General features: G+C 46.5%; 2 protein-coding genes across 2 annotated transcripts; both read left to right on the forward strand.

Moving 5' to 3' along the window:
• Positions 1-15,318: 15,318 nt before the first annotated feature.
• Positions 15,319-82,106, forward strand: HK2 (hexokinase 2; the record flags this gene model as incomplete). The annotated part of the gene is made up of 18 exons (XM_080711125.1): positions 15,319-15,381; positions 38,597-38,759; positions 56,601-56,749; positions 62,052-62,171; positions 62,758-62,853; positions 63,516-63,615; positions 63,917-64,100; positions 68,009-68,164; positions 69,459-69,692; positions 70,934-71,238; positions 72,093-72,241; positions 72,445-72,564; positions 75,975-76,070; positions 76,523-76,622; positions 76,719-76,902; positions 77,313-77,468; positions 79,273-79,506; positions 81,962-82,106. The coding sequence occupies 18 exons, from the start codon at positions 15,319-15,321 to the stop codon at positions 82,104-82,106; spliced, it is 2,754 nt and encodes a 917-aa protein (XP_080567251.1).
• Positions 82,107-129,738: 47,632 nt separating this feature from the next.
• Positions 129,739-135,769, forward strand: POLE4 (DNA polymerase epsilon 4, accessory subunit; the record flags this gene model as incomplete). Its single annotated transcript, XM_080711803.1, has 4 exons — positions 129,739-129,945; positions 130,688-130,772; positions 131,253-131,294; positions 135,638-135,769. 4 exons carry the CDS (start codon positions 129,739-129,741, stop codon positions 135,649-135,651), a joined length of 348 nt encoding a protein of 115 aa, XP_080567929.1. The 3' UTR covers positions 135,652-135,769.
• Between the last annotated feature and the right edge of the window lie 8,410 nt (positions 135,770-144,179).

Raw genomic sequence — 144,179 nt, forward strand, 5'->3', positions numbered from 1 at the left:
AGACAGGTCTCATTAGGTTGCCCAGGCTGACCTCAAACTTGCGATCCTTTAACCTCAATTTTATAAGTAGCTGGTAGTATAGGTATAGTATATGGCCTCGCCATACCTAGTGAGGCCAAGTAATTATATTGTGTGAATACGCTCTCCACCTAACCAGCCTCTAAGTGATAGGATTTAGCAAATGATGTTGCAGTGAAGACTCTTACTCAGCATGCATTTGTGTACCTATAAGAAACTCCCTAATGTACATGATGTACATTCACAAACATATCAATGTCAATCACTAAGTCAAACATGAGAAGGAGGGAGAGGGAGGGAACGGGGTGGGAACTGGGTAAGGACTAAAGTGATGTGTGCTTCTATGCCTCTAACATCTTGTACTCCATTAAGATGTATGACTAAAATGCACCAGTTTTTAAAAATGGGATTGCTGGATCATGGGCAGCTGTAGTGTGTCTCTGGAGAGTGCTAATCTCACAGAGGTTAGGTCCTCACACAAACAGTGGATGTGTCTATTGCAACTGTGAAGAAAAAAAAAAGACAAGATGCCTAGGAAGTTCAACAGTACACAGAACTCGGAAGACTAGAGGAAGAAGAGAGGCTTAGGGCTGAATGGAATGAAAATTTCATTTCCTCCTAGGAAAATCTGTTCACTTTAAAGAGTGGCTCTTCAGCCAGGCATGGTAGCACACGCTTGTAATCCCAGTACTGAGACAGGAGGCTGAGACAGGAGGATCGCAGGTTTGAAGCCAACCTTGACAACTTAGCAAGGCCCTCCGCGACTTAGTGAGACCTTGTTTCCAAATAAGAAATAAAGTTGGGCTGGGAGTTTAGCTCAGAGGTAAATGCCTCTGCGGTTAATCCCTGGTGCTCCCCCTAGAATAAATAAAGAGTGCCTCAAGCTGGGCACGGTGGAGCATGCTTGTAATCCCTGTACTTTGGAGGCTGAGACAGGAGGATCGCGGTTCGTGGCCAGTCTCAGCTACTTAGTGAGGCCTTGTGCAACTTAGTGAGCCCTGTTTCAAAATAAAGAATAAAATATAGGGCTAGGGGTATAGCTGAGGGAGTAGACTGCCCCTGGTTCAATCCCCAGTACCACAGGCAAAAAACAGAGGGCCTCTCTCACCATCATAAGGTGTATTATTATTTGATTTTTCCCCCTCAGCTGATAGGGGAAAAATACAAACTATATCAGTAGAGTTCAAATTTGCATTTTCATTATTGTGGGTAATGTTGATCATTGTTTCATGGGCCAAATATCTATTCATTCTTATCCTGTAAACTCTCTATCTGGGTTGGATATAGTTTTATTAATAATTTGAAGAAATCTCTCTCTCTATTTTTTTAACTAGGGGTTGAACTCAGGATCCGTCTACCTCCTAGTTGAACACCCAGACCTTTTTATTTTGAAAGAGGGTCTACTGTGTTTGCTAGATCCTCACTGAGTTGCTGAGGCTGGCCTTGAACCTACAACCCTCTTCTCTTAGCCTCCCAAGTACTGGGATTACAAATGTGGGCCACTGCACCCTGTGAAAGAAGCTCTCTCTATCTCTGTCTATGTCTATCTATCATCTATCTATCTATCTATCTATCATCTATCTATCTATCTAACCTTTAAAAGCCAAGTGTGGCCGGGCATGGTGGCACAAGCTTGTAATCCCAGTACTTGGGAGGCTGAGACAGGAGGATCATACAGGTTCGAAGCCAGCCTCAGCTACTTAGTGAGACCCTGTTTCTAAGTAAAATAAAAAATAGGTCTTGGAGTATAGCCTGGAAGTAGAAAGCCTGTGGGTTTCATCCCCCGTAACACACACACACACACACACACACACACACACACACACACAGAGCCAAGTGTGATGGCGTACTCCTACAATCCCAATGCTTGGGGAGCAGAGGCAGGAGGATCAAAGGTTCGAGGATAGTCTTAGCAACTTAGGGAGATTCTTAGCAACATAGTAAGACTGTTTGAAAACAAAAAACCATAGGTCTGGAGGTATAGCTTGGAGGTATAATGCCCTTGGTTTCAATTCCCAGTGCCCCCCCAGTAAAAGAGCTTTTAGTATGTGACATACATTTTTGTCTAGGTTGTTTTTTGACTTCAATAGGGACTCTTTCATGGGTCTTTTCTTTTATGACATTTAGGTTTTTAGTCTTTCTTGGACACAGCGTCACTGCTTTTCACTTTAAAAGCAAATGAACAAATTTCTTCATTTGCTTTTCAGTTTAAAAGCAAATGAACAAATTCCTTCCCATGGTTTGCAGAATTTGGGGGAGTAGCCTTGCTCATCTATTTTTCCACATGAATGTTAGCATCAACTCGTTTACTTTTTTTTTAAAAAAAGATCCATTAATTTTAGATACATCCCATTCAAAATTTACAGATCAACCTGAGAGGAGGTAAAATTCGTGAAGTACTGTTATTCAAGTCCTCTGAATTCCTTGTCCAGTTTACGTTCCTAGGGATTTTGTCTTTTCATCCACTATCATAATGGAAGCAAAGATGCCATTGACCACCCGTTGTCAGCTTGGCATCAGGAGTCTCAGGAGCTCTCCAGACAATCTTCACACAATGGGCCTGCAGGGCACAGGAAGGGAGGGTTACCCTGGAAACTGTGGGCTCTAATCTAGAAAGGGGCATTTTGTCATTAACATTGTTTAGAATTGCCAACAACCATGATATTAAAAAACCAGAGTGACCAATGGTTTTATTATTCCTTGTAAGTTCTCTCTTTGAGGCACCCCTCCTTGCCATCCCTGGGCCCAACCACCTGCCCCTTTTCCAAAGGGCAGTCAAGATTGAGAGCAGCAGTCTTGTGCCTCCGCCTCTCTCTTCCCTTCACATTAATCACTTATCACGATCCATCTGGGACATCTCCTATATCTTTCTCACTTCTTTCACCATAGCCCTGTCCTTCTGCCGCGTGTCTAACAGAGACCTTCAGCATCTTTCCTCAGGACTCTGGTCTCATTCCCTACCAATCTGTCTCCAGCTGTTTTCAGCACAGGTGCTAATGGGATTCTGTCACCTCTCTTCCTCTGAGCTGAGCTCTGTCCACCCACAGTTTCCAGGGCAACCCTCCCTTCCTGAGCCCTGCAGGCCCATTGTGTGAAGATTATCTGGAGAGCTCCTGATACTCCTGATGCCACCTGCACAGCCTCCCTCCTGCCTTTCCCCTCTGGAATCACCTAGAATTATCTCTATCCGGAATCATCTCTAGAACACTGTACTTCCATTTAGAACAAGCCAGTCTTTCCTACCTCCTGGAAACTTCACATTTGCTCTTCCAACACCTGGACATGTTTTAGGCGTGACTCAAGATATAGAGAAATTGATAGTATGAATGACACATCTAGAAAACTAGTATTCAGCTGGGTGTGGTGGCTCACGCCTGTAATCCCAGCACTTGGGAGATTGAGACAGGAGGATTGCGGGGTTTGAGGACAGCCTTGGCAAGTAGTGAGACTGTCATCAACCTCGTGAGACTCTGTTTCAAAATAAAAATAAAATGAGGCTGGGAGTGTAGATGGGAGGAAGAATGCCCCTGTATTCAATCTCCAGTACCACACAAAAACACAAAATCAAAACCAAAAAAACTGGCATTCAGAATTTACTAGGACCAGGTTCTGAACTACATTCCAGCTCATTATTTCCACTTTGCAGATGAGGAAACGGGGGCTCAGAAAGACCTGATACCACAGAGCATTCCCATGCCTCTAGACCTCTCGTGGCCCTGAAAAATCAGATGGATGAGAGGGTCAGAGAGGTAGCCCTCATACTTGAGATAGCCTTGAGGGGCCCCCTGATAATACTTCTAGTGGCTTGCCCTCTCTTCCTTCCTTCCTTCCTTCCTTCCTTCCTTCCTTCCGTACTGAGGATTGAACCCAGAGGCATTCTGCCTCTGAGCTACACACCACTAGCCCTATGTTTTATTCTTTCTTTTAAAACAGGGTCTCACTAAGTTGCAGAGGACTTTGCTAAGTACCTGATGCTGGCTGCGAACCTGCGATCCTCCTGTCTCAGCCTCCCTAGTACTGGGATTACAAGCGTGGACCACCACACCCGGCTCTCTAGTTGCTTTTTCTACATCTACTGTGACACTGAATGCCCTGTGGACAGGTGCTGGGTTACAGCGTGTCTGTGGAGAGGATGAATTATCTGGCTCAATGTCAATTCATTTAAGTCAGTTTTCTTGGTGCCAATTTGCCTACTACCCCTTCCTTCCTTTTTTCCTTCCTTCCTTCCTCCTTTCCTCCCTCCCTCCCTCCTTCCTTCCTTTTTGTTTTTTGTTTTTGCAGTACTAGAGATTGAACTCAGGAGGATTCTACTTCTGAGCAACACCCCCAGCACTATTTTTTATTCTTTGTTTGAAAGCAGGTTCTTACTAAATTACAGAGGGCCTTACTAAGTAGCTGAGGCTGGCCATAAACCTATGATCCTCCTGTCTCAGCCTCCCAAATACTGGGATTACAAGTGTGGGCCACCATGCCTGGCTTACCTACTATTTTTTCCCTAATTTAACTCTCACTGAATACAGATGTCCTATTTTTTAATTATTTGGATATATTTTGGGTTTTATTATTTATTTATTTTGTGGTAGGTACTGGGGATTGAAACCAGGAGCATTCTAGCTCTGAGCTTGCAACCCTGAAAGAGAAAATGGGGTTATTATGAGTCCTTATAGCTTCCCTTTTTCTCTTTTAAGTACTGTGTGTGTGTGTGTGTGTGTGTGTGTGTGTGTATGTGTGTGAGAGAGAGAGAGAGAGAGAGAGAGAAAGAGAGAGAGAGACAGAGAGAGACACAGAGAGACACAGAGAGAGACAGAGAGAGACACAGAGAGAGAGAGAGAGAGAAAGACAGAGAGAGAGAGAGAGAGAGAGAGAGAGAGAGAGAGAGAGAGAGAGAGAGAGAGAATAACATGGGGATTGATCCCAGAGGCATTTTTTTTGTAGTACTGAGGGTTGAACCCGAGGCAGTCTACCTTTGAGCAACTCCCCCAGCCCGATTTTATCTCCTATTTGGAAACAGGGTCTCACTAAGTTGATGGGAGTCTTGCTACCTGCTGAGGCTGTCGTTGAATCTGCAGTTCTCCTGTCTCAGTCTTCCAAGTACTGGGATTATTTTGAAACAGGGTCTCACTAAGTTGCAGAGTGCCTCACTAAGTTGCTGTAGCTGGCCACAAATCTGTGATCCTTCTGTCTCAGCCTTCCAAGTCCTAGGATTATGGGCAGGTGTCACCATGACCAGCTTTAACCGCTTTTCAATGCCTTTCTTTCCCAATCTCTCAAATTTGTACGTTATAATTGAACCATTAAGCTGGGCATGGTGGTGCATGCTTGCAATCCCAGCATTAGGGAGGCTGAGACAGGAGGATTGCTGCTCACAGACAGCCTTAGCTACTTAGTGAGGCCCTTTGCACTTCAGTGAGACCCTGTTTTAAAATAAAGAATAAAACGTAGGGCTGGGAATGTAGCTCGGAGGTTGAAAATGCCCTTGGGTTCCATCCCCAGTACTTTAAATAAACAAACAAACAAACAAACAAACAAATTAATTAATTAATTAAAAAATAGAATAGGGCTGGGAGTGTAGCTCAGAGAATGTGCCTGGGTTTAAGCCCCAGGACCACAAAACAGAAAGAAAAAAATGGAACCATGAAACACAAGAGATTATTCCGACTATCTGAGCCCACACTAAAGATAACAGGAGGCAAGAGGTCATGAGTATCTTCATTCGGCCCAGGTCCACCCTCAGTCATAAGATTCTCTACATAGGCCCCTCACTTATGCTGCAGATTTGATGAATCCTAAACAAAACAAAACAGCCAGGCACAGTAGCTCACACTGTAATCCCAGTACTTGGGAGGATGAGACAGGAGGATCGCAGGTTCATGGCCAGCCTCAGCTCCTACTTAGTGAGGCCCTTTACAACTCATTTAAACCCTGTTCCAAAAAATAAAGAATAAAAAAATAGGGCTGGGGGTGTAGCTCAGAGGTAGAATGCCCCTGGATTCCATCCCTAGTACTGCAAACAAACAAACAAACAATATAGGGCTACTGTAGCTCAGAGATTTACACCCATGAATTCAATTCCTAGACACACACACACACACACACACACACACACACACATACACACACACACACACACACACACACACACACACACACACGTGTCTTTTGGCAAAGTGGTGGCAAGGCCTTAGGTCAGCCTTACATGGAGCCAGTGCCAGCGTCAGCCTGGTGTGAAATCAGAAAGCTGGTATTCACACCCAGCCAGACCACCCTGGGGTGACACTGGCCTGTCTCTCACTCTCCCTTCAACTGAGCTCCACCGTTTAGAGACACAGATACAATTTTTTTTTAATGATAGTGTATTCCATTCTGTAATTTTATTTATTTATTTATTTATTTATTTATTTATTTATTTATTTATTGGAACTGGTGGTGGAACCCAGAGGCTTTCTACCTCCGGGCCATATTCCCAGACCTATTTAATACTTTATTTGGAAACAGGGTCTCAGTAAGTTGCTGAGAGCCTCACTAAGTAGCTGAGGCTGGCTTTGAACCTGCGTGATCCTCCTGTCTCAGCCTCCCAAGCGCGGGGATTACAAGTGTGCGCCACCACACCTGGACTGTAATCGTTTTATATTTTATGCGTTAGTTTTTATATCTCTGACTAAACAGTTAATCCTTTTAGTGGCAAGAACCATATCTTATGTTTCTTTTTGTATTTCTCATAGCACTGAATAAGGGTATCCTAGACATTATAAGGGTTTAATAAATATTTGCTGATTGGTTTTTCTCTTGGAGCTGTGGAGTAAGAATTGTATGGATGTCCTGTCACCCTTCAACATCTCTCTCTCTCTCTTTCTCTCTCTCTCTCTCTTGCTCTCTCTCTCTGGAGGGGGAATCTGATAATCAATAAATAATAAGCTGATATGGAGTTTGGAGCCATAAAAATCAGATACAAGTCTTAGCCTTGTGTGGGCAGCTTCCCCTTAACTTGTCATGTATGAACTGGGGAAGATAATATCTACTCCAAAGCCGGGCCCAATGGCACATGCTTGTGATCCCAGCAATTTGAGAGGCTGAGGCAGAAGGGTCACAAATTTGATACCAGTCTCTATAACTTAAAAAGAATGAAAATAAAAAATTAAAAACTTGGGTAGGAATGTAGCTCAGTGGTAAAAATGACCCTGGGTTCAGTTCCTAGTACTGTAGAAGGAGGAGGAGGAAGAGGAGGAGGAGGAGGAGGAGGAGGAGGAGGAGGAGGAGGAGGAGGAGGAGGAGGAGGAGGAGAGGAAAAAAGAAGAAAAATACCAGTTTTGGCTACCTCTCAGGATTATTGGAAGTGTGGATGGGGTGGTGGGGCACTGGGGATTGAACCCAAGGACATTCTACCTCTGAGCTACTCCTCTATCCCTTTTTATTTTAAGTTTGAAACAGGGTCTAATGAAGTTGTTGAGAGTCTTGCTAAATTGTCGAGCTGGTCTTAAACCTGCAATCCTCCTGTCTGAGCCTTCCAAGTAGTGGGACTGCTGGCTTGTGCCACTATGCCTGGTTTATTGAGAGCCTTATGAGTGATAACATGTGCGCTTTTAAAGCACTTTGATTGTTATCTGGTCCCCATGCAGTGGGATCAGAGAGGAGAGTGGGGGACATGACAGTCCGTGTGTGGAGTGGGAGTCACAGCTGACCTCATTCCACTGCCTTTGGGTCCTGCTGCCCAGGGACAGTGGGTCTCCTATTACTGGGCTACTGGCTTTCCAAGTGTTTCCTAGGCAGCAGACACTTCCCTTTCAGCTCCTTCTGTCCAGCCAAAGCCATCGATTCAGCTGTAGACTTCAGAACATGTAAACCCAGAGCAGACTCCCTGCTAAACCCTTATCTGGGCCCAGGCGCTTATCTTACAGCATCTGCCTCTTCTTGCCTCTGTTCTCTTTCTCTTTCCCCCATCCATGTGGAGGACAGTTATTGCCCCACAAAAGTAAATCTAGTCATATCACTTCCTTTTATTGTTTGTGTGTGTATGTTGGGGGGAGTGACTCCACGGGCAGTCTACCTCTAAGCTACACCTCCAGTTCTATTTTCTTTTGAAACTGTCTCAGGTAGGTTGATGAGAGTCTCACTACTTGCTGAGACCGTCCTCAAACCTGCGATCCTCCTGTCTCTGCCTTCCAAGTACTGGGGTTATAGGTGTGCGCCGCCACACCGGCTCTTCCTTCTTTAAGCAACTCTGTTGGCTAGCTAAGTCTGTTGGCTACTTAAGGTGTATGCACATCTAAGGAAGGAAGCCCAGTTATGAGGCAGCTATAATCAGGTGAGAGATACTGAGTGTATGAACTGGGAATAGAGAGGTGGGAAAGATTGGAGAATAATACCTAAAGCACATAAAACTATATTCTCTCTGTTTGCATTATTATAAAAATGTAAGCCTTTGTTATCTCTATTTGTGATGGAACTAGGGATGACAATGATTATTATTATTATTATTGTTTTTTTCGTGGTAGTGTGGATTGAACCCAGAGACATTTGACCTCTGAGGTACAACCCCAGACCCTTTTTTGCTTGTAATCCCCGCGCTGGGGAGGCTGAGACAGGAGGATCATACAGGTTCAAAGCTAGCCTCAGCTACTTAGTGAGGCTCTCAGCAACTTAGTGAGACCCTGTTTCAAAAAAAAAAAAAAAAAAAATATATATATATATATATATATATATATATATATATATATATATATATATATTAGGTAGTAGGTCTGGGAATATAGCCCGGAGGTAGAAAGCCTCTGGGTTCCACCCCTAGTACCACCAAAAAAAAATAAATAAATAAATAAATAAATAAATAAAATTCTTCATTTTGAAACAAGGTCTCACTAAGTTGTGGAGGGTCTCACTAAGTAACTGAGGCTCTGGCCACGAGCCTGGGATCCTCCTGTCTTAACCTCCCAAGTACTGGGATTACAAGTGTGGGCCACCACACCTGGCTAGAGATGATTATTAGTGCCAAGACATCCTGCTGCCTCGGCATCTATGTGTTGAGACCCCCCACTCCACATAGTTAATCGGCAAAAAGCCCCGAGAAAGAGGGTCGTCTCTGGCCAAAGTACCCCCCACTTTTAGATACCCTTCACTATTATTTCCTTTAACTTTCTACACGAATTGCTCCAGTGATGTGAAATTAGGACTATAAATAGAAACTGAGTCCGTGGAAATAAACTCTCTAATAATTTGCCTAAACGTCCTTGGCTCTGCTCAATAATAATAAAAACTGGCCAGAATTCAGATGCTGTGATAAGCATTCCAGCTGCAGCAATTACAAAGGGTCTCTGACCCTCACTATCACTAACTTAGGTTAAGCTATTAACTCCGGTAAGGTAGTTTAGTTTAAGGAAACTTTGTTTACCCTTGAGATCCTGCCTAGAGACAGAGAAGATAAAAACCTTGTGTGTGACCTTAAAGCAATTTAGTTGATAAACAACTTAGTTGCCCAAATACAATAGACTCAAGGAAAAAGATTGGTGACTTTTACGCCCAGTGTAAATATTCCTGAAGACAGAGAGGCTGACCGCATGGTTAATGAATATGACAAAATAAAGGACAGACGTTCTAAATATATATGTATGAAGGAAAGGAAATACCGTGTAAGAGTAAGAAAAGCATTTTTGCATGAAGAAGAGCTTATCATAAGAAAGTCCCAACTGGGAGAGAAAGGAATTAGAAAGTTAGAAGCAGGTTGCAGAGGGTTTGTGACAGAGAAATGGATTATTAAAGATGGTTAGACTTTTAATAGGCTTATTGTCTAAAGAAGAGTGTTCAGCAGTTAAGGAAATACATCTGACAATTAAAACCAAGAACTTTGTGGTGTTGTTTGTGGTATTTTGTCTGCAAAACTGTGTTGTGAGTTTGCTTAAGCTTTCAGATTTAGAAGGTAAAATGCCAACACCTGGAGAAACTTTATCACATCCACCTGAATCACCATGTCTCCCCACACTTGCTATATGAACTGAGCCCAAAAGATGGAAAGTTCCAAGAAAGCCAAAGAAGATTCCCCGAGAAACCCCCAAGCCTTGGCCATGCTTGTTTATTTTGGGAAGTGGCCCCCTGGGACTGCTTATCTGCAAAGACCTTGGAAAAGAATCAAGAGTCAGGAGTCAATCTCTCGAAGATCAACAGCCAGCTGAAGGACTAGTTTTATTACCTTTGTTTACATGTCATTCATTATTATTTCACAATGATTACACCCACCTCCCTCTCCTCTTACTATTAACTTTACTGGTGAAAGGTATAAATTTCTTGGAGTTTTTGTAATAAAGTGTCATTGGCTCAAGAAGCCTTTGTCCACCTCAGATTCTTTCCCAAGCGCCGTACCTAAAAACTTAAGGAATTCATAGAGGGGAAGAATTGCTGCAGATAAGTTTCTGCAGAACTTCACCTGCCTTTTGCCCCATCTTTCTGAGGCTCCCGGCCGCGAGTGGACTTGCTGCCCCCACAGGACTGAGCCCGTTGGTAACAATTAGTAAGTGAGATTAGCCAGCCTCAGAAAGTAAAGGGTCTTATGTTTTCTTTCATATATAGAAGCTGGAGAGAAATTGGGGAAACAAAGGGGGCTTCAGATAAATGAGGAGAAACTCAGTGGAATAGTAGAAGGGGATTTGGGGAGGGAGAGAGGGAGAGAAAAGGGGAGACTTGATGAAGGAAATGGTTCAAATAATGCTATGTACGTATGCAGAGTTATCAATTCCAATCTCAAAAATATGTTCAGGGAAGGGTAGGGAGCGGGATGGGATCCAGATGAAAACGCACCAAGCACTATGAGCACACACGGTTCTATCGCTCGGAATGTCATTATGATATATAATTACAGTGCATCAATAAAAGTGTAAAAGGAGAACGAAAGATGCAATAAACACCATTGCATGCCTACCACGTGACAGGTGCCATTCTAGTTACTCCAAAAACGAGGGAACAACATAGACATCGGCCCTGCCCTCTCGTAACTCACTCTAAGGAGAGGAGACTATGGCATGGAGGTGCTTGCCTGTAATACTAGTACTTGGGAAGCTGAGATAGAACTGCCGGTTTGAGACCAGCCTCAACAACTGAGCCAGACTCTTGGCAACCTAGTATGATCTGGTTTCAAAACAAAACAAAACAATAAAAAAGGCTGGGGTTGTAGCTTGGAGGTGGAATGACCCTGGGTTCAATCTCCAGTACCAAAATAAATAAATAATTGGGACTCATGAGAGCCAGGCAATAGTGGCTTGGGATAAACTACTTGAGATAAACTGTCAAGGGAAAGCCCCCTGAGGAGGTGATATCTGACATGAGCCTTCTGGAAGAGGAAAAGGCAGCTGGAGACAGGGCCGGAGCATATTCCAGAGAGAAGAGAAGAAGAGCAAAGGCCCTTAGGTAGGAGCGAGCTAGGCAAAAATGCCTAAGCGTGAGTGCCTAGCACTGTGCTGGAGAAAGTCTTACGGGATGGGATGGAGAGGGAGGCAGGAACCTTAAAGCTTTAGTGTTCTCTGTTAAGAGTTCAAATTTTTATTCGTGTGTGTGTGTGTGTGTGTGTGTGTGTGTGTGTGATACTGTGTCGCGTCCCTAGGGCTCTGACCAGCAGAGCCTAGGGAAGAAACACACGAACGCCGACTCTGTTGATGAAGCTCCTTCCTCTTTAATGCTCTCTCAACGCCCTCTCAGGTAAAAACAACATCAGTCTTCTATCTCCTCCCTCATTACTCCACCAACCCTCCTCTGTGGCACTCTACGTCTCTGCTGCAGCACACACCGGTCACAGTGGTGGCTTTGTGAACATGTCCGTCCCAGCTCGGAGCCCGGAGCTGTCCGCCAAGGAACTGCTCTTCCTGTCCACCAACCCTCTTCTCTTCCCCGCTAGGGCATGCGCATTTTTAACCTTCTCCTTGGCGGGCAGGTGGTAGCACGAGGCGCTGCGTCACTAGTCATCCGTAAGGCGCCTGATAGGGCTCACTGCGCAGGCTCATGGCACCGCCAGCCTCGTGAGCCTCGTGACTTGGCTGCAAGCCCAGGCGCCATCTTGAGTCCACACTGGCAACAAGCCTGGGTGCCACCTCGGTCCAGCCCAGTGGGCCCCGACAATACTGGGGGTGGAACTCAAGGGCTTTTCTACCTCCGGGCTATACTCCCAGACCTATTTATACTTTATTTGGAAACAAGGTCTCATTAAGTTGCCGAGAGCCTTAGTTGCTGAGGCTGGCTTCGAACTTTTGCGATCCTCCTGTCTCAGCCTCCTAAACGCTGGGATTACAAGCATGCACCACCATGCCTGGCTTTTATATTTTTATTCTAAGATTGGAAACCACCAAATGGCTTTGAGCCAGGGAAAGAGTTTAATTTGCATTTGATTTGTGTATGTGTATACTCCTAGTGATTGTACCCAGGGAAGTTCTACCTCTGAGCTACACCTCCCGCCCTATTTAATTTTTAAATTTGAAACAGGATCTAAGTTGCTGAGGGCCTCAGTAAGTTGTTGAAGCTGGTCCAGAACCTGCCATCCTCCTATAGCAGCCTCCCAAGTACTGGGATTAAAACAGGCCTGCACTACCACACCCGGCTGGTCTGCTCTTTAAATAAGCATGTTGGCCGGGTGTGGTGGCGCACGCTTGTAATCCCCGCACTTGGGAGGCAGAGACAGGAGGATCGCGCAGGTTCGAAGCCAGCCGCGCGCGCTGGTTTAGGAGACCCTGTTTCCAAAATGAAAATGTAAAAAATAGGTCTGGGAGTGTAGCCCGGAGGTAGAAGGGCTTCCAGGAACCCCAGTACCACCACCAAAAAAAAAAAAAAAAAAAAAAAAAAAAAAAAAAATAAGCATGTTGGCTCCTGAGTGAAGAAGAGGTTACAGGTGTCAGGGTGGAGGTGGGCAAGGATGGAAGCAGAGGGATGTGGTGATGTGATTCTGGCCAAGTCTCTGGAGGCTTGGCAAAGAAGTGTCCAATAGCATGGAGAGAAGCGGCCAGACTCTGATAGGTCAGATGACTGGACTCGAGGGTGCGTGTCAAGACAGCTGGGAAGGGAAAAGGTTTGGGGAGAAAAGTTGAGTGCAGCTTTACATCATTAAGTGTGTGATGCTGGCCACCTCGGTAGAGATGGCAAATGCCATGTAGAGAATAAGCCGGGAGCCCTGGGAGAGGTCCTTGCCGTGGATTTACTTTTATGAGTCACCTGCATGTAGATGATATAATAGTCACGGGGCTGGGAGGGTTCGCTCAGGGAGAGAATGTAACCAGATCAGAGTGTGGGGTGGAAGGTTGCCTTGGAATATTCCAGCACATGCAGTTGAGAAAACTGGTGCCGAGGAGCCTGAGGAGTGAGGTTAGGGGTTAAGTGTCTGAGTGAAGCACTGGCTCTGACTGGGCCAGAGAGGCGTGTCCAGGTGGCGGATGTGATCCACTGTCCCCAGCATCCCTGAGAGGTGGGGTAAGACGAGGGCAGGGATCCGAAGAGAGCACAAGATCGGCAGCATGTAGGTCATCACGGTGACTAGGACCAATGCAGTTCAGACCCAGTACTGACCGGAGGGAAGGGAAGGAGTGGCGGGGATGTGTTTTGGCAGGGGGTACACAGCATTTGATTTGGCAGAGAGGCTGCTCATGGATTTATTTTCCTGTTTATTTGAATATGATTGAACCAGGGGCATTCTACCTTTGAGCTACCCCAGACCCCCTTTTTATTTTGAAACAGGGCCTCACTAAGTTGCTGAGATTGTCCTCAAACCTGCAATCCTCCTGTCTCAGCCTCCCAAGTACTGGGATTACAGGTGTGTGTCACCATACCTGGCTCTGTTTGTCTGTATATTCTTTTCTAACAGTGGCCATTCATTTCTTGTGTACTAATAATATCTTAGACATTGCAGGGACCATATATTGAGAGAAAGAGAAACCTCTGAGTTTCTCTCTCCCCCATCCAGGGGATGGGGGAGACTTTATCTTCCCTTTGCTGTGACCTCTCCAACCCCAGCCTTGCGGTTCTCCACCCATCTCGTGTATGCTGAGGCCAGTGTTTCACCGCCAGCCTTTTTACCAATATAAGTAAATTTGGAGTCAGATGGGCCAGGCATTAACTGTGGCTGGAAATGTCTCAGCGTCAGTAAGCCACCCCACCCAATCTGCACACCTATTAGCCTCCCAGTTGAAACGAGGCTCCTTTCTCTCCTTGGACTCCCCTGACACCTAGAAAGGCAGGGTTTGAGAATGGGCGAGAGAAGAGATATCAAAGTCAGACTGACTTGGGTTGCTTTCTCCACCTGCCACTTTGAGCAAATCTCTCAACTCACTGTGCCTCAGTCTCCTCATCTATAAAACCGGATAATGACACCCCCATCCTATCAGTAGTGTGAGGGACAGCTGGGCGGATTTTTGTAATGCCTTGACAGACAGTAAGCAGCGGCTACTTCGCATCAGCGTTGCGCAGACCCATGGTGCCACAGAGGCGTGAACCGGGATGCTTCAGACATGTGGCCAGGGAGCCCCTCCTGTGATCCCCAGATACCAGACCGTGTGTCTCTCTCCGTACAGGGCATGTGCTGGTCCAGTGACTTGTCTTTCCAGTCGCCTCACATCCCCTGGGTCCGCGATCACGCGCCCCCCACCCGCGGACCAGCCTGACATTGCGGTGGCTCATGCGCCTTTGCGTCCCAGCTTCTTGCCACGGAGCACACGTCCCATCCCGGGCTCCGGGCCCGCCCCCAGCCCCGGGCGCGCCACTCCAGCTCGGCGGCTCGGGTGTCTGAGCGGCCGCGCCCGCGGGCTGTGCGCGCTGATTGGCTGAGCCGCGCCAGGGGGCGCACACACCCTCCGGGCGCAGCCAATGGGCGCGCGCGCGTCACCGACCCGGCGGCCCGCGAGCGGACAGCCCCTCAATAAGCCACATTGTTGCACCAAAATTGGAGCGCTGGAGTCCCGGGCCACCGCTCGCTTCGCCGTGTCACCCAGCTAAGAAGGTCCGCGAGCCGGAGCCCGAGAGGTCCGATCGCCCTAGTGGAGTTGGTCTGCGTTTCTTCCCAAGTTGAGCCTTAGTGACCCTGAGGCTGAAGTTAGCGCTCTGACGTTGGGCAACCAGATACGTCGCCAGAAGTGATACTCAGGCGCCTGCCAGCAGCCGAGACTCCGAAGACACATTTCCAGACACACTTCTAGCCAGCGCCGTTAGCCTTGGGCGCCGCCGGGACTCCCCGCTCCCCGCCGGGCAGCCGAGCCCAGCCCAGGTACGAGGCGGAGGGACCCGACTCTCCGCTACGCGCCGCAGCCTCGCTCCTCCGAGTCGACCCCGTCTGGCCGCGGCAGGATGATCGCCTCGCACATGATCGCCTGCCTCTTCACGGAGCTCAACCAGAACCAAGTGCAAAAAGTAAGTGGGCCCGGCCCGGGCGGCTGGCTCGCTTCGGACAAAGTTGCGCGGTCTCCAGGAATCTCCTGGATCCGGCGGGCTCTCGCTGTCTTCTCACTCAGGGCTGGGGACTCGGGGGGAAAAAAAAAATCTGGGGAGCTAAGAAACTCCTGGGCGCGAGAAGCCACGTCTGCTGGGCACCCGCAGGCCGGTGCGCGCGTGCGAGGCGCCGGGCCCCCCCTCCCCGAGCCCCTGCGCGCTCCCGCTCCCCCACTACCCTTTTTTCCTCGTTTCTGGAGGGGCGGGTAACCCGGCACGTAGTCCGGGACCGCTGGGCCACGTGGGAGGAGCCCACCTTCTGCAGCCCGAGTTCCGGCGAGAGCACGTGGGGCGAATTGTAGCTGGGGGAGGAGGCTCCGTGGCCGCGTGGAGCCGCCGGGGGCCTCCGGCGCTTACTGACTCCTTCAGGAGGCGCAGGGTTCCCCACGCAGCTGCTCCCCGCCCTGCGGAGGTGTAGCAGAGGAAAAGCCGGCCCGGGAAGGAGCGGGAAAGGGCGCCGAGGAACCACCCGCCGCGCCCCCTCCCCGGAACTGAGGTGCCCGGAACTGAGGCTCGGCGAGGGGGCGCACTCCCGCGCAGATCTGCTGGGGCCGCCGGCCCGCCTCCGAGTGGGGGGGGGGCGGCCGCCTCCGAGTAGGGGGCGGACTTTGGGTGTTGCTTTTTGATTTGCCCTTAAAAGTTGCAAGAAACTCGCTGCTGGGTTTCTTGAGATTTCTGCCATTCCGAAAATGAACTTTGGCCTGCGCCTGGCCTAGATGCGTCGGTGCCCACCTCGCTCCGCGCAGTCCCTGGAAAGCGAGGTGCGGTCGCGGCTGGCCCGGTCATTTACATAAGAAAGAGCCCCCGGCGCTGCCGCGAGCCTCCCTCTCCCAGCCTCGGGGTGTGGAGGTGGGGGTGGGTCGGGGCCAGCCTGGGAGCGCTCTCACTCCGGGGAGAATTGAGTTTCTGGAATACCCGGGATTAAAGGCTTGGCTATTGGCCTGAGGCCTTGGCTAGGTTTTGGGAGAGGGGATGGTCAAGAGAGGGACGGTGGAAGGGTTGTTTTAGATCTGTGAGGCAAAGGCTGAGCGTTGCTCAATTGCATACTTGAAGTTTCAGTGAAGTGGGGAACACACTTTAGACAAAATCCCTTGCCATCTTTCATCGGGGCGACCTGCCCACATCCCCATTCCGGCCGTCCTGAGGGCATAGGAGAAGATGACAGGTTATAATCTTGATGTTCTCAGAGCCAGGGCCAGTGAACCTCGGACAGGTGGGGGGAGCAGAGGCATTGGTTTAGTTGGGTTTTACTCGGCTGGAAAATCGCTGTTACTCTCTGGCCCCTCCTCGGCCTTACTTCAGTTTATTTAAAAACGTGTCTTTGAGCTGGCAGGAACTCCGTGTGGTAACTCCTGTAGGCTTCCTTGCCCAAGATGGAGGGAGTTAACTCTGGGGAGAAGACTCTCACCTCTTGGCAGGTCCTAAAACACAAAGTGGAGGGTCATTAATCCCAGGAGGTCTCAGTTGGGCACTCCAGGGTATCTGAGTTCTTTTACAAGCTTACTCTGCCCCAGTCTGGAGGAGGCTAGGTCTGGACTCCTGGAATGATGCCACTGATGGGGCCTGGAATCAAGGTCATCTCCTGGGTTGCAGAGTAGAAAGAGCGGTAGCCAGGTGATCTGGAAGTGAGTTCTCTATCTCTTTCTTGTGGTTTACTCCCCATGGGACCTTGAACCGCTTTGAACTTCCTATGTCTCTCTGTAAGACCCAGATGATGCAGCCTTGTCCACTCTATGGGCTTGTGATGATTACACATCACAATGTGAAAACACCTGTCCCGTGGGCTTTTCTACACCTTGCAGCCTGTGGAATATCCCGGAAGACATCTGGGTGTGTTTCCCCTAAGTTACCAACTGGGGCAGAACCGATTGAGTCCTTTAATCACCAGGTGTCAGATTGAGGATTCTGACTCCCCAGCTTGGGTGAGCAGAGCTGCCTTAGGTGAGCAAAGCTATTTCATTTCATTTCATCTACCATTAAGTAAGGAGTGAGAGGAGTATCGGAGAGGATGAGCTGATGGAAGGAAGAATTAGGAGAGAAGAATGAAGTTTTGAGTTGAATTTTAGAGTCTCACAAAGGACTCGATTTGGGCTTTGCTGATCACCTGCTCAGACCTGCCCCACGGGCAGCACTTGTCTCCAGTGGACAAGCCCACAATTCTGTGGGATTAGGATGAGAGTAAGAGTTATTTGCTCACTTTTGCTGATTTAAACCTTAGCACTCAAGAATAAACACAAAGCATCTAGTGTGTGCCTGGTATCATTCTAAACTCTTTGTGTGTGTGTGTGTGTGTGTGTGTGTGTGTGTGTGTGTGTGTGTGTGGTACTGGAGATAGAACCCAAGGGCATTCTATCTCCAAACTATACCCCCCCCAGCCCTATTTTTTTTTTTTTTTTTTTTTTTTTTTTTTTTTTTTGCGGTACTGAGGATGGAACCCAGGGGGATTCTATCTCTGAGTGACACCCCCAGGCCTATTTTTTATTCTTTATTTTGAAACAGAGTCTCACTGAGTTGCACAGGGACTTACTAAGTAGCTGAGGCTGTCGGTAAACTATGATCCTCCTGTCTCAGCCTCCCGAATGCTGGGATTATAAGTGTGTGCCATCATGCCTGGCTCCCCGAACCCTATTTATTTTATTTTATTTTATTTTTTTTGCAGTACTGCGGATGGAGCCCAGGGGGATTCTACCTCCGAGTGTGACACCCCCAGCCCTATTTTTTTATTCTTTATTTTGAAACAGGGTCTCACTGAGTTGCAAAGGGCCTAAGGAGTAGCTGAGGCTGTCCTCGAACCGCGATCCTCTGGTCTCAGCCTTCCTAATTCTGGGATTACAACATTCTAAGCTTTTCACGTAGGTTAGGGTAGTAACATGTTATGAACCCAAGAGAAGAGTGCTGATTTTATGAGCATCCCTTTTTTATTGATGGGGAACTGAGGCACAGGGTAACTTGCCCAAGGTCACTATCTTTTGTAAGAGCACCATGTTCTTGACCACTTGCTTGCCTACCTCTGGAGGACATGAGCGGTGGTTTAGCTCACACCTGTGTCCATGCATGGATGCTCAGAGCATCTCCACCCAGTGAGTGCAAAAGTGGAACTAGTTCTCCCATCGGGTTGATCAATGGCGCCAGTACCCACTGGCCGTTTCCTTTGGGAGCCCCGATTCCTTTTTACCTACTTTCCTTTCTGACTGCTACACCTTTGCCAACTGGTCTGTGGGTTACTTCGGAAGCCTCCTGAAGATTTCCCCATTTCTCTTCTTTCTGGAACTGGACTGGATTGTTTCAGAAGCTTCCCACAACTCTTGTTTTGGCTATTGCATGCTCCCTGACCCTTTCTCTCATCGCAGCCCCTTCTTCCCCTCCATCTTTTCATTCCCCAAAGACTTACTTGAGTTGCCATTCCCCTGTCATGCCCTCTCACAGCAGGCCTTTCTGTCTGTGCCCTTTACTGGCCCTGAACACAGTTTGCCTTTTCTCTGTTTAATGCCTTTCAGTACAAATGCTGCCCCCTCTTTCTGCCGTCTCCCCCTCCTGTGTGTCCCTGTTGCTGCCCTTGAAACATTCCTGGCAATTGCTTCATTTCTACCATACCTGAGACACTAAGTTCTTCCCTCATAGCAGGGAGAATCCTGGCCCTCAAATTTTGTCACCATGGTTTCCGGCCATTGATGAGATGGTCAGGAAGAGCAAGAATGAAAAAGGGACCTTCACGGAGAAAGCAGCAGAGTGAGGGCTGGACCCTTAGAGAATAAGGCTGTGGCCACCCAGGCAGGGCCGGAAGCTGACCCTGACTGGGAGAGGGAGGGGCATTTTCTGTCCTCCACAATCTAGCTTTTTATGTCTGGAGAAACAGAAGATTAATTTTACAGAGGTAAATAAATATACACGATACAAGATTTTTGGCTCCTAGGAATTATGATAGACATTGTTTTACTACAGATACACTGGTAACATATTTAATACCAATCCTGGAATACACAGAGCTTACTTAGGCTCCTTGCTGTCTGAGTAAGGGGGCCACCTTCCATTCTGGACTTGAGAGGAGTATCTGAGAAGCAAGATGATTCAGAAGGTCCTAAGTCAAGACTGACAAGGAATTAAATTTTCAAGCCCCTCTGGATGCCGTGTAGGAAACAAACTGAGACAGTTATCTGGAGAGATAAGGCTCTAGGAAGAGATAATTTATGTCCACAGAAGCCTAGAGTGAGTGTCACCATGGATTGGTGAGTTTAGAGACCTCAAGGAAACCCTGATGCATTCTGGACACCTTCCAAGTGCCATTAACCTCCAAAGAAGGGATTAAAGTCATGGAGGGAACCAGCCAGGTGGCACACGTCTGTAATCCCAGTATTTGGCAGGTTGAAACAGGAGGATCGCTGATTCCAAGTCAGTGTGTTATAATTTAGCCAGATCCTGTTTCAGAATCAAATAGGCCTAGGGGTGTAGCTAAGAGGTAAAACACCCCCCTCTCCAGGTTCAATTCCCACTGACCCCCCATATAGACAGAGGTGGTGGGAATAAACTACTGATGAAAACCTTAACAAGATTATTTTTGACAAGGTTGACTGTGGCTGGGTTAACTGTCTTCCGCAGGTACAATGTGTTACTTGTTCTATTTGTAACTTCTTAGTATCCTAAATACTGTCCTGCCTAGGAGGGAATTTATGGTAGAAATACTTTGTAGCTTTTGCTAACCATCCATTAGTTTTGTATTGCCCAAATCCTATTTCAGACAACACTAAGAAGCACTTTTTTTCTTTATCCTTGAATGAATGAATACTCTCTGAGGCTGCTTAGCCAAAGTCAACATTTTTTTTTTTTAATCTCTTTTCAGAGTTGAACTTTTCTAGCACCCCAAGAGTTTGGGGCTAGTTGGCGACTTCTTTTCCAGAGGGAATCAGAGCAACATGAAATGCATGGTTAAGATGTGGCAGCTGAGTAGGAGATCTGATATGCCAAAAAATCTTGGCCCCAGAAAATGAGCTTCCTTTGTTCAGATACTTCCTGTTCAAAAGACCAACTCTTGATAAGAGGTTCCTCATTATCATTGTGGAGTTTTGAAGTCAGCAGGTTTGGTTTGTTTTCTAACTCTGTGTGCTGTCTATCTTTGCCATTTCAAAGCAGTAGGGGTGGGACGTGGCAAGTCACATCCCGGAGTTTATTGGATGCTTCCAGCTGGCACCACGCGTACTCGCATACTTGCGCTGGAGGGGCCACTGCCACTTACTTCTAAAGCTGTTTTCTCAACCTTAGTGCTATTGACATTTGGGGCCAGGAAATTTTGTTTGCAAAGGCCTATCCCAGCCTATCATAAAGAGTAAGAATTTCTACTTTCTGGATTTCTAGGTGTGTGTGTGTGTGTGTGTGTGTGTGTGTGTGTGTGTTACTATTCCTTTAGAACACTATTTTTTTTGGTGTGTGTGTGTGTGTGTGGTACTGGGGCTTGAACCTAGGAGCATTCTACCTCTGAGCTATACCCCCAGCCCTATTTTTTTTTTTATTCTTTATTTTGAAACAGGGTCTCATTAAGTTGCCGAGGGCCTCACAAATTGTTGAGGCTGGCCTTGAACCTATGTTCCTCTTGTTTCAGCCTCCCAAGTGGCCTTGAACCTATGTTCCTCTTGTTTCAGCCTCCCAAGTACTGAGATTTCAAGCCTGTGCTACTATGCCCGGCTAGAGCAGTAAGTTTTAACGAGGAGTAATTCTGCCCCTCAGTGGACTGGTGGGTGAGCATGTCTTACTGGCATTTAGAAAGTAGAGGTGAGAGAGAAGATGATAAATATCCTACAATGCACAGCCCCTCCCCCCAGTGAATATCTGGTCCAAAATATCTATAGGACAGAAGTTGAGAAACTGCTCTAGAAACACATGGTCCACCTCCCTCCTTTCAGTTGCCAAGGGCATTTCACAGCATGACCTTATGGTTACACAGCCAGCTGATAGCCCCAGAGCCCTCCGCTCTTAGCAGTGCCAAGTCACGGTGGGAAATAGACTTTTACAGAAGATGAATTGAAAGTGAGGCCACCAGTCCACAGAAGCCAGCAGATGCCCTTGATTTCTCATGAAAGGGGGCTCCAGGGGGCAGTAGCCAGTAGTAGCCAGTAGCTGCTTCTCTGCTCTCAACCAGAGAAATGTGGGCAGTGCCAGTGTTCCAGGAAGCTGGGTGGGAAGGAAGTCTGCTCCTCTTCTTGGGAGACTCTCCCACTGGCTGGCTGTGTTGGTGTTTCTGTGGAGGCTGGGCATCCTGCCGGCTTCTAGACAAGGCAGGCGTGTGAGCTGGTGAACTGTGAGCTCAGGAGCTCCTGTAGCTGGGGTGGGGGACAGAGGAGAGGGGCCAGGGACCTCCACCAAGGGCCAGGGGCAGCCCAGCAGTTCCTGAGACGGGTTGCATGGTGAGATTCAGAGTCGGGCCCCCAGGGATTGAATCTTGGCTGGCCACGTAACAAGTGGTGTGAACTTGGGCCAGTTATGAAACTTTTTTTTTTTTTTTGTGGTACTGGGATGGAACCCAGGAGCTTTCTACCTCTGAGCTACACCCCCAGCCCTATTTTTGATTCTTTATTTTGAAACAGGGTCTCACTGGGTAGTAGCTGAGGCTTAGCCTCACTGAGTAGTAGCTGAGGCTGTCCGAGAACTGAGATCCTCCTGTCTCAGCCTCCCAAATGCCGGATTATAAGAGTGCACCACCACGCCCAGCTCAGTTGTGAAACTTCTCTAGGCCTTGGTTTCTTCCTCTTACAGAAGGGAGAAATTGTTGAGTAATACCTTAAGAGGGTAATTTTAAGGATTAAAGAGAATGAGAGCCGGGCGTGGTGGCGCACGCTTGTAATCCCCGCGCTTGGGAGGCGGAGACAGGAGGATCGGGCAGGTTCGAAGCCAGCCGCGCTGGCGTAAGAGACCCTGTTTCAAAAATATAAAATAGGTCTGGGAGTGTAGCCCGGAGGTAGAAGGGCTTCCAGGAACCCCAGTACCACCAAAAAAAAAAAAAAAAAAAAAAAGAGAGTTATACAGTAATCTCTTAGAATGGTTTTCAGTTACAGCCAATGCTTTTATATATTGCTTTCACTTCTGTAGAGGGAGAAAGACACGCTCTTAAGAGACCCCGCTGCCCCACCCATCTGTACAGGAGCAGAAAGAGGCCTTGTTTGGACCGAGGTAATTTCCAAAAGTTTCTTTTGAAGTAGGTAGGTCCAAGCTCATTTGTCCTCTCTATTTAATATTGGGTTAGACCAGAAGACAGAGGACAGAGGGAGAGAAGTTCGTGAACCATGGAAAGAAGGAACATCTTAACCTCCCCTTTTCAACTTTTTAATCTTTTTAAATTTTATTTATTTATATATTTTTGTGTGTATATGTGAGGGGACTGGGGGTTGAACCCAGGGGCATTCTACCTCTGAGCTATACCCTCAGCCCTTATTATTTTCTGTTCTTTTTTTAGGACTGGGGATTGAACCCAGAGGCATTTACCAATGAGCTACACTCCCAGCTCCATATTATTTCTTATTTGGAAACAAGGTCTCACTAGGTTGATAAGAGTCTCACTTAGGCTGTCCTTGAATCTGCAATCTTCCTGTCTCAGCCTCCCAAGTACCGGGATTACAGGTGTGCACCACCATACCCGGCCTTATTTTTTTGTTCTGAAACAAAGTCTCACTAGGTTGCTGAGAGCCTGGCTGAATTGCTGAGGCTGGGCTGGAGCCTCGATCTTCCTGTCTCAGCCTCTCAAGTACTGGAATTTACAGGTATATGTACCACTATGCCTGGCTCCCTTTAATTTCTCTAACCTTCCCTTCCCTGAGCACAGGAGACCCATCCTGACAAGCTGGTTTTCTGGGGGAAATGGTGCCCTCATTCGGGGTTCTCTGGGATGCCCATTGGCACATCCCCGCTTGAAGCAGCTGACTAGTGCTGCCTTGGGAGAGAGGCATAGGGGCCCCAAGTGGTCAGGGCATCAGTCCCAACTCCCTTTCACGGGGGGAATCCGTCCCCAGTAACTTCCCCAGAAGGTAGAGCTGTGCTGAGGCCGCTCCCTCAGGAGGTTGTCTGTGCCAGAGTTTGTCAGCTGGAGCCTTGCACACTCCTGCTCCCTCCTGCCCTCAGGCTTCCTACTGCAGAAACTGTTTGCTGTGTCCTGGGCTGAAGTGGCACAGCCAGGCCGCCATGGGAGGCTTGGCTCCCCAGGACTCCTAGACACCCCTAAAGGGAACTGGTCCTCGAGGCAGCACCTGCTCCCACGTTCTTTTAGTTCATGTGGTGGAGGTTTTCTGACCACCCTGGGCCTCAGCAGAGCTCCTCCTATTCAGATCCTGGGCTACTAAGTCTCTTCCCGCCTGGTAACACCGGGGTGCCCCCCTCCTCCTCTGTTTTTGACAAAGCCCAAGGAATTCTCCAGGTAGAACTGGTACTCACCAGCCCTTGAATAGCAGGGATGCTTTGTCTTATCACAGTCTGGAGTCAGGAATTTGGTCCTGTTCTGTCCCCTCTTTTATAGGAGGTCACAGTTTTTGTGCTGGTTTTTTGTGGATCTCTAAGCCTTACCTGGACCTCCTTCCCTGGAGGAAACTTGGTCAAGCTTTTTTTCAAAGCTCACCATGAGAGTGTATCAGGCTCTGAGAACATGGCTCTGGGACACTTGGGGCCCCTCATCCCCCTTCCCCCATCGTGCCTACTGGGGAGGGCTGGAGCTGCTCCTTAAAAGGCCTTATCTATCTATCTACCTCCCTTCCTCCTCCCTCCCTCCCTCCTTTCTCCCTCCCTTCCTTTCCTTCCTCCCTCCCCCCTCCCTTCTTTTCCTTCATCCCTCCCTCCCTCCTCCCCTCCTTCCTTCCTCCTTCTCTCCCTCTCTCCCTCCCTCCCTCCTTCCTCCCTCCCTCTTTCCCTCTCTCCCTCCCTCCCTCCTTCCCTCCTTCCCTCCTTCCTTCCTTCCTTCCTTCTCTCCTTCCCTCCTATTCTTTTTTTTTTTTTTTTTTGTAGTACTGAGGATGGTGCTGGGGATGGAACCCAGGGGCGCTCTACATCCTAGCCACACCCCCAGCCCTATTTTTTTATTCTTTAATTTGAAACAGTGTCTCACTGAATTGCACAGGGCCTCACTAAGTAGCTGAGGCTGGCTGCGAACCCAGATCCTCCTGTCTCAGCCTCCTGAATGCTGGGCTTACAAGCGTGTGCCACCACGCCTGGCTTCTTCCTATTTATTCTTCAGATTGAACCCAGAGGGATTCTATCTCTGAGCTACACCCCTTTTATTTTTTTTGCTTTTTTTAAAACAGGGTCTTGTTAAAGTTGCCGAGAGTCTTGCTACGTTGCTGAGACTGTAACAGGAGGATCCCAGGTCTGAGGCTAGCCTCAGCAATGTAGCAAGGCCTTGTGATCTGATCATCCTATCTTAGCCCCTTAGTACTGGATTACAGGCATACATTAGGACACCAGTTTTTCTCTCTTTCTTTCTTTTTTTGGTACTGGAGATTGAACTCAAGGCATTCTACCCCTGATTTATACCCCTATCTCTATTTTATTTTATTTAAAATTTTTTTTATTGGTGCATTATATTCATACATCATATTGGGGTAAAAAACTTGTGTGTACAGACAGGTACACATCACTGAATTAACCCCTACCCAATTCCCACCCCATTCCCTCTCCATCCCTCCTTCCCTTGCTCGGCTCGATAAGTTTAAGTACATTGTGTGTTCTATTTTATTTTGAGACAGGGTTTCACTAAGTTGCTGGAGGCCTTGCTAAATTGCTGAGGTTGGTCTCAAACCTGGGATCCCCCAGATTCAGCCTCTCCCAAGTACTGGGGCTGGTTACAGGCGTGGGCCACCATGTCTGGCTCCCAACCTCTTTCTTTCGGCATCTCTAATGCCATTTCATAAAGAAAGGAATGAAGTCCAATAAACTCCCCCAGAGTTCTAAACTAGAGCCAAAGGAGAACATTTGAGGCTGCTTCTTCTTTCTCTTTTATTTTCTAACACTGGGGATTGAACCTAGGGCCTCTCCTATGCTAGGCAAGTGCTCTACCACTGAGCTACATCTCCAACTCTTTTAATATTATTTACTTACTTTTTTTTTGTGTGTGTGGCACTGGAGTCAAACCTAGGGGCGTTTTACCACTGAGTTGCATCCCAGCCTTTTTTATTTTTTATTTTGAGGCAGGCTCTTAATAGGCTGCCCAGACTAGCCTCAAACTTGCAATCCTCCTGCCTCAGTCTCCTGAGTTGCTGGGATCATAGCCTGTGCACCGGGCAGAGCTCCTCCTTTCGCATTTGAGGCGCTTCCTCCTCCTCCTTCCTCCCAAATATTCCCATCTGGATTCTGTCCATGAAGCCTTCCAATCATATCCCATCCGTTCCTCCCCCACAGAGCACTTGCAATGAACACGTGCAGTACTTACGAAGAGCTGGCTTCTGCCGACATACTGCACAGGCCTAGCTCGTGCCACCCTCAAGCTGCCCTCCGTGCTGGGCACTTTTACTGCCTGTGAAGACACCAGGCACAGAACGGGCTGGTACTTTGCCCAAGGGCAAGCTAGAACTCAAAACCGGGCAGTCCGACTCCAGAGCCCACGCACTTGACCCCCTGCACGGGGCTGCTTGCGACAGCTGGAGATGGTCAGTGGAGTTTCAGTTACAGGGTTATAGGTTGGGTGTCAGCCGGGAAGGTGCCTTTGGGAGCATGTAGTCCAAACTCGTTTTATAGTTATATGAACCAGTCCCCATTGAGAGTACCAGCTCACGCTCTTATAGGATAAACCCCAGATCTAGAACCCCAGTTCCTCCCTGGTTTCTTTTAAACACCATCCGTGTAAAGTGAACGCTCATCTTTTGGGTGCGGGTTCCTCAAGAATAAAGTTGGATTTTTACTTCCAAGCTACAACCCCAGCCCTATTTTTTATTAACAGGGTCTCACTGAGTTGCAAAGGACCTCATTGAGTAGCTGAGGCTGTCCATGAACCATGATCCTCCGGTCTCAGCCTCCCAAATGCTGGGATTGCAAGTGTGCGCCACCGCGCTCAGCTTCAAAGTCGGAATTCGCTTTGTGGACTGTCCCAGTGGGCAGGTCGTAATTTCCTGTCTAATAAGGGCCACTCTTGAGAGTAAAAGAGCCAGGCCTCTACCACAGGTGTAAATGAAGTTGTCTGGGACGTGTAGGTGCCTCGCCAGTGGTGGGTGTGATCTTGGGGTGAGTGGGACAGAGTAGGAGGTTGGGATGGACCCGAGCCTAGTGACAGACCTGGAGGGATCTAGTCCAGCAAGGGACAGTCAGCAGGAGGCCAAAGTGGGGCGTGCAGGTGCAGGGTAGGGCGAGAGGCTTAGTGGCACGGGCAGTCCAGGGGTAAGTGGAGCCCGACGCAAGGGGATCTGGTGTGCCAGGCAGGGCATGAAGGTGGGTGGAGGTAATGATGTCAAGGTCCCGTGCAGCAAGGTTGCACGGCTGAGGAGCCAGGTCGGCACAGAGCACCTGTCGGTCTGGAGTAGCCAGCCCTTCCGCTACTTGGCCCTCCGACGACTCTTCTTGGCATTCCTGTGCCCCCTGTAGAAAACCATAATAGACTTCTTGAGCACCCCCTGTACCTTTTGGATTGAAAGGGCCGCTGGCATCACAGATGAAGTAGGTGTATCTGGTGCCTTTAGTCCTCCGGGTTCAGGGAGGGTGAGAGAAACGAGGTGTCAAGAGCGCTTTGGCATCGCTGGCTGGAGAGGGGACATTTGGACCAAGGGGCACGTGGGAGTCTGTTAGGGCAGAGGAGGACATTCTAGGCAAGGGAGTCGATGCAGGCTCGTGTTCCTAACCTTTGCAAGACTAACACCCTGAGAAGTGATGGGCCGTGTGTGATTCAAGTGAGTCCAAGTCCATATTTTATGACAGTCAAAGAAACCACCTATTGTCCGTCCTCACCTTCAGTTTGTAATTCCTTGTTGGTATATAGTTGCCTCTTGCCATGATCCGAGTCCCTTGCCAGCAGAGGCTGGCATCTCCTTAGCCTGGTGTCCTCGGTACCTGGTCCTGGCACGCTCGGTTTGGTGCTAATCTGAGTGAATGGACTGAGCCAGGGTCATGTACATCTGGGACATAATATTCCTTTGCGCGGCTGCCCCACAGCCGGAACAGAACGTCTGAGGACAAGCGGGCCCTGGCTGGGCGTCCCGAGGGCTCATCCCTTGGACCCCTGACAGGTGCTGCGGTCTCTCTGGCTGTAAGTCGGTGCAGCTCGGAGTGAGAACTGGAAGAACAGGAAACCCTGTGACTCACGGAGCCACCGGATCCTGGAGGAGTGGCTGTAGGCCTCCCCTGTAGCTCACCCTGGGCCCGATAGGAGTCAGTACGGGTTGTGTCGCAGCTGGAATCTCCCCGAGGTGCCACTGTCCCAGCCTGGGGCCTCCTCGTCCCACCTGCAGAATTTGTTGCAGCTGCTCTGTTATTTTTGCTGGGAGGACAGGGGACTTAAAGGACCCGTGTTCTACTGCTGTGTGGCTTCCTCCCCAACCCATCCCTTTCCCCCTTTTATCGGAAACATCTGGTCTTGTCTTGGCAACTTTACAGGATAAACTTGCTGCTCTTTGCCCAGCCCCGGCTCTCCAGGAGGAGTCTGTGAGAGCATTATTATTAATGAGGTCATTGATAGCAGTGGCCGGCTGTCCTGGAATGGGCACACCTGCGCCCCAGGTTGGGGCCCTTGGCTCGCCACCGGATATTGTGGGTTCTGCCAGGAACTGGGCTCGTGGCTTGGAGAAGCGTTTCCAAGCCTTGGTTTCCTTGTCAAAGATTCGCGGTAAAACACTGCCAAGAGAATAATGCAAAAAGTATGAAATTCTTTCCAAACTAAGTTGTAAGCATGTGTCAGCACAGAGTCACCGGAAGGCTGTGTGGGGCTGGATTAAGCTGTTACTTTCTCTCATCTCCCTCGGTGTTTTGACCAGGTGTAGTAGGTAGACCAGGACCAAGTCAGTGCCATCTGCCTTTTTTTTCTTTCTATACTTAAAAAATTGTAGTCTAAGCTGGGAGTGATGGCGCATGCTTGTAATCCCAGTATCTGGGAGGCTGAGGCAGGAGGGTTGCGTGTTCAAAGCCAGCCTCGATAACGTAGCAAGGCTCTCGGAGACCTAGCGAGACCCTGTTTCCAAATAAAGAAATAGAGTCGGGGAGGGGTTGTGACTAGGAGGTAGAATGCCTCTGGGTTCAATCCCTAGCACACACACACACAAAATAAAATAAAATAAAATAAATTGAAGTCTAATACATGGAGGAAACTGAGCACATGAGCTAAATGCCACGGAGATCCAGTAACAAATTTCCAATGTCACCCCACTTTCTGCTACCAACACCCTCCCCTCCCCTTTCAGCACCACTAAATGTAATCTTATGATTACTAATAGCATCCGTGTGTGTGTGTGTGTGTGTGTGTGTTACTAGGGATTCAACTCAGGGACATTTATCTCCGAGCTATACCCCCAGACCTTTTTATGTTTTCATTCTGAAATAGGGTCTGGGGTCTGTCTAGGTTGCTGAGAGTCTTACTATCCTCCTGTCTGAGCCAAGTACTGGGCTTGTAGGAGTGCCCTACCACGCCTGGCTACGGGTCTGTTTTTGTACTTAGTATGAATAGAGCCACTCTGTGAGCTGTGAGCGTGTCCCCTTTTGTGTCTGCTTCTTTCACTCGACCTGACATTGTGAGATTCATCTGCCTAGTTGCACGTGGTACTTGCACGTGGTGGGCGGTGGTGGGCGGTGCGCTCTCTTGCTGTGTAGTATCACCCGCCCCACCTTGTTCTGACTGTAGATTGTGGTTGATTTAAAGCAGAGGAGGCTAAAGTTATAAGGCCCTCCACTTCTAGAAGGCGTAGCCCTTTCTAAAATTTGAAGAGGCCAGGTTGGAATCCTGGCCTATTAGATAGATGCCTTGCTATGCCTTCAGGGCAAGAACAGGGATGTTAAGAGAGCTGACATTCAATCAGTTGATTTGCTTGGGGTCTAGAAGCTACAACTAGGAGTTGGCTGGCGTTCCTCCAGTGCTACCTGGAGAGTGGTTCCAGATATTCAGAAACGTCTAAAGGCTAGAGAAAGGGAGCCGGCTGTGCCTCACTAGTCCCTGCATCCTGTTTGAGAAGCTCGTAGAGTCTCTTTCTTATTCTGTTTGATCACTTGAATTCATCCTTCTGCCGGGAGGGTGTGTCCTGTAGGAATGACTAGTGAGCATTTGCTCATTCATGTATTATTTATTTTCGGCTTGCTTACTGAAAGGATTTGGCAATTTGGGTCACTTTCAGTAAAAAGGATTTTCTAGAATGAGAGTCATTGAATTGGCAGGGATGATTCTCAAACAGAACAAAACATCAAAACTTTAGACCAAGGAGTTAATTCGAGTGGAGAACAGAGCTCTGAGCTTCCTGATAGTCAAGTCAAAGAGGGCAGTTGTCTCCAAAATTAGTGAGACCCTGTTTCAAAATAATGAATAAAAAATAGGGCTGGGGGTGTAGCTCGGAGGTAGAATGCCCCTAGGTTCCATCCCCAGTACTGGAAAAAAAAAAAAGGCAGTATCCTTGAATCAGTATTCAATTTTTTTTTTTTTTTTGGTGGTACTGGGGGTGGACCCCAGAGGCTTTCTACCTCTGGGCTATACTCCCAGACCTTTTTTATATTTTATTTGGAAACAGGGTCTCACTAAGTTGCTGAAAGCTTCACTAAGTAGCTGAGGCTGGCTTTGAACCCGTGCGATCCTCCTGTCTCAGCCTCCCAAGCGCGGGGATTACAAGCGTGCACCACCACGCCTGGCCAGTATTCAGTATTTTCATCTCATTGGCCCTTAGCTGGGAAAGAGTATGACTGGCAGCCAAACTTTTTTTTTTTTTCCCAGTACTAGGTATTGAGCCCAGAGGCATTCTACCTCCAAGCTACACCTCCCAGCCCTATTTTATTCTTTCCTTTCTTCCTTCCTTCCTTCCTTTCCTCCTCCTCCTCCTCCTCCTCCTCCTCCTCCTCCTCCTCCTCCTCCTCCTTCTCTCGCTCTCACTCTCACTCTCTCTTTCTCTCTCTCATCATTTTGTGTTACTGGGGATTGTGAACCCAGGAGTATTTTATCTGTGGGCTACACTCCCAGCCCTATTTTATTTTTAATTTGGCAACAGGGCCTCAGTAAGTTGTGAAGGGCCTCACTAAATTGCTGAGGTTGTCCACAAACCTGAGACGCTCCTGTCTCAGCCTCCCATTACAGTGTGCATGCGCTACCATGCCCGGCTAGCCAAACTTTTTTTTTCCACCTGATGCTAACACCCCAGGGGGATTGACCAGCCAAGGAAAGGTTAGTGAATAATACAACAGCTTTACTTACGCAGTGTGTAGTCTTTATGGCCCTTGCTTCTAGCGAGCCCTCGATAGACGTGTTAGAGTCAACATTTGGCCATCTACTTGCAACTCCGAGTTTCTTGTTACTTAGATGAGAGAAAGTATGTATGGGTATGTTTGTGCTAGAAACACCTGGAGATTCAATATTTTGTTTTTTCTTTTTGACCTATGGCGGTCTCATTTGCAATTTCTCAGATTCTACATTGTGTCAAGTGATTATGAATAATAAACTGCAAATAAAGAGCCCTTAAAGATAAAATGATAGAATTAAATCCCACTAAAGTGAAGCAGTTCGGTAGAGAGCCAGTGGAATGTAGTGTTTGAATAAGTCTCTGGTACCAGGGATTCATAATCGTTTCCGATCTTGGGCTTGTCCATAACTTCTGAGCTTTGTCTCACTGTGGTCTCCACGTCCACATTTGTCCACTGCGATGGATTCGTTGGCCTTGAAGTTATCTTCTCTGAATGCTGGTTCCACAGGCCACCTAAACCTGTGAGCCCTCCGGAGCTTTCTTGCATTGTACCTGACTTTCTGATCTACCAAGGCCCACCCCTCCATGTATTCCACAGACATTTATTGGTTTATAATTTGACCAATAAATCTTTGCTATCTTGTAAAGTCCTATAGAGCAGAGATCTTGGTTTCCAAGTGTGTGTGTGTGTGTGTGTGTGTGTGTGTGTGTGTGTGTGTGTGAATCCAGGGATATTCTACCTTTGAGCTACACCTCCAGCCCTTTTAATTAATTAATTAATTATTTATTTTTGCGGTACTGAGGATGGAACCCAGGGGCATTCTACCTCCGAGCTACACCCTCAGACCTATTTTTTATTCTTTATTTTGAAACGGTCTCACTGAGTTGCAAAGGGCCTCACTAAGTAGCGGAGGCTGCCTGTGAACCGCGATCCTCCAGTCTCAGCCTCCCAAATGCTGGGATTACAAGCGTGCACTACCACGCCCGGCTCTATTTATTTTCATTTTGAAACAGGGTCTCACCAAGTTGCTCAGGGCCTTGCTCAGCTGCTGAGGCTGGTTCTTGAACCTGTGCTCTTCCTGTCTCAGCCTCCCAAGTACTGAGATTATAGTATTCTACCATATGCCTATAGTATTCTACCATATGCCTAGGTGTAGTACTCCTAGGAGGTACTGGGTATTGAACCCAGGGGCATTCTACCTCCAAGCTACACTCTCAGCCTTTTTAAAAGTTTATTTTGAAACAGTATTGAACTAAGGTCTGAGGGTCTGGCTATATGCAGAGGCTAGCCTTGAAACTGTAATCTTTCTGTTTCAACCTCCCATGTACTGGGATTACAAGTATGCCCCACCATAACCTGGCTGGATTTGTAGTATTTTATATAAACAAACTGTTGAAGTTGGAATACTGCTCTCTGGTAGACATAATTTGATCAGGGCCAATTTCTCACAGAGATCAGATAGGTGGCCTCCAACCATTCCAGTTGGATTTGACCTGTGACATGAGATGGGCCCTTTGGGCCAGCAGGTTTGACTTTCATCTGAGTGGTCCAGAGTCTAGTCTCAACTGTATGCTCCCTGATGGGCCTCAGTTTCTTGGAGACTCCCTCTGTGGTCCTCACCTCCAGCTCTTTCCTTCCGGGGAAAGACCTGTCCAGGGCTGTTGCCTGACTCAACCTGCCAGCTGCACCCTTTGAGGTGGAACCTCTCTAAGAATGACCTTTGGCTTTCTCCATTCTTCATAGTGTTTCAGGTTCCCTTCCCTTTACTGCTGGTTTGGAGGACATTTTGGGCACTTAAAGGGGTGGGTGTTCATCACTTCCCATTTTGGATGCTATCTTATTTTATAATCAATATTGTGTTAATTTCTATTTAGGACTCTCCCTGACCCCTTTCCCCCCTAGTTCTGTAGAGTAAGAGCTCATGTCATACTGCTGTGTTATAGAAAAACTGAAACTGACCAAAATTGCCCAATGAGGAAGTTCTGATGTTCTCAACATTGCTGAATAGATAACAACTAAAACTACTACCTTTTTTTTTTTTTTTTTTTTTTCTGGAACACACACACACCCTTGCTGCCGGCAAGCAGGTTTTGTTCCAGCCTGCCTCTGGTTTTCCTTTCTTTTCCCCAGATAGAGACTTCAAAAGAAGCAGCCCTGTGTGACGTGCCACAGGCACACCACCACGGAGAGAAAAAAGAGCAGTTTGGGGAAATAGGCTGTGCCTTGTTAACCCCAAGTGTGACTGAGTTGGGTGGACAAAGGTCCTTGGCCTTTGAGGGTGCCACCTGGCAGAGAAAAATCTAGAAAGAAGAGGAAAAAGGGCAGATGGAAGGGAAAGTGACGCGAGCTTTATGTCGGGAGCCTCTGTTACGCTCCTGTGTGTGCACAGGGCTCTCCATCCCATTTACAGTATGGAAACTGGGTTTCCCCGGTTTGGCACACCTGTACAGGAGCTGCAGCTGGACTCACACGCTGGCTTTTCTGGTGCCAACGCCCTCACTTTACCACCACTAGCTACAAAACAAGGATTGGCCAGAATGATTCTGCTTTGATAGTTTCCAACAACTTAAATCTCTTCCCAGCAAGTGCAGGGGCTGTCTCTCCAACTCTCGGCACCCTGGATCAACACAGGATTATTTCACAGGCGTACGCTTGGTCTGATGTCTTAACTACTGGCTTTCAGAGACCCCAGGTGGGAAAGTGGTCAAGATGAGCTTAGCCGGTGTTGAGCAGAACAGGACCAATCAATAGCACATACTGTATGGTAGGAACCTGGCCAGGTCAGGGGAGGACATTTGAGCCTCTAGCCACAGGGGTATCTCTCTATTCTGTTAGTCTGGAATGAATGTTTGGAATTTGTCTCTGATGGAGGAAAAGCTTTCTAACTCCTACCAACAATGGGACTTGGAGAAGCCATGAGCTTCACATGCTTGGAAGCTCTCAAACCCAGGCCAAATGACTACTTACTGGAGTGACAGGGACAAGAATTGACAAACTCCACTGCTGTGCCTAAGAGTGGATTTTTTTAAGCCCCCCTCCCCTTGCCAGGTGTCCACATGGCATCTCCTACCTGGCTCTGTCCGCTGGCTGTGAGCCTGGTGCTCCTTCTCTCTAGCTTTACTCTTGGAGAAATCTGGCAAGATTCTGGAAACTGCATTGCTTCTTCCCCACTCTGGGAAAATCCTTGGTTGCATAGAAGCTGCATCTCATTTCTGACTTCTGCTTCCTTGGCCTTTGTTCACCAGCACAGCAGGGCTTGCTGAGGTGGACTGGGCTTCAGTGGTGTGTTTTGGAATCTGTGACCTTAGGTGATCATCCCCTCCTTGTGGCCCTAATAAACCGAGTGGACACATGCATCATCGTGCTCAGGTACCATGGACTCCTGAGTCCACAGAGCTTCCAGGTGAAGGAGGGAGGTTTGGGCCAAGATGCTACGCTCATATCTCTCATGGTAGTTCCATATTTTTCTCTCATGTGATGGAGGAAACACCAAGATCCTGGAGCCAAACCACAGGGCGGGCAGGGAGTGCTCACCCACACCAGGAAGGACTACAGGACAGGCAAGGGTGGGGGCCCTGAGGGCCTGGCCCTGGAGCCACAGACCTCTGCTTGAACCCCAGCTCTGCCCCCTCACTACCAGAGTGACTTGTACAACAGGGGCCAGAAGTTCTACCAAAAGATAATGAAGAGCCAGACGTGGTGGCACACGTTTGTAATCCCAGCATTTGGGAGGCTGAGACAGGAGGATCATAGGTTCGTGGTCAGCCTCAGCTACTAGTGAAGCCCTTTGCAACTCAGTGAGACCCTGTTTCCAAATAAAGAATAAAAAATGGAGCTGAGAGTATAGCTTGGAGGTAGAATGCCCCTGGGTTAAATCACCAGCACCACACACACAAAATAAGACAATGGAGCTCAAACCAGTAGAGCCTTAGGTTGGCACCTGATAGGTTGGAACCACCTAGCAACTGTTATCTATCTTCATTACCATTATTGCTATCTGCCAAATGCTTGAGGGATGGTGATAATCTACTGGGCAAAGGGCAACAGGACTTGAGTGAAGGGTGACTGTTAATTTGATCCCTTGAAAGTTAAGGATGGATAATTCATACCTGACCAGATTGTAAGAACACAGGGCAGCCAGGCTGCTCCATCCAGACCCAGTGCTGCCCTTTGAGCCATTCACACAGCGGTGGCAACACTACCCGCCTCTGAGCAAGCATGTCGTGAGGGCAGAATGATGCACCGAGGTGCGGAGCCTCCAGAACAAGCTCTGGCACCAAGCAGGCCCTGAGGAAGAGCTTGCTGTCGGCACCATTGCTCATGAGGGTGTCCCAGGCATGGCTTGGTGTCAGCCTCTGGTCCCGAGGGGGCCACAGACCTGGCCATTTGGCCATTTGTGCGCCCTAGTATCTGGGACACCGAGGTCATTTGCCAGGCCCTGGGGAGGCTGAGGCAGCGGATGCAAAGCAAATGAGGATTCAGGAGCTTGGACTGCAACCAGATGGATGGCTGGGTTCTCTCTGATTTACACCAGCAGACTCGTAGTCTAGTCTGAGATAGTTTTTTTTTTTTTTTTAAATATGTGAGCCATTTTGGGAAATTCTCATATGTGAGATTCCAAGCCCCCAAGAAAAACCCGGTCTCTTTCCAGGCTCAGTGAAGGAGTGGAACAGTGGCCGGGCCGCTCAGCGGGAGGAAATCCCCACGCCCCACTGCGGTCTGCTCTTGCCCACAGGAGGGTTGCGTCTGTGCTGCGCTCCTTATGTTCTAAGTGCTGGCCATGGTGGAGGGGGCGGCGGATGCACCGTAGACCCTCCTTCATCCCGCGCACAGCTGCTTCCAACATTTCACCCCAGACTCTGATCTTTCCAGTTTGGGATCTAGGAAAACTGGTAAGAGGTCAGTGTCGGTCAGGACCTTTGAAGTGATCTGAGCGCCCATCTGATCCTCCAGGGGCAGAAACAGCCCCAAAGAGAAGGGTTGGCCCAGTCCCCAAGTGGACTGGACTTAGGGCCAGCCTGGAAGGGAGAGGTGTCAGTAAGGGGACTTCTTCTTTTCATTTGTCTCAAAGGAGTATATTCTGTTTGCTTTTAGGATTAAACAGTTTTTGCAGATCCTAGGCTGCAGGTTCAGTTGAAATTTAAGGGGACCGGACAAAAATACTGGAAAATATAAAAGCAATGATATTAATGAACAAATTTGCCTGAGGAAGCTAGTTAGGAAAGTTAATGCTCTGGCCTGGACATTGGGCCAGGACAAAAGACAGATAGGCCGCTCTAGTTTCTCGCAGGAGAAACTAGTAGTGGTCGTCTGGGGAATCGTGCTTTTCAGAGCCCAGGGTGTGGGTGTGATGTTCCTTCTAGTACTTCAGGTTGCTGATGAGGACGGAGGGCCGCATGCGTCAGATCCTGAGGACACAGCTGGGCCCTGGTCCACGGCTCTTGATTCTCTGTACCCCACTCTCCAGACTCTGTCACAGACACGGCTGCTGAGAACTGTGGAAGTTCATGCACCTCTATAGATATGTTTCTTTCAGAGTCTTTCTGATTGGTGGAAACTGGGACAATATCCATGGCCGGAGCAGATGAGAGCTTCCAAAAATGACATTTTCTGAGAGGAACTCTTGATGCTTCTGTTTCTGATGTTGAGCCTGGGAAAAGTTTGTATAAATGTATATTGGAAAGTCAGTCAGTGAAAGAACTAGGGAGAGTTGTCTCCACCTCTGAGCACAGGAGGTTGGGTTTTCTTGTATAAAGGGATAAAGGGTGGTTTCTTGTATAAAGGGATAAAGGGTGGGCAAGTAGGCCTGGATCTTCTAGCCAGGGTGCTTATGGTTGGGATGCTAACACAGAGGGTCTCCAGCTGACAATGGTTCAACGAACAACTTTTCCACTATACAACGGTGGGAAGATGATACGCATTCAGCCAAAGCCATCCTTTGCACTTTGGTCTTGGCTGGGCGGCGGCAGCCAGTCAGTCAGACAGCTCCCAGTCAGTCATGCAGTCACGAGGGCAAACAACCAGTATCCTACCACTGTGTCAGTGTGGGTACAATATGATGTTCCCTAGCTTAGGGTTTAAATGCATTTTCAATTTGAGATATTTTCAATTTAGGATGGTTTATCAGGAAGGGACTTCATCCTCCCTAAGTCGAGGAGCCTCTGTAAATATTTATTTCCAAATTGTGGACGGTGTTGTGAAGTGGAAAGCTTGGGTCCTAAAATGGCAGGGAGGTGGCTATTATCCTCAGGAAGGTTACAGTAATCTCCAGAGGGAGTGCCCTCCGGGCTGGCGAGAGACCCACAGGGCTTATAGCTGCTGGGCCTTGCATGGCCCTGAGACAGCTGAGGGCAGGCTGGGGAACTGCAGTTGGAATAGTGTCTGCACAATGGGCGCACAGACATGCCACATAATTAGGTGGGCAGAGGACAGATCATGTAAACTGTGGAAGGATTCAATGGGAAACCACTGTAGGTTTTAAGCCAGGGGGTAGCAGAGTCAGGCTAGGGGTTGGAAAATGGCTGGAAGAAGTAAGAATAGAGCCAGGGATTATATACATTTCTGTAAGAGGTGCTGGATGCTTGGCCTAGAGTGAGGATATAGGATTGGATGATAGTCATGTGAGGTTCAGGGGGAACAGAAGAGGGACAGTAATGAACCTCAGTTCCAAGGGTGCTGTCAGGAAGGTATTTGAATTCAGCCTGTCTGAAAAAACTCCCTTTGTCCCAAATGGCCTTCCCCCTGGTCTTTACTATTCTGTAGAAATAAAATTAAACCTATATTTATTTTAACTAATTATTATTATTATTTTATTTTATTTTATTTTTTGTGGTACTAGGGAACATTCTATCTCTGGGCTACATTTCTAGCTCTTTTTCTTTTTTGTTTTGAAACAGTGTCTTTCTAGGTTGTTGAGAGTCTCGATACTTGCCAAGGCTGCCCTGGAACCGTGGTCCTTCTGTCTCACCTTCCTATTTTAGTTTTTAGCTTAGAAAAAGACACAATCCTAAGTCGGATATGGTGGCACACGCTTGTAATCCCCGCATTCGGGAGGCTGAGACTGGAGGGTCGCAGTTTGTAGACAGCCTCAGCTACTTAGTGAAGTCCTTTGCAACTCAGTGAGACCCTGTTTCAAAATAAAGAATAAGCCGGGCGTGGTGGCACATGCTTGTAATCCCTGTGCTTGGGAGGCTGAGACAGGCGGATCGCACAGGTTCGAAGCCAGCCTCAGCTACTTAGTGAAGCACTCAGCAACTTAGTGAGACCCTGTTTCCAAATAAAGAATAAAATAGGACTGGGAGTATAGCCCGGTGGTAGAAAGGCCCTGTGTTCTACCCTTAGTACCACCACCAAAAAAAAAAAAAAAGGACAAAATCCTGATAAGCCAATTCCTGTTAATAGTCTTTAAAAACCAGCTTTTGTCCATGAAAGGTTTTATTCTTTTGAAAAACTGAATAATATTCCACAACATAGACCTATAGTATACACACACAAACACACACACACACACACACACACACACACGTAAGTAAATATATATAAATATTACTTTTGTTTTGTTTTGTGTTTGGCACTGGAACCTAGAGGCATTATAACTCCAAACTACACCCCCAGCCCAATTTTTTATTTCTTTATTTGGAAAGAGGGTTTCACTAGGTTTCCAAGAGCCTTGCTGCATTGCCAAGACTGGCTTTGAGCCTGTGATCCTCTTGTGTCAGCCTCCCAAGTACTGGGATTATAAGTGTGCGCCACCCCACCCAGCTTACATATATATATATATTAACCCATAGATTTCTATTCTTGTTTTCTCCTCTTTCAGGTTGACCAGTATCTCTACCACATGCGTCTCTCTGATGAGACCCTTCTGGAGATCTCCAAGCGGTTCCGTAAGGAGATGGAGAAAGGGCTTGGAGCCACCACCCATCCCACCGCTTCGGTGAAGATGCTGCCCACCTTCGTGAGGTCTACCCCGGATGGGACAGGTACTGCACCTGGCGGGTGGCTGGCTCCGAGGGTCCCTTGACTGAGGGGCTCTTTGGTTGTCTTTGCCCAGGGATGTAAAGAACTATGCATCAGTGTTGATTCTTTGCTTTTAATTAGCAGCCACCCCGGGCTAATGTGGGCATGCAGGGAAGGAAGAGAAGGCTACAGGGTGGGGTGGACAGGAAGACAGGGAAGCCGGTGGCCTTGGCAGTCCCATTGAAGTACCGTTGAGTCAGCCCTCTCTGGACACTGCTGACGGTCATTTGTCTCCAGCCCATGTGCTTGGCTCGGTGTGGGATTTGACAGCCCCACAGAGACTGCCCTCCATGGTGATAAAGAACCATGTAAGCACGCATTGGTGGCCTGGCTGTGGCTATGGCAGCCATGCTGGCCCACTGGTACCCACACCCTAACAGACACTGGAGAAGCAGCAACGTTCAGAGGTCAAGAAACAAGTTTGGAGCCAGGCGTGGTGGCGCAACGCTTGTAATCCCCGCGCTTGGGAGGCTGAGACAGGAGGATCGCACAGGTTCAAAGCCAACCTCAGCTTCTTAGTGAGGCTCTCAGCAACTTAGTGAGACCTTGTTTCCAAATAAAATATAAAATAGGTCTGGGAGTATAGTCCAGAGGTAGAAAGCCTCTGGGTTCTACCCCCAGTACCACCAAAAAACAAAAAGAGGAAAAAAAAAAAAAGAAACAGTTTGGGTTGTTTAACAGTAAACATTGAGGAAAGTATGAAGAACCACAGTGCACACCTGTTAGAAAGCCGGGCGTGGTGGCGCAGGCTTGTAATCCCAGTACTTGGGAGGCTGAGATGGGTTCCTGGCCAGCCTCAGATACTTAGTGAGGCCTCTGCAACTTAGACCCTGTTTCAAAATAAAGACTAAATAACTGGGCGTGGTGGTGCACACTTGTAATCTCCTTGCTTGGGAGGGGGAGACAGGAGGATCGCATAGGTTCAAAGCCAGCCTTGCTGGCTTAAGAGACCCTGTTTCCAAATAAAAATATAAAAATAGGTCTGGGAGTGTAGCCCGGAGGTAGAAGGGTTTCCAGGGACCCCAGTAAACCCCCCCCCCAAAAAAAAAAAAGAAAATAAAGAATAAATAATCAGGCTGGAGGTATAGCTTGGAGGTAGAATGTTCCTGGATTCAATACCCCCCCCATACCTTGTTAGAGATGGGTGTGGTGGTACATGCCTATAATTCTAGTACTTGGAAGGCTGAGATAGGAGCAATGCCAGCTTGAGGCTAGCCTCAGGATATAGCGAGACCCTGTTTCAAAATAAAAAATAAAGAGGACTGGGTGTGCAGCTCAGTGGTAGAGGATCCTGGATTCTACTCCCAGTGCCCCTTTTCTGAAAAAAAAAAAAAAAAAAAATCTGTTAAGCTTTCTTTAATTCTGTATCTATTTGGATACAGAATCCCCATGCATGGCGTACCACCCAGCAAATGATTTTATCATATGAGTGGAGATTAAAGTGAGAAAGGTAGGTGAGGGCTGGACCCCAGAGAGCTTTGCGCCTAAGCCCCCCATCTTTAGTATGGGTCGGGGAGGCAGTGGAAGTCTCTGAGGGGTGTGCACTGTCTTATGATGTCACATCTTCACAGCAGTGACGTAGAGGGGAGTCGTGGGGCTGTGGCGATGGGAGAGCAGGCACGTGGCCTGCACACGTGGCCCCGGTGGGTTGTGATGGGCGGGGAGGAGAGGAGATTCCAAAGGGGATGCTGGGAAGGGGAGCCCGGCAGCCTGATGGCAGCATCGATGGAGAGGTGACGAAACGGTGACGAAACGGAGCTACCAGAGCTGCCACGAGGCTGTTGCTTTTTATTGTTAGATCCAGGTTAGAGGTGAAGCCCAGGTGAGGCCCTTGAGGGATAAGGGAAGGGGCGTTCCTCACATCCCAAGGACAGGAGAAAGAGCCCAGCGCAGTTGCCAGGGCGGCAGCAGAGCTGGGAAGCTGAGGCCAGGAACTTGAGGGAGGAGAGGAGGCCAAGAAGGCCGCTGGGCGCGCTGGGCACGGGAGAGGCCCTGTAGGGAAGTCGTGGGGCTGGGGCTTCACGGGCACAGGGCAGGGCTGTGTGGCCCATGCCTGACCATTTCCTTCACCTTCGTGTCCTTGAGGCTCACAGTCCTGAGAGTCTCTAGGGACCCCGTTTATCTAACAAGACTTCATGCGGTTCCTAAAATAGGTATATGTTTGCTAAAGCCTTGGGACCTGGCCTGGACCCAGCGCCAAGGGGGTGACCTTGTTCAAGGTTACTCTGAGCAGCTTTCTCAGCCCTTCAAAGATCCCCTTGAGGCGGGCCCTGGAGACACCCATCTCTGCCCAGTGACCTCTAAAACACATTTACTACCTACCTTTCTCTGGAACTGGAGGCCACACCCATTCCTCTTTGACATTCTGATAAATGTACTGGCTCCTGAAGGACAGTCTTTATTTGACCCAGCCCTAGCACTAAGTAAGTAACCCAAATACTGTCCAATTACCTAGTATGGGGTAAGGTCTATCCCGAGCACTTAACATGTGTTAACTCATTTACTTTTCATGAAACCTTAGAAGGTAGGTACAAATTCCACCTACATTTTTTAGATGAAGAACCTGAGTCTTGGATGGTCAAATGACTTGGTAAGGTCACAACAGCTAAATGAGAGGCCGAACCAGGAATCAAACCTGGATGAGCTAACATGGAGGCGTCAAAGCACGCCTGATGGATTCGTGTGTTTCTGCAGGTCTGGGCCTGAGCACTCGGCACAGAGCACATGTCAACTAAAAGATTTTGAAATGAGGTCGGTGCTCGTAGTTTAGTCTATATTATAGGCAGGTGAATAATTTTGCTGAGACAAATGAATTTTGGGTCAAGTTGTCTATATCTCTGCAATTCCATTTCCAACTATATAACCAGAACAAACTTCCATATGGACCCAAGGAGACATGCCAATAATGTTCATAGCGGGTAGCTTATTGTAGAAGCAGAGTATGGTATATTCACGTCATGGAATACTGGATGGCACATTATATAATGAACAAATGTAAATGCGACGAAAGAAGAGTACTACTGGTTATACTTCCTAGTAGTCGAATGTAAAAAAAAATTAAATAATTTAATGATATCATTTAATAATAATAATAATGAAAATAAAAACAAGCAGGACGTGCTGGTGCACACCTGTAATTCCAGTACTTGGGAGGATGAGGAAAAGAGAATTGGCAGGTTCAACTGCAGCCTCAGCAACTTAGCAAGACCTTGTTTCAAAATTAAAAAAATAGAATAGGGTTAGGGGTGTATGCAGAGGTAGAATACCCCTGGGTTCAATCTTTAGTATCAAAAAAATAAAAACTTGCCGGGCGTGGTGGCACACGCTTGTAATCCCCGCGCTTGGGAGGCGGAGACAGGAGGATCGCGCAGGTTCGAAGCCAGCCGCGCTGGCATAAGAGACCCTGTTTCAAAAATATAAAAATAGGTCTGGGAGTGTAGCCCGGAGGTAGAAGGGCTTCCAGGAACCCCAGTACCACCAAAAAAAAAAAAAAAAAAATAAATAAATAAAAAAAAATAAAAAATAAAAAAAAATAAAAAAAATAAAAACTTAAAATATCTATTGCTTATGAATTAACACATGCACATGCAACCTGATGTTATTAGTTATATAAACTGGACCATTTGCATCACATAATGATAGGGGTTGTTTCTGGAGAGAAAAAGGAAAATGAGACTGGAGCGGTATTGGGGAGAATGTAAAGGGGGCAACGTGAGGCTTCGCAGCTTCGGTCTGTCATTTGGGAGCATGCGTTGGGAACGAGGACCGGGGACTCCTAAATCCACAGTGACTACTAGAAGTAGAGACATGCCTTTGTTGTTGGCACCCCAGTAAAATGCTGGGAGGAAAGACCAGGGGTGCAGTGTGGGCCGCAGCCTTCGCCCTGGAGGGTCACATGCAGCTCTGGGGCCTCGTGCACACCCCTGGCCCAGGCCACTGGCCGGGCTCCCGTTGTTGCTGGGAGTGATAACGTGTTTCTCCCACAGAAAGCTTGAGACCTTTGCTCCAGTGGCGTCTATTCAACATGGCATGTGTGTCACAGCCCTCGTTTCTCAGCCTGTTCATTTCCAGCATTATGTTTCGAATCTGAGGAATTAAACCCTGGAGCTAAACCTCTGATCTAGAGTTACCACATCCTTAGTTGATGCTTTCTAACTTTTCTGGACTATATCCTGACAGCAAGAGACACACACATGCATAAATATTTATATAAAATGGCTCAAGATTCAGGAACGATGTGTTTTATTCTTAAATGTGATGTGGTTCAATCTATCATCATACATTCTTTAAGAATGTTACTAGCCAGAATCTACTATTTTTGTGTGTGTGTGTGTGTGTGTGTGTGTGTGTGTGTTACTGGGGATGGAGCCCAGGGGCTTTCTACCTCTGAGCTACACCCCCAGCTTTATTATTTTTTTTCTTTATTTTGAAACAAGGTCTCACTGAGTTGCCAAGGGCCTCACTAAGTAGCTGAGGCTGTCCATGAGTCCTCCTGTCTCAGCCTCCTGAATGCTGGGATTTCAAGTGTGAGGAACCATGCCTGGCTCAGAACTGTGTGTGTGTGTGTGTGTGTGTGTGTGTGTGTGTGTGTGTGTGTGTTTTACTGGGGATTGAACTTGGAAGCATTCCACCCCTGAGCTATACCCCTAGCCATCATCATGATCATTATTATTATTATTATTATTATTTGGCTTTATTATTTTTATTTTTTTTTTGTTTTGAAACAGGGTCTTACTAGGTTGCTAAGAGCCTTGCTCTGTTAATGAGGCTGGTATTGAACCTGCAATTCTTCTGTCTCAGCCTCCCAGGTATTGAGATTAGAGGCATGGGTCACCACTCCCGGCTACTAAAAGGTTTTCACCTAGAAGTTTGAAAGCTTTAAATAATTATTTGAATAATCCTCAGTCCAATCTTGTTCTAGAATGGCAATAAGTCCAGGCAGGACTTATTATGAGAGAGACTTGAGGAAGTTTTAGAGCATCTACTTTGATGGGTGCCTCCATTACACTGGATAAAAATGAACCTCCAAGCTCTGGTTTATGGGTTCTCTGTGAGAAGCAGGAAGTGTCAGCAGCTACCGAGCCCCGTGGGGACAATGGAAAGTCATGGAATGACTCAAAGGCAGATTGAGTGGGCTACAAGTGTGCAGAAGCATAGTTAACATAAACAAAATTATGGTGGATATAAATGGTCCAAGAATATCTTACTTGGATGACTGAATTTAGTGTCAGACAGGGGATGTGCAATTATTATGTTAATTAAGTATCTAAAATGTTTAAGTAAATGGAAATATTAGTTATCCCAATTTGATTATTTCCTACTGTATATATGTATTGAATTATAACATGGCATCCCATGAGTTTGTACAGTTAAAATAATAATTAAAAAGTTAAAAATATAAAAATGTTCTTTTTCTTGCTTTTTCTCAGTTCTAAAATGTTCAAAGTAAATATCCACATTTTTAGATTTGCTACATTGCATCTCTCCATCCTCTTATCCACCGGTCCATCTTGTGTCGTTTGCTGTATCGCAAAATAAATTGCAGAAGTCGGTTCATTTCAACCCTAAAACCTGAGCATGTGTAGAGTTCAGTATTTCTTCTTTTTCCTTTTGATGTAAAATCCACATGCAATGAGATGACAAATTTTGAGTGTATCATTTGATGAGCTGACAGAAATATATACACCTCTCCTCAATACACTCCAGAAAGTTCCCTGATGCCCCTTCCCAGTCAGTCCCTGTCCCTGAGCCCTAGAAGATGTGACACATATTAGCTTTGCTCATTCCAGAACTTCACACAAAGCCGGGCGTGGTGGCACACGTATGTAATCCCTGCACTTGGGAGGCCGAGACAGGAGGATTGCACAGGTTCGAAGCCAGCCTCAGCTACTTAGTGAGGCTCTCAGCAATTTAGTGAGACCCTGTTTCCAAATAAAATATAAAATAGGTCTGGGAGTGTAGTCTGGAGGTAGAAAGCCTCTGGGTTCTACCCCAGTACCACCAAAAAAAAAATTAAAAAAATAAAAATAAATAAATAAAATTAAAAAAAAACTTCACTCAAATAGACTCATACAGTCAGTGACTTTATGCAAGTCTTTTACTTGTCACCGTGTGAGATTTATTTCATGTTTTATCTACCTGTAGCTTTTGGTGGTTGATCCTATGGTGTGATTAAAATCACATATAACATGAATCTTGATGGATATCTAGGCAGCTTTCAGTTTTGGCTATTACAAGTAGAGTTGCTTACGTGCATTCTTGCACAAGCCCTTTGCGAATCCAAGTTTTTACTTTCCTGGATAAACAACTGGCAATAGAACTGCTGGGTCATAGTTCGGTATACCCTTAACATTAAAAACGTCGGGCCTTCTTCCCAAGTTGTTGAACAGTTTTATTCTTCCACCACCAACGTATGAGAGTTCTGTACGCCTTATCCCCACCAATATTTTTTGTCTATACCCCATGATTTTTGCAGTGGTGAGTTGGGTAAAGAAAGCATTCACTTGAATCTGCCAGGCATGATACGCTCTTGGCCTCGCTAGGCATTCCTAACCTATGCCACTTCTGTGCCGGCACCAGCCCTAAACACAGTAGTGTCGGGGCCCCATACACACGTTGCAAAGGTCTGGACAGTTTTATCTGAAGAGGGAAGATAGGAATAACTGACATCATTTAATCAGCACATGCAATGCCTATACTGTTTACAAAATCCTATTATATATTTTCCACAAAAACTTTATAGAAGAGACATTCCCACTTTGACAATAAGGCAACTGAGACAGATGTGGTGTTGCATGGCTTTGATGCTTGGGAGGTCAAGACAGGAGGATCGCAGGTTCAAGCCCCAGCCTCAGCAATTTAGTGAGATTCTGTTTCAGGAATGCTTCTAGGTTCAGTTCCTAGTAACACACACACACACACACACACACACACACACACACACACACGCACACGGCAAGTGAGGTTGGAAGGACTGATGATTGCCAAGGTCACCTGTGAACAGTTGGTGAGAGCTGAGATTTAATCATAGGTATCCCTGACTCCACGGCCAGAAGAGTTCACTTATTTTGGCTCATGTTGCTGAGCAAGAGTTTCTAGGGCAAATCCAATGATCTTTTTAAATAGATCCCAAATATGAGTTGACTTTGTGCCGTTAAAATAAGAAGCTTAGAAATATCCTAACGTGAAGATCTACAGATGTTTCAGCCACATGTTCTAACTTAGAAATGAGTCATCTTCGTGGTGTGTTGGTCATCTCTGACTTGGCTGGATTAGAAATAACCACCTTATAAGGCAGAGAGAAGACAGGGGACTGTCTAATTGATTGCTTATTACTTCCCTAATTCCTTGAATTATGAAGTACTTTCACTGGTGGGTATATCTCTGTCCTCCAGACACAACTCCCTGGGGAATGGGTGATGATGGTGCCAGTGATGATGGTGGTGGTGGTGATGATGGTGGTGATGATGGTGATGGTGGTGATGATGATGGTGATGATGGTATAGATGAATTGAATGCCAGTAATGCTAAGCAGTCATTACTTCTCTCAGTCATCCAGTGGTAGGTACTCTGAACCTCATTTTTATTAAAAAAAAAAAAAAAGAGAGAAACTAGTTTTGGAAAGAGTAGACAATTTGCCCCAAATCGCACAGCAGGCAGGTGGCAGGTTGGGATTGATTCAGCCAGCTGCATGCCAATTTCTGGGTCCTTCAGCGCAACACGAGCGGCACGTTTTACACGCACGTACCTCCTGCATGGCTGTCACAGTGCATTAATTTTTCTTTAGGTAATTCAGGTCCTCTCTTAAGGTTTATCCTTCTGTGAGGCAATGATGTGCCAAGCTGCCTTAGGCTCTGCCTTCAGAGTGAAAACTGTCTTTGGAGAGATAAAGCTTACATGCAGATGAGACCATTAAAGAGTGATCCCGGGCCATATAAAGCAAGTGTGAATTATGATAAAGGGAGACTGGGCTGGTGATAGGTTGCAGGGAAGTTGGTGAAACCCTGAAAGAAGCCCTTATCTTGGTTGCTGCTCATTATATCAGCAGCTACGTAATAAAGACCTAAATCAACAGCCAGCACACAAGCAAGTGTAGTGGATTTATGTGGTGCCAAAAATATAAATCGAAGATCGCACTGATAGTGTCCATAAAAATCGTAGATTGCATTTATGTGTATCACACACACTGCGTCTTCATTGTATGAAATGTTGGCAGTGTTGGTGTTCCTGTGTGTGTGCACATGCGTGTGCATGCTGGGTGTTAGCTAGAGGAAGTTGTTATTCCTTTTTTAAAAAGATGATGAAATCTGAGTATCAGATTTCTAATAAATTACCTGAAGTCATGCGGCATATTGTACATTTTAAAACAGGATTCAAACCCGGGTCTTCTTACCTGAAAGGCCTAACATGCTTCAGGGCCTGCACAATATCGGGACATAATTTTAACCCTTTGAAGGATGGTTTCATCTCTGTGGGGCTGATGTAACACCTGTGACTAGAACTTTTTTTTTTTTTTTTGGTGGTGGTGCTGGGGACTGAGTCCAGAGAAATTCATTCTACTTCTGACCTACATCCCCCACCCCAGCCTTTTTAAAATTTTATGTATTTGTGTGTATGTATTTGTGTGTATTTGTGTGTATGTATTGTGTGTGTGTATTTGTGTATTTTATGTATTTGTGTGTTTAGAAACAGGGTTTTGGTATATTACTGAAAGTCACATTAGATTCCTGAGGCTATTGACCTGTGATCCTCCTGTCTCAGCCTCCCAAGTACCTAGATTATAGGTGTGCACCACTACACTCTAGCTTAGGATTTTTTTCCCCTGGTACTGGGGATGGAACCCAGTGGCATTCTACCTCTGAGCTACAACCTCAGCCCTATTTTTTATTCTATATATTTGAAACAGAGTCTCAGTGAGTTGCAAAGGGCCTCACTAAGTAGCTAAGGCTGTCCTTGAACCGCCATCCTCCTGTCTCAGCCTCCCAAATGCTGGGATTACAAGCCTGTGTCACCACGCCTGGCCTTTGGCTGTATTTTGAGAGCAAAACATTTCCGGAGAGACAAGCAGCAGACTGTGCTTTCTAAACACACTTATCATGTGCTTTCTTTGCTCCAGGCTTCTCCCTTCAACTGAAACAGCTCTGTTTTTTTTCTCTATTTCTATGTTTTGGCATTTGGCATACCAATTTTACTTGAAAAAAAAATATATCCTGTTGCTTAAAATGGTTTTAAAGCCCACGATGGCTGGGAATGGTGATAAATGCTTGTAATCCCAGTACCAAGACAAGAGGATTGCGGGTCCAAGGACAGCCTCGGGAATGTAGTGAGATTCTCAGCAACCTATCAAGGATCTGTTTTAAAACAAAACAACAAGAAAAGAGCTGGGAGTGTGGTGTGGAGATAGAATGCCCCAGCACCACACCAAGTAACAAAACCAATGAGGTAGAAATCATAATACCCTCTTCCTTGACTCTGCCAGACCCCAGCACTCACTGGCTGTGGGTAGGATACCCTAAAGACCTGGAACGACTTCTTTATTGCTGAGTTGTTGAGTGGAGGTGATGGGAGTCATTGGGATCCCAGAGCTTAAGAAGAGGCTACCGGAAATGGCAGTGACTGCTTGGGGTTCCGAGAAGATAGGAGACACGCACCTTGGAACGTGTGTCTTTCTGGATGACCTCCCCAGGACCTGGCGATGTATCTTTTTGTTTTTAAATTTTATAGATTTCTGTTGGTGCGTTGTAGTTTCACCTCATAATGTAGTTCAGAGTGGTAGGGACATAACGTGCTCACAGCACTTGGTGAGCTTCTCCCAGGCTCCCCCCCTTCTCCGTCCATGCAACTGAGCTTGGCGTCGGTCATTTCAAGTAGGTGCATAACATGAGTGTGTGTTCCTTCTTTAATTCGTCCCCCGTACCCTAGACCCCCTTCATTGCCCCCAGGGGGGGTTCTCCTCCATTATCTAAAGCCCCTCTTGTATCTAAAGTCCTTCTTGGTCCCTAGCTTCCATATATGAGAACATATGACCCTTCACTTTCTGTGACTGGCTAATCTTACTTGACATATGTTCTCCAGGTCATTTACTTTCCTAATAATGACATAATTTCCCACCATTCATTCAGAGTAAATGCCATGCATTCTTAGAGCAGCTCATGCTGTGTGCTAGCAGGGAAAAACATGGTCTTCACTCCCCCCCAAACCAAAGCCACCCCTTAGAGGAAGATGGGGGTATTCAGTGTAGTCACCTGGGGCCGCTGGGAGTGCTGTTGTAGGACATGAAGAGGCAGGTCCCTTTGGAGACATTAAATATTACAGGGCAAGTTCAAGACCTGGATGTGGAAGTGTGGATGGTGTCTTTGATTGACCTCAGAGTCTGAGGCTGCATGCCTCGGGCATTGGGCGGTGAGGAAGGACTAGAAAACATCTTCGGATCTAGTGCAGCCCAGCCATCCTGGTTTGCCTGGGACTCTCCCAGTCTCATCATTGAGTGGCCCCTGTCATAGGAAATCCCTCCATCCTGGGCAGACTGGGATGGAGGACCACTCTACATGGTCCTAGAACCCCGGGCCTTCAGTGTTGCTTAGCTGGACTATCATGGCAGCCTTCTAGCCAGCCTGCATTCCCCATACTACTACCCTTTTGGCCTGCTTAGGAACCGAAGTCCTTGGCAGTGCATTTGCTGAGAGCTCGCAGCCACATTTGGTAAGGCGCCCTGGACATGCAGCTTCCTGGCAGACACAGATTCATTCTGTCTCGTACAGTTATACCAAGCCTCTGCCTGCCTTACTTATACCTGAGCCTGCCACCAACTTCCACGTGTCCCCTGCTTCTGTATGTCTCCTGTTCTTAGTCCAGCAACTTCGGACTTTTTTTTTTTTTTTTTTTTTTTTTTTTTTTTTTTTTTGGCGGTACTGGGATGCGACCCAGGGGCATTCTACCTCCGAGCTACAACCCCAGCCCTATTTTTTTATTCTTTATTTTATTTTATTTTTTGGTACTAGAGATTGAACCCAGGGGAATTCTACTTCTGAGCTATACCCTCAGCCCTATTTTTTAATTCTTTTATTTTGAAACAGGGTCTTGCTAAGTTGCAGAGAGCCTCACTAAGTAGCTGAGGCTGGCCATGGACCGTGATCCTTCTCAGCCTCCCAAGTACTAGGATTACAATCGTGCGCCACCACGCCCGGCAACTTCGTACTTTTAAGTCCTGATTGTCTTGTGTTGTCACCTGTTCCTTCTCTGCTTGTCCCCTTTCTTCCTGTCAAGTCTGGGACTGGGTCACCAGGCAGCTAGTAAGCTCTAGTAACTGTCTTCCATGCTCAGTGGTGAGACACCTAATGACAGAATGAGAAGTATTCTTTTGGTGGTACTGGGGACCATACCTGGGGCCTCACGGATGCTAGGCAAGAAGTCTACCACTGACCTGTGTCTCCAGCTCTGAATGGGAGGCTTTTTTGTTGGCAAGTCTTAGAATGGATTCATTTTTGACTCACTAAAATAGTGATTTCCAAGCTGGGCGTGGTGGCTCACGCTTGTAATCCCAGCATTCGGGAGGCTGAGACCTGAGGATCGTGGTTCGCGGACAGCCTCAGCTACTTAGTGAGGCCCTCTGCAACTCAGTGAGACCCGGATTCAAAATAAAGAATAAAACATAGGGCAGGGGGTGTAGCTTGGAGGTCGAATGCCCTTGGGTTCCATTCCCAGACCCGCAAAAAAAAAAAAAAAAAGTGATTTCCAAATATTTTTTGAATCTTTTTTTCTTTTCAGTTTTTTGAGGGAGTGGACCACAGTCTCAAATTTAACCAAATGAAATCTTAAGATATAGATTATACATAAAAGACAGAAGCAGAAAGAAGAAAGAAAATTGGAAGTGAGGGTGTAGGAAGTGAGCTGTGTCTTAATTAACCTCCTCTTACCTTTGTTAAGGGCAGACCATGCCACCTTCAAGATGCCCAAGCTCTGGGAACCCAGTGTCAACACCCCAGTTTTGAAAGGGGCCTCTGAAGAACTTTCCTCAGTCCCCTGGGGGCGAGGCTCCAGCTGGAGCTTGGCTCTGCACTGCTGCTTCTTAGAATGGTTTCCCCAGTTGAAAGGGCACTGCTGCTTAAAAATAGGAAACAAAACCAAGACTGCTTGCAAGTCCCTCTCGAGCACTGGCTGGCACACTGCTCGGGTGTCTGATGAAAGGAACAGGTGGTGAGCTATTTTAACGGATGCCGAGTACCTAGTGATTGAAAATAGACCCTGTTGGAAAATCGACCTGGCCCTTGCCTCACAGCCTTCAGGGAAAAAAAAAAAAAAAAAAAAAAATACTCGGCATTGTCGGGTACCTGGCGACCTGTTTAACACACAGTATTAACAATGCCCGGGTGATGGCTTGTTCAAATAAATGGTTAACTAAGGTGACATTGAATCATGTTCAGGCGGTTTTTCAAATGCCATTTTGGTCCTCAGCCTTTCCTTGTGACAGGTGAGTTCCCAGGAGAAATTGAAACCCCTTTATCTTGCTGACCTTATGTATCTGATAAGTGTGGAACTGAAAGGGGGCTGACCCGGGGAGTCTAGGGTGGGAAATGTGTCAGCAAACAAACCCTGCACGAGCCATTGGGCGAGTTGATGGCACCGGTTCCTCTTAGCTGGGGACCAGCACCATTGCTCTGAGAACCTTCTTTTTGTGGTTGTGTGTGTGTGTGTGTGTGAGATAGTGGGGATTGAACTTAGGAGTATTCTACCCCCACATCATTTTTGTATTCTTTGCTTTGAAAACAGGGTCTCACTAGGTTGCTGAGAGTGTTGCTGTATTATTGAAGACTCCCAAGTACTAGCAGTACAGGCATGTGCCATGCCTGGCTCACTCTTTCTTTCTTTTCTTTCTTTCTTTCTTTCTTTCTTTCTTTCTTTCTTTCTTCTCCTTCCTTTCTTTCTTTCTTTCTTTCTTTCTTTCTTTCTTTCCTTCTTTCTTTCTTTCTTCCTTCCTTCCTTCCTTCCTTCCCTTTCTTTCCTTTCATTCTTTCTTCTCTCTCTCTCTCTCTCTCTCTCTCTTCTCTCTTCTTTTTTCTTGTGGTAGAAAGTTGGTGGACCTTTTCTTGTTGGAGGGGGAAAGAATAACTTTGTTTTGTACTGGGGATTGAACCTAGGGTATTTTACCCTCAGCTGCCTCTTCTTAATTCTTTTTTTCTTTTTCTTTTTCTTTTCTTTTTTTTTTTTTTTGGTGGTACTGGGGTTCCTGGAAGCCTTTCTACCTCCGGGCTACACTCCCAGACCTATTTTTTACATTTTCATTTTGGAAACAGGGTCTCCTAAACCAGCGCGCGCGGCTGGCTTCGAACCTGCGCGATCCTCCTGTCTCTGCCTCCCAAGCGCGGGGATTACAAGCGTGCGCCACCACGCCCGGCTTCTTTTTTTCTTTTAAACTTTGAAACTAGGTTTTGCTAAGTTGCTGAGGTTGGCCTTGAACCTACCATCCTCTTGTCTCAGCCTCCCAAGTATTGGGATTGTAGGCATGCAGCCACCACTCAATGCTGAGTGAAGACCCCTTTAATAAGTAATAAGAAGAATCTTCAGCAGAGAGGAGAGTATCTGTAAGGTGGAAATAGAATTTTGGTATAATTATATGAGAGAGTACCAATTTGTGGCTACCAACATATAAATATTGGTGGCCTTAGTAGGTCCTGGGCTCTGCTGTGGAGAGGGGCGTGTTACCACTGGCCAGTGGCTGAGTACCTGCCACCTTGTTCGCCCCATCCCTTCACTCAATATGGAGGGTTGGGTCTGAGAGGACTTGTCTGTCTAATAAACGCAGAATGACGACTGTGATTACTGATAAAGCCTAGGGTGTCTGCTTTCTTTCTAGCCACTTTATGGCTTCCAGGAACTACAAAGGATGAGGGTGTGGTACCAAGGACGAGCACAGGCTCTGCTTTCAAACCCTAGCCCTCACTTACCCCCGCATGACCTTAACCAGTGTCTCAACCTCTGGGGCACAGCATCAGTTCCTGTCACCCAGGCCAGCGTGGTGGCGGCTGTCTTCTCTAGATCTTATGCTCTTGGTATCGTTAGTCCAGAATCCCTTATTTGAGGACCTAGAGGTTTGCCATGAAAAGTCTCATTGTTCACCGCAGCAGAACACTGCCAGGGAGCCAGCTCTGGGGTTAAGTCTTGTTTGGAATGGTTTCACCTGAGTCTTGGTTTTCTCATTTGTGATCATAATGCCTAAAGTGTATTGTTGAACACCAGTGAGATAACTTGTTTATATACCAAGTCCTTGTTTCCTGACAAACTTGTTTCTCTTCAGTTAGAGACATCTACCTATTGGGCTTTCAGTCTACTAAATCTCTGTGGCATTTGCATCTCTGTTTTTCCCTTGTCTTATTAGCACAACCATCCAGATGTAACTAAATCTGTGCTAGGGACCAGAAAGATGCATAGGGTCCTGGCTTTTACTTTTCAAAAAAGTTGCATAAGAAAACAGAAGAATTTGATCTTTTAAACAAAAATAAAGCCGGGCATGGTGGCGCACGCTTGTAATCCCCGCGCTTGGGAGGCTGAGACAGGAGGATCGCACAGGTTCGAAGCCAGCCTCAGCTACTTAGTGAGGCTCTCAGAAACTTAGTGAGACCCTGTTTCCAAATAATATATATATATATATATATATATATATATATATATATATATATAGGGTCTGGGAGTATAGCCCGGAGGTAGAAAGCCTCTGTGTTCCACCCCCAGTACCACCAAAAAAACAAAAATAAGACAATACCTTGCTTCTTTCCATTAGCAGTAGTTCTTTACATTAGCAGTGGGTTGGCAGAGATGAATTGCTATGAAGTTAATTTGGGACGTTGGTGAGCAAAGCATATCTGTTAGTTTGAGTAGAAACCAGTAGGAACTTTTAGATAAATGATTTGGCAATATCGTCAAAATTAAAAACGTATCTTTAGAACTGATGATCCTATACTCTCCCCTGTGTTTATAGAAAAGGGAACCTAATGGACATTCAGGAAGCTTTGCCAGTGATTACTTGTGGGGTATGGAGAAGAAAAGCGATGTTTACTTTTCATTTTATCCATTCTTCTACTGTAGAACTTCCTTCCTTCTTTCCTTCCTTCCTTCCTTCCTTCCTTCCTTTCTTCTTTCCTTCCCTCCTTCCTTAGTACAGGGGGTTGAGCCCCAGGGCCTCATGCATGCTAGTTAAGCACCCTATCACTGAATTACATCCTTTTTTCTTTTTTAATTTTGAGATGTGCTCTCACTAAGTTATTCAGGCTGGACTCAAACGTGTGATCCTCTTGCCTCAGCCTTCTAAGTAGCTGGCATGACTTGCCACCTTGCCCAAATTACATTAGAAACTTTTTTCAGGCGTTCGTATTGAATTATTTTTAGAAAGTTAAAGTTGATGCCTTGGGATTTCTGGAGTCACAGCACGTCCTCAGATTCTAGACCCAGAAAGAGCATGATCCACCGGGCACAGTGATGCACACCTGTAATCCCAGTACTTGTCAGGCTGAGGAGGATTGTGGGTTCGAGATCAGTTTCAGCAACTCAGTGAAACCTTCAGCAACTTAGTGAGACCCTGTTTCAAAATAAAAGGAAACAAAAGGGCTGAGAGTGGAGCTCAGAGGTAGAATGCGCCTGGGTTCAGTCCCTGGTACCAATGGCAAAAAGTGTGATCCTTGGCCACGATAGTTGTGGTCACGCGTGTTTGTGGAGGGAGTATTGAGGAGGAGGGATGCGGAGGGATGTCTGTTCCTGATAAGTCTGTAAAGAAAGTGAAGGGTGACATTTCTTCCCAGGGAACAGACTTTTCAGTAGCACTTTATTATTTGTGGTTTCCTGTTAGTCCACCAGAAAATATGGCAAAACCACATTCCTGATGGGGCCGTGCGCCTCCAGTGTATCCAGCCGGGCCGGCCTTGGATGACGACCAACCAGGGGCAGCCCCGGCCGCCTCAGTCCCCCATGGCCACTGATTCAGCGGATCGTGTGTGTCCCGGGCTTCGGAGTGCTGATGAAGCAGTTCGTCTTTGATTTTTCTTTTCATCCCCCCTGACAACCACCGCATAGCGTTTCCTAGAATCTGGCTGAGGTCCCACTAGCAGGGGAGGCTCCAAACTGGAATGTCTGGAAAAGCCGCCTGTGGCCATGAAGGGGACAGAATCACCCTAGATGAGCTTGACGCTGCTTCAGAGAGCTGGCAGATGTTGTGCGTGGTGAGGCTACCTTCAGACGCTGGCGAGGGAATGGAAAATTAGTACTCCTGTGGAAGAATGCTGGTGGCTGGAGCTGATTCTGGTGGCTTTTCTTAGACGATACCTGTAATCTCTCTCCTGTCCTTTAGGCCTGGGAGACTCAAGCATAGGTATGGGGTGGTGTTTGCTGAGAGCTTGTTTGGGAAGCATCTAGCATCATGGAATGTGTCTGAAGTGCTTGGCATGGTTCTGGGTGCTTGGGACGCATCCTTTAACCTCCCTGCTTACAGCTTCCTGTGAAGTATGATGCTCCCATTTTAGAGATGAAGCAGCTGAGGCTCAGAGGCTCAGCTACAAAGCGGAGGGGCCAGGATTCTGACGTAGGTCACGTGGGGTCCAGATCCAGTCTCTGAGCGTCACGCCAGCTGATGGCTGGCTGTGGCAGGTGAGCCCTGAGGAAGGTCTGGCGGGGAGGTGTTTTTCCTTTGCACTGTAGGGACTGTGGTGCCATTGTCAGGGAGCTGACCAGGTGTGGAGTTTCTCAAGGCCAGAGAGGCAAAGGTGCTGAGGGCGCCTGGACACAGAACAAGGCTTCGTTTTGTTTAGTAGGAGTGTGCGCCTGACCCTCTCCTCCATTCCGCCTGTTTCCATGGCAGGTGTCCACTGGAAAGGGGCTGAGTGTTGATAAGCATGTCAACAAGTAGATTCCCTTGTATCCTTCGAGAAGGTGTGTGGTAGTGCGGCTGCAGAAGCCTGGATCGAGGAGGCCCCGGGCAGATGATCCCACCTTGGCCTCTGTGCCGTTCTGCAGTGTAGGGTGGGGCACTGCCCTAGAGCCACCATATTATCGTCCAGGATCTGGATATTCTCTGCCTTCTTGGTGACACATGAAGATTTGACCCACTTGGGTCTGCAGAACTGCCTTGGAACTCCACTGTCCCATTTGTGACTCCCTCACAGCTCTGTGGGTTGTTGCGTGGAACAGCTGGGTGGCCTGGCTTGCGTCTTATGCACTTGGGTCAGCACCCTCTCACATTCTAATAAGCCCGAGAGCATCTGGCCAACACTTGCTTGGCTTATGTGCTAGGCCACTGGATTAGAGACCCCTGGAACCCATGCCACTCCATTCAAGGGACCCTTTCATTCTGTCCTAAGTCTTTGGCATCATACTATGCACATGTGACCAGTCAATTTTGTACAGTGGTCACATTTGCTAGAAGGTCAAAGCATGTGGGGTGTCCTGGGGTTATGAAGAACCAAACTGAGGCGTGGACATGTGGCACAGGGCTTGCTGGGGCCCAGGAGCTCCGTAAACACTTTCTGAAATCACTTGGGAAATAGTTGGTCTTGTGAGTGGCTGAGCATCCCTGCTGTTGGTTGTGAAACTGTCTCACTACTGGTATGAATTATGAAAGTAACATCAAAGTGCTCAGCATCAAAAAAGATCAGAGATCAATGTGTATAGGAAAAAAGTAAAGTCTGTCCGCCACCCACTCTCTCACCTGTAGATGGCCAATGTTCATGGAAGGACTCAGAGTTTTAAGTCTTTATGGATCTTTGTGAGGCATTTTGACCTTTTCTTCCCCACACTGACAGAGGCCTTTCCTTTGTCTACAGAACATGGAGAGTTCCTGGCTCTGGACCTTGGAGGAACCAACTTCCGTGTGCTCAGGGTGAGAGTGATGGACAATGGGCTCCAGAGGGTTGAGATGGAGAACCAGATCTACGCCATCCCTGAGGACATCATGCGAGGCAGCGGCACCCAGGTAGGGCTTTCTCTCAGGACAGCCAGCACTTCCCAAACACTGTCCATGGGATATTCTTTCTGCACCTTCTCCCCTTGCTCTCTGCCACAAAGAGACAACCTCAGAGACATTCCTGGACACGAGCCCGGCAGTAGGAATCCCTGTTGGCAGGAGCTCTGGCTATTCTTGCCATAGTTTATAATAATAGAAATGAGTGGAGGAGAAATGTCTAGTGGGACACTTTTCCAGCAGTGTCCTGCCTTGGTCCTAGGGCTTGGGAGAGGTGGAGCCTCAGATGCCTAGTCCCTGTTTCTTCTACCAGTCAGACCACTTCTGGGAGAGGAATTCCTGATTATGAGTAGAGCAAATGAGGGAGATATTTTTAGATGCTTTATTTGTCTTTGGGGGTGGTCCTGAGGGCAAACCTGTTTTCCTTGTTTTAATACTGGGGTAGGAGAAAGAGCCTGTGTCCCTGGACTGTGGGCATTGCAGTTCTGCTGAGGGTGTCATACGGCTCCAGTATAATATCAGGAAGGACACAGAGGGCAGAGGCCCGTCCACTGTGCTCTCCAGCCTGCGCCGTGCCGACCTGTGGAAGTGGTTGGACCCTGTTCTTGGGCAATCTGGCTGTGTGATTCTGGTTATTCCTCTGAAAAGAGGGATAATAGTAGCCAAGCATGGTGGTGCATGCTTGTAATTCCAGTTTCCAGTACTTAGGAGACTGAGACAGGAGGATTGTAGGTTTGAGGCCAGCCATGGCAACCTAGTGAGGCTCTCAGTAACTCAGTGAGACTCAATATAAAAAATAAAAAGGGCTGGGGTGTAGCTCAGAGGTACAATACCCTTGGGTCCAATCCCTAGTATAATTAAAAAACCAAAAAAGGATGATAGTGAGGATTAGAAGAGAAGATGCTTATTAAGTATTCTGCACAATGCCTGGCAGGTACACTGGCGCTCTAATTGTTTTTCCATGGGAAGTTTCGTCTCTTCATCTGATCGCCCCTTACTTGCTTTTAGTCTCAGTGGCCAGCAATGGCATTGCTCCCCATCATGGGGGATGTGATTGACTTTTCTTTCCTTTGCCTCCATCCCTCACTCTGAGCTGCACCCCCCACCCCAGATTATAAGTATTTGAGGAGCAAACAAACCCAAACCAAAAAGTATACCTAAACCAGGCACGGTGGTATATGCACATCTGTAATCCCAGTACCTGGGAGGCCAAGACAGGAGGATCATCAAAGGTTCGAGGTCAGCCTCAGTGACCCTGTTTCAAAACAAAACCCCAAAAGATTTGCGGGGGCTGTAGTTCAGAGGTAGAATGCTACTGGGTTCAATCCCCACTTCAAAAAAAAAAAAAAAAGCATATCTAAAGTTTGGCTATGCTTGTAAGAAAGACTTGCAATGTGATGACGATGTGTTAGGTGGTTTTTTATTCTTTCTCATAGCCCGTTGCTCATTCTTCCACAACATGAAGGTGCCAGGGTACCCCACAACTCTTGCAGCGTTCTCCCAGAGCCTGGCAGGGGCTCGGGACTCCAGCAGAACATACAGTGGCTCTGCCAGTGCAGAGAGAATTCAGCCTGAACGTTCACGACCTGAATCACCTTTTCCTTGAAAGACTTACCTTACAGTCTCTCAATCACTGAGTTAGAAGTTATAAAGAAAATTGCTTCTAGCTGGGTGTGGTGGTGCACACCTGTAGTCCCAGTACTCAGGAGGTTGGAGTCAGGAGGATTGAAGGCAGGACGATAGCCTCATCAACACTCAACCTAGCATGACTCTCAGCAACCTAGTGAGGCCCTCTTTCCAAACAAAACTCTACCCCTGAGATAAGGGTACCACAAATCAATTCCCGGTACCACAAAAAACAAACAAAATTTCTATTCTTTATACAATATATAAACAAAATGTTTTAGTCCAAACTAAACAGTTAAAAAAGAAACTCTAGGACTTACCTCGAAGAAATAATAAAACTGCTGGGATGTTAGGAAGATTTTGAATAAATGAAAGAAATGCTATGTAGAAATAAAACAAAAAAGTCAGTCATGGTAGCACACGCTTGTAATCCCAGTACTTGGGAGGCTGAAACAGAAGGATCACAGGTTCACAGCCAGCCTCAGCTACTTAATGAGGTCCTCTGCAACTTAGTGAGACCCTGTTTTTTTTTTTTTTTTTTTTAAAGGTTGAAAAGGCTGGGGGTGTGGCTTGGAGGTAGAATGCCTCTGAGTTCTATCCCCAGTACTACAAGAAGAGAGAAAAAAAAAAAAAAAAAAAAAAAGAAAGAAAGAAAAAAGAAGGAAAACAAGGAGAAAAGAGAATTATTTGTTTCACCTTAAATAAGAGAAATAATACTGTGTCTAAAAGTAACAGAATATTTGGAAAAAAGACTGGAAGGAAATTTAGACTATTTTAGTTAAAATACTGGTGCAGATATCTCTATCTATCTATCTATCTATCTATCTATCTATCTACCTACCTACCTACCTATCCTGCCCCACCATTGGGTATTAGGCCTAAACATTTTAATTAAATGAAAATAAGTAGATTCTGAAAATGCAATTTGGTTGACACCAAGAGCAAATCACCAAATTCCAGACTTGGCAAGGTTCTTGAAGAACTGAGAACTTGGGCACCCAGGGGTCCCTGGGTCACATCTGTCTTCTGGCACACTGGCTTCCATTGCGGGGCAGTAGATTACAGCCACTTAAGATTTTAAAGTGTATTTTGTGGGAAAGGGAGTGAGCAAATACTCAGATCAATAAGGAAAAGAAACCCTTTTAAACTTCACACAAGGATGCCCTTTGAGCCTTTTTATGGCAGGAAGGTGTTAGCTTTTTTTCCCCCAGCATCTTATCCGTAGATCCTTAGCTAACAGGACAGGACATAGTCTTCCAGTAAGCAGATGGTCTCCTTTCCCATTTTTAAAAAGGTATAGATTCTTTGAGCTCAGCGCTGGTCAGGAGAACTTTCTGCAATGGTAGAACTATTCTGTATCTGCCCTCTGCAATATGGTAGCAGCTATCAGCTGCCCAAGGAATTAAGCACTTGGAATTTTGTAAAATTCTAATGAATTGAAACAGCCAGAGACGGCCAGTGGCTGCTGTCTGGGCCAAGGCAGTATTTATAGTGTCTTCACTGCCTTTTTTTCCCCCACTTCCTCCTGTGCAGGGGGCAGGTGAGTTGGGGTAGAGCAGTGGTCAGGGCTGGTAAGAGGAAGCCATCTTGCTTCTCCTTCTAAAGCTAGTCTGTCTCTGAAGATGGTGTGTCTCTTAGCACAACGTTTGCAGCTTCTTTTTGTTGTTGCTGTTGTTAAGACTGTGCTAAACATCATTTTGAAAAATACTTTTACCGATGCATTGTGATTATTCATAATAGTGAGATTCAAAGTGATAACGTTAATACATGCACACATTCCTTGGTGTGGTTATCAGGAAGAAAGTACTGGGAATTTGTTTACTATATCGCAAATTTATTTCCCATCAGTTTCTTGATAGAAGAGCAGAACTTGCTGAATATCTCTCTAGAAACCTAATTTATGTATTAAAATGTTCGACCTCTGTTCAAAGGAGTTGGCCCATGTGCTTTGGTGAGAGAGCCCAGTCCTGGCTCAGCGTTTGCCCCTGAGAATGTTTTAGTTTGGAGCTACAGTTAATTTCACATGGGATCAGGCAGAAAGACAGAAGCCACCCAGGGATCTCAGCTAGAACTGGCCTTGTCTTCATGGGTCCCTTTTGCAGAGACCATACCCCAGGCATCAGGAGACCTAATGGGTCTGTGAATCTCCCTCCCTTGACCTCAGTGCTAAGTAAATGCAGATAACTTTCTATGGTTTAAACTTTTGCATCAGCATTCCCCAAGGCTTGCTAATGGATTTGCTGGGACCAGGGATGTAGCTTAGTGGTCGTTTGTTTGCGTAGCATGCACAAGGCCCTGGGTTTAAACCCCAGCACCACTACCAAACAAAAGAAAAGAAAAGAGATTTGCTGGGCCTCTTCCCTAGAGTTTGTGCTACTGTGGGTCTTGGAATAGGTAAGGATAGAATTGGCATTTTTAATGTGTTTCCAGGTGATAGGGATAATGCTGCTGGCCCAGGACTACACTTAGGAAATCTTTAGTAGAGTCTGTCTTGCTTCTTTCTAAAAAGGAAAAAAACAAATACAATTGTTCTCTACCACTCCTTTCTGCACCTTTGGCTTTTAGGTTTTGCCACCTGGTCAACCTCACCCTTGGACTGTGTCCAGCCTCTTTGGTCTCTGCTTACTTTTTGTACCAAAATGCCCGTGGCCTCAGGCTCTCAGCATCTAGAGTGTCACCAACTTCTCTCTGAGAGTGCTGAGTGGCCGAGAAGGAAGTCAGGGTGTTGTGGGCTTTGGGGCTGATTGAAAGCCTGTCTTATTGTGAATACAGCTTTCCATACAACTCAGTGTGGTCAAAGTTGTGAGGCTGCTTATCTTCAAAACACTATTTATTCTTCAGGGCTCTTTATGGAGTACCGAGTCTTCCAGTTTGAAGTTAGAAAACAAAAATAACTTCTTTGAATTGCCTCCAGGAGATTCGTTTTCTAGAATAAAGGAAAAATATAAAAGTTACTTGTTTTTGTTAAGTTGGGTCATAGAATGCCAACTGAGAGAAACTGGGTGTGGTAATGCATGCCTGTAATTCCAGTATTGAAAGGCTGAGACAGGAAGATCTTAGGTTTAAGGCTAGTCTCAGCAACTTGTTGAGACCCTCAGCAACTTAGTGACACCCTGTTTCAAAATAAAAATATAAAATAGGACCAGGGGTGTGTCTAGGAACTAGAATGCCCCTGGGTTCAATCTCCAGTGCCAAAGGTGGGGGGGGGGAGGTCAATGTAAAAATGTCTCACCCCTCCCCCAGACACAAGACACAGGGATGCTGAAGTACTTCTTGGCAGAGAGATGAACTTCTCTTTCTCGTAAGATAATCAACTGGGCATCTGTGTTGGGGATCTGACAGGGCCACCAAAGGATGCTGTGTTCTCCAATGCACTGACTTCCTGATAACTTAGGTCGCGATTTCCCCTTCCCCAGTTCCTTGTGTTATTTTGAGAGAGGTTTGGACAAACCATTCAGGTGGAAGGCACCATTTGATAAGCACCAACTGCCTTTAAGCCCTATATGTTACTGACTCATGTCGACTGGGTGGGCAGGACCAGTTATCATTCCCAGTGTGTGGATGAACACAATGAAGACTTCAGAGGGTAGGGTAAAGAACGGGGCAACCTCAACGAGGTCCTTTGTGCAGCCAAAGTCCAGGCTCTTGATTTCTCTGCTCTTCTGCCTCCCCTGCTCCTCTTCTGTAGCTGTTTGATCACATTGCTGAATGTCTGGCCAACTTCATGGACAAGCTACAAATCAAAGACAAGAAGCTGCCCCTGGGCTTTACCTTCTCCTTCCCCTGCCACCAGACTAAACTAGATGAGGTAAGACGGGTGCTTCTGAGGTGTCGCTGCTTCGCTCTTAGGGCTGGGAAGGCCTCTCTGGCCACCTGCTGCTGTGGTGTTGGGGACTGGAGTAAGTGGGCATGCAGATGAGGTTTCAGTATTATGCCTTCTGTTTTGGGTGACGTGTGTGTGTGTGTGTGTGTGTGTGTGTGTGTGTGTGTGTGTTAGGATGGTGAAAAGTGGGGAGGGGGTTGCTCTTTGTTCCCCTCCCTTCCACACAGATTTCACGGGGTAATGTGAATAAGAAATTAGGGACTCTTCTGGTTTTAAGTTTGTGATAAAGACCCTTGGAAGAAAGATGCCTGGAGAGTTAATAATATCAGGATATACATAGCTTATTTTGATAGTCTATATAGCCTGGTCTTTTTATTTATTTAGTCAATCTTCTTTCCTGGTCTTTGGTGGAACCCGACTTTCTTCTTCCAAGACTGGCCAGGAGATAGTTTAAAAATTCAATCACAACTCTAGCCCAGCACCAGTGGACTCTGTTAATGATGGCAGTAGGAGGAGTGTGGTTTGTGTGTGGGCTGTGGGAGATAAGTATTCATTCCTCGGTCCTTTGTAGAGTTTCCTGGTCTCATGGACTAAGGGGTTCAAGTCCAGTGGAGTGGAAGGCAGAGATGTGGTGGCTCTGATCCGGAAGGCCATTCAACGGAGAGGGGTGAGTTGGGAGACGGTTGGGACCCTGCGGTGTGCAGGCTCCTTTGGGTCCACTCTGAAGTCTCTCCCTGTCTGTCATCAAAGTCAGCCGGGAAGCGTTTGTAGAACTTAAGGAGAGGTTTTCTTCTTCCTGCTCTGCTTGCCCAGTAATTTTGCATGTGATCAGATGCCTTTGGGGTTTTGAAATCAGCATGATGGAAAGTAATCTTAGCCCTAGTGCAAGGAAAACCCTTCAGTCCTTAACCTGAAGAAGACTGAGGATCATTGGCAAGTTAGGAAGTGGGTCTGCTGTTGGTGCAATGGGGCAGAAAGAGGACAAGGTAAAGGTCTAACACAAGAGGAATTATGGGCAGAGAAGGGGGGAGAGAAAGAGAAAGCCAGGAAGGGGATAAGGAGAAGAGAGAGAAGACAAGACAGACTCTTCTTAGTGCAGTGATAGCTACAAAGTAGATCACAGAGCATCAGGAAAGTTGCCCTCCATGATGAGAACAAGCAGGTTGGAAGTGAGTTCCTTGTGTTCAACTGGGTGTAGACCTCAGCTTCCAGCTCCAACCTTTGGCTCTGAGCTGAGTTAGTAAGGGGGAAGCCCTGTTGCATTTGAGCCGTGCCTCTCCATCCCATCTGTGAAGGCGAAGGTCAGAGCCCTCTCTTCGGTTCCCACAGGACTTTGATATTGACATTGTGGCCGTGGTGAATGACACGGTTGGGACCATGATGACCTGTGGTTATGATGACCAGAACTGTGAGATTGGTCTCATCGTGGGTGAGTGAGCACTGGGTGAGGGCTGCTGCTGTCCCACGGAGGGAGGGTATGGGCTGAAAAGGAACAGAGACCCATGGCCTGGGTATTTCTCCATACTTCATATTTGAAGATAATGGTGCAGTAACTGCAGGGGGCCAAGACTCATGCAGCTGGGGGTGGTAGAGGCTATGTATTGGGTTGCCCCAGGACTCTGTGGTGAGGAATCCCATGCCCTGGCAGCCTCCGGACAGTGGTGTGAGCGGGAGAAGGGGAGCGGGAAGGCGGTAGAAGGAGGCGCTGAGCCGTCCTTTGCTTCGGCCAGGCACTGGCAGCAACGCCTGCTACATGGAGGAGATGCGCCACATCGACACGGTGGAGGGTGACGAGGGGCGGATGTGCATCAACATGGAGTGGGGGGCCTTTGGGGACGATGGCGCTCTCAATGACATCCGTACTGAATTTGACCGGGAGATCGACATGGGCTCGCTGAACCCCGGGAAGCAGCTGTGAGTGGTTGGGCCCCTGGTGCGCGGTGGGTGGGGGTGAACCTAGGGTTGGGCTTTAGTGTTTTCTTTACGGTCCAACATTGGCCCCCAGTGGTTGCCAAAGCACCCAATGATTATGGGAATCGTTTGTGGTTAGAATTTGTGAATATAAATTGATGAGAGGTTTCTTGAATGGACAGCAAGCAGATAAGCCAGGTTATTCACCCAGAGGCAGTCTCTATCCTAACTACACCCCCAGACCTTTTATATTTCATTTATTTATTTTCATGGTACTGAGGACTAAAGCCAGGGACATTCCACTTCTGAGTTATATCCTAGCCCTTTTAAAATTATTATTATTTTTTATTTATTTATTTGGTGGTACTGGGGTTCCTGGAAGCCCTTCTACCTCCGGGCTATACTCCCAGACCTATTATACTTTTTTTTATTTTTGGAAACAGGGTCTCTTAAGCCAGTGGGGCTGGCTTCGAACCAGCGTGATCCTCCTGTCTCCGCCTCCCAAGCGCAGGGATTACAAGCGTGCGCCACCACGCCCGGCTATTATTTTGTTTTGAAACAGGGTCTCACTAAGTTGTTGAGAGGCTAAGTTGCTGAGGCTGGTCTTGAACCTGTGATCATTTTGTTTCAGTCTCCCAAGTACTGGGATTATAGGTGTGTGTCACCACACCCGGTTATATATATATAATTGAAACAGGGTCTAGCTGATTTGCTGAGTTGATCTTGAACCTATGATCCTCTTGTGTCCATCTCCCAGGTACTGGGATCTCAGGCAAGTGCTACCACGCCCAGCTGGAAGGTCATATTCTAGATGTGGGGCCCTTTTCTTTCCACCTTCTCTCTGTAGATATGAGTCATATAAGAGAAGTCACAGTGAGATGGTCAAGATGAGGGTCCCTGAAAGCCTCTTTTTGTAGCTCTTACTCCACTACTGACCCAGAGTACCAGAAGGCTGCTCACTGGGGGCCCACGGAGCCCCAGGGCCTCCTGTCCCAGCTGCAGATGGACCCAAGCCTGTGGAAAAGCTGGCCCACGTGCTGGGCTTGTGTGCCAGCCATGACCTGAGGTGGATTGGAGACAGGCCCCCAGCATTTTGCATCCTGAATATTACACACTCAAGCCTGGGCAGACTTGTCTTTTTTTGTTCGTTTGTTACTTTTTTTGTGTGTGTGTATGTGGTACTGGGGGTGGAACCCAGGGGCTTTTCTACCTCTGGCCTATACTCCCGGACCTACCTGATACTTTATTTGGAAACAGGGTCTCACTAAGAGGCTGGCTTCAGACCTGATCCTCCTGTCTCAGCCTCCCAAGCGCTGAGATCACAAGGATCACAAGCGTGTGCCACCACACCCAGGCTGTTTGTTTGTTACTTTTGACTCTTATACAACATTATTTTGTTCTCACATTTGCAAAATGTCCCTATCAAAGATCTGGAAACAGAGTTGCTGCAAGTACCAAAGGCAGTTGCAAAACACTTTGAGCAATGTGGCACCTCTCTGGGCTTCTTGGGGCTGTGACTGTGTTGGGAACACTTTGAGCAGTTCTCCACTTGGAAAGGCAAACGGCCCTATAAAGTGGGCTAGGGGTAGGTAGCATTCTTTTATTGGTATCGAGGATTGAACCCAGGGACATTCTTACCCATGAGCTACACCCCCATCCTGAGTTTTTATTCTTTATTTTTAAAAAGGATCTCAATCAGCTGTGGAGTGCCTCACTAAGTAGCTGAGGCTGGCCTCGAATCCAGATCCTCCTCTCTCAGCCTCCCGAGTACCGGGGTTACAAGCGTGCACCACTACTCTTGGCGCTTATTTTATTTTTAATTTTTAAAATAGGGTCTCACTAAATTGCAGAGGGCCTAAGTTGCCAAAGCTGGCCACGAACCTGCGATCTTCCTGTCTCAGCCTCCCAAGTACTGGGATCACAGCTGTGTGCCACCATGCCTGGCTAGTGAGTGGCCATTTTTTTTTGGGGGGGGGGTTCAGTATTTTTGCTTGTTCAAAGCATGATTTCTTTAAGTCACAAGCTTCTGTCACATGTTGAAATGTGAGTCCACTTACTGGAACTTTTTAAAGAACATCTAGTTGTGTCTGCCGTGGGTTATGAGAGGTTTATGAGCTGAGAAGTCACTTACTCATTACCTGCCTCCATTAACGAGACATATCTATGTCATTCTGAGGGGCCAGGCACCCTTTGAAGTGCCAAAAGACACAACTGCCAGCCAGGCGTCAGCCATGACAAAGGTTCAGAGGACATTTTCCGAATTATCAGCAGTGGTAGCCCCGAAGTCATTTTAGACCCCACGCTGTGGAGACCTGCTGGCCCATCAGCTCCCTTAGAGCCAGCTTTGTGGGGGAGATGAGAAAGCAGAGGTGCTCACAGCTGAAGCCAGCCTGGGACCCGATGGGTGACCCCGTCCACGCCCTGTCCTGGGACTCCAATCCTGCCTCACTGGCCCTGGATCCTGAGCAAGCGACTCCCTGAGGGCTGGGGTTTCCTCTCTGGAGGTGATGTCCAAATCCCTTCCACACCCCTGCTCTGGGCCTCCCCCGTGCCTCTACCCACTCATAGTTAGTCCTGGCAGCCTTGGGAGCCTCTTTTCTTAGAAGACCCAGATGCTTTCTGAGAGATCAATGGGCACTTTTTGTGGGGAAAAAAAATCCAGGACTTGGTTTCCTCTGTCATCTAGGCCTAGCCAGAAAGACTGATTTCTTTTTTTAATATGCCTTTATTGGTGCATTATAATCTCACATCATAATGTAAATTGACAATGACATCCAGGCACACAGCAAGAGGGACTGATTTCTAAAGAAAACAGTGCCACCTAGTGTTGGAAAATTAAATTACCCGACCACCCTCAGTTTGGAACCCACCTCTCCCTTTCTAAAACAATGACTCTTTCTTGTCTCCCTGCCTGCTCAGAAACTTTCAGTGAGTTCACCAGATTTTTTTTTTCTTTTCTTTTTTTGGTACTGGGGATTGAACTCAGAGGCATTCTACCTCCAAGCTACACTCCCAGCCCTTTTTTATTTTGTTTTGATACAGGGATATTGCCAAGTTGCTGAGGCTGGTCTCTAACCTGTGACCCTCCTGCCTCAGCCTTCCAAGTGCTGAGATTATAGACATGTGCCACCACACCCAGCTCACCGCAGATTCTTGATCTGTCCCAACCTGCTCCTGTGACTCTGCCCAGCTTGCTTTCACAGGAATCCACTAATGGCCTTTGTGAGATGAGGAGGTATGCTGGGCCTATTCCCGATATTGAATCAGATTGATTTTATTTCTCTTGAAATAAATACTGGGGCCAGGCGTGGTGGCGCACACTTGTAATCCCCGCGCTTGGGAGGCGGAGACAGGAGGATCACGTAGGTTCGAAGCCAGCCTCGCTAGCTTAAGACACCCTGTTTCCAAAAAAAACATAGGTCTGGGAGTATAGCCCGGAGGTAGAAGGCCCCTGGGTTCCATCCCCAGTACCACCAAAAAATAAATAAATAAATAAATAAATAAAAAAAAATACTGGGGCTCCATATAAGATTTTATTAAAAAAAAAGCATTTTTTGGTGTTTTTGTTTTTAACTAGAGGAAAAAAAAAAAACCATTCCCCTACACAAAACTTACTTTTCCTAAAATTTAGCCTGTTCAGAATGTTCTTCCTCCCTGGATGCTTCTCCCGGCCACTTGGGGCCCGTTCTTTCTCATAGTTCCATGCCAGGCTGAGGGACAGCCCAGCCCTGGGGATCCTCTGGCTGTCACATCATGCATCCGGCTCCCAACATGCTGCCTCAGTGAATCCTCACTGGATGCTGTCCTCTGCCGTGTGCTGATGCCCGTGTGTGCGTCTCGCTGCTGCAGGAACGCTGTGCGCTCGTTGGTGGTGGGGGCGCTATTGTTCTTGTCTGTTTTCCCCCCCGCAGGTTTGAGAAGATGATCAGCGGAATGTACATGGGGGAGCTGGTACGGCTCATCCTGGTGAAGATGGCCAAGGAGGAGCTGCTCTTCCAGGGCAAGCTCAGCCCAGGACTCCTCACCACGGGCTGCTTCGAAACCAAAGATGTTTCCGATATTGAAGAGTAAGCTTCTGAGTGCACCCCTGTTCACTTGAGTCTCTGGAAGCGAGAGCAGGCAACTGTGACCGTGGAAGGGGCACTGGCCTTTGACCTCTAAGCAGGACCACATGAGGGTGTCCGAGGTGGCCCAGGGTGGGCCTGTGACTTCCCCGCACTTGTTAATTTGGAGGGTGAGAGTCCCAAAGTGACCCAGGGTGCTGAGAGTGGTTGGCCCTTGTGCAGGACTGGGGCTGAGTACTGAATTTAGTGTTGGAGGCATGAAAGGGGGCTCCTAATGCCTTATTTGCACCTGTCTTCTTTCCTTCTTCCTAATCTCTGACGTCTCTTTCCTCGTTGGCTCTTCTCCAAAGAGACTTTATTATGTCTTCTGCTTCATAACAGAGAATAGGTCCATAGATGCTTATAAATGTAGCCACCCATTTACAGCCTGGCACAGATGGGAATGGTGATAGCCTATTTTGTTTTGTTCTTTCTTTCCTTTTTTAATAAATAACATCCCAAGAGTTAGGGCTAGTTTCTGTGTTCTTTTTTATTTTTTATATGCTTTTATTGGTGCATTATAGACTTACATTCCTGTTCTTGAGGTTGCCACCTGTACATGGAGGAGATCCTGCTGTCGGGCAATCAGATGTAGAGAGAAGGTGGTGTTAGTGCAGAGGAACAGAGAGACAGTTCAAAGAACTTTGTTACGTGGACACCCTTGCAGGATCTGTGCCTACTTGTCACTTAGCCCGAGGGGACGAATGTGCTTGCGCTAGTGAGGCATTTGGTTTCCTCTGAGAAGGGCCTTTTACTACCATCTTCAGGCACAGATAGACTTTGGCTGCTTTAGAGAGGACACAGGTGGGTCCCCTGGCTGGATTCACAGGTTCAGAGGTAGCAGGGAATCCCTCTGTCTCCTCTAAGCCAAGGAAATCAAGCAGAAACTCACATTCACTAATTCGATGTGCAAAATGCCACTGAATTTTTGTAAAGTACACAGGTAGGAAGTACTAGCTTTTCTCATTTGGGGAAAGAGGAACATTTAGAAGGTGAACCAGGGGCAGCTGCGCGCGCGCATGCGTGTGCGTGTGCGTGTGCGTGTGCGTGTGTGCGCGTACTCTGCGGGGCTGTGTGGTGTATGCTTCTCCTTCCTCATCCTATTTTCCCCGAGCGAGGGCAAATTGGCGATGAGAGATTCCGCTCTCACTGGGAGATGGAGTTTTCTGGAGCCGAGGGGCTTCCTTGCCAGCCTGTACCCTCCTCCCACTGACCACTGGAGGGTCCGGCATGTGCCCACACGCTTTCTCTTTCCCAGGGAGAAGGACGGCGTCCGGAAGGCCTACCAGGTCCTGGTGCGGCTGGGCCTGAACCCGCTGCAGGAGGACTGCGTGGCCACGCACCGGATCTGCCAGATCGTGTCCACGCGCTCGGCCAGCCTCTGCGCGGCCACCCTGGCCGCCGTGCTGCGGCGCATCAAGGAGAACAAGGGCGAGGAGCGGCTGCGCTCCACCATCGGGGTCGATGGCTCTGTCTACAAGAAACACCCCCAGTGAGTCAGCGCCCGGGCCCAGCAGGGATGGCGCCCCCAGAGCACCTGGGACACTCCGTGCAGCTGAGGGGGTCTTTGTAGGATGAAAGTTCCCAGCGGGGCAGGTGGGGTTCTTCCTGTCAAGGGTGGAGGTGATTTCTGAAGCCCACGGCTTGGGCTGTACTCAGAGCCTCCCGCCGGCTGCTGGGCACGCTTCCTGCTACCTTCTTCTCTAGGAGTTAGGGTTTCATTCTTTCTTTACACATGATTCTTGGTGGTTTCTCGAAATGCTGTGTCCACTGCCAGAGGCCAGCCCCGCCCCTCTGCTACCAGCCTCTCTGGCTGACTTTGGCTTTGACGTGATCCTACCCTGCCCCATGGTTTTATAGATACCAACATGTTCAGATTTCAGTTGGGACCTAGAGGAGGCCTTTCTGTGGTTCTCGTTTATTTTCCCATCATTTGGTCCTAATATGTGTGGCAGGTCAGTGCGCCTTCATTAATGCACCTTCAGTAATCTAATTGGTCACTATGGAAGACCTCAGCCCTGAGGTCCCCTAGTCTCCTAGCCCAGTGCTTGAAAAACTTTAACATACACAGGAATGACCTGGGGACCTTGTTAAGAGGCAGACTTGGTTTGGAGATCCAGAGTGAGGCTGAAAGCTTGCATCTTAACAGGCTCAAGCGAGGCTGCTGGCCCACAGACCACACTCAGAGCAGCAAGACTGTGGCTCTCAGCGGCCACGTCTGAGGAGTGTCTTGCTACATATACCCAGTGTCTTTAGCCGTTCAGACCCCTTTGGGATCACTGGCAGATAGTGGCAAAAGAGAAGCCGTAGTCTAAAAGGAAGGCATTTCTGCAGACAGTTGTTCTGTTTGGGTTCTCTCTCGGGCAGCATGCAATGACATAAGTGAAGGAAGGGGAAAAGTAGGTGCCTTCTTAGCTCCCTAATCCTTAGCAGAGGCTGATTGGACCTTAGCAGGCAGATGAGGTCTCCGGTGACCATGCAGGGGACAGTGGCTTATGAGAGGGTCTTTTCCGTTCCATGGAGGGTAAACACAGCCAGGGTGGTCACAGTTGAATATCCGAGTTTTTCTGCATTGACTCCTAACACAGGGAAGAGTGAGGAGCGGAGGCTCCGGCAGTATCTGCCCTCAGGTGCCTCCCATCTGGGAGCTGAGGCCACGAGCCACCGTACAGCCATTTGCACCACTGACCTTTGACACCTGTCTCTCCCCCCCCCACCCCCGGGTGGCTGCAGCTTTGCCAAGCGTCTTCACAAGGCTGTGCGGCGGCTGGTGCCCGACTGCGACATTCGCTTCCTCCGCTCTGAAGATGGCAGCGGCAAAGGGGCGGCCATGGTGACGGCGGTGGCTTACCGGCTGGCCGATCAACACCGGGCCCGCCAGAAGACCCTGGAGCCTCTAAAGCTGAGCCACGAGCAGCTGCTGGAGGTCAAGAAGAGGATGAAGGTGGAAATGGAGCGAGGTCTGAGCAAGGAGACACACGCCGTCGCTCCCGTGAAGATGCTGCCCACCTACGTGTGTGCCACCCCTGACGGCACAGGTACACAGTCAGGGTACCGCTGGCTCTTGGGGAGGCCTCCCTTAGCCCTCACCTTGGCCATTTGGAAGGAACATGTTTCTGCAACTGTACTTGGTTATAAGAAAATTCTAGTGTTCCATAAAGTCAACCAGGGATTCTTTGGCAAACAGTAATAATAGTCAATACTTACTGGGTGTTTATTATATAATATACATATATTCAGCTGGGCGTGGTGGCGCACGCTTGTAATCCCGGCAATTGGGAGGCTGAGACAGGAGGATCTCACAGGTTCGAATCCAGCCTCAGCTATTTACTGAGGCTCTCAGCAACTTAGTGAGACCCTGTTTCCAAATAAAGTATCAAATAGGTCTGGGAGTATAGCCTAGAGGTAGAAAAGCCCCTGGGTTCCACCCCCAGCACCACACACACACACACACACCCCACACAATAAATTTAAAAAAATTTAAAATAGGACTAGGGGTATAGCTTGGAGGTAGAATGCCCCTGGGTTCAATCCATAGTACCACCTCCCCCCAAAAAAAGAACTCTGCTACTCTGCTGTTTCTTCTGTTCTAGAATCTAACCGTTTGATTTGGCACAGATGGTGTATACTTAGATAGCTTTAAGTGTATAGTATCTACATTCCCCACATTCTGCAGAGCTTCTTCCAACCTCTGGGTCCCTACTCCATGGACTCACTTGCGAACCACCAAGGAGCCAGCAGGGATCTGGTCCTGGGAATCTTATTTTCTTCACTGGTACTTGGCGCTCACACTCCGCTGGGGCTCTCGAGGCCTCTAAGGAGACTCCCCTTCCCCGTCAGGCCCAGCATCACTCTCACCTCAGCTCATCCCCTTCCTGTGTTTGTTTTCCAGAGAAAGGAGACTTCCTGGCCTTGGACCTTGGAGGAACAAATTTCCGGGTCCTGCTGGTGCGCGTGCGCAACGGGAAGCGGCGCGGGGTGGAGATGCACAACAAGATCTACGCCATCCCGCAGGAGGTCATGCATGGCACTGGGGAGGAGGTGAGTGGGCAGCACCTGCGGGAGCGCCCGCGGGCCTCCTGCCTTGGGTGACAGCGCTTTCTCTATCGCCCATGAGCCCGGGACCGGCTGGTCTCTGCTCCTGTGGGTGTCTGCGCTCACGCTCCTTCGGTGGGAACCTTGAGCTCCTGTGCTCAGCCTGCCCAGCCAGGCCCTCCCCTCAGCGCCCCGACTTCTCCTTGCAGCTCTTTGACCACATTGTCCAGTGCATCGCCGACTTCCTGGAGTACATGGGCATGAAGGGCGTGTCCCTGCCCCTGGGTTTCACCTTTTCCTTCCCCTGCCAGCAGAACAGCCTGGACGAGGTAACGGTGCCTTCCTGGTGGGTTCTCCTAGGTGCATTATTGATCCTAACTCAGCCCAGGAGTTGAGGATAAAGTTGAGCCGAGAAGAGGGAAAGACGAGGAGGAGGGAGCCCTGGGGAGGAGGAGCCACATGATGGGGATGAGGGAGCCCTGGGGAGGAGGGGCCTCTTGATGGGGAGGAGGGAGTTCTGGGGAGGAGAGGCCTCTTGATGGGGAGGAGGGAGCCCTGGAGAGGAAGGGCCTCTTCATGGGGAGGAGGGAGCCCTAGGGAGGAGGGGCCTCTTGATGGGGAGGAGGGAGTTCTGGGGAGGAGAGGTCTCTTGATGAGGAGGAGGGCGCCCTGGAAAGGAAGGGCCTCTTGATGGGGAGGAGGGAGCCATAGGGAGGAGGGGCCTCTTGATGGGGAGGAGGGAGTTCTGGGGAGGAGAGGCCTCTTGATGGGGAGGAGGGAGCCCTGGAGAGGAAGGGCCTCTTGATGGGGAGGAGGGAGCTATGGGGAGGAGGAACCTCTTGATGGGGATGAGGGAGCTATGAGGAGGAGAGGCCTATTGATGGGGAGGAGGGGCCTCTTGATGGGGAGGAGAGAGTTATGGGGAGGAGGGGCCTCTTGACGGGGAGGAGGGAGCCCTGGAGAGGAAGGGCCTCTTGATGGGGAGGAGGGAGTGCTGGCTGGTGGAGGTTAAATGGGGTGGCTCAAATCCAACAGCGTTTGGGATGATGATGATGCTAATCCAAATATTAGCTTTACATATTTCAAGCACGTACCTAATGTAAAGCATGTTAGGTTTCCGATATGTGTTATCTCATTTAATCCTCACAGCAACTGTTTAAGCTAGGTGCTTGAAAATTCATTTTACCAAAAGAAAGATGAGGTGTGTAGCTGTGCTTGGTGTCTTGCTCCACATCGTCTAGTTTGAGAGTTGGCCAGACCACCAATGGAAGGCTGGCCCGTGTGCTCAAACCCTGCTGCCCTGCCCCTGAGGCCCTGATTATGGGCACAGGGCATTTTCCTGCTCTCTTCTGTTGTGTGGATACTCCGGCTCTTCTCGAGCCTCGCCTTTGCTTTGCGTTCCTCTTCATCTTGGCTTGGATGGATGAGCCAGGGGGTGAAGGTGTGGCGCGCCCAGGTGCACTGAGAGGTGGAGGAGAGAACTGAGGAGGCAGCTTCTCCTCTTGGATCTGGGCTGCTGACTTGCACATCAGAGCACTCTTCTCTGAGCGGTGTTGCTCTGTGTTTCAGCCAGGTAGAGGACCCCACGCGTGCTACAGGTGTGCAGTTTGCTGTGGATACAGTTGCCAGGTGCGGAAGTTAAGGCTGCTGCTTAAGATGCTTTCAAACAAACTGGGCTGGTGAAGCCAGCTCAGAAAAGTAAGGGCTGCAGTTTGGAGCGTGGCGCTGATGGATGCTGGGGCCCAGAGGACGTGCAGTTAGGTGCTCTGAGCACAACCTGAAGAATGTGAGGAGCAGGACTTGGAATGAGTCAGAAGAGGGAGTTGATGGGGAGAAAGAAAGTTCAAAAGAGAAAGATTAAAGCATAACGCTCCACTGGACATCTTACATTTATTTTTAAGGCAGGTACTATCTTTTCTTGCCAACACATACATTTCTCTATATTTCTCGGGTATACCAAAAGATATGCCAGTTGTCTCTGTCTGAATTGTAAGATTCCAGGTTATTCTGCTGCGTTTTGTCCTACATGTTCCAATTTTCTGTAAGGGGCACATGTTAAGTCCAGGATTGTAAAAGTGAGGAGTGAGCCAAGGGGAAGACGGCTCTATCTGTTGGCTGGTGAGATCACCCCGTCGATGCGCTCAGCAGGCACAGGGGCCTGAGGCCTCTGTCTGTGTTTACTCGCCGCTGGCCTTGGGCAAGTCTCCCAGCTGTTGGGGCCTGATCTTGTCTTGTTATAAGGATCCCCTGGAATGCTGTTCCTTGAGCATTGTATAAACTTTAAAGTGCCAAACACGTCGTTTCCCAGAGATAGGAGGTCGTCCTGCAGACGAGAGAGATGGGTGGAGATGGGCCCGCTTGTCTGGATGTGGGTGTGTGATCCAGGACTGCACAGGGATGGGCTTTGTTCTACATCTCCTGGGATCTGGCCACGGCATGACGCATCCAGGCTCATGAACTGCCAAGGTGATGGGCATGAGCCATCAAGAAGGCCTGGAGATGCCGTGCGCGTGGGTGGCAGGCGTGCGGCCCACCGGTGGGTCCCGGCCTCTCGGGAAGGGAATCTGAGAGTGCTGACTGCAGTTCCTGAAGGTGCCCTCAGCACAGAGGGCTGCAGGGAGCAAGCGTCTCTCCCACCTGCGAAGTTATCAGGCATCTGCTCCAGGAAGGTCCTGTGATGTGGTGAAGGACCACATTCAAGCCAGGCCATGAGGAGCCTGCAGGGCTCCCCTCACTGAAATGTGGGGTGGTGGAGGTGAAGCCTAACACTCCCCAGCTGTGGCCATGGCACTTGTACAGTGGGTACTGGAGTCTGGAAATTAAGAGACACACACTGTCCCTTCTGATTTATTTATTATTTTTTTGAGATACTGGGAATGGAACCCAGGGGCATTCTACCTTTGAGCTACACTCTCAGCCATATTTTTTATTCTTTAATTTGAAACAGGATCTCACTTAAGTAGCTAAGGCTGTCCCAGAACTGTGATCCTCCCGTTGCAGCCTCCCAAAGGCTGGGATTACAAGTGTGTGCCACCATGCGTGGCTCCTTCTGATATCTATAAGGGGTGGGGACAGGGCAAATTGCTTTGGACGGGAACAGGTGTGTAGGGGCACTTTCATGGTGCTTCTGGGCATGCTCACTGGAGTTGGCAGGCTGGGAGCGAGTGCTGTGCTTCTCCCCAAGCTGCAGGCCTCACACAAGCGACGCCGGTGCCTCAGTTACTGGGAAGTGAGTGTGATCATGATTAAGTGTTCCACAAGGTGGCTGTGAGGACCAAGCGATATGGCACGTATGGCGTGCTCAACCCAGTACAGGGTGCACAGGAGGCACTCAGCGAATCCATGTACTTTAGAAACAGGAGTGGCGCAGTGGCGCCGGGCGTGGTGGCGCACGCTTGTAATCCCTGCGCTTGGGAGTTGGAAACAGGAGGATCGCGCAGGTTCAAAGCCAGCCGTGCTGATTTAAGAGACCCTGTTTCCAAATAAAAATATAAAATGGGTCTGGGAGTGTAGTCCGGAGCTGGAAGGGCTTCCAGGAATCCCAGTACCACCAAAAAACAAAACAAAACAAAACAAAACAAAACAAAAAACAGGAGTGGCATCATCTGTGGGTGAGCTGACTGGGTAGACCGGGGAACCTGTCTGATCCATGGGGCTGAGAGAGAACAGCACAGCTGGGCTGCAGCAGTGAGCCAGGAGCCCTTCCCTGAGGTCTTCTCTGTGCCCCTGTGTGTTGCAGAGCATCCTTCTCAAGTGGACCAAAGGCTTCAAGGCGTCCGGCTGCGAGGGTGAGGACGTGGTCACTCTGCTGAAGGAAGCCATCCACCGGCGAGAGGTAGGAGCAGTGCGGCACAGGACCCAAGTGCCCTGTGTGTTCAGAGAGCGGGGCAATGCTGAGCGCACTGCTTTGGTTGGAAGGAAAATTAAACTTAGTCACTTAGCAATGGGTGAGTTTCCCGTGTGCACTGAGCTGTGCCCTGGGCATGGCAATCCAGGAGTGTCCACCACAGAATCTTGTTCTACAAACGTGAGTCTGTGACCCGGTGGCAGGTACTCTTAAGGGCTATAAAGAAAGGGCAGATAGGAGGAGTGGTCAAGGAAGCCCAACCAGAAAAGATCTCTCTGGGGAGGTGACATTTCAGCACAGAGACTTGTGTGAAATGAGAGAAGGGGCCACGACATGAGAGAGATATTTTATATACACGTAAGTCTCCCTCGCCAGTGTCCGAAAGGAGAATATTGGGAAGGGTCCCCTTGTGGACTGGGCATCTGCTTCTGTCCTCTCAGGAGTTCGACCTGGACGTGGTTGCCGTGGTGAACGACACCGTTGGGACTATGATGACCTGTGGCTACGAAGACCCTCACTGCGAGGTTGGCCTCATTGTCGGTAAGGAAACGAACCATCCTTGCCGGGCGGGGGTGCACAGTCTTGGGCGGCAGGAGGCCGGTGCTGAGCGAGGCCTGCTGCCCCCGTGATTGGCAGGCACGGGCAGCAATGCCTGCTACATGGAGGAGATGTGCAATGTGGAGTTGGTGGACGGAGAAGAGGGGCGCATGTGTGTCAACATGGAGTGGGGGGCCTTTGGGGACAACGGCTGCCTAGAAGACATCCGCACGGAATTCGACATGGCCGTGGACGAGCTTTCCCTCAACCCCGGCAAGCAGAGGTAGGCGCGCACCTGTGCATGGGCCTCACATCCCAGAACTGATGGAAATGAGCGGTCAGTGCCACCTTGGCAGCGTTGCCCAGGATGTTTGCTGGGAGCCGGGCCTTCTTTTCTCCCCAAGTCTCCCAGCGTCTAGCACCCTCTGCTGTCAGGACTGAGCATAGGGCCTGCCCCAGCAATAAAAAGCCCAGGTGCAGGGGGGGCCCGGCGCTCAAGCCAAGAGCTGCTGCTGGGTCAGTTTTACTACGAGAGGTGGATGAGCAAGAGAGGACGCTAGGAATCCTGCCCACAGGGATCAGCTAACATTCCTTTTCCTCCTGGGGAAGTCAGCTGCCCTCCACTTTCTGTTCTGTCTCAAAACATCACCCCACCTTTCCGCTTGACTTTGACGGACGTTGCCTGCTTTGCAGGTTCGAGAAAATGATCAGCGGCATGTATCTGGGCGAGATTGTCCGCAACATCCTCATCGATTTCACCAAGCGCGGGCTGCTCTTCCGCGGCCGCATCTCAGAGCGGCTGAAGACGAGGGGCATCTTTGAAACCAAGTTCCTGTCCCAGATTGAGAGGTGAGAGCTGAGGGGCCGGCAAGGTGGGACCCGGTCCTCCTTTTTTCTCATGGGAAATAAGCTGAAGAATTTCCAAGTGAGGTCACTCGGAGGTTGACTTAGTGGCCCACGCTTTCCTCCGTAACGCTCCCTAAAGGTCATACTGAGCATGGCAGGGGGCCATGCAAAGTGGCATCGTTGGGTTTTTGACCAAGTAGCCCAGCTAGATAAATTGAAATGTGCAGAGGAAGGTGGCTTCACAGAGCATCTGTGCTTGGTTTGGAAGTCCTTCCTGACTGCTGGCTGCAGGGTGGAGTCAGGTCTGAAGTCAGGCAGCGCGGGGCATGCTGTGCCGTGGCTCACTAGAGCAGAACCTCCCTCCCCCAGCGCAGCGGCAGGAAAGGCAGCTCCAAATTAGAATGGGGAATTTCAGAGCCTTTAAAAATTAATACTGCCTTTATTCTCAAGGAACAGGAACTGGATGGTTGATGTGAGTGGACCCTTTGATGTCCACACTGGTGAATAGAGAGGTTATGTTCCATCTGTACATGTCTGTTTATGGGCAAAGGGATGACTCCAGGCTTCTAAAATAGTTCCCTTTACACAATAGTTTCTTCCTTCCCTTCTCTCTCCCTCCCTCCCTCCCCTCTCTCTCTGTTCCCTTCCTTCCTTCCTTCCTTCCTTCCTTCCTTCCTTCCTTCCTTCCTTCCTTCCGTATTCTGTAGTGGGGACTGAACCCAGAAGCATTCTACCTCCAAGATGTACCCCTAGCTTTTTTTTCCACCCCTCTTTTTGTGGTACTGGGGGTGGAACCCAGAGGCTTTGCACCTCCGGGCTATACTGCCAGACCTATTGTATACTTTATTTGGAAATAGGGTCTACTAAATTGCCGAGAGCCTCATTAAGTAGCTGAGGCTGGCTTCGAACCTGTGCGATCCTCCTGTCTCGGCCTCCCGAGAGCGGGGATTACAAGTGTGCGCCACCACGCCCAGTTTTTTTTTTTTTTTTTTTTAAATTTTAAAATGGGTTCTCCCTCCGTTGTTGAGGCTGGTCTCAAACCTGCAGTCCTCCTGTCTCAAGTACTGGGATTACAGGCATACGTTGCCACATCTAGCAGTACTTATTTTCTTGTTACAGATTTTATTTACATCTGTTTCATAAACAGTACAAGCAGAAGGCAGACCATTGTGTGTGGGGAAGAGACATGGCAGGAGCCTGACACTGGTCATTGAATGCTCATTCTGCAGACCATGCAGACCACGCAGACAGGAGAGGAAGGCTGCGAAAGGGCTTTGCTTCTAGAAACTGCCACGTGCTAGCATCGCCCCCGTCTTTGTTATTTACAAAAGAATGGCATATAGTCAGTTCTTCTTGTTTTTTGTTTGTTTTTGTGGTACCGGGAATTGAACCCCATGGGGCATTCTGCTTCTGAGCTGCACCCCCACCCACGCTTTTTATTTTTCATTTTTGAAACAGGGTCTCTCTAGGTTGGTAAGACTCTCACTACTTTCCAAGGCTGTCCTTGAGCCTGCGATCCTCCTGTCTCAGCCTCCTAAGTGCCGGGATTATATGCATGTGCCTCCACTCCTGGCATCCTTTTATTTTGATTGCAAATTTTCTAGTGACAGTGCCCAGCCTTGCGTGGGCAGAGTAGAATGAGGAGCGATTCTCCTGTATTCCCGTCCCCCTCAGGAGGAGTGAGTGTGGTCCAGGGGACGAGCACCGTAGAGTCCAGAAGCCTCACTCAAACGTCAGCTTAGTGGAAGGAACTGGGCCCTGTCTGCACTTGAATGACCACTGTCTCCCTCCTTCCCTCCCTCCCCAGCGACTGCCTGGCCCTGCTGCAGGTCCGCGCCATCCTGCGCCACCTGGGACTCGAGAGCACCTGCGACGACAGCATCATTGTCAAGGAGGTGTGCACCGTGGTGGCGCGGCGGGCAGCCCAGCTCTGTGGCGCCGGCATGGCCGCCGTGGTGGACAAGATCAGAGAGAACCGTGGGCTGGACACCCTCAAAGTGACAGTGGGTGTGGACGGCACCCTCTACAAGTTACATCCTCAGTGAGTGCCCGTCCCCGGCCTTCTTTCTCCTCTTTATCTAGGTTCTTTCTCCTCTCTCTCTTTTCTAACTTTATAGAGAATTATTGGCCATTCCAAAGAGGGCTTTTAATGCCTACAGTTGATATTCAGAATCAGGGCCATGTTTCACCTGTAGCATTGCCCCCCCACCCCACTCTCCCCTGCCAGGGACCAGTGTTGTGTCGAATCCATCTTTTGTGTTTCTCCTCATGTATATGGTTTAGTTTTACTTATTTTTCTTTTTCTTTCTTTCTTTCTTTCTTTCTTTCTTTCTTTCTTTCTTTCTTCCTTCCTTCCTTCCTTCCTTTCTTTCTTTTTTTTTTTGCAGCACTGGGGATGGGACCCAGAGGCATTCCACCTCCGTGCTAAATTCCCTGCCCTATTTTTTAATTCTTTCTTTTAAGACAAGGTCTCACTGAGTTGCAAATGGTCTCGCTAAGTAGCTGAGGCTGTCTTTGAACTGCAATCCTCCTGTCTCAGCCTCTCAAATGCTGGGATTACAAGTGCGTGCCACCACGCCCGACTAGTTTTACTTACTTCTGAACTCAGTATGGATGGAATCCCATGGCCTCTCTCTGACTGGCTTTCTCACACAGCATTTATTATTTTGATTTTTTTTTTTAAATTTAGATGATGGACTATCCTGCCTAGGCTGGTCTTAAAAGCGATCCTCCTGCCTCAGCCTCCCAGGTAGCTAGGACTCTGGCACCTGGCTTATGTTTCTGGTTTTTGAGAGACAGCCACGTTGAAGTATACAGCTGTAGTTCGTTAACTTTCAGTGCTGGAGCTCAAACCTTTGAATGAGTGTATTACCATTGTTTTTACTGTTGCTGTAATATTTAGACTATTTCTTGATTTTGACTGTTACAAACAACACTGCTATGAATGTTTTGTAAATATGCACTAGGGATCAAGCAGGGCTATTTTTGCCTGGGTCTAGGCCAGGGATTGGCAAATAACTGTTACTGGCTGCTTTTAGAAATAAAGCTTTATTGAAACATGGCAGCATTCATATTTATATATTATCAATAGCTGCTTTCCTACTACAGGGAAATAATAGCCACAAATAGACCCAAGGCCCATAGCACTGAAAGAATTTACTGTCTGGCTCTCTGTAGAACAAGTTTGCTATTCTCTCATTATGGAAATACCAATTTCTTTTTCAAACTTCAAGTTCTTTCTTTTTCCTCTATCTCCTCCTCCTTTCTCCCCATATCACCATTTTGCTTTTCTCTTCTTCCATTCTTGTGTGTTTTGAATAATTTGAAGTCAGGCAGCACCCCAAAAATTATCTTCTAGAGAATGTTAGCTGGAAGGTAAAGAAGTAGAGCTGTACCCTGCCCTGGACAGCGTGTGCAGGACAGAGGGAGGATGGAGAATCCTGCATTGACTTATGACCACTCTCACCCTGTTTATTTCAAGGAGTTAAGCGGCTCTCCCATCATCTATACCATTAGAGAAAACAGGGGGACCTCAGAGGATCCAAGGCCATTTTTTTGATAATCAGTGTCATTGTGTGAAAATAGGAGTCTTGGCTTCAGATGAGAGCTGGGAGGGAGACTGTGTCAGCTTTCTGTTACTATAACAAAATCCCTATGGTAATCAACTTAGAAAGAGGGAAGGTTTATTTTGGCTCACAGTTTTGGAGGCTTCAGTCTAGGGTTGGTTGACCCTGTTGCTTTTGGGCCTGTGGTGAGGCAGCACGTCCTGGCGGGAGTGTGCGTGGAGCAAAGCTGCTCGTCTTAGAGCTGCAAGTATAAAAGGGAGAAAGAGGAAAAGTCCACAGTCTCATGGTTCCCTCCAAGGGCGCGACCCTAAGACCTCCCGCTAGGCCCCACCTCTTAAAGGCCCCACCATAGCCTCTATGCTGGGTGCCAGATTTAACATATGGGGCTTCAGGGGACCTTTTAGGTCCAAATACAGCAGGAATGGAAACCCAGCCTCCAGCCTGAGACTTGGCATCCTCAGCTTTACAGATGGAGGGCTTCCTGACCCTGCTGTGTTGGGCTGGATGGTGACTGTCCGTATCTCGAGTCTCAAATGAAAAAGATCTGTCATCACTGCCGTGCCCCATCAGAAACCCTTCATGCCTGCCCTGTTTGGTTTCAGTGGTATTTGGAGTAGATGAGGGTCTAATCTGATGGCAGGCAAGGCCCCTGGAAAATGCAAAACCACAGGCCCGGGTTTCAGTCCTTTCCCTTAGAGGAGGCCGCGGCCTTCTGCCAGGCTTGCCTGTGGCCTCTGTGACTGCTGAACTGCCCTTATCCTGATGAGGTTTAACAGCACCGTTCATCAGAATGCTCTTAATTATCCCTGGGTTTCCTTCTCTTAATTACCCCTGGGTTTCCACATCACTTCCTAGCATCTCGCCTCTCAGGACACACATCAGTTATGACTAAGCTGCTTTTTTCCCTTGTGTCTCTCCCCCCCTTTCCAGCTTTGCCAAAGTCATGCATGAGACGGTGAAGGACCTGGCCCCGAAATGCGACGTGTCCTTCCTGGAGTCGGAGGACGGCAGCGGGAAGGGGGCCGCACTCATCACTGCCGTGGCCTGCCGCATCCGTGAGGCTGGACAGCGATAGGGCCCCTGAAATTGAATAGGACTTCTCCGCTCCCCTTTCCCATTTTAAATTATAAGGTGTCACCCCCGTGTGTCAGAGACAGACCCCTCGGCTTTTCCTTGGCAGAAAAGACCCTGTTGGATTGGGTCTTGTCTCTGCAGGTATTCACCATAGATTTTGGTGCCCCAGCCTTGGCCTTCCTGAGATAAGAGTAAGGATTTGTTCACACTGGTTGCAGCCATTCCCAATGATTCTCTTAAAACTTTAAGAAAAATTAATCCTTAGTCACCCTCTGGTCAAACTCCACACTCTTGTACGGTCCTACAGGACCTGGAGCTGAATGGAGCTCTTCCGGGTGGAGGGGATCTCCTACGTGGCTATCAACCTTGTTCATCCCCTCCGCCAGGAGCTCTCCACCTCAGCCCTTGAGCCGGATCCTCCTACAGGAGAGGTGGCGGAGGAGGGGGGCCCGGGCACCGTGTGGCAGCCCCTCTGCAGCCCTCTGTAAACACTGCCCTGTGGATGCCAGCGTCTACTCTAGGAATCCCACGTCTGAAAGTGAAACCAAAGCCAAGAGTCAACACACCCCGCGGGCCGGTGCACCGTTCCCCTTGGGTGCCCGCATCGCCTGTGAGCCCTGGACCGCTGGGGGAGGGGGAGCCTTTTGGTTTGTTTTTAACACTTTTTTTTCCCCTGGAAAAGTGGAAACACTGTATTTTCATTTTAATTTATGTTGGAAATTTAGTTTATGAAGTAGGTCTGCTTCATCACGTAACGGTTGATTGTATGTAGTGTATTTATATGTTAATGTGTTATGTATATAGATGTGCAGGGTTTCATAGATCAGTATAGTTCAGGATGGAAGGCAAAGAAATTGGACGAGAGACTAGAAATACCTCATTCGCCCGTGGGAAGAGAAGGAAAGGCGCTTCGGGGTGAGTGAACAGCAAAACACCAGCTCTCCGGACCTCCTTCTGCTGTAGTCTTGGAAACGTGTGACTGGACGCCAAGACTGGGCCCGTGGTTGAAGAAATCATAGCAACTGGCCGCTCAGTCAAGAGACTTTCCTGGGCGATATTACACGGGATGTCAATCAGAAGAAACCAAAGGAATCATTTCAAATAGACTCGTCGCCTGGACATCTTGATTCAAAGGGCTATTTTAAAGCTGTCTGACAAGATCAAGGAAGCCACCAAAAAAAAAAAAAAAAAAAATATATATATATATATATATATATATATATATATATTTTAACTTGTATCTAATTGTCAACATGAAACCAAAATGAAGCAATTTAACAACCAACCAAACAAAACCTCAGGGACAACCTTTTTGGTGTGTTTGTGCCCTTCTAGCAAATTTCGCCTTGGGTTTGTTTTGTAAATGTTTGATAAGAAATGTTGTCTGTGTACTAGCCCAGGCCGAGTTGGCATTGGCTGCTGGCCCATCTTTGGTTTTTTTTAATTTTTTTTTTATACACGGTATTTATTTCAAACTGTTGGCAGGGATTGGGGTAACACGAGTGCCTTCATACTCGACTTTCCAAGACTGCCATTAATTCTGAACTAAAAGCCCACTCTGCCCTAAAAAACGGGACGACCACAGACATTAAACCTGGACGCAGCATGATATGGGGGGAAATGGCCTTGTACCCCTATAAAATAGGATACAAGGATCAAGACAGAAAGATGGAGAGGAGCTCACGATTCAGTTGAACCCAAGTTTTGCACAGTTTTCAAAGTTGTGCTGAGAACAGTGCTTTTATCTTTGAACAAGGTGGGGAGAAGTAAGCATAAACTGCCCAGTTCTTTGTGGGATACACAGGGGAAAGGGGAGAGGCCCCGAGTCTGCTGTTCTGACCTGGCTTACCTGCTGGAGCTCCTCTGACTGCCGCCATCTGCAACATTGCCCCCAAATGGGTGCCTCCGACTACAGCGAAAACCATGAGCCACCGTGGATCATTAAAGGACACCCAGGAAATAGATGAATTTTAATTTTATTTTGGAATTTTAACTGAAATTTTAAGCTTAGGCGCTGTCAATGAAATTACACATTTTTTTTTTTAAGGGTAAAGATGTGTGTGTGTGTGTGGCTATTAAAGATGGGTTGTTGGTTTCCAAGCAAGAACGGTGGACAACGAGTCTTGACTGTCTGTTCCCAGCGGTAGATGGACCCTTCTCAGATGCTGCTTTGCTTCGTGTAAATACAGTGGATCGCAGTTTTTGACTGGGGTGTGCCGAAGATGGATGGACCATCTCAAGTCTCTGAGCACGCAGTCTAGTGAAGATGTCGTCACTATGTATATAATAAAAGCCTAGTTAAATTAACTGTGTGAAGTTAACTATTATTAATAAATTTTAACATTTTTCAAAGTATTCAACGTGTGATTTGAGTGGAATATTCAATGTGCATCTTTAAGAGGGTAGTCATCTCTGGGGCAGTCTGCTACTTGTTGATGAGTCTGATGAGTCGTTTATGGTGTAGTCATTTCTCAGTATCCATAAGGGATTGCAGGACCACCCTCTGCCTGAAGGTACCAAAATTCATGGATGCTCAAGTCTCTTATGTAAAGCATAAAATAGCCTAGTATTTGCATAGAACTTATACCTACTATATCCTTTTAATTATTTCTAGATTACTTACAATGCCAAATACAATATAAATGGGTTTTGTTTGTTTTGTTTTTTGGTTTTTTTTTTGGTGGTACTAGGGTTCCTGGAAGCCCTTCTACCTCCAGGCTACACTCCCAGACCCATTTTATATTTTTATTTGGAAACAGGGTCTCTTAAGCCAGTGAGGCTGGCTTTGAACCAGCCCGATCCTCCTGTCTCTGCCTCCCAAGCGCGGGGATTACAAGCGTGCGCCACCACGCCTGGCTACAATATGAATGTTAAACACTGTGTTTAGGGAATAATGACAAGGGAATAAAAGTATACATGTTCATGTTCAATACAGATGCAATTTTTTTTTTTTGTAGTACTGGGGATGGAACCCAGGGACATTCTACCTCTGAGCTTCACCCCCTACCCCTATTTTTTATTCTTTACTTTGAAACAGGGGCCTCACTAAGTTGCAGAGTGCCTTGCTAAAGTAGCTGAAGTTGGCCGAGAACCCAGATCCTCCTGCCTCAGCCTCTCAAGTACTGGGGTGACGAGCGTGCACCACGCCCAGCCAAGGTGCCCGTGTTTGCATCTCTAGTTTGACCTGTTCTCCTAGCCTCTGTATTTCTATACATTGTCACTTAAATCTCAACTCTCAATCAGATTAAGGTTTGCTACATAAAGCTACTTCAGAGGGGTTATTGCTATTATGTTATTCTTTCATCTTGGTCGTATCCATAATTGTTTCTCCCCGTTTTCTTTGTATGTCTTAAAAATCTACCTCTCAAATCATTACACCAGGGACCAAGCTTGCAGCACATGAACTTTTGGGGGACAGGCCATTTCCAACTGTGGCACACACTTCTGGAGCTGCCCTCTCATGCTATAAAATAAGGAGACACAAGCTCCTATCCAGCTTGAACCTTTCTATTCTGTTATTTGTAGGCTGCATCTGCTTTTGGTGTGCTTACCTGCAAACCCTGGAACCTTGGGAAAACGTGGTCCAGGCTCTCAGCTGCCAGCGGGCAGGGAATAGCACAAACCCGCTCCCTGGAGAAGCAGGCTGGAGGAAAGGCCTCCGTTCATCAGCCCACTGTGGTCCCACTACTTTTTGAGCCCACAGGGCGTATTGGAGATCTCCGGGTGCCTGCCCTATTCCCTCCCCAGGGCCCATAGTTGATATCCCTGCAAAAGACTCTTGATGAGAGATGGCGCCCCTGGAGGCGGTACTGGGCACTGCATTTGGCTAACAAGCATTCGGGTGACCACTAGCCGCTTTGCCTCAGAGTCGCCCTCGTGTGGCTGTGTGTGGGAAGTGCCTCCCTGGGGAAGTGCTCCTTCCCACCCAGCGGGGGCGAAGTCTTCCTCCCTGCATCATCAGGAGACGCTGTGGCCTTTCTCTGCTTTCATTGAGTAGTGAACACAGTTCCCTCTCGCTTCATGCTCTGTGCTTTCCGGGCGGCAAGCCCATTCCCAAAGAAAGCAGACAAAAAACACCGATAAGAAATAAACAGGAATTAGTATCCTTGCCATCTCCAGGGCCTCAGGGCCTCTGAGGGACAGACGTGTGATGTTTTATTGAACGTTTTCCATCTTGATAAGCTGTGGGAGATGCCAGAACCATCTCAGCTGCCTGATGACCCTGGGGATCGGGGTGCACATAGCAAAGGGCCTCGGAGCGCTCAGGAGCGCTGGGAATGTCTGCACTAGAATCGCCCAGGAGACAGCTTTGCCTTGCAGGATCAGCGACCCCTTCCTTGGCAACCTTCTCTACATTTCTATGCCTCAGATGTTATCCTAAGGCCATTTTCTCATGCACCACAACGTTGAAAATATCTGGGAAGCCGTGTTTGTGAATGTGCATTATTTAGTTTAGATACATTATGCATGAAGCAGGTATGAAGTTGCTGCAGAAACATTTGGATGGAAGAAATAACACAGTACTGAATCCGATGAAATCTAATTCTGAGCCGTCCCTCACTAGGGGGATGAGATGTCCAAAATCAGGATTCCCCAGGATGGAGCTAGAGTGCCTAATGGACGACACGGGGCAGAGCCGCTGGAGAAAAGGACCCTGTTCATCAGCCATTGTGGCCCCACTGCTTTCTGAGCCCACACGGCCTGCTGGAGAGCTCTGGGTGACTGTCCCGCTCCCTCCCCAGTGCCCACAGTTGATATCCCGGCAAAAGATGCTTGACGAGAGATGGCGCCCCTAGAGGCGGCACCGGGCACTGCATTTGGCTAATAAGCATCCCCGGGATCACTAGATGCTTTGCCTAAGAGTCGCCCTCGTGTGGCTCCATGTGGGAACTGCCTCCTCCACTGAAACCCTAGAAGCATCCTGATAATCCCCTGGTCCTAATGCCAATCTGGCTTCCAACTCACTTGGAAGCCAGGAGGTTGCTGCCACCTTAGACACTAGATGAATATTTTCCATCTAGATTTCCCCAAACCATCAGATTAAAAATCATGCGTGTTTCCTAGGAAGTAGACAATATTTTAAAGGAAGAGAAGAAAGGAGGTGGAGGATGGAGGGAGTTGAGTCTAAGGAGAAGATCCAGCTGAGCATGGGGAAGTGACTCTGAAATACGCACCTGGAGCCGGGCGTAGTGGCGCACGCCTGTCATCCCAGTATTTGGGAGGCTGAGACAGGAGGATCGCAGGTTCAAAACCAGCCTCAGCAAGCAGTGAGATTCTCATTGATCTAGCGAGACTCTGTTTCAAAATAAAAGTAAAATAGGGCTGGAGGTGTAGAATGCCCCCAGGTTCAATCCCCAGTACCATAAAAATGGCAACAACAACAAGAAATCTGCACCTGGGCACGCCGGCCTGCAGCTGGGAACTTCCGGGTTCCTTTATTCGCTGATGTTTAGAGAAACCAAGGAGCGCTGATTTCTCCCCTCTAGCTTGTTTATTCGTCTTTACCTCATGTCCCTTCTGGCTCTCTGGAATAATTATTCCTGCTGTTTTGCAGAGCTGAATCCTGACTTGGCCGTGAGTTGGTGTCTCTCACAGAAGGCCAAGAGAGCTCTGTATTTCCCACTGGCAATACCTGACCAGGCAGAGTGAGGCCAGGGGTGAATATCCCCACCCCAAAGTCTACACGAGAGGCCTCCAGGCTCCTAGCTGCCCCAGCCAGGCACCCAAAGCCCACTGTTGTTGGGCAGAGGCGTCGCTGGGCAGTAGAGCCTCTCCTCTGTGGGCCGGGTCCAGCGTCTGCCCTACTGAAGTCAGCCCGAAGCCTGCCTTCAAACCGCGGGCTCCGGCAGGGGGCGCTGCAAACCTGTCTCCCTGAGGCAGCCGTCCTTGGCGGTGGCTCCAGCGTCCTTGGATGGAACTACATTTCCCTTTTCTGATGGAATCTTCTGCTCACCTCTCCTGCTTTCAGCCTCTCCCCTGTGCTTCCCGGAATGCCACACCAGCCAGATGTCCAGTCTCTGTTACAGTGTAGACCTGGAGTGTCCCCCAATGGCCCAGGTGTTAGAGGCTTGGTCCCGACCCTGGCGTGCTGTTGGGGGATGGAGGATCGAGAGGAAGGTCATGAGGTGGGCCCTTGAAGGAGATACTGGGTGTCTGTCTGTCTGTCTGTCTGTCTCTCTCTCTCTCTCTCTCATTCTCTCTCTCTCTCCTTCTTGGCCACCATGAGGGTAAGGAGCTTTTCTCTGCCCACTCTTCTGCCATGATGAACCCACCTCACCACAGGCCCCAAAGCCAGGGGACCTAGTGACAAGGGACCAAAACCTCTGAAACAAAAGCATTTCCCCTTCCTTTTAAGCTGATTTTCTCAGGCATTTTGTCACAGCAATGGAAAGCTGACTAATACACCTCCTTTCCATCTGTTCCCTCTCTCCTTCGCCTTAATTCACTCATTCAACAAACATTGGCTGAGTGATTCCTGGAACCACTGTTTTAGCTGCTGGGGATGGAGCTGTGGACAAAATAGGCAACCTCCTGCCTGACATCCTTGTAACAAGAGAATGAACACCTAGCATGTGCTTCCTGTGGTTAGTGCTAGAGAGACAGAGCAGGGTAGGAGGCCAGAGGGCAATGGTGTGGGGCTGTTTTGTACAGAGGAGTGAAGAAGGCCTTTCCGACACTGTGAAGACTGCAGACAACAATGAGGACAGCCAAGTGTGTAGGGAGGGAGGTTTCCAGGCAGGGGGAGGAGCAAGAACTGCAGAAGAGCAGGAGGAAGCTGAAGCCACGTGGCGTGGAGAGGTGGTCGATGGGGAGGAATCAGAAGCCAAATCACAGAAGACCTTACCTTACAGACCATTGTAAGGTGTCTGTATTCTTCTCAAAGTAAAATGAGAAGCAAGTGGTTTTGAGCAAAGGCATGCTGAGGTCTGAATTATGTTTTTAAAAAGAGCATATTAAGGTGCACGCTGGTAACTCCCATCCTTGGGAGGCTGAGACTGGAAGATCACAGGTTCGAGCACAGCCTCAGAAAGTAGACTTTCATTAACCTAGTGAGACCCTGTTTCAAAATAAAAAAATAAATAAGGCTGGGGGTGGAGCTCAGAGGTAAAATGACCCTGGGTTCTAGCCCTAGTACCACATACAAAGATAAAAAGGGCTGGCAGTGTAGCCAGGGGGTAGAATGCCCCTGGGGTTCAATCCACAGTACCACAACACCAAAAAAGAGCATGTTAGAGCTGGGCACAGTGGTGCATGCTTGCTGTAGTCCAGTACTTGGGAGGCTGAGACAGGAATATCAGAGGTTTGAGGCCAGCCTCTGCAACTGGGCAAGACCCTCAACAACTTAGACCTTATTTCAAAATAAAAAATGAAAAGGGCTGGAGTTGTAGCTCAAAGGTAGAATGCCCTTGGGTTCAATCCCCTGCACCAAGGGGGGAGGGTGCATATTAATTGTCTAGCTGTCAAGTAGAGAAGACAGACGGAAAAACCAGCTCTGAGGCTCCTGCAATAAACCAGGTGAGATGAGAGTCCCAGGAGGTGGCAGCCTCAGAGCCTGGGTTTGATCCGAAGCTTCAGTCAGCAGATTTGTTGATGGCATAGACCTGGGCTTGAAGCAGAGACTTTAGGCTGACTCCAGGGTGTGCGGCTACAGTAACTGGAAGAAGGTAGGTGCCGCCCATGGACACAGGAAGCCAGGGGACGCAGGCTTCGAGGAGAGAATCACGAGATCTGTTCTGAATTGCAGAGCAGTGGCCGGGCCAGCACCCGGCCCAAGGTCTGGACATTCCGTCCCCCACACTGGTTGACTTGAGGCCTGGGGCGAGAAGTAGACCTGATGACCCAGATTCGTCTTGAAACGCCAGCTGACGAGGCAGCTAGCAAGACGATCAGGGTCCTGTTCAAAGTACTAACCAACCGCCCACTGGAGGGGGCCGCCGCTCGCTAAAGATGGCGTAACACAAGGGTAAAACCACAATGGATTCAACGCCGTCAGATGTGGTTAAGTCCATGAATTTATGATGATGCTAAAATTATCTTTTAATTTGTCTCTGTTGGAGAATGATAGGGAACCGACTCATTCTGTAGAAAACTGGTTAATAATAGAGGGAAAGAGCAGGCTTTTCTTCTGCCTTTGCTATGCAAACTATACCGAAGGTAGCCGCACAGTACACCAGGGGGCATTTCTCTGTAGAAGTATTTCAGCTAACGAAGGAAGAAAAGTGATAGGATTCGAATAGCTTCTCTACTTGGCAATCTTAATGAGGCAATGGGCCCAGGCAGGGAGCATAAATTGCTCTGAATATGATAAAAAGAGACATTATTTGCCTCCGATGGAAGGCGACACCACCACCTCTAGAATCCAAATACCAATTTGCAGAGAACTGCAGTGATACCACGGGGTTAAGAGACAAATGTTCTTGTTTCAAGAAATAAGCTGAAAAGAAAAGAGAGAGAGAGAGGGGAGGGAGAGAACCTATAGATTAAGAGACATTTAAAAGTAATATTGGTCACACTGGGCAGACCTTATTTGGATTCTGATTCAAACTTGCAAGAAACTGTGAAGCAAGTGGAAATGTGAACACTGGCGGGCTGTTAGATAACATCAAAGAATTGTTATTTTTATAAGCACAATAAAGGCATGATGATGCTTAAAAATGAGGAATTATCTTTTATAGATGCAAACAGAAATATACGTAGATGGAAGGGTGCAATGTGTGTGTCTGGGACTAGCTTTAAAGTAATACGGGAGGCGGGGTGTAGAATAGAAATGAGGTCAATAGATTAGCTCTGAGTGAGTGATTTTCCAGCGTGGCGATGGGTATGGGAGGAGTTGGTACACCGGTTTGCCTGTCTATTTTTGTGGATGTTTAAAACTCCTTGTTAAGCCAGGGATAGTGACACACACCTGTAATCCTGGTACTTAGGAGGGTAAGACAGGGGGATGACAGGTTTGAGGACAGTCTCAGCAATGTAGTGAGACCCTGTCTTAAAAAAAAAAAAGAAAAAACCAAAATGAATAAAAATAAGACTGGGATTGTATCTCAGAGGTAGAATGCCCCCCCCCCGAGGTTGGATCCCCAATGCCTATATAAATAAATAAAATTCCTTGATGTAAGAAATAAAAAAGACAAAAAGAAAACAAAGGAAAAGAAGTAGGCGAGGAAGAAAAGGGAGAAAGGACTAAGGGAAGGAGGGAGGGAGGGAAAGAAGAAGCAGAATTTTGGGGAGGGCGTGTTAACTTCTGAGCGTGTGGGCAGAGTAAGCAGGGTTGTTTTAGAAGTTCAAGACGATTATTTTCAGCTTAAAAATGTATCGTCTCCCAAACAAAAAGTCATTATAATTGTCCCAGGCTCTTTCCTCGTTTTCATCTTGCGCGAGGGCTGCCTGCTGTGGAAGCTCTGAGCAAGAGACCCGAGCTGTTCATTACCTTGGTAAGATGGGGTGTAGCTCGGGTGGGGGGGGGTAGTACTCGCCCCCTCGGCCTACTTCCAGGATCGCAGTAGACAGCAGGCGCCCCAGGCTCCGCGCCCGGCACTCACGTCTGGGCTGCCATTGTCCTCGACGGCCCCACTCTGCCTGTCAGGGCGAGCTTTCCACAGCGCAGACCTCCGCGCTGGAGCTCCTCAGGCTCCTCGCAGGCGCCAAACTCCCTCCCGCCTTCCTGGTGCTTCCAGCACAGAACTCACCACTTGCCAGTCCATATCTATTTATTGTGCTTCTGTTATTTTATTTATTTATTTATTTATTTATTTATTTATTTATTTATGGGTCTGGAGCTGCACTCCCTGCCCTATTTTTTATTCTTTAATTAATACTTTTTTTGTGGTACTGGTGGGCTTTTCTACCTCCGGGCTATTTTATATTTTATTTGAAAACAGGGTCTCAGTAACTTGCTGACAGCCTCACTCAGTAGCTGAGGCTGGCTTCGAAACTGTGTGATCCTCCTGTCTCAGCCTCCCAAGTGCGGGAATTACAGGCGTGCGCCACCACGCCTGGATTTTTATTCTTTAATTTGAAACAGGGTCTCACTAAGTTGCAGAGGGCCTCACTAAGTAGCTGAGGCCGTCCATGAACCGTGATCCTCCTGTCTCAGCCTCCCCAATGCTGGGATTATGAGAGTGTGCCACTGCGCCCGGCCTGCTTCCATGATTTTACAGAAGATACTTCTCTCTGCATCCGAACCTGGAAAAAATCTCACCCCTTTTCTAATCTCATTGCAACCACTGCTTTCCTGGTGTACCTCCTTGACCTTCCTTCCCAGCCTCCCATCTATGGTTGGCTCCCTCCTCCCCATCCTCTTCCCCTCCTTCCTCCTCTTCCTCCTTCCCTCCCTCCTCCCCTTTTTCCTTCCTTCCTTCCTTCCTTCCTTCCTTCCTTCCTTCCTTCCTTCTTTCCTTCCTTCGAACCCCAGGGGCATTCTACCCCTGAGCTACACCTCCAGCCCTATTTTTATTTTTATTTTGAAACAGGGCCTGGCTAATTTGCCTAGAGTGTCCTTACATTGCTGAGGCTGGCCTCAATCCTGTGATCCTACTGTCTCAGCCTCCCAAGTACTAGGATTACAAGCGTGTGCCACCTCACCTGGCTTCTGTTCCTTACTTGGAAGTCTGCCTGTCTGTCCTTTCCATGGGCTGCGTGGTATTCAGGCACAGGGGCTCCCTTCAGCTCCTTTCTTTATTTTTGATGCCGTGAGCAATAACTGGCACAAACGTACTCCTGGAGGAACTAGATTAATAATTCCCTCCTGACTTCCGGGAAGATGGCGACGGAGGAAAGCGGCACTTACAAGTCCCGCTAACAATCCAACTCTACTACCTCAAAACCAGCGCCTTTCAGAGCCAGAAAACACCACAGCAAAGAAATAAAAACGGTAAATACAAGGGACAGAGAAAAAGGGCTGGAAAAACAAGACACCGGAAAAAAACCAGCCCGAAGTGCCGCGCCCGCGCGGCTCGGAGCGGCCGGAGCAGCCGGAGCGGCCAGAGCCGCAGCGCGGATTGGGGGGAGCCGCGGAGCGGAGCTGCCTGAGCAGCCGGAGCAGCCAGAGCCGCGGCGCGGAACGGCCGGAGTGGCCAGAGTGGCCAGACCCGCGGTACAGAGCAGCTGGAGTCGCGGTTCCAAGCAGCTGAGCAGAGCGGCCAGAGCAGCCGAGCGGAGCGACCAGAACAGCCGGAGCAGTCAGAGCTGCAGCGCGGATTGGCTGGAGCGGCGGCGCGGAGTGGCCGGAGCCGCGGAGTGGAGCGGCCAGAACAGTCGGAGCAGCCAGAGCCGCGTCGCGGAACGGCCGGAGCGGCTGGAGTGGCCAGACCCACGGTGCAGAGCAGCCAGAGCCGCGGTGCAGAGCGGCCGGAGCAGCCGGAGCGGCCAGAACCGTGGTGCGGAGCAGCCAGAGCCGCGGCGCAGAGCGGCCGGAGCAGCGCGGCCTACATCTCCCCTAGCAACACCAGGCTCCAGAGAGGAGGGAGACTAAAAACAGAGCTCAAATCCAGAGAGGAGGTATTCTGGCCTCGCGGCCTAGGATACAGAAGCAGCATCTTACTGCTGGCGGCAGCGGCGAGTTCACCGGACGGCCCTAGACCAACCCACTCAACCAGCCACCAGGCGCCTGAGAGGAGGGGTGGACAGCGAGCCGAGGTGAGCAGGTGCTGAACAGCCGGGCGGCAGTCAGCAGTTTTGTTGGTGCAGGGAACATCTAAAGCTCCCAAGGGCTGGGCGCAGCACAACTGGCAAGGACTCAGAGCAGAGTTCAAAACCAGAGAAGAAATACGCCGCATCACGGCCGAGGGCGTGGCAGTGGTGCCATATTGCCAGTGGCGGCAGCAGCGAATCCACCGAGTTCACTACAGCTCCATCAGCGCACTCAACAACCGTGAGTCAAATTGCGGCCCCTAGGGGAGAAATCCCAGTACTGCACTCCCAGGGACTTGCGCAGATAGTCTCCCTGGGTCGGAGATTTTAGCAGTGCAGCCCAGTGGGGGAGTGGCAGTGGCAGAGATATCATACCATAGTCACAACTCCCCACTGGAGAACGCCCAACTTGGCACCCCCCATGGTCTAAGCAGCCTTGATTGACTCCCTGGGTCTGAGACTTTGTGATACAACACAGTAAAGGAGTAGTGGTGACTGAGATACCATAGACTAGAGATCCAGAACATCTTAAGTGAACTCGTAGTGACTCAGGGAAGAACCCAGAGAAGGCTCAAACTTCCAAAATCATGGGAAAGAGAAATAACAATGGAGCAGTGAATGCCAACAACACCACAACATCAGAATCTGATAACACAGAAACCCAAAGATCTCTAGAAGATCAAATTAGGAAAATAACTTTAGAAATAATAGAGGACTTTCGAAAAGAATTTAGAGAGAGTCAAAAAGAGATAAAGGATGCAATTAATGAAGTAAAGGCCTCAATTCAAAGTATAAACAACAGATTAGACCACATGGAGAATAGAATCTCGCTTCTTGAAGATGATCATTCTAAAAATGAACGCATAGTTTCTAATTTAGAAAAAAAAACCCGACAGCAGGAATCTGACATTGAAGAAATATGGGCCCATTTCAAGAGAGCTAACCTAAGAATAATTGGAATAGAGGAGGGAAAAGAATGTGAAACCAAAGGGATCAACAATCTCTTCAAGGAAGTAATAGCAGAAAAATTTCCAAACATAGAGCAAGAGGTCGATACACAGGTCCAGGAAACTTATAGAACTCCCTTTAGACAGGATCAGAGAAGAGGATCCCCACGCCACATAATTGTCAAAATGACTAATGTGGAAGTCAAGGAGAGAATCTTAAAGGCAACAAAAACAAAAGGCCATGTGACATACAGAGGCAAACCAGTTAGAATCACTCCAGACTTCCCAAACCAAGTTATGAAAGCCAGAAGGGCTTGGAGTAACATATTCCAAACTCTGAAAGAAAACAACTTCCAGCCAAAAATTTCCTACCCAGAAAAACTATCCATCAAATTAGATGGGGAAATAAGAAGCTTCCATGACAAACAGCAACTGAAGGAATTTATGTCTTCAAAACCAGCGCTAGAGAAAATACTCAAGGAGATTAACTGCAAAGAGGAAATGGGTAATTCACGCCAGAACCAAAGAAACAAGAATTCCCATCCAGCAGACAACTAAGCAAAGAAGAATAAACAGTATCTCAAACAGAAATAAGATCTTAACATGTTGGGAATTAAAAATTATCTCTCTATAATCACACTGAATGTAAACGGCCTCAACTCCCCAATAAAAAGACATAAAGTGGCAAAATGGATTAAAAGCCAGAATCCATCCATCTGCTGCTTACAAGAAACACACCTCACAAGTAAAGATAGGAACAAACTCAAGGTAAAGGGCTGGAGCAAGGTAATCCAAGCTAATGGTACTCAAAGACAAGCAGGAGTAGCAACTATGATATCAGACAAGTTAGACTTCAAACCCAAACTTATTAGAAGAGACAAAGAAGGTCACATTTTACTGGTAAAAGGAATAGTCCAGCAAGAGGAAATAACAATAATCAACATCTATGCCCCAAACATAGGGGCAGCTACTTTCATAAATCAAACTCTTTGTGACATGAAGCCACACATAAATCCCAACACAATAATACTGGGAGACTTCAACACACCTCTCACAATACTAGACCGATCTTCCAGACAAAGGGTCAGTAAAGATGTCTCAGAACTAAAGAACACCATTAACCAAATGGACCTGTTGGACACATATAGAATATTTCACCCAACTACAGCAGAGTTTACATTTTTCTCAGCTGCTCACGGAACCTTCTCCAAAATAGATCACATCCTGGGACACAAAATGAGCACTAGCAAATTTAAAAAATGTTACATACTTCCCTGTGTCATTTCAGACCATAATGGAATGAAACTAGAAATCAACTATAAGAAGACCCAGAGAAACAACATAAACATGTGGAGACTGAACACCACACTTCTGAATGAAGAATGGGTCATAGAAGATGTAAGAGGTGAAATCAAGAAATTTCTAGAAACAAATGAAAATAAAGAAATAACATATCAAAACCTCTGGGACACTTTGAAGGCAGTATTAAGAGGAAAATTTATAGCACTGAGTGCTCACATAAGAAAAACAGAAAATCTTCAAATAAATAGCCTTATGACACACCTCAAAGCCCTTGAAAAGCAGGAACAATTGAACCCCAAAGCCAGCAGAAGACGGGAAATTATTAAAATTAGAGCAGAAATTAACGAAATAGAGAATAAAAAAACAATACAGAAAATCAACAAAACCAAAAGCTGGTTTCTTGAAAAAATTAACAAGATTGATAAACCACTAGCCAACCTAACTAAAAAAAAGAGAGAATCAACCCAAATTATGAAGATAAGGGATGAAAAAGGAGACATTACTACTGACAGCATAGAAATCCAGAGGATTATCAGAAACTACTTTGAAAAACTATACTCCAACAAAATGGAAAATCTGGAGGAAATCGACAACTTCCTAGATAAATACAACCTTCCTAAACTGAGTCAAGAAGATATAGAAACTTAAACCAACCAATAACAATCAAAGAGATTGAAATAGCAATAAAGAGCTTACCATCAAAGAAAAGCCCAGGACCAGATGGTTTCCCAAGTGAATTCTATAAAACCTTTATAGGAGAACTAATCCCAATACTACTCAAACTATTTCGGGAAATAGAAAAAACCGGGACTCTCCCAAATACATTCTATGAAGCCAACATCACACTAATACCCAAACCGAATAAAGACAGTTCAAGGAAGGAAAACTACAGGCCTATATCTCTGATGAACTTGGATGCAAAACTATTAAACAAAATACTAGCAACACGCATTCAAAACCACATCAAGAAAATCATTCACCATGACCAGGTAGGGTTCATCCCAGGGATGCAAGGCTGGTTCAATATACGAAAAACAATCCATGTAATTCATCATATAAACAGAATCAAAGACAAAAACCACATGATCATCTCAATAGATGCTGAAAAAGCATTTGATAAAATTCAACATTCATTTATGATAAAAACACTGCAGAGAATTGGAATAGAAGGAACATATCTCAACATTATTAAGGCAATCTACAATAAGCCCACTGCCAACATCATATTAAATGGGGAAAAACTTCAAGAATTTCCCCTAAAAACTGGAACGAGACAAGGATGTCCACTATCACCACTTCTCTTCAATATAGTACTAGAGACTCTAGCCAGAGCAATAAGGCAAGAAAAGGAAATCAAAGGAGTACAAATAGGAAAAGAAGAACTTAAGCTTTCACTATTTGCAGATGACATGATACTATATTTAGAAAACCCAACAAACTCAACCAAAAGGCTTATAGAACTGATCAACAAATTCAGCAAGGTATCTGGATACAAAATCAATCTTAAAAAATCAGAAGCTTTCCTGTACACCAACCATAAACCCACTGAAAAAGAAATTCAGAAAACACTTCCACTCAGGATCTCCCACAAAAAAATAAAATACCTAGGAATAAACTTGACCAAGGAAGTAAAAGATCTCTACAAAGAAAATTATAAAACACTGAAAAAAGAAATCGAAGAAGATCTTAGAAGATGGAAAGACCTTCCATGTTCATGGATTGGCAGAATTAATATCATTAAAATGGCCATCCTCCCAAAAGTGATCTACAGATTTAATGCAATACCCATTAAACTACCAAGATCATTCCTCACAGACATAGAAAAATCAGTCCTTAAATTTATCTGGAATAACAAAAAGCCCAGAATAGCCAAGGTAGTTCTCAGCAACAAAAACCACGCAGGAGGAATCACAATACCTGACTTTAAACTATACTACAAAGCCATTGTAATAAAAACAGCATGGTACTGGCAAAAGAACAGATATATAGACCAATGGAGCAGAATAGAAGACCCAGAAACAAGTCCACACACTTTCAGCCAATTGATTTTTGACAAAGGGGCCAAAAACATACACTGGAAAAAAGATAGCCTCTTCAACAAATGGTGTTGGCAAAACTGGTTAACTATATGCAGAAAATTGGATGTTAATCCCACTTTTTCACCCTGTACAAAAGTCAACTCACGATGGATCAAAGACTTGGAAATTAAACCAGAGACCTTGAAGCTCCTTGAAGAGGGCATAGGTCCAACACTACAACACATAGGCACAGACAAACATTTCCTCAACAAGACCCCAAAGGCACAACAAATTAAAAGGAGAATCAATACATGGGATTGCATGAAACTGAAGAGCTTCTGTTCAGCAAAGGAAACTATCAAGAACCTCAATCGAGAGCCAACAGAATGGGAGAAGATTTTTGCCACCTACACCACTGATAGAGGACTAATATCTAGAATATACAGAGAACTCAAGAAACTCAACACTAAGAAAACAAAGCATCCAATAACAAAATGGGCAAATGAACTAAATAGACACTTCACAAAAGAAGAAATTCAAATGGCCAATAAATGCATGAAAAAATGCTCAACATCACTGGCAATCAGAGAGATGCAAATCAAAACTTCCCTGAGATTTCACCTAACTCCAACTAGAATGGCCATCATTCAAAACACAAACAACAACAGATGCTGGCGAGGATGTGGAGAAGTGGGAACTCTAAGACATTGTTGGTGGGATTGCAAATTAGTGCAACCACTTTGGAAAACAGTATGGAGAATCCTCAGAAGAATGGGAACAAATCTTCCATTTGATCCAGCAATACCACTGTTGGGTATCTACCCAAAAGAAAAGAAACCAAACTACCAAACTAATGCATGTGTATCTATGTTCATAGCTGCACAATTCACCATAGCCAAACTATGGAACCAGCCAAGATGTCCATCAACAGATGAATGGATTACAAAACTGTGGGATATGTACACAATGGAATTTTACTCAGCCATCAAAAAAAACTCAATTACATCATTTTCAGGGAAATGGATGGAACTGGAGGACATTATGCTAAGTGAGATTAGTCAGGCACAAAAAATAAGAAATCAGATGCTTTCCCTAATATGTGAGAGTTAGGGAGAAATGGGTCATAGGAGGAACTCTTGGAAGAGGATCAGTAACTTTTAACTCTATTTACATTGTCTTTGGATATACAATATTTTTTTTTATTTTTTAGGGAGTTTATTTACTCTTTTGTTGCCTGTGCCATTGAAATCATATCCAAGAAATCACTTCCAATTTCAATGTTGTGAGGTTTTATGACCCAGATTTTCTTCTAAAAGCTTATAGTATTAAGATTTATATTTAGGTCTTTTATCTATTTTGAGTTAATATTTGTATATGTGTTAGGTAAGGGTCCAATTTTATTCTTTTTCATTTATTATTATTTTTCAACAATATTTAGTTAAAAGACTAGTATTTCCTCCACCAAAAGTTCATGGAAACCTTGTCAAAAATAACTTGACAATGTATGGAAGAATTTATCTCTAGGCTTTTATTTAGCTCCAATGGTTTATATATCTGCCTTTAGAACAGTACTACACTGTTTCAATTATTGTAGCTTTATATGGTTTGAAATCAGAAAATATACATCTTCTAGCTTTGTTCTTCTTTGAGACTGTTTTGGGTATCTAGAGTCCATATTCCATATCAGGATAGATTTTTTCAGAAAAATAAATAAATGTATGATAGTTTCACCTAAAAAAAAAAGAAGAAGAAAAAAATATTCTCTGGTAAGAAAGAAAGCAAAAAGAAATATTGAAATGTTATCTTTAAGTCATCAAAAGTTTGGTACCAGACAAATGAAACTGTTATGTGAGATTATCAATGTTAATATTGTATAAATTGCTATAATACTAGATGTCAACCAGTAAGCCAAGCATGAGAAGGAGGGATGGGGAGGGAATGGGGTGGGGATCGTGGTAGGGGCTAACTGGGCGAGATGTGCATGTATGTCTACAAAAGTATTTTCTTTATACCACTATGATGTATGAATACATTGCACCAATAAAAAATAAATTAAAAAAAAAATTCCCTCCTTGGCGTCTCTTCCCCAGCTCTTAGTGTAACACATTGAATGTTCTGCCTGTGATGTCTTCTCTATCACGTCATGGATGCTGTGGGGGCGGAGACTCTATTTTTATTTCTTCCTGCGTCATCTGAGCCCAAGACACTGCAGTGATTCTATAAACGTTCAATGTGTAAAATAGAATGAACGGACTCCAGCTCCCGCCACCTTCCCAAGTGCGCGTGGCATCCCCGCAGTTCTCGAGGCGGCCTCCAGGTGGCGCCCGCCGCCCGAGGTGCCGGGAGCGCTGCCCGTGGGCTGGGGGACCAGGGACTAGTTTCCGCCAGGCGCGCAGCCGCTGGGACCTCCGCCGGGACGCGCCGCCTCTCCCACAGGCGCGGAGCTTGCGTCAGGGACGTTTCCTCCCTTTGCTCCTGGGCTTCCTAAGGATATCTAAGGAACATTCATTGAGAAGGGGAGGGAGGGGGCTGCCATCTTCCTCCGCCCTGGGGATACCTTGGCCTCTGATGCTGCCTGGTGAGTCTCTGCTGGAGGCTTGTGACAGCCGGAACACGCACGCATGCACGTTGTCCTTTAGGTCATAATAATGATAATAACTGCAAGCGCAAACCCAAAGGCACATAAGACACAGAATTCAAAGTTCCCTTTTTACTCGGGGGGCACGGCTAAAGCATCTCCCTAGGACGGCCCATCCATTTAGCAGTAGCGCAGGCGGGGCGAGTCCCTGCAGTCTGTGCCGGGCTCGCAGGCTCCTGGCTGTCCAGCCCCGCTTCCTGAAGGTGGCTGGAGCGACCATCCCAGCCGTCCAGCCAGCGAGGTCCCCAGCGCACAGCCAGACAACAGATATCAAGGCCTGCCAAGCAGCTAGCTTGCTGTGCTATGGATGCGCGGGTGAGGGGAGACAGTGACCCCCTTCTGGAAAGCTCCGGGCTGCAAGAGGGCAGTGTGGCCAGCCGGAGTGATGGACAGAGCAGAGGGTGCCCAGGGCAGGAGGTGCTGGAAGGGCGGTGCCAGCCTCTTTGCTGCCCTCCTAGGCAGCCCACCTGGCTTGTTTGGGGTCCTATTCTCGTTATTGGCCTTGCTTTGGGCAGCCTTGTTGCGGTGCACCTGCCCTCAAGGGCTCAGGTGATCCCACGCCAGTCTTGGCCTTGAATCCCTGCATGGTAGCTGGGACCTTTGTCCTTAGTGACCAATATCTGTGGGGCTGCCTACATTTTTTTTCTTTTTTGTGGTATTGGGGGTGGAACCCAGAGGCTTTCTACCTCGGGGATATACTTCCAGACCTATTTTATATTTTATTTGGAAACAGGGTCTCACTAAGTAGCAGAGAGCCTCACTAAGTAGCTGAGGCTGACTTCGAACCTGTGCGATCCTCCTGTCTCAGCCTCCCAAATGCAGGGATTACAAGCATGCACCACCACGCCCGGCTTTACTTTTTTTTTTTTTTTTTTTTTTTCCTGTGGCACTGGGGGCAGAACCCAGGGAAATTGTACCTCCGAGCTACACCCCCAGCCCTATTTTTTAGTCTTTTTATATTTATTTATTTATTTGTTTGTTTGTTTATTGTGGTACTGGGGATGGAACCCGGGGGTGTTGCACTTCCGAGCTATACCCCCAGTCCTATATTTTAGTCTTTTTATTTTTTGAAACAGTGTCTCACTAAGTTGCAAAGGGCATTGCTAAGTAGCTGAGGCTGTCTGTGAACCATGATCCTCAGATCTCAGTCTCTCGAATGCTGGGATTACAAGCATGCGCCACCATGCTTGGCTTAATCGTTACTATTATTAATTATTATTATTAATTATTTGTTACTGGGGATGGAACCCAGGGACATTCTACCTCTGAGCTACACCCCCAGCTCTATTTTTTATTCTTTATTTTGAAACAAGGTCTCACTGAGTTGCAAAGGGCCTCACTAAGTAGCCGAGGCACGATCCTCCTGTCTCAGCCTCCCAAAAGCTGGGATTACAAGCGTGTGCCACCATACCCGGTGTGATTTTTGAGTATCAGGGATATACCGTACACTTCTTGGCCTGTCACCAACTGAGTTCCCGCCCCATCCTCCCATGCTGGGTCATCATCAACAGCCACAGCTTGCCTAGTCCTCCACTTGGCTCCAGTTTCGGGGGCCCTGGTCCAGCCTTTCCATGTGTTCCACCCACGAAGCCCTCCTCACCCCAGCTCCGAGACACCCGGCTCAGTCATCCTCTGCTCCACTCCAACTGGTGGCTCCAACATGACCTGTACCCTCCATAGGCTCTCCTTTACTTCCAATCCATCCGTTCCTTGCCCTGCTGGTTTTGCCTCCTCCCCCACCATCTTGGTACCAGCCAGGCACCATCCTAAGTGATCTAGGTTGACCACTCGAGCACCTTTCTTGCTGGGCCCTCAAATTTTCTCTTTGTAAATATCTAAGCTGGAAATCTACCCCCGCCACACTGGATCAGCGGGCTCTGCCTTCTCCACCTTCTGCCCGGGATGCTCAGGGCTCTATGGGGATTCACCCAGTGGGCATGCGGGTGCCAGGCAGGACCAGTGACATGGTCCAGTGTGAAAAAACATGCAGAGTCCTTGTTTGGAAATTTTAGGAATTTCAAAATGGTGACAGCAGGGTATTAAATGGGGCGAGGAGCCCTTCTAAACATGGGCTTAGATACAATCCTTGTGGAACCTGGCATGGTGGCACACGCCTGTAATCCCAGCACTTGTGAGGTGCGAGACAGGAGGATCGCAGATTCAAGGCTAGCCTCAGCAACTTGGCGAGGCTCTCAGCAACCTTGTGAGACCCCATCTCAAAAAAATATACATATATGAGGCTAGGGATGTGGCTTGGAGGTAGACTAGCCTTGGGTTCAATTCCAAGCACACACACACACACACACACACACACACACACACACACACACACAATTTTTGTGGTCTTCACCTTAACACAGCCTCCAGCTCTATTTGATCACTCTGGAGTCTACTCTCTTTCCTGTGCCCCCATGGGCCTCCCACTCCGTCCGTCCTCAGATCCCTCATCCCCTCCAGCCTCACCTGCATCCTGATAGGCTTCTCCAGTAGAAGAGAAAGAGTGGAGTCCTTGCTGTGCGAAGACCACTCTGCATGCTCCAGGTGGACAGTGACGCAGCGTCTCTGCCGTCAGGGGTCGCCTTTGAGGCTGGGCTTCTCAGCTTATTGGGACTGGAGCTGAATGTCCACAGAAAAGACAGAGGCTGGAATCTCAGTGTGCAAGCATAAAGAAATCAAACAACAACAAATGCTGGCAAGGATGTGGGGAAAGAGGAACTCTTTTACACTGTTGGTGGGAATGCAAACTAGTTCAACCACTATAGAGATCTGTGTGGAGATTCCTAAGAAAGTTGGGAATAGATCTACCATATGATCCAGCTATACCACTCCTGGGTATCTTTCCATAGGGGTTGAATTTAGAGAAATACAGCAACATATGCATACCTATGTTCATAGCAGCACAATTTGTAATAGCCAAAATATGGAACCAACCCAGATCACCATCAACAGATGAATGGATAGCAAAACTGTGGGAAATACACACAATGGAATTCTATTCAGCCATAAAGAAGAACAAAATTATATCATTTGCAAGAAGATGGAAAGCCCTGGAGAACATTATGTTAAGTGAGATCAGCCAAGCACAGAAGGAGAAGATACATATGTTTCCTCTAATATGCCCAAACTAGGAAACACAAAGGATAGCAGTGGGACTCCAGATATTGAAGGGGAAATACTAGCTAAGTTTGGATGGTAAGATAGGAGAGGAGGAAGGCCGGTCTTGATTAATGAGGGTCTACACCTGAACATGTGTAAAATTATGAATAAGACATGGTTAACCTGGATAAACATTGGTGGGAAGGGAAAACGGGAGCGGGGGGGGGAGAGGGCACCAAATATAGTGTAAATGTATACTATTTATGTTCAATAAAAAAATTGTTAAAAAAAAAAGAAAAGACAGAGGCTGTGCAGGGAACCAGCAGCTTCCTTCCTGGTTCTGCTGATAGGCATGGAACACTTTGTCTTAGTCTGTTCCTGCTGCTGTAACAAAATCCCTGAGACCGGGAATTTATATAAAGAAGAGAGGTTTATTTTCTCAGTTCTGGAGGCCGAAGAGTCCAAATGAAGAGCCTGCAGAGCTGGTGTCTGCTGAGGGCTGCTCTCAGCTTCCAAGGTGGTGCCGCATGCCCCATTCTTGCATGTGGGAGGAACAGAGACTCAAAACAGGTGAACGCCGGGAGTGGCGGCGCACGCTTGTAATCCCAGCACTTAGGAGGCTGAGACTGGAGGATCGCCGTTTGCAGCCAGCCTCAGCTACTTAGTGAGGCCCCCCCGCAATTTAGTGAGACCCTGTTTCAAAATAAAGGATAAAAAATAGGGCAGGAGGTGTAGCTTGGAGGTTTCATACCCAGAACTGCAAAAAAAAAAAAAAAAAAAAGAGGTGAATGGTGCCCTAGTACCCCTTAATGTCACTCCCGAAGGCCTTGCCTTCCTGTCTCAATTCCTGTCTAAGGCCCCGCATTCTAAAACTGTCACATTGATGACTAAGTTTTAATAGGTAAAGTTTGGGGGACACAGTCCAACTGTGGCACACATGTTCCTAGATTGAATTCTCTGGAAGCTTTTATTTCCTCCATTTTATAATCTTAGAGGTGAGGGAAAGGTTAAACGCTTGCTCAAGGTCACACAGTACTGGTAGCGGCGGATTTGAACGGCTGGTGGGTGTAAGGACAAAGTTCTTAAATCTCTCTTTCTCAGACTGGCAGGGCTGGTTCCTGACAGTTATTCACTAATCAAGTCCAATGTTCCCTGCCCACCTCCTGTCACTGCTGCCACGACATTGATTATCTTCCGAGAAAATTCAATCTCATCCTTAGAACCTGTCAAGTTGACACTTCTATCCATGGATGATAAAAATTACCCAGCTTTCCAAGAAGCAAAAGCCACTGGGTTCTTCTCTGACACTCTCTGCTTACTTGAACCTCACCTTTTTCTCTCCTGGGCAGGAGCAGGAGAGGACTCTCTCTGCCCCATAGGCTCCCCTGGCCCTCATGCCCCCTGGCCATCCTCGCTTCTCTCTGCATCGAGCCTTGAATGCCCACGGGGTCCTGCCACCTCAGGGCTCACCGCTGTCCTGTCTCATTTCCTGGCCCTTGTGGTGTATTTCTGCCAGTGTCCCTTCCAAAACAGGTGACAGTAATATTTAGGGGCCTCTTGGGGGAAGAGGTCAGTGGTACCATTAAAGGATTTTATGTAGATGTGATAAAGTTAAATTACATACTTATATTAATATTACTGGAAATTGAACCCAGGGGCAGTCTACTTCTGAGCTACAGCACTAGCCTTTTTTTTTCTTTTTAATTTTGAAACAGAGTCTTGCTAAGTTGCTGAGGGCCTCGCTAAATTGCTGAGACTGGCCTTGAACCTGGAATCTTTCTGTCTTAGCTTTCCAAATACTGGGATTACAGGTGTGCACCATCATGCCCAGCTGTAATATATATATATACACACACACACACACACACACACACATATATATATATATATAATTTAATACATAATATATATTATGTATTCTTGGGACTTAGGCTGAGCATCCATGGGGAAAGTAGAGCCGTTCCCTTTGACCAGTAGACTAGAGGGAGCTCTCTAGAGGACATACAGATGATGGGGATAAATATATATATATATATATATATATATATATATATATATACACACATATATATGTATAATATATAATTATGTACATATATACATATATAAATTTTTTGGTGGTACTGGGGTTCCTGGAAACCCTTCTACCTCTGGGCTACACTCCCAGACCTATTTTATATTTTTACTTGGAAACAGGGTCTCTTAAGCCAATGGGGCTGGCTTCGAACCTGTGTGATCCTCCTGTCTCTGCCTCCCAAGCACGGGGATTACAAGTGTGCGTCACCACGCCCGGCAATTACATATATTTTTAAAAAGAATTACTTTTAAGAAGCCGGGCGTGGTGGCGCACATTTGTGATCCCAGCATTTGGGAGGCTGAGACAGGAGGATCGCGGTTTGCAGCCAGCTCAGCTACTTAGTGAGGCCCTTTGCAACTCAGTGAGACCCTGTTTCAAAATAAAGAATAAAAGAAATAGGGTAGGGGGTGTAGTTTGGAGGTTGAATGTCCCTGGATTCCATCCCCAGACCCGCAAAAAAAGAGTTATATTCTGAAATATTAATTGATGGATTCAAAGGGTATTTGGGACTTACCTCTAACTAATATGGGAAGAAGGGATGGGTGGGAGTTTGGACGAGACGAGACGAGACGGGACGTGAGCTGATGACTGCAGAATAAGGGACACCTGCGTGCTGTGCTAGCCCATCTACCCTGGATTGGATGGAATTTCTCCATAGTGAAGAACGTTAAATAGACATGGACATGAAGGACAGTCAGCTCAGGAGCCCCGTGTACATGGAGTAGGGGTGGGCTGGGCAGAGCTGGGAGAGGCTTCAAACTGGTAAATGTAAAAAGGAACGCTAGCATCATATCTCCTCTTCTAGACATGACCCTGCACCTTGTAGCGACCAAACAATGGGCTCCTGAGTCCAGTTTTTTTTTTTTTCCTGCTATGAGCTCCAGCCTCAGAGGTCCTCGACAGTCACCCCTCCTTGGAGATCTGGATCCCAGCTCTGCAGGGTTCCTCTTCCAAGATTCTCAGATTATCAAAACCCCAATCTCTTCCCTTTGTTCTCCAGCTCCAGAGATAGAGCTTCTTTTTTTAGTTATTGGCCTCTGTGTTTATTCTGATTTTTCCTTTTTGACTTTTCAACTTCCAGTCCTGCTTAACCAATTGCCTAGATTAAATTCTCGCTATTAAAATCACTGGTGTGGCTCCTGCTTTCCTACCTAGACCTGCCTGGTGCGTGTCCCTCCGAGGCACTGCCTGAGAAGCACATTAGGGTGTGTGACCCTTGTTGAGCTGCATCAAGGAGCCCAACCTTAGATACCCTGCCAGGAGCCCCAACAAGTCAACGTCCCCATCATAGGACAGTCCCTTAATCTAAAGTAATGTTTATAAGCACAGATAGAGGGCTTAATTTGAGAAAACCAGTAGGGACCCTAAATCTTTTCTTTCCAATCAAAGCTGTCAGAGTCAGTTAGCATCAAAGCCAGTCAGGTGTCCCCAAAGCCACTGTCTGCCCAGCAGCTGTCCTGTCACCAAGGAAACCATACATCCATGAACAGGGTTCCTAGGAGCTACCCTGGGACTCAGATGCATAATGTATTTGTCATGATCAACTCTGCCAAAGTATAGCATCTTTTGCAAAAATGGTTCCCTGGAACTTCTGCCTCCAACACCTGTAGTTTTCTGTTTCCCAAACTGAGAATATCCCCACCTCAGAAAGACATGTGCTGGCAGGCGTGACAAACAGTAAGACAAGCCGCTTGTTCACTCAACGGCAAATAAGGCAGACTGTCTCTTGCACCGGCACTGTATGAGCATCGTGGGGCACCCGCAGCTGCCTGTGCGGGCCCCACTGTCTCTTGGTCCTCTAGGTCCTTGACTGGTGGTCACTGCCTCTACCTACCCTCCCTGTGCCCCAGTACTGGGAAGCAGCTTCATAGCTGCCTTCAAGCTACGAGAGTCGGTGTTTGATGTTACCACCACGTGGATGATTAAACAAACCTCCATCTTTTTAGTGGCTATAATTCCAACGTGACAAGAGGATTCATTCAGTTATTCAACCATTCTACAAGCAGTCACCGAGTACCTCTTAACATGACAGGCGCTAGGCTGGACAGTAAGGTGAGTAATTCTAAAAATTTGTGGGTGGTGGATGGAGTCCATGTGTATCTAGATAGGATGCTCAGGGAGGAAAGCTCTGAGCAGGGAATTTATCAATTGTGTTCCATTTATTTATCGCTATGTAAAAACTCACCCCAAAATTTAGTGGCTTACAATGACGGCAATTTTGGTAGGGCAATGTGTCTCTGCTTAGCATCCTTGGAAGGCGGGAATGAAAAGCAGCAGAGGGCTTCCTCACTTTCAGGTCCAGTGGTTGATGCTGGCTGTGAGACGGGACCTCAGCTGGGGCTGCCAAGAGAAACACTGGCAAGTGGCTGCTTGGCTTTGTCACAGGGTGGCGTTGGGTTCCCAGTGCGAATCTCTCAAGGGAGGTGGAAGCTGGAGCATCTTTTTCAACTCAGTCATAGAAGTGACACAGAATCACTTCTGGAGCATTCTATTCACTAAAGCCTGTCTATATTCAAGGCGGAGGGGAACCAGACTCTACTTTTTGATATGATAAATTCAGAGAATTTATGGATACAATCTAAAGCCACTACTAGCTAAGACCTAAAGAAGTAATTGGTGGGAAAGTATTCCAGGAAGAGACACCAGTATGTGCAGGCTCAGCGGATAGAAAAAGCTTGGCGTGTTCAAGAAAATGAAAAGCCCAGGAAGCTGGAGTGCAGTAAGCAGGGGTGGTGGGACAACTGAGATAAGGTCAGAAGTGGACCCTGTAAGGAAGTTATGGGAGTCTGGGTTTTATTCTGGGTGCAGTGGGGGCCACTGGAAAATTTTAAGATTTATGTTTACATCTTGAAAGTATCACTCCAGTGGCTGGGCATAGAATGGGGTGGAGTGAGGTAGGAATAGAGAAAATCAATTAGCACGCTACTGGAATGGTCCAAAGGGGAGATGATGAATGCTGGCTTTGGAGATGGAGAGGAGTAGGTGGGCTTGAGAAATGGGGTTCAACGGGAGAATTTACTAACAGGCTGGGTATAAGGGTGAAGGAGAGAAAGGCAGGTGACAAGGACTCTTGGGACTTAGACTGAGCATCCATGGGGAAAGTGGAGCCGTTCCCTTTGACCAGTAGACTAGAGGGAGCTCTCTAGAGGACATACAGATGATGGGGGTAAAATCCAGAGTCCATGTTAGGCAGGCTAAATTCGAGATGTTTTTGAGCAGACTAATGAGTTCTCATGTCACAGTCTCCCCCTTTTTGACTGTGGATGCACAAGGAACAGGTTATGTGAGGACACGGCAGGAAGACAGCCCTCCATACGTCAGGAAGAGAGTCCTCGCCAGGAACCAAACTGCCTGGCACCTTGAATTTGAACTTCCCAGTCTCCAGAATTGTGAATAATGAATATACACTGATGAAGCTATCCAGGCTGGAATTTTGTTACAGCAGCCGAGGTGGACAAGTGCAATTAATTTATGTCTCCCCCCTCCCCCAGTAGAAGACAGAGACTGTTCATCTCTATTTCTCCAAATACCACCATGCTCTCCTATGGCAGACACTCAGTATTGAATGAGTGCTTGATTAGTAAATCAATGGCCTGGGAAGTACCATAAGGCTCCTTTTAAAGTGGAGAAAATTTAGAGCTATGCAAAGATACTAATACTCACAATCTAGGGATGCAAATGGCATTTCCCAAACTAAAGGGAATGGAAAGTGGACCAGTGCCAAAGGATACCTTTAGGCACAAACGACATAAAGACTTGTTTTTACTGGCAGGTGAGCAGGTCATGTCTCCTCGGGTTTGTGTCTAGTTCCCCTCTCTAATCAGGATCAGAGATTTGTCAATCCACATCTGCTTCTTCCTTGTCGATGCTCTCCAAGCCAGCAGACAGACACAAAGCTTAAAGGGATTTCATCGTCAAAGGCAACGTGGAGGTCTCTGAGGATGAGTATTTGGCTGCCTCCCAGAGAGACCTCACACGGGACAGCGGTACCTCTGTTCTGGATCTGGTCTCTGCCCTGCAGGTTTGGAAACTAGATCTGTCACTGCACTGAGCGCAGATCCGTCTTTCAGCTTTAACTCCAATTAATTAAGCTCGGAGAGAGCTGGTGCATGAAACTGGAATATCAATTGTGTCGGGAATACTTGTCTCACATATTGTTTGGCTGAAGACAGACCTCCAAGGAAGGCAAGCAGCAGAGCTGCTTAGTGAGCACGGAATCCAGCTGAAGGAAGCCAGCTCTGACTCAAAAGGTTGGTGGCTGTGATCGGGGAGACCCCGACACTACCATTTTTATGCGAAGAGGAGTCTTTCCAAAGGCTAAAGACTCTTCAGACTTGACTGAGGCTCCATCTTCAAGGGACATTTCTTCCCTAGGTCCACAGGTGCTCCCATCACTACAATCCTTTTCCTGTGCTTTCATGCTGACCAAAGTTGCTTTGATGAACTCTTATTTTTTCTTTTTTGGTCCTGGGGATTGAACCCAGAGGTGTCCTACCTTTAAGCCACACTCCTAGCTCAATTTTTTCTTTTTCAGTACTGGTGATGGAACCCAGGGATGTTCTACCTCTGAGCTACACCCCCAGCCCTATTTTTTATTCTTTAATTTGAAACAGGGTCTCACAAGTTGCAAAGGGCTTCACTAAGTAGCTGAGGCTGACGGAAAACCTGCGATCCTCTAGTCTCAGCCTCCCAAGAGCTGGGATTACAAGTGTGGGCCACCACGCCTGGCTCCACTAATTGATTTTTTTTTTTTTTTTTTTTTTTGGTGGTACTGGGGTTCCTGGAAGCCCTTCTATCTCCGGGCTACACTCCCAGACCTATTTTTCTACATTTTTTTTATTTGGAAACAGGGTCTCCTAAGCCAACGCGCACGGCTGGCTTCGAACCTGCGCGATCCTCCTGTCTCTGCCTCCCAAGCGCGGGGATTACAAGCGTGCGCCACCACGCCCGGCTCCACTAACTGATTTTTAAATTGTCCCATTGACTAGTATTTCTCAAGGCACAAGATTCCAATAGGATAATATAAATATCAACCAAGACAATTGTGAAGCACAGTGCTTTCCACAGTGGTAAATCCTGATAAAGTCATCCTTAAGTTATACAGTTGCTGAGGCTGGCCGCGAACCTTTGATTCTCTTGTCTCAGCCTTCCAAGTACTAGGATTATGGGTGTGTGCCATAATGCTTAACTCTTAAGTTATATAGAGCCACCAAAAGCTGTGGCACTTTTGGTGGGGACTTTATGAGGTGGTGCCTAATGGAAGAAAGTTAAGTCTTTGGGGTGTGCCCTTAAAGGGGATACTGGGACCCTGGTATCCCCTTTCTTGTCTCTCTGTTTCCCAGCCAGCTTGAGGTGAATAGGCCTCCTCTGCCACAGGCTCCTGACGTGATGTACTCTGCCACCATAGGCCCAAAGTGACGGAGCCAACCTACCATGGAAGAAAACCTCTGAAATCATGTTTCCAAATACTTTTTTCCTTTTAAGTTGATTATCTAAGGTATTTTGTTTTAGTAAAGAAAGCTGACTAACATACCACTGCTTATAAATAGATACATAAAAGCCAGTCTTATAGCTCATGTGTGGCACTGGATCCCCAAACCCAAACTGCTGTGCTGTTGCACCAGCCAGGTCTATGCAGAGCCTCATGGGCTTCAACTATCTTAAAGATGGTGTGATCCTCAGAAGTCTTCAGATCTTCCAAGGTTTCTTATTGTAGAACAAATGGGACTGTTTATACACAGTCTTTTACAAAAGTAAAACACAAAGTCACAGGCTTAGAGTAAGAAAGTTTCACTTTTAAAATTGGCCTAGTCACTGCTTAGATGAGTAAGATTTCATCTGTTTGATTATTTAATGAAAAATATCGGGTGGCTGCCAGAGGCCAGGAACCAGTCCAAGTGCCTAGGAGATACAAAACGAAGAGAGGCATGGGTCCTCAGTGAGAAGAGGGTTGGAGGGAGGTAGCGAAGCCTACAGGAACTACAGATAACTATAATGTAGTGTGATCCCAAAGGAACACACATTGTACATTTACACTTATGTAAAGTCAACACTAATATATGGTGATATTTAAATGTTGCACTTAAGTTTTTCATGTGTACGTTCAATGACTAAAAAAAAATTGAATTCTAAATTAACCAAACAATGGACCCACCAGTTAGCATTTATTAAGCAGCTCCTGTGAAGCCATCTGTTGGGGGCTGTGGGCACATACACAAAATGCAACACACCATCTCTGCCTGAGGAGCCCTGGGGAATACACAAAGCAGCCAAGGAACAACCTAAGATCCGCTGGGATCTCCGGAGATAAGGAGTTGACAGTCACTCGGCTGGAAGAGGCTACGGAGGGGCTGGTGGAAGACAAAGAGCCGCTCACTCTATTCCTGCCCATAGGGATTTGGTTTTCATGGTTACCCTTCATAGTATTTCTTTTATCAAAATCTGAAAGTCTTTAAAAGGTGAAACAGTGGAGCCCGGGAGCAGGGAGTGTTCACTGGGAGGTGTACCAGTATTGGGAATGGCTTAGGAAGATTTGAGAAAGCTCTGATTATTAATAGATATATTTCAGAAATAATTGTGTCAAAATGGCAGACCTGGAGAGAGAAAGGCTTGGTTTCAGTCGGGAAGCAAACAGCTATTGAAACTGAGATTGACTTAGCTAAAAGTAATTAGCAAGTCAATAGGAGAGGGGAGCTAGGGCTTTCTCTGTCTAAAGACAGATCTACACAATTAGATAACCTAGCTAGGATGGGAGGAGGAGTTGACCTTCTTGAAAGGAGACACTTTGCCACACCTTGCTGGGGGAGGTACCTTACAGGGACGTTTACTACGTCAGAATTACGTAAGCAAGATGGAGGTCATGGGTATAAAAAAGTCCGGTCCACGTGCTGTATCTTTGGTGGTGAATTGGCTCGGACACCCCCCCCCCCATACCATTCTGGGATGGGGTTGTAACTATCTTCTGTATTTCTATCTTCTTAATAAACTTCTTTAAATCTACAACAAGAGTCCGGGCTAAAGTGTACTGACCCTTAGCTCAGGACAAGAACCCGCAGTTTTTCGTTTTTTCTGCTTTTTTGGGTTTTGCTATGGTTTGAGGGAAATTGTGTCCGGGACCCTAACGGGGGTCCCCGGGAATAGTTGCCCCAAAACCATAACATTCCCACACCATAAAGGGAAATGGGGGGAGGGGAAAGGGCATGAAGCACAATCTAAATGTACACCATTTTCAATATGTTCCACTTATTAAAAAAAATAAATAAAAAGGGAAATAGGAGCCAGGCTTAGTGGCCCAGGTTTGTAATCTCAGTACTTGGGAGGCTGAGACAGGAGGATTGAAGGTTCAAAGCTGGCCTCAGCATCTTAGTGAGGCTCTCAGTAACTTAGTGAGACCCTGTTTCCAAATAAAATATAAAAATAGGCCTGGGGATATAACCTGGAGGTAGATGGCCTCCGGTTCTACCCTTAGTACCACAGGGGGGAAAAAAAAAGGAAATATGATCTCTTGAGAGATATGAGATATCTTAAGAAGGTAGAATTAGATTAAGATTCATGCTCATGGAGTTCCTGTTTCAATATATTTATTAAGCGCAATGTTTCTCTTACATCCCTTCCTGCACGGAGAGTTCATAGTGAGGAATCCAATCAGTACTGTGGGCTTCGGCTTAGAGGAGCATGAGACAGCATCTTTAAGTCAGCCAGGGTGGTAGATAATTTGCTTCTAAGGCACTCTGCTCTCCAAGCTGCCAAGTCAAAGGAGTTTGTAGAGGCCCCTGCCTGCTAAGGTAATTATCTCCTCACTCATGTCTGGGAAAGTCAGGCTGCATTTGCCCTTAGAGTGATGAGTTGACATATCAGCATCCTGCAAGACCTGGTCTGGTCTGGAAGAAAAAATGTGTTTTATCTCTGTGGCGTTTGATCCGTGCGGGCACATTTACCCACTGGGTGCGTTTTCTGGAATGTTAATGCAGATTCATATCCCCAGTTGCTCTTTGTAAACCATTTATTTTTTCTCTGCAGTCCTATAGTAAAAAGTTTTATTATTATTATTATTATTATTATTATTATTAATTATTTTGCGGCACTGGGGATGGAACCCAGGGGCATTCTACCTCTGAGCTACACCCCCAGCCCTACTTTTTATCCTTTATTTTGAAAGAGGGTCTCACCAAGTTGCAGACGGCCTCACTAAGTAGCTGAGGCTAACCAAGAAACCTGCAATCCTGTTTCAGCTTCCCAAGTACTGAGATTACAAGCTTGTGCCACCACACCTGGCATTAAAATTTATTATTATTTTTAAATGACCAGAACAACTTAATTTATTGTAACCAGAGAATAATATTAAAATCAGCCAAAACCAAAACCAATTTAATAATCCACCTCCCTAAACCACTCTCTTCCCACCCTGAGAAAATTACAATTGTTAATAGCCCGATAAGCAACCTTGTGTAGCTCCTTTCTTTCATGTGTGCACGTGTATACAAACACACACACACACACACACACACACACACACACACGCGCGCGCGCGCGCGCGCGCTCACGTTTAGGGATCAGAAGTGATTGCAGCGACAGGTTTCACTATTAGGATGAAGAAATGATTAGGCAAACCACTTCACCTCCGGGTTTCTGCGTACGAATTTCTATTCACATTTCCCCCCCTAGTCTTTTCGGTTCCGAGAACATATGTAAAATGTGAAAATAGGGCCAAGAAATGAAATCTCCCCTGTAGCAAAGGAGGCTGCCTCCGCAGGCCTGCACTGACTGGGGCAGGCCGGGCCCAGCTCGCCAGCAGTGAGGCATGTATTCGTGCCAAATAGAAACAAAGCTTTGTTGTTATTGCTCTTGCAAGAGTAGAAATATTTTGACTAGAAGCTGGAATCTGCCACTTTGCAAATTGGCTGAGCAGCCCCAGCCATACCTGGACCAGCCCAGAGCCCTGTGGCGGGTTGAAGCAATAAACGAGGATGGCTTGGGATTCCACAGAGAGGCCTCCCAGTCTAAACTATGTAGGTAAGAGGCGCTGGCAGCCATGCTCTCTGACTTTGTAGAAACCTTGCCATTTGGCTATGGTTTTGAATACCTATAGGGTTTATGTTGAAAAGCCAACTGAAGCAATTTGCAATCTAATAGCAAAGCTTCTTAATTATGGGCTGAAAACTATGTTAAAAAATCCTGGCGGCTTGAGGTGAATGCTGGGATACTTGTTGAACTGTCTTCTCTGTGCTGTATTTGTTGACTTGGGAGACCTCCCAGGAGAACAGACGGCAGGGTGGCCCGCAGTCGAGTGGGAAAACGTCAGCCAGCACACGTAGTTCAAAAGACCCGCTCAGTTTGTCCTACTGTCGGTCTTTGCAGTCTCTATTTTTTGGGTGGGGTGGGGATGTACTAGGGATTGAACCCAAGCGCATTCTCCCTCTGAGCTACACTCCAGCCCTTTTTATTTTGTAGTTTTGATACAGGTCTCACTAGGTTGCTGACAGTCTTGCAACTTTGCTGAGGCTAGCCTCAAACCTGTGATCCTCTTGTTTCAGCCTCTCAAGTACTGGGATTACAGGTGCAGCTCACCATGCCCAGCTGCCATCTCTATTTTTGACCACATTTGACTTTTCCTCTTTATTAGTATTCTTTATTTTGGTCTTTCTAGTGTATTTATTTAGCTAAAATTATTTTCTCTAACTAGTTTGTCTTTTATTTTTTATTTTATTTATTTTTTTAGGTCTGGGGATGGAACCCAGAGGCATTTGACCTCCGAGCCACACCCCCTGCCCAATTCTTATTCTTTATTTTGAAATAGGGTCTCACTGAGTTGCAGAGGGCCTCACTAAGTAGCTGAGGCTGTCCGTGAACCGCGATCCTCCGGTCTCAGCCTCCCGAATGCTGGGATTACAAGCGTGCGCCACCACGCCCGGCCTAGTTTGTCTTTTAAAGTTGGGGTTTTTAATCTTTTACATTCTGTGTTATTTATTCCTAGTATTTAATTGCTTTGTAATCTCTCCTCTTTTACCGTATCCTATTGGTACAATCATGGTAGAATTCTGTTTTTGGCAATCTCTTTTTGCAAACTCTCTCCACATACCGTTTTTTTTCAGGTTTTGACCATAACGACATAAGATACCACACGGCAAGTGCTGCTTTCCTAGAGTGCTTAATACTGTAAATTACAACTCTATGGAGGGCGGAAAAGAATGACGATGTTTATATACACAACTGTGTCGCCTTTCATGTTGTGCCGTGAACACGGAAATGTGGGCATGGAGGCCTGCGCTGGTCCTCAGGAGAAGCGTGGTCACCTAGTGAGCTACGCGCTGCGCCCATGCATTGTTGATGCCGGGACTTTCCCCCGTGGAGTGTAGGAAAATTCAGTGTTTGTCACCAATAAATGGTGATGCTAAAAAACAAACAAGCAACAACAACAACAATAACTGCGCAGAGCTGTGGGAGGCAGGTTTAGTGAGACAGATACAGTCATATCCAGAATTCGTGGAGGAAATTATGTTTGTAATCTTTGAGCTAATGGTATAGCAAAGCTGTGGGTCTGTTCATAATTAAAGCTGGCGAGAGAGTTCTGACTGAAGGCACTGAAACAGTGATGACCAGCGTGAAGAGCCAACACGGGACCCTGTGGAATGAGAGTCCCATCCAACGTGGGCGATGAGGCCACCATTGTTCCCTGTTGTAACCTGGCTGTTCCCTCCCTGGGCAAGGGTGGGATCAACTCCTACATCAACATCTGGGGGTGTCCATTCCTCTTGTGGAAAAGGGATGGGAAATGGTGCCCAGGCCAGCAGCAGAGGGAGCTCTGTGAAGTTTGTGTTGAGGTGAGGCTGGAAGACAGCTAGGAAGTGGCTTGGAGCTGAAGACGGATGAAAAGGATTCTGTGAACTCTATTACCCAGCTTTATGACACTTCCGGTTATTGTTTCTCCTGGATATTTCCAAGGCCTTGGTAATATAAGTACTTAAATGTTTTGGCTGTGACGCAGATGTGCTATTGAAGCTGTGTTTTTTAAAGTAGGGCTGTAGATATGTTCTTTAGAGAATGACTCTTCCGTGAGAATTTTCAAATGTGCTTTTGCCGTGAAGATAACCTTAAATATAGAACATTAAAATGTTCTACCACATAATTCAGTGCTTATAGCTGAGTTTGGTGCCACTTGAAGAACAAATGCCATCATGGTACACGTGCTACAGAAATGCAGATTTTGCAGTAAGTTTGAACAGAGGAAGGTGGTAGGAAAATTGACCTATTTCCTGGCCTGAAGGTATACGGCATCCTCAATTAAATGATGCAGCTTTGGCTATCATGTTGGAAGCAGAGTTATTAGGAGCTATATCAATTTGTTGTTCAGAAGCCGGAGGGAAACAATGAAGTAATTTCTAAAGTAACTTTTTATTTAATAGTATTTTAAGGTTAATCTTCAGTCTTGTTTTTCATTATTATGTACTTGCTACACGGAGCTGGTGCTTCTCCCCAAAGGTTATGTTTTGGGGGACTGGTCCCCAGGTGCTGGTATCAGGAAAATAAAGGTAGGGGTGAGAAAGGAAGCAGTACTGTCTTTTTGAAAAATAGACTTTGGCTGGACCTGGTTGGTGGTAAATGCCTGTAATCCCAGTACTTGAAAGGCGGAGATAGGAGGATCACAAGGTTTGAGGATAGCCTCAGTAACTTAAAAAGAGCTGGGTATGTAACTTAGAGGCAGAATGATCCTGGGTTCAACTCCTAGTACCATAAAAACAAAACAAAACAAAAGCTTTAAAAATGGATATATAGCCCTGCGTGGTGGTGCATGCTTGTAATCCCAGCATTTGGGAGGCTGGGACGGAAGGTTTGCAGACAGCCTCAGCTACTTAGTGAGGCCCTTTACAACTCAGTGAGACCCTGTTTCAAAATAATGAATAAAAATAGGGCTGGGGGTGTCACTTGGAGGTAGAATGCCCCTGGGTTCCATCCTCAGTACTGTAAAAAAAATGGATATATAATTCACACGTTGCAACATTTGCCGTGTTAAAGTTTACAATCACCTGGGTGTGGTGGTACACACTTGTAATCCCAATACTTGGGATGCTGAGACAGTTGGATCACAGGTTTGTGGCCAGCCTCAGCAACTTAGTGGGACCCTTTTTAAAATAAGAAGTAAAATTGGGCTGGGGGTGTAGCTCAGAGGTAGAGTGTCCCTGGGTTCAACTCCCCACCCCCAGCACCAAAATAAATAAAAAATAAATGTACAATCTGTGGCTTTTTAGGATATTCATAAGTTTGTGCAACAATCATCACTGTGTAATTTCAGAAAGTTTTCATCACTCCAAAAGAAACTCCATGTCCATTGGCAGTCACTTTCCATTCCTCCACCTCTCTCCCAGGTCCCAGCAAACACTAATCTATTCTCTGTCTTTATGAATTTTTCTGTACTGGACACTTCATATAGATGGAATCATATGCTATGTGGTCCCCTGTGCCTGGCCTTTTTCATTTTGATTAAGGTTTTCAAGGTTCCCCCAATGTTTCAGAATGTATCAGTACCTCATTCCTGTTTATGGCCAATCAATACTACGTTTTATGAACAGACCACATTTTGCTTATCCATTAGCTGTTGAACATTTGGGTTGTTTCCACTTTTGTATATTATGCGTCGCTAAGAATATTTGTGTATAAGTTTTTATCTGGAAATATATTTCCAATTCTCCCGGGTATATACCTTTTAAGGTGATCCGTGCGACTCAAGAGACTAGAAGCCGGGCGTGGTGGCACACACTTGTAATCCCAGCATTCAGGAGGCTGAGACAGGAGGATCAGGATTCACGGCCAGCCTCAGCTACTTAGTGAGGCCCTTTGCAACTCAGTGAGACCCTGTTTCCAAATAAAGACTAAAAACTAGGGCCGGGGGTATAGTTTGGAGGTAGAATGCCCCCAGGTTCAGTCCCCAGTACCACAAAAAAAAAAAAAAAAAAAAGACTAGAGACCCCGGAGTCCAATCCAATTAGGAAAATTTATTGCAGGGGAGGTTAAGCTGCGGGGCTGTCTCTTTAGGAGAGCAGCCGAACTAAAATGAAGCAAAAATTTTTTATATCAGGGGAGCAAGGGAGGGCGTGGTTCCTGGTTGGGAGAGTGAGGGGTGGGGCAGTGCCTGGTCCTGGGAACAGCCGGACTCAGTTGCTCACAGCTGGTGGGCGCTGCCTTGGTGCTGAGGGTTGGAAGGTTCCCCTTTGTGGCTGTCTTCTTGTTATGGTAACTGCTCCATAGACTGGGTCAGATGTTATCATGGCACAGCCGTGCTTGTGAGATCCACGTAGCTGTAGTTGTGAAGCCCACCGGGCCCCATGCACCCTCAGACTTAACAGTACCTACGTGTGGAATTGCTGGGTCATGTTGGTAAAACTTTTTAAGGAACTGTCAATCTGTTTTTCAAAGTGTATCAATTTATATTCTGACCAAAAATGTACGAGAGTTCCAATTTCCCCCACAGTCTCACCAATAGTTGATATTATTTTTTTTATTATAGACATTCTAGTAGAAAGTGGTATTTCATTGTGGTTTTGATTTGTAGTTTAACTTTCCTAATGAATAATAATCAGAATCTTTTAATATACTTATTGGCCATTCATGTATCGTCTTTGGAGAAATGTCTATGTAAATCCTATGTCCATTTTTAAATTTGGGCTGTCATGGTTTTTAGTGTACAAATTTTGTACTTTTTTGGTTAAATATCTCTCTAAAGTTTTTTTCCTTTTGATGCAATTATAAATAGAATTATTTTCTTAGATTTGAATTTTGAGCTTGTTAACTTGTATTTTATAGAATACAGTGGGTTTTTGTGTACTGATCCTGTATGCTGCAACCTTGCTGAACTTATAGTCTTGTAGTCTTTTTGTGCAATTCCTTTTATGATTGAATCTTGGCAGGCATACAGTGTCACTTCTGCCATATTCTGTTCATTAGAAGTGAATCACCAAGGCACTTCCGGGAAGATGGCGACCGAGAAAAGCGGGGCTTAAGAGCCCCGCTAACAACAAATCTCCATTACCACAAAATCAGCACCTTTCATAGCCAGAAAACACCATCACCAGAGAAACAAAAAAATCACCAGGCTCCAGAGAGAAAGCGGACTGAGAACAGAGCCACAGAGAAGATACACCAGACTCATGCCCGAGGACGCGGCAGACGGGGCAGCAGCGCCATACTGCCGGCGGCACCGGCAAACTCACGGGACGGCTACAGCGAGCTGAGGTGAGCCACTGCCGAACAGCCAGGCGGGATTTCTCCGCGCAGAGAGCATCTAAAGCTCCCAGTGGCCGAGCTCAGCACACGCTGCAGGGATTCAGAGTGGAAATCAAAACCAAGAAGAAAAACGCCAGCCAAACAGCCGAGGGCGTAGCAGCGGCGCCATATTGCCACCGGCGGCAGCAGCAGCGAATTCAGCGAGGCCAGTACAGCTACATCTGCATACTCAAGAACAGTAAGTCAAATTGTGGGCCACAGAGGAGAAATCCCAGTACTGTACTCCCTGGGACTTGACCCAGTGGGGGAGGGGCGGTGGCAGAGATATCACACCAAAGGAGAACGTGTAACCTGGCACCCCCCACAGTCTAAAGCAGCCTCTATCGACTCTCTGGGTCGGAGACTCTGTGATACAACCCAGAAAAGGAGTAGTGGGGTCTGAGATACTATTGACTCGAGATCCAGAGCACCTTAAGTGAAGTCATAGTGACCCAAGGGAAGAACCCAGAGAAGGCACAAACTTCCGAAATCATGGGAAAGAGGAATAACAATGGAGCAATGAATGCCCACAACCCCACAACATCAGAACCCGATAAAACTGAAAATCAGAGATTTCTAGAAGATCAAATCAGGAAAATAACTGTAGAAATAATAGAGGTGCTTCGAAAAGAACTCAGAGAGAGCCAAAAAGAGATAAAGGATGCAATTAATGAAGTAAAGGCCTCAATTCAAAGCACAAACAACCGATTAGAACACATGGATAACAGAATCTCGTTCTTAGAAGATGAGCAATCCAAAAATGAATGCATAATTTCTAATCTAGAAAAAAATATCCGACAGCAGGAATCTGATATTGAAGAAATATGGGCCCATTTCTAGAGAGCTAACCTAAGAATAATTGGAATAGAGGAGGGAAAAGAAAGTGAAACCAAAGGGATTAACAATCTCTTCAAGGAAGTAATAGCAGAAAATTTTCCAGACATAGAGCAAGAGGTTGATACACAGGTCCAGGAAACTTATAGAACTCCCTTTAGACAGGATCGGAGAAGAGGATCCCCACGCCACATAATTGTCAAAATGACCAATGTGGAAGCCAAGCAGAGAATCTTAAAGGCAACAAAAGCAAAGGGCCAAGTGACATTCAGAGGCAAACCAATTAGAATCACTTCAGACTTCCCAAACCAAGTCATGAGAGCCAGAAGGGCTTGGAGTAACATATTCCCAATTCTGAAAGAAAACAACTTCCAGCCAAAAATTTCCTACCCAGCAAAACTTTCTATCAAATTAGATGGAGAAATAAGAAGCTTCCATGACAAACAGAAACTGAAGGAATTTATGTCTTCAAAACCAGCACTAGAGAAAATACTCAAAGAGATTAACTACAAAGAAGAAATAGGTAACACACACCAGAACTAGAGAAACAAGATTTTCCATCCAACAGACAACTAAGATTGGTTATCTGTGGAGATTCATTATTTATGTTAGTCTTTTACCTATCTCTAAAGGGTATTGTTTGCCTTTATTGTTGTTAATTTTTAGGATTTCTAGTTGGAATATTAATATACCTTCAGATATAGCATTTGGAAATATTTTATCTCATTCTATTAGTAACTGTTAACTCTGTTTACATTATCTTTGGATATACAATATTTTTTTATTTTTTAGGGAGTATGTATACTCTTATGTTGCCTGTGCCATTGAAATCATAACCAAGAAATCACTGCCAATTTCAATGTTGTGAGGTTTTATGACCCATATTTTCTCCTAAAAGTTTATAGTCTTAAGATTTATATTTAGGTCTTTTATCTATTTTGAGTTAATATTTGTATATGGGATTAGGTAAGGGTCCAATTTTATTCTTTTCCATGTAATTATTATTTTTCAACAATATTTAGTTAAAAGATTAATATTTCCACCACCAAATGTTCGTGGAAACCTTGTCAAAAATAACTTGACAATATAGGGAAGAATTTAGCTCTAGGCTTTTATTTAACTCCAATGGTTTATATATCTGCCTTTAGAATAGTACTACACTGTTTCAATTATTGTAGCTTTATATGGTTTGAAATCAGAAAATATATATCTTCTAGCTTTGTTCTTTTTCAAGATCGTTTTGGGTACCTAGAGTCCATATTCCATATTAGGATAGATTTTTTTCTGAAAAATAAATATATAAATATATGATAGTTTCACCTAAAAAATAGAAAAAAAATATTCTCTGGTAAGAAAGAAAGCAAAAAGAAATATTGAAATGTTATCTTTAAGTCATCAAAAGCTTGGTATCAGACAAATGAAACTGTTATGTGAGACTATCATTTTTAATTTTGGATAAATTGCCATAATACTAGATGTCAACCACTAAGCCAAGCATGGGAGGGAGGGATAGGGAGAAAATGGGGTGGGGATTGGGTGGGTGCTGACTGGGCAAAGTGTGCATGTATGTCTACAAAAGTATGTATCCCACTATGATGTATGAATACAGTGCACCAATAAAAAAAAAAAGAGAGAGAAACAGAAGAAAAAATAAAAAATAAAAAAAGTAAAAATAAAAAAAAAAGAAGTGAATCACCAAGTCTAGCAGATAGTCAAGAGGAGGGGACTGAGGCTCCACTTCTTGAAGGAGGAATGTCAAAGAGTTCATGGACATATGTAAAAATGATCACAATATTCTATAGTTTGCTGATTTCCTAGTACTGAAAAGCTATTCTAACCCTTACTCCTAACATCTCTTTGAGTTTCATTGGATCCAGAGGGTAGAGAGTTTATGGTAGAGGGGTGAATTTCACATTACTTTTGAAAAATCATTGCATTCTTATACGGGAAAGAAGAGTGGCTTCTTCCTAGCTTAAGTCAGAAGAAAGACTTATTTGAGCCAGGTGTCTGGCTCCTACAGAAAGTTACTGTAGTATATCAACATGACCAATAAGCTCAACCCCTAAAGGTAATGCTAATGGGAAGTCAAACCTCATTCATAGTAGGCATGGATTTGCTACTTATTTATCATTTTTCTCCTTTCCTTCCTTTCCCCCTTTCTCCTTCCTTCCTTTCCTTCTCCTCCTCCTTCCCCTCCTTCTTCTCTCTCTCCATCTTTTTTTTTTTTTTTGTGGTACTGGGGTTCCTGGAGATCCTTCTACCTCTGGGCTACACTCCCAGACCTAGTTTTATACTTTTATATTTGGAAACAGGGTCTCTTAAGCCACCGTGGCTGGGTTCAAACCTGCCCGATCCTCTTGTCTCTGCCTCCCAAGCGTGGGGATTACAAGCCTGGGCCACCACGCCCGGCTCCTTCATCTTTAATAAATCCTACCACTATTCAGTCAGCAAGACATAGGCTACCCCGGATCCTTTAACTCCTCCTTAGGACTTCTGCTGAAGCATCTGGCTTTCACGATTACTGGGTGTTGGTGGTTGTATGAGCCTTCTTCTCTCCAGACCTTTGTAATAGCCTGAGTGTTTCACATCAAAGATGGCAGCTAGTACAGTTTCAGCAGCACTGGCCCTCATCTGCTTCATCAAAGATCTACCTTACGTGCATGGTCAGGCAGAAGTTCTGGTTCTTCTCCAGGTGGTAAAACTTCATACTGCTTTTCCCAGTGACCAGAGTGGTCTTGTGAAAAACCTATCTTCTTGTTGTACTGAGGATTGACCCCAGGGGCATACTACCTCCAGTTATACCCCAGCCCTTTTTTGGTTGTTGTTCTTTATTCTTTATTTGGAAACAGGTCTCACTAATATGCGGAGGACCTCACTAAGTAGCCGAGGATCCTGTCTCTGGGAAACTGTGATTCTCCTGTCTCTGCCTTCCAAGTACTGGGGTCATAGGTGTGTGCTACCCTGCCTGGCTTGAAAATTAATCTTGTGCAGATACAGCATGCTACTAGCATGCTCTTAGCCTCCTGGGAGCATCCTGAGCTGGTCAAGATGGTCATGGCTGTGGCTCACATGGCCTTGAATTTCATGGCCTTAGTCTAGACGGCATGCCTGTGATCGGATGAGAGATTGTGTAGGTGTTCTACAGACATAATTTTGAAATTAAACTTGATGAAAAATAATCATAATAAGCCTCTTGGAATCAGGCTATATGTAAAAAGTTGCCTCTAATTACAAGCAGTCATGGGATAATAAATTATATTTAATTATGTTTATTGGGTAAATAATTCCATACACCAGTTTAATTCATAACTGAAATGTCATGGCAACTTGACATTTATTACAAGGACTTAATTATTACACATTCCTTTCTTTTAAACAGGGGCATTCTGCGTCTGAGTTATACACCCAGCCCTATTTTATTTTTTATTTTGAAACAGGGTCTCACTAAATCGCAGAAAGCCTTGCTAAGTTTTGAAGGCTGGCTGCAAACCTGTGATTCTCCTGGCTTGCTTATTTATTTATTTATTTATTATTTGTGGTACTGGTATTCCTGGAAATCCTTTTACCTCTGGGCTACACTCCCAGACACCTATTTTTTTATATTTTTATTTGGAAACAGGGTCTCTTACGCCAGTGAGGCTGGCTTCAAACCTGCACAATCCTCCTGTCTCCGCCTCCCAAGCGTGGGGATTACAAGCGTGCACCACCATGCCCAGTACCCATCATTTCTTGAGACTAAGAAAATCCAATCCCCTAGAACACTGAGCTAAAAAGGAACCTTTAGGAAGTGATTCAGGATAGCAAGTGGCCCTTCAAGGTTGCTCTTCCTGGTGCCTCATAAACCAATCCAAAGACAGCCACATTCCACAGATGAGAACAGAGCTGAGGCTGGACTTCCTGACAGTGCAGCTGTGCCTGTGGTTCCTGTGGAAGAGGCTAACAGATGAAATGATCCAAAGGTGTCCTTACAGGTGTCCGTTTTATTTTCAGGTTTTTAAAAATGTATAAAAGATACTTACCTTTCTTCCATGCTTTTCACTTTCCCCTCCATCAGGCAGAACAAAATAATTATGAAAATGCTAAATTAATTGCTCCAGGCAGTGATTCTAAAGATTGGGGGAAGGACAGAACCATTATAGAAATTACCAGAAGCTCTAGATAAGCATTTTCTAATAATGTCCCTCAGCCAGGCTTAGTGGCACACATTTGTAATTCTAGTACTTGGAGGCTAAGACAGGAGGGTCTTAGGTATGATATCATCCTCAGAAACTTAATGAGACCCTGTTTTAACGTTAAAAAAATGAATAAAAGAGCAATAAGGCAAGAAAAGGAGATCAAAGGAGTACAAATAGGAAAAGAAGAACTCCAACTTTCACTATTTGCAGATGACATGATACTATATTTAGAAAACCCAAAAAACTCAATCAAAAGGCTTATAAAACTGATCAACAAATTCAGCAAAGTGTCTGGATACAAAATCAATCTCAAAAAATGAGAAGCTTTCCTGTACACCAACCATAAAACCACTGAAAAAGAAATTCAAAAAACAAATACAGAAGATAGTTATAGCCCTATGCCAGAATGGCATGGAGGGTGGTGGTTCAAATGAATGCCCCACCAAAGATACAACATGTGGACCAGACTTTTTATACCCATGACCTCCATCTGGTTTACATAATTCTGATGTAGTAAAAATCCCTGTCAGGTTCCTCCCCCAGCAAGGTGTGGCAAGGTGTCTCCTTTCACGAAGGCCCACCCCTCTTCCCATCCTAGCTAGATCATACAATCATTATGTAAACCTGTCTTTAGAATGAGGATGGAGAGGTCCTAGTTCCCCTCTCCTATAGACTTGCTAATTACCTTTAGCTAGGTTAATCTACACTGGAATAATTGCCTGCTCCTAGGCAGAGACCAAGTCCTTGCACAGATTTGCCCCTCACCCAATTTTTGGAATATATTAATAATCAGAGCTTTCTCAAATCTTCCTAGGCCATTCCCAATACTGGTACAACTTCCACTCAGTATCTCACACAAAAAAATAAAATACTTAGGAATAAACTTGACCAAGGTGGTAAAAGATCTCTACAAAGAAAATTATAAAACATTGAAAAGAAAATCAAAGAAGATCTTAAAAGATGGAAAGATCTTCCATGTTCATGGATTGGCAGAATAAATATTATTAAAATGGCCATCCTCCCAAAAGTGATCTACAGATTTAATGCAATGCCCATTAAACTACCAAGATCATTCCTCACAGACATAGAAAAATCAGTCCTTAAATTTATTTGGAATAAAAAGCCCAGAATAGTCAAAGTAGTTCTCAGCAACAAAAACCATGCAGGAGGAATCACAATACCTGACTTTAAACTATACTACAAAGCCAGTGTAATAAAAAAAAACAAAAACAAAAAACATAGTACTGGCACAAAAACAGATATATAGACCAATGGAGCAGAATAGAAGACCCAGAAACAAGTCCACACACTTTCAGCCAAATGATTTTTGACAAAGAGGGCAAAAACATACACTGGAAAAAAGATAGCCTGTTCAACAAATGGTGTTGGCAAAACTGGTTAAGCATATGCAGAAAATTGGAAATTAATCTCACTTTATCACCCTGCACAAGAGTCAATTCAAGATGGATCAAAGACTTGGAAATCAAACCAGAGACCTTGAAGCTCCTTGAAGAGGGCATAGGTCCAACACTGCAACACATAGGCACAGATAAATTCTTTCTCAACAAGACCCCAAAGGCACAACAAATTAAAAGGCGAATCAATACGTGGGATTGCATGAAACTGAAGAGCTTCTGTTAAGCAAAGGAAACTGTCAAGAACCTCAATCAAGAGCCAACAGAATGGGAGAAGATTTTTGCCACCTACACCTCCGATAGAGGACTAATATCTAGAATATACAGAGAACTCAAGAAACTCAAGACTAAAAAAACAAATCATCCAATAACAAAATGGGCAAGTGAACTAAATAGACACTTCATGAAAGAAGAAATTCAAATGGCCAATAAATGCATGAAGAAATGCTTAACATCATTGGCAATCAGAGAGATGCAAATCAAAACTACCCTGAGATTTCACCTAACTCCAACTAGAATGGCAATCATTCAAAACACAAACAACAACAAATGCTGGCGAGGATGTGGAGAAGTGGGAACTCTGAAACATTGTTGGTGGGATTGCAAATTAGTGCAACCATTTTGGAAAACAGTATGGAGAATTCTCAGAAGAATGGGAACAAATCTACCATTTGATCCAGCAATACCACTTCTGGGTATCTACCCAAAAGAAAGGAAACCAAACTATCAAACTAATGCATGTGTATCTATGTTCATAGCTGCACAATTCACTATAGCCAAACTATGAAACCAGCCAAGATGTCCATCAACAGATGAATGGATTACAAAACTGTGGGATATATACACAATGGAATTTTACTCATCCATTAAAAGAATCAATTACATCATTTTCAGGGAAATGGATGGAACTGGAGGACATTATGCTAAGTGATATTAGTCAGTCACAAAAAATAAGAAATCAGATGCTTTCCCTAATATGTGAAAGCTAAGGAGAAATGGGTCATAGGAAGGACTCTAGATGAAAAAGGAAATCCTATAGAGAGCAAACAAGAAAACGTAAATGAGGGGATGGGAGGGGAGAAGAAGGCAATTCTCTAAAACACACAATGTACTTAAACATATGGAAGTCAATCACTAAGCCAATCAAGGGATGGAGGGATAGGGAGGGAATGGGGTGGGAATTGGGTAGGGGTTAAATCGGTGATGTGTACATGTATGTACACACAAGTTTTTTACCCCAATATGATATATGAATATAATGCACCAATAAAAATTAAAAAAGAAAAAACACAAAAAGAAAAATAAATAAATTAATTAATTAAAAAAAAAAAGGCTGGGGTTGTAGTCCAGAGCTAGAACTCCCTTGGGTTCAAGGCCCAAATGCCCCTCTCCATTCTGATATGCCTTTTTAACCACTGTTAATGATTTATTCACTCACTATTTGAGTATCTCCTAAGTGCCAGGTACTATTCAATGAGCAAAATCAAATCTGGAAAAGGTGGGGGAGGAGGAATCAAACATTTATCAAATAATCACACACGGAAATGGAAATTTATATAAACTGTGATCAGTAATATGAAGAAAGGCGCTCAGCAGCACAGTCACTTACCTGTGGAAGGCTGGGTTGGCAGGGGAAAGCTTCCACAAGGAAGACGGACTGGGATTTGAAGGAAGGTGAGAAAAACTTTCCTGGCAGAATCGCATATAGTTCAGGTGCAGAGAACACCAGAAGGTGGTAGGAAACGGAGCTGGAAAAGCTGGAGGGAGAACAATTATGGTGAGCCTTCTAGACTACATTGAGTTCATATCATTTCAATCAAAGTTTGAATAAAAAGATGAAACACTGAATTGATGAGGAAGAGTAAACTTTTCCTTTGTAAGGTCCCCTTCCTTTTTCCCTTTTTCATGTAAACTGAAGAGGATTCAGGTCAGAGGTCCTCATGGGAGCTCTGGTTAAATGTTCAGTGACTCAGATCGCCCTCTGAAGATTTTGATTTTGCTGTGGCGGAGCCTCTGTGCTAATCCAGCGACACAGAATTCACTACATTCTTCTGGAACTGATTATAGATGTCAACGAATTCAGTTTCACCTTGGCTTCACCATATTCTGCTGTGGGTGGAGTATAAACCACTCTGTTCTTCAGTGTCAATTGTGAAACATTAAGACACTATTGACCTCAATAGGGTACCGTGAGTACTATATACATCAACGTGTTTACATAAATGTAAAACACTTTGAAGTACACACAGTAACTGCAACAAAAGTGATCTTAATTTATTACAATTTAGAATTTATTGCAAATATTAACTGTTCAATGTAAGCAGATCTCAAAGTGTGGTGTAGGAACCCATGACAGGTGGGGGATTTCTTGGCGATCTTTTCCCCAGGTCTGTGCGGTCAAAAACTTTTTTCTTAAAACTAAGGGGTTGTCTTTTTTGGAGCTATGAGAAAAGAAATAACATTAATATATAGAACTAGCTAGATGATACAGTTGTGTAGTAAGCTGGATGGCCATTAGAGACTTTTTTCACTAATTTTTATTTTTGAGATGTTTATCATATAAAACATGTTCTTTATGTTAACGGGTAATGTACTAAAATATTGTACGGTTGTTTAAAACAATAAATATTTGATTCAACCTACAGGAACAAAAGCTCTTTGGGTCTATAGTTCCTAGGTGTAGAGAGATCCAATATCTGATGCAATCCCTGTATGAACAAACACATGAACGCCGGTGACTGCCCCCACTTCTTGCTTCCTGGCCTTGGAGCCTTTCCCTGTGGTTTCTTCTGCCTGGAGAGCACTTTTTACACTTCTGCCTATCAAAAGTCCCACTCCTCTCTCAAGAAGCTCTAAGACTGGATCTCTCCTTGAAGACGGCCCAGGGTTCGCACACTCAGGGGCGATCTGGGAATGTCCTGGCTTTCCGGGAACACTCGCCAGTGGGTTATCACTGGGCTCTGGACTGCGTCGCTAGAGGGTCGGGTCTGGTTTCTTTAGATCAGCGCGGTCCTCCCAGCACCAGCCAGGCACAGCAGCCATCCTCTTAGACTGGAGTCCAGCAGGGCTGGCGACAACCAGAGAACCAGCCGCTCTGCTTCCTGCCTGCCGCGCTTCCGGGCGCGGCCCGCCTCGGGGGCGGAGCCACGCTCCGCGGGGGGCGTGGCCTCCAAGCCGCGCGGGAAAGGGGCCGGCGCCGCGGGCGCGCACACAGTCGGCGGCCGCGCGCAGCACGCTCAGGGCGGGGATGGCGGCGGCGTCTGGAAGCGGGGCGCCCCGGGAGGAGGAGGGGCCCGGAGGGGAGGCAGCGGCGTCGCAGCCCCAAGCCCCGACGAGTGCGCCGGGGGCTCGCCTGTCGAGGCTGCCTCTGGCGCGAGTGAAGGCCTTGGTGAAGGCGGACCCCGATGTGACGCTAGCGGGACAGGAAGCCATCTTCATCCTGGCGCGAGCCGCGGTGCGGCCGGAGCGCGAGGGCACGCGGGGAGGGGGAGCGCGGCGCGCGAGGGGCGGGGCCTGGCGCGGCGGGGCGGGGCCTGGCGCGGCGGGGCGGGGCCTGGCGCGGCGGGGCGGGGCGTGTGCTGAGACCCGGAAGTGAGGAAGGCGCGGGCAGGGAGATTCTGATGTGTGTGTAGAGCAGCAGGGGTGATGTTGTCACATGCCTCTGGGAGTTGGATTGCTTTGTAAACTACCTTCCTGTTCTTGAGAGCCCGGAGAACAGTTTTTAATTTATTTTTTAGTGGTATTGGGAATTGAACCCAGGGGCCTTTTATTTCTGAGCTATACTCCCAACTCTGAAACAGGGTCTCCCTAGGTTGCTGATAATCTCTCAACATTGTCGTTCACAAACCTGCGAACCTCCTGCCTCAGCCTCCCAAGTACTGGGGTTAGAGGCATGTGCCATCATGCTAAGCTGGGAAAAACTATTTTAACTTGCATCTTCCGTGGCTCCCACAGAACTTGTGGGAGTCTCTAGTGAAAGGACTGGTTGGATTTAAAGTAGGAGGAGGGAGGTGTCATTCCGGCCTCTTGGGGAAAAGGATAGTGGAATGACCTTACGTCCAGATTAGTCTTGGCTTCCAGAACCTTCCCATAGGCCTGAGTCCCCTTTTCAAACTATCTCCTCTGCTCACAAACAGGAACGCTCACCTCCCAGGGCCAGAACTAATTGAACTTTCTTTTGCCTGTTGGTTTCACAGGAACTGTTTGTGGAGACCATTGCAAAAGATGCCTACTGCTGTGCTCAGCAAGGAAAGAGGAAAACCCTTCAGAGGAGAGACCTGGGTAAAGTGTCTCTGTGTTCTCTGCTAGACAAAGGGAGGCCAGGCGCCTCCTCTGCTGGTTGAGAAGGCGCGCTGTGGCTGCTGGGCCTTTGATTTCACTCGTTTGTCTAGCTGGTATCCCTCGTACATGTGTGAGTTTTCATATAACTTACCTCACCCTGTTTGCTATATTGCCGTTCTTCTCTGATGACTTTCAGAGCAAAGAGAACAAATGGATTTGGGTGTAAATCAGGATTGTGGGAGGGTTTCATTTTTTCCTGTTGGTGAACAGTATTTGCCTGGGCTTTTCTTACTCTTGTAGAGAGACAGCTAAAATATAAGAGTGGTGGAGTAGAAATGGGTCTCAAGACAGCAAGGGACATATTTTAGAAGGGCCCTCATTTGCATAACTCCTCATGCCTTTTACTGTGTAGATTGTGTGTTTTGTTGGAATTGATGTCCAAGTGGCTGTAGTCAGATATCCCTTTACCTTCTGTTTCAGATAATGCAATAGAAGCTGTGGATGAATTTGCTTTTCTGGAAGGTGAGTTCTCTACGGGTGGGCAGTTTATTTCCACCTGTTTTTCCCGTGCTAATGATGTGAGCTCAAACCATGTAAAATAGATGCCTGCTTCTCCCTTGTTTGTATAGAGAGACTCTTTCTAAATGCTCTTAGAATAGAAAAAACGAACCTGCTAGCGAGAGTCATTTTCTGCCCTTGGAACTTCCACTGGAAAGTTGCTAACCATAAAGAAGAGAATATAAAAGTAGTGGAGTTAGGTGGATCTAAAAGCTTTATTCCTACTTAGATCTCATCCCTATTTATATCTTGCCCCTTCATCTTAATGTTAGAGATCAGAAACAATTGCTAACATTTGAAGGGTCACCTCTTTCCCCTTTTTCTTTTTGAATAGTCTGTGTAAAGTGATTATTTTACTGCATCGAGGGATTCTGTATTTATTCTTAGGAATTTTGGATTAACTGGTGTACTAAGTCTTGTCATTGAAATAGAAAATATTTGAAAAAAATATATATATATTTGGTGGTATTGGGGTTCCTGGAAGCCCTTCTACCTCTGGGCTACACTCCCAGACCTATTTTATACTTATTTGTTTTTGGAAACAGGGTCTCTTAGGCCAGGCGGCTGACTTCGAACCTGTGCGATCCTCCTGTCTCCGCCTCCCAAGTGTGGGGATTACAAGCTTGCGCCACCATGCCCGGCCGAAATAATATATTTTAACTGCCTTCTCTCAGAATTCTTGTGGCTGTTTAATTCTTTAATCTTACTTTTCAGAATGCATATTCTGATGGAATAGCTTTTCTATAACCATGGGCCTCAATTCATTCTCTCCTCCACCTTGATTGACAGGGCATTCTTCTTAACTCCTTTGAACCTCATTTACCTTCAGAAGTCTTTTCTTGACTTATTTCCTTTTTTCACTCCTCTGTTCTGCATCTCCATATCATCTACACTTTTAATGTCTTTGAAGGTACAGTCCCATGGCCAGCTTCAAGTCTGGATCATTGAGTACTCTCTTAATTTGAAGATCTTTGTTTTGCCTCTCTTCCAACCTACCCATTTTTTTTTTAAATAACTTGTTAGTTGCCTACCTTGCTTTATGGTCATCCTTGGCAATGTTCTATGTGTACTTGGAGAAAAAGTGTATTCTGTTGTTGGGTGCAATGTCAGGTATTATTATTGCAGTTTAGATTTTGTTTGTCTTCACTAAGAGTTGTGTGTTAACATACTATGACCATTATTTCTACTTATATTTCTGGGTCTGTTTTTTCATTATGACCATAAGACCATGAAATTTGATACATACAAACTTAGTATTGTGATATATTGTTGGTGATTGAACCTTTAATACTTAAAAATTGACCTTTGCTGGGTGTGATGGTGCATGACTGTGATCCCAGGATGTAAAAGTCTGAGACTGGAGGATCACAGGTTTGAGGATAGCCACAATACAGTAAGACTCTCAGCAACCTAGTGAGATTCTGTCTCAAAAACAAAACAAAACAAACAAAAAATAAAAGGGGTTGAGAATGTAGCTCAGAGGTAAAATGCCCCTGAATTCAATCCCTAGTACCAAAAAAGAAATCACCATTGTTCTTTCTAGTAATGATTTTATGATTTTACCTTATTGTCTATTTTGTCTACCATTATTTAAGTTTATCAGTTTTAGTATTTACATGATATGTGTTTTTTCATTTCCATATCTTTGGGGACACTGTAATTGTGTTATTTTCTTAAATTCAGACTGATGGTCTTTACCTTTAATTGTAGCACTTTATTTATGATTAATAAAATTAGTGATACCTATGGGTTTAAATCTAACATCTTACTCTGCTCTACTTTCTATTTATCCTGTTTTATCCTATAATTTCATTTTTTGCTGCTGCTTTTTATTATCATTTCTCCCCCCATTAGTTTATAAGTTATACATTCTATTTCTATTCTTTTATTGGTTAGTCTGTCAGTTACTATATACATCCTTAATTTATCAAAGCCTTATGTTAGAACCTTCCTCCCTCATCCTTAATAAAAATGGGTTCTTAGCTGGGTGTGGTGGTGCACAATTGTAATCCCAGCAATCTGGAGGCTGACACAGAAGGATCTGGGTTCATAGCCAGCCTAGGCTACATAGTGAGGCCCTTTGCAACTTAGTGAGACCCCGTTTCAAATTAAAGAATAAAAAAAATAGGGCTGAGAGTATAGCTTGGAGGTACTGCCCCTGGGTTCCAGCCCCAAAACTGCAAAAACACCACCACCACCACCACCAACAACAACAACAACAAAAACAAAACCAAAAACTGGGCTCTTAGATTCTACTGATTGTAGAATTCTTAATGGAAAGTTATTTTCATGTAGCGCAGTGAAGCTCTCATTCTACCCTGTTTGGCTTCCATTGTTTCTGTTGAGGTTAGTCTTGTGAAGGTAATTTGCTTCCTTTTAAAATTTTCTGTTTTTCTTTGACATTCTGTAGTTTCACTTTGATATGCAGTTGACCCACAGGTTTCTTTTTATGTAGTCAGCTTGAGCTTGAATCTGTGGATTGATGTCTTTCTTATGCCCTGAAAATTCTCAGCCACTGTCTGTTTAGATATTGGCTTTGTTTTCTTCTTTCTCTCCTTTTTTTTCTGTGATTCCCATTAAACATATGTAAGAATGCAACCCCAGTTTTGCCTTTTCCTATGTTTTGTGTATTTTTTCCTGACCTTCCATTTTATTAATCCTCTCTTCGGTTCTTTTCATTTCCTTTAAGCCTTAGTTTCAGTTTTTGTATTTTTCAGGATTGAGTTCTATTTGGTTATTTTTTAAATCCGTTTTGTCACTTTTTATTTTTATTTTTTGATTTCTTAAAGCTTGTCTTTTATGTTCATTATTATTATTATTATTATTAATTATTATTATTTTTTGTGGGTCAGGGGATAGAACCCAGGGGCATTCTGCCTCTGAGCTATACCCCCTGCCCTATTTTTAATTCTTTATTTTGAAACAGGGTCTCACTAAGTTGTGGAGGGCCTCACTAAGTAGCTGAGGCTGGCTTTGAACCTGCATGATCCTCCTATCTCAGCGTCCCAAGTACTGGGATTATAAGCATGAGTCAACAGGCCCGGCTCTAGTCTTTCGAGTATGTCTTTTTATCTGTTGTTTCTGTTGCTACTGTCTTTGTATACTGGCCACTGCACTTGAGAAATATGCACTTGAGCCTTACTCTTCGAGTGTGTCCTGTTGAGACTCCCACTTTATTTGGGCAGACTTTGGTGTTTGACTCAATTCCCTCAGTCTGCCAGAATCACAGACCAGTTTCTTAGCTCTTCCTTTTATACTGGCAGATACCCTCAGGGCAGAAGTAGCTTTGGAGGCTGGCCTTACTGTATGCTTTTGCCATCTCTAGATTTTAGATTTGCCTTTGCTCGTTGCCTTTTCAATGCCTGTGAGCAGGTGTGGGACCAGATGTGATGATGCTATGGCTTCCAAACACCAGAATGCTTTACTGCGAGAGCGTGTTGTAGAGCTGCTTACGTCTCTTGATGGTCTCTCTGGTTCTTTTGAAGAGAGCATGTGTGTGTGTGTGTGTGTGTGTGTGTGTGTGTGTGTGTGTGTGTGTTTTCCAAGTTAGGTTTAAATACCGGTCCTCTGCACATAGGGTTGTGAGGGGCACACGGAGACACCTGATTGTCATACAGAAACGGGTCATTAGCTCATTTTCATCTCACATCTCTTTCTGCCATTCCTGGTGCTCACGTCTAGAACCTCTCTGGGGTTCCCCTAAGCAGATGGGCTCCCCACTCTGCTGCAGCCCCTCTCTGGTCCTTCTAGGCTCATTTTTCCTTTGTTCTATTTATAAACACAATTCAGTCAGATTTTGACAATTCACTTGTTTATGGTGGCATTGAAATCTCTTACCTTCTGATGGGCCCCTATTCTTTGTTACAGATGTCTACATTTCTTAAACCTTTTTTCCTTTTGAATGTAATTTTGGATGGGAGGGCATGCAAATGTGTGGGCCTAGCCTCCTATTTTAAATAAGAACTTTCTAAAAAGATGCTAAGTTCTTTACTTAGATAGCTTGTCTTATTTATTTCCTTTCATTCACCCATTGTGTGGTCTCTGTGAATGTTCTGATACCAGTCCATCCACTTCTTAGCCTTTTTCACACTTCTAATTCTCCAGATGGGTATGCTTCATTTCCAACTGCCTGGCTGCTATAATGTCATGGTTTTCCCTAGGGATCTTTGGATAGCTATTCCTCAAAATTAGAACTGCTGCCAATACTATACAAAGTACGACAGCCCTTTCTATTCTCACTTTGCCCAGCCTGTTACTGTGATCCGGCCCTGTGGTACCTTGCTTAAACATTGCTTTTGTATCTTCAGGTACTTTGGACTGATCGCTGAGCTGGGCAGGTTTGCGAGCCTCCACTGCGTCCTCCAGCTTGCCCCTCTCTGCACACCTCAGCTTTGAAGATCTGCGTCTCTGCACTTGTACGAACTCCTCTGGTCCTGCTTTTACCTAAGCCAGGAGAAGCAGAGATCTCACCTGAGAGCTTTCCTCTAGAAGGTCTTCCACGACTTATGTCTGTCTTCCACTTCAGGCACGGATGTAGCTGCTGCTGCTTGAGGCAAAGATGAAGAAATTGTTCTGCACAGGTGGCTTAACAAAGGATGAAAACCAGAATAAAAGGTGTTTGATTGGCTTCCTTCTGGTGTGTTTCGTAGTCTCGCCTCTGTTCTTACCGGGTGACTGGAGAGCTACCCTCCCAGGCGCGGAGCTTCCTCGTCTTGCCTGCCAGCCCTTCTAAACCATAGTCATTAATTTTCTTCTTTAAGAGTGTGTCACTAGAATGTGGTTCCAGAATTGACAGAAAACTGCTTGTCCTGGGAGTTCAAATAAATTTAGTCTTTGATTGAGAAACAGTTGAAAGGTTTTCTGTAACAATTTTATTGAGGTATAATTCACATACCATACAATTGGTCAAAGTGTACAGTTCAGTGGTTTTTAGTATTGTCACATATATGTGCGCCACAGTGAATTTTCTAACATTTTTATATTAGTGGAATCACATGCAGAGTCTTTTGTGTCTGGCTTTTTTCACTTAATTATTTTGAAGGTTTAACCATGTATCAATACCTTTTTAAAATTTTATATATTTATTTTTTTTTTGTGGGTCTGGGGATGGAACCCAGGGGCATTTGACCTCTGAGCTACATCCCCTGCCCAATTTTTTATTCTTTATTTTGAAACAGGGTCTCACTGAGTTGCAGAGGGCCTCACTAAGTAGCTGAGGCTGTCTGCGAACCACGATCCTCCAGGTCTCAGCCTCCAGAATGCTGGGATTACAAGCGTGCACCACCATGCCCGGCCAATACCTTGTTTTAGATAATTGTGAAATATTACATAATATAAAATTTACCCTTTTAACCATTGGTAAGTATATGTAGCTCAGTGGCATTAAGTTTATTCACATTGTTGTACAAACATCACCACCATCCATCTCCAGGAATTTTTTAGTCTTTCCAATTAGCAGTAATTTCTTTTTCCCCTTCTCCTGTCCCTGGCTGAATTTTGGTTTGTGTAAGGAGGCATGGGTGACGCAGGAAAGGGGCAGAGTATTTAGGAAGCAGTGGTTAAGGAGAGCAACAAGAAGCCTTGGACAGTGGCTCTTATTTTTGAATTGTGAGCAACTTTTAAGATATAAAGTCCTGAGACCAGAGGATGGCGGTTTGCAGATAGCCTCAGCTACTTGGGCCCTTTTAGGCCCTTTGCAACTCAGTGAGACCCTGTTTCAAAATAAAGAATAAAAAATAGGGCAGGGGGTATAGCTCGGAGGTCGAATGCCCCTGGGTTCCATCCCCAGACCCACACACACAAAAAAATATGTGTGTGTGTGTGTGTGTGTGTGTGTGTGTGTGTGTGTGTATATAAAGTCCACAGATTGTGGACTAGGTAAGGCTTATATAGATGCTCAGTCCTGTAACATTTTTAAAATATTACATTTTATCTGTAATCCCAGTACTTGGGAGGCTGAGAGGAGAAGATTGAAGATTCAAGGCCTGCCTCAACAATTTAGTGAGACCCTGTTTTTCTTTTTAAAAGGCCTAGTGGTATATCTCAGAAGTAGAAGGCCTATGGGTTCAATCCCTAGTACCACAATCACACACACACACACACACACACACAACTTTTTTTCAGAATAATATCAGAGTCTCAGAAAAGTTAGAAGTTTTTATATAACCCTTACCTAGTTTTTCCATTGCTAATATCCTAATGTTACCAGGTAAATTTGTCAAGAAACCAATGTCTTTGGGTTACTATTAACTCCAGTCTTTATTTGGATTTCACTAATTTTCTTCTTAATATCTTTTTCTTCTGTTCAAGATGAATCCAAGGTAAATTACATTGCATTTATTTTTCATGTCTCTCCAGTTTCCTCTGGCTTTTGACAGTTTCTCAGTCATTTCTGTTTGCATTACCTTGGCAGCCTTGACTAATACTGGCCAAGTATCCTGTAGCAAGTGCCCAGCCTGGATTTTTCTTATAATTTCTTGATCCCATAACTTTATATATAATTTTGGGTATTATACAGATGCCGAAGGCCATTTCTGTAGGCCATCTATTATTGCAAATAGGAATTTAAAAGGACATGCTGGCCTTTTTTCAAGAAAAATTAAAATTTAAATTGTAGCCACTAGCATAGCAAAGTGACCATAATGTATATATATTGTATTGAAAAATATAAAGAGGATATTAGATGCTATCACCAAAAAATAACTATGTGAAGTAATGCATTTGAGCCAGACATGGTGGTGCACACTTGTAATCCCAGCATTTGGGAGGCGGAGACAGGAGGATCCAGGTTTTCAAACAGCCTCAGCTACTTAGGCCCTTTGCTACTCAGTGAGACCCTGTTTCAAAATAAAGAATAAAAAATAGGACTGGCAGTATAGCTTGCAGGTAGAATGCCCCTGGGTACCATCCCAGTATTGCAAAATAAATAAATAAAATAAATAAATAAAAAATAAATAAAAGTAATACATTTGAAAATTAGATTTAGCCATTTGTAAGTGTATATATATATATATATATATATATATATATATGTATATATATTATATAAGCTGTACATAATATTTCAGAACATTTTGTACATGATTAAATGATATTATTTGTATAAAGTACCAACAGGGTGTTGAATTCAGTAAGGATAAGTATTTTAATTTTTGTTTTGCTTATGTCTGTGTGCTACAACATTGTGTAAAATATATGTCTTGGCCCCCATGACTTTTATCCCCTGCCCCCCTGCCTATGCCTGTAATGTTGTATTATAGGGCAAAAAATATGTTGCAGATTTAACTAAGGTTACTAATCACTTGACTTTAAAAGAGATTATCCTGGAATTATCTAGGCAGGTCCAAAGTAATCACATGATCTCTTAAAAGCAGAGCTTTCTTCTGGCTGAGGGTAGAAAAGTAAGTCAGACCCAAAGCAGAGGAAGGTGCGACCTGGTGTTTCTGGCTTAAAGGGGCCATGAGTCAGGAAATGTGGGTGGTCTTTAGAAGCTGAGAGCGATGAAGGCCAGTGTAGAAAGAGCCTCAGGAACCAAATTCTGCCACTGTATGGTCCTGGAAATGGATTTTCCCCTCGGGCCTCCAGATAAGAAAGAGCCCAGGCTAGCTGACATCTTCACCTGGGCCTCGTGAGAACCTGAGCAGAGAATCTAGTGATTCTGCCCCATTTCTTTTTTTTTTTTTTTTATTGTTAAAAAGTAACTTTTTAAAAATTAATTTATTTTTTAAATTGGTGCATTGTAGTCATATATCAATCACATTGGAGTACAAGACTTGAGAGGATATACAAGCACACATCATCCAATTAGCCCTCCTCCAGCCCCTGTCCCATTCCCTCCCCCTCCCTCCATCCCACACTTCTTTGGTGATTTACTTTGATACATTTGTTTATGTACCTCCTGCGTTTTAAAGAGGCTCCGTCCTCCAGTATTACATACCCTCTGATTGGTCACATTAGTTGCTTCACTATAGGGCCCTTTCTATAGCTCAACCTCTTCCTGTTGCCCTTTTCCTCCTAGTTATTACTGATTAAGAGAAGCGTCTGATTTATATTTTCTGCGATATTTCTCTGTGCATGCTGCGTTGCAAGTACCAATCCCACTCTTGATGGTCCCAGTAGTGGCCTGGCTACTCAGTGGACTGATCCAGACCTCGCTGGCTCAAGCAGCGGCCTTGCCTCATGGGAGGACCCAATTCTGGTCTCGCTGGCCCCTGAACCGGTCAAACCCCTAAGCTGGCTTTGGTCCCGACCTTGGAGGCCGCAGGAGTGAACTTGCCTCACGCCAGGCTCCGATGCTGGCCATTGGCCCCTGTACCGGTCTAACCCCTTGGCAGGATTCCAATCCCGGCCTCGGAGGCCCCAGCACTGGTTATGCCTCACGGCAGGCTCCGCTGCCGGCCTCGTTGGCCCCAGGACCGGCCTAACCCCTCGGCAAGCTCTTATCCTGGCCTTGGAGGCCCCAGTACCGACCTTGCCTCACGGCATGCTCCGCTGCCAGCCTCGCTGGCCCCAGCACTGGCCTAACCCCTCGGCAGGCTCTTATCCTGGCCTAGAGGCCCCAGTACCGGCCTTGCCTCAAGGCAGGCTCCGATGCCGGCCTCACTGGCCCCAGCACCGGCCTAACCCCTCGGCAGGCTCCGATCCCGGCCTCGGAGGCCCCAGAACTGGTCATGCCTCAAGGCAGGCTCCAATGCCGGCCTCGCTGGCCCCAGCACCGGCCTAACCCCTCGGCAGGCTCTTATCCTGGCCTCGGAGGCCCCAGTACCGGCCTTGCCTCACGGCATGCTCCGATGCCGGCCTCGCTGGCCCCAGCACCGGCCTAACCCCTCGGCAGGCTCCGATCCCGGCCTCGGAGGCCCCAGCACTGGTCATGCCTCACGGCAGGCTCCGCTGCCAGCCTCGTTGGCCCCAGCACCGGCCTATCCCCTCGGCAAGCTCTTATCCTGGCCTTGGAGGCCCCAGTACCGGCCTTGCCTCACGGCAGGCTCCGATGCCGGCCTCGCTGGCCCCAGCACCGGCCTAACCCCTCGGCAGGCTCCGATCCCGGCCTCGGAGGCCCCAGCACTGGTCATGCCTCACGGCAGGCTCCGCTGCCAGCCTTGTTGGCCCCAGCACCGGCCTATCCCCTCGGCAAGCTCTTATCCTGGCCTTGGAGGCCCCAGTACCGACCTTGCCTCACGGCAGGCACCGATGCCGGCCTCGCTGGCCCCAGCACTGGCCTAACCCCTCGGCAGGCTCTTATCCTGGCCTAGAGGCCCCAGTACCGGCCTTGCCTCAAGGCAGGCTCCGATGCCGGCCTCACTGGCCCCAGCACCGGCCTAACCCCTCGGCAGGCTCCGATCCCGGCCTCGGAGGCCCCAGAACTGGTCATGCCTCAAGGCAGGCTCCGATGCCGGCCTCACTGGCCCCAGCACCGGCCTAACCCCTCGGCAGGCTCTTATCCTGGCCTCGGAGGCCCCAGTACCGGCCTTGCCTCACGGCATGCTCCGATGCCGGCCTCGCTGGCCCCAGCACCGATTCTGCCCCATTTCTACCTGCGGAATTAGAAGACAGTGAATAAAGGTTAAGCTGTTAAACAGGTGGTCATTTATTATGGCAGCAATAGGAAAATAATACTTTTCTTTTTTTCTTTTTTGTGATACTGGAGATTGAACCTAGGGGCGTTTTACCTCTTGGCTATATCCCCAACCTTTTTATATTTATATTTTTAATATTTATTTATTTTATTTATTGAGGTACTGGGGATGGAACCCAGGAGCATTCTACCTCCGAGCTACACCTCCAGCCCTATTTTTTATTCTTTATTTTGAAACAAGGTCTCACTGAGTTGCAAAGGGCCTCACTAAGTAGCTGAGGCTGTGAACTTCAATCTCCCTGTCTCAGCCTCCCAAATGCTGAGACTACAAGTGTGCACCACCATGCCTGGTTTATTATTTTTTTTTATTTTATTTTGAAACAAGATCTTGCTAAGTAACTGCTGGTCTTGCTTAGTTGCTGAGACTGACCTTGAACTTGAGATCCTCCTGTCTCAGCCTCACAAGTGCTGGGATTACAGGTGTGTGCCACCACACTCATCTAATGTGACATATTTCTACTTTCCATCAAGGGAAAAATACTGAAAAATCCTGAATTGGGGGAGGGGGTCTGAAGGCTTGGGTTCTCACCCTGCTACTCTGGTTACCTCAGAGGGTGCATGAATCACTTGCCTTTCCCGAGCTCTTTTACTGGACAGCTCTAAGAATTTTAACAAAAGCAGATAATCGCATTCACAAAGAATAAAAATTCCTCATGTCATAGTTTTGTATTCAGTCCTTGCTCTGAAACCGCTGATCCATTGATTGTTCCTACCAATTTGCCTTCCCCAGAATGTCATAGAAATTGAATCCTACAGCACGTAGCCTTTTGAAGCTGGCTCTTCAATTTAGAGCATAAAGCATTTGCGATTCATCTGTGTTGTGTGTGTTGATAATTTGTTCCTCTTTATTGCGGAGTAGTGTTTCATCATTGTCGGGGATGTATGTACCACAGTCTATCCATTCTCCAACTGACAGGCGTTTGTGTTATTTTCAGCTTCTGGTGACTGCATAAGACCACTTTAAACATTTGTGTGAACATCGTTTCTCTCGGGTAAATATATAGGAGTGAGGTTGGATCTTATTGTAAAAAAAATGCTTATAAAGAAAACACACAACTGTTTTATAAAATAGCAATGGCATGTTCTTCTAATTCCAGCAATGTTTGAGAATTTCAGTTATTTTGCATTTTTTTTTTTTTTTTTTTGGTACAGGGATTAAACTCAGGGGCATTCTACTTCTGAGCTACACTCCCAGCCTTATCTTAATAAAAAAAAAAATTCCTTTTGGTACGGGGAGTGAACAGGGGGATTCTACCTCTTAAGCTCTACCCCCAAGCCATTTTTTTATTCTTTATTTTGAAACAGGGATTTACTAAGTTTTGGAGGGCCTCACAAGATGCTGAGTCTGGCTATGAACCTGCGATCCTCCTGTCTTAGTCTCCTAAATGCTGGGATTACACGTGTATGCCACCATGCCTGGCTTCATTTTTTAAATTTTGAAACAGGGTCTCACTAAGTTGCTGAGGGCCTCACTAAGTTGCCAAGACTGGCCGTGAACCTTCGATCTTCCTGTCTCAGCCTCCCAAGTACTGGGATTACAAATGTGTGCTACCATACCTGGTTTATTATGCATTCTTACCAGCACTTGGTATTAACTTTAAAAATTAAAAAAAAAAAATTGGCTGCTCTAATGGCTACTAGTGTTTCATTGTGGTTTTATTTTACATTTATCAGATATGTGTTATGCAAATATTTACTGCCAATCCCTCAACACTTTTTTTTTAACCCTATGAATAATTCTTAGCTATACTCAGCTGTTATTGAGATGACTTAAATGCGGCGCCTGGGGCTTTGAGGGGATGCCTTCCTTTTTTTTTTTTTTTTTTGGTGGTACTGGGGTTCCTGGAAGCCCTTTGACCTCCGGGCTACACTCCCAGACCTATTTTACTTTTGGAAACAGGGTCTCTTAAGCCAGCATGGCTGGCTTCGAACCTGCACAATCCTCCTGTCTCTGCCTCCAAGCGCGGGGATTACAGTGTGTAATCCCGGCGTGATGCTATAATCCTGGCGTGATGCTATAATCCCGGCGTGATGCTATAATCCCGGCGTGATGCCTTCCTTTCTTTACATTCCCTCGTAAGCTCCCAAGGAGGAGCAGGACTTCTCCAGCCAGCAACTCCTGTGTCTTCCTGACTCAGTGCCTGTCAGTCATTAGCTAATGGGTCAGAAAGGAACTGCTCCTGGCTTTCCTAGTTTCTGGTTGGGAGCACTAGAGTGGACTTTCCTGGTAGTGTGGCTCATTCTTGGGCTGGGGAAAGGCATTTACCGAAACCTGATGCCAACAGTGAGGACCTCATACTTCTCTTTTCTTTTCTTTTCAGCACTGAGGATAGAACCCTGGGGCATTCTACCTCCAAGCTACACCCCTGTTTTTTATTCTTTATCTTGAAACAGGGTCTCACTTAGTTGCAAAGGGCCTCACTAATTAGCTGAGTAGTCTTCCGCGAACCACGATCTTCCTGTCTCAGCCTCCCAAATGTTGGGATTACAAGTGTGTGCCACCACGGCCGGCAGAACCTCTTATTTATTTATTTATTTATTTATTTATTTATTTATTTATTTATGTGGTACTGGGGTTCCTGGAAACCCTTCTCTGGGCTACACTCCCAGACCTATTTTATATTTTTTAAATTTGGAAACAGGGTCTCTTAAGCCAGCGAGGCTGGCTTTGAACCAGCGCGATCTTCCTGTCTCCGCCTCCCAAGCGCGGGGATTACAAGTGTGCTCCACCACACCCAGCTAGAACCTCATATTTAAAAAGAACAAATCATGCTGGCTTAAGAGACCCTGTTTCCAAATAAAAAATATAAAAAATAGGAGTCTGGGAATGTAGCCCAGAGGTTGAAGTGTTTCCAGGAATCCCAGTACCACCAAAAACAAAAACAAAAACAAACAACAATAACAAAACAAAAACAAAAATAAATCATACCAAAATGTAGAAAAATTCAAAATGTGTTCCTGTTCTTTCTTTGTGTCTGAACCAGGGCTCTGAACATCTCAGCACTTAAAGCATTTTTAAAAAACTTTCCTAACCAATTGGTTCAGAATGTTCTCTATCTCATCTTGGAATTTTAAAATAGTCTTTAGGGTTTTATGTTTCTTCTTTCCTCCTTCCCCTGGGGACCTGGTTTTCTCGATCAGGTCTATAAAATTTAGGTGACTTGGGATCTTCAAGAGACAATATACGCTAAGCTGCAGGTATAAATACTGTGTTT

Source organism: Muscardinus avellanarius, assembly GCF_963383645.1.
Source record: "Muscardinus avellanarius genome assembly, chromosome: 15".
In the NCBI taxonomy this organism is placed as follows: domain Eukaryota; kingdom Metazoa; phylum Chordata; class Mammalia; order Rodentia; family Gliridae; genus Muscardinus; species Muscardinus avellanarius.